The sequence below is a fragment of the Benincasa hispida genome, chromosome 12 (genome assembly GCF_027475165.1).
Source record: "Benincasa hispida cultivar pf3 chromosome 12, pf3_genome.v1.1, whole genome shotgun sequence".
Classification (NCBI taxonomy): domain Eukaryota; kingdom Viridiplantae; phylum Streptophyta; class Magnoliopsida; order Cucurbitales; family Cucurbitaceae; genus Benincasa; species Benincasa hispida.
This window is the reverse complement of record NC_143489.1, coordinates 59,593,539-59,737,717: the sequence shown is the minus strand read 5'-3', so window position 1 is coordinate 59,737,717 and position 144,179 is coordinate 59,593,539. Positions and strand designations below refer to the sequence as shown.

The window sequence follows — 144,179 nt, the reverse complement described above, 5'->3', positions numbered from 1 at the left end:
TACTCAGTAAGTAACCCCATTACCGGGGTCAAGCTAAGCATCTCTGTCCGAGGTTGATGCCCTAAATCTCGTAGGGTCCTATAGTTTGTTAACCCTGTATGAAGAAACTTTTATGTGATTAATAATATATGATATTTTTATTTACTTTGTCTATAAAATATGAGATATTTTTGTTACATTAACCACAAACCAATAAATTAATATTCAAGGTCATTGTTGTAACTTGTACATGTATATGAAGATATACAGGTGGATCATGTTTAAGTGATAACCTAAATGGTCTGTAGTATATGGATAAGGATGTGTACTTTATCCTGGTGACACTACGAGTATGGCCCGTTTTGTAGGTATTACAATTGTTGTAAAGTACTACAAATGATCTGATCCTGATCATTCACGTATTAGACATACGAGTAGAGATACTCTATACAAAGAAATTTGTATAAGATCGGACCATGAAATGTTTAGTCTCATTATATAATATCGTTCATAATAGAGAGTTTCATTTCACTAGGATGACCATAGGTAACATAACCTTAATCCTGAGTAAGTTGTGAACTCTTGCCTATAAGGGTGGTCATTTGATTTGTATGGGTGAGAGTGGCCATATCGCCAACCTAACAAGCCTACCATTTTGGGGATTCGTCTGATTAGGGAGTTGGGAACACAACTTCACAAGAAGGAATTCACTCCTTTCCTAAAGTAAGTAGATAAATTGCTCCCTTAAGGGCTGATTCTGGGTCTTGAACAATGGCACCACACCCTCTCTGGCCCCAGAGGGGTTTAGTCATAGTAGGACTATGATCTATTGTTCATTAGAGGGATCAGTGGTACTTAATGAGTTAGATGTAACTACAAGGATAAAACAGTAATTTGACCAACTGTACTTACGAGCAATTTGTGAAGGGTCATCGTATTGTTGATTGGTTATATCTAATGGACATAGAAATATATCTGTAGTGTGAAGAATACAACTGTTGATCTTTAGTGGAGTGCCCGACAGTTAATGGATGGTAGATAATGTAATTAAAGAGTTTAATTAATTATTCACGTACTGTTGGAGCTTCAAGCTACAGGTCCATAAGGTTCCTTGGTAGCTTAAAATGATTTAGTTGAGAATCAATTTTTGGGTTAATTTGAATTGTTCAAATTAACAAGAGGATATAATTAACTTGATTTAATTATATACGATATAATGTTATAATGTATTTGATACATTATTGTTTAATTGGAGGAAATAAATATTTGAATATGATTCAAATATATTTTTTATGAATGAGATTCATAGTTGTTAAATTTAATATAAATATGATTTATATTAAATGCCATAAAAATAGAGGAAAAGAACTATAGTTTTTATTGTATGTGATGCAATATTAAAACTATAGGTTATAAATATAATATGATAAATTGGTTATCATATTTATTTATATTATTAATTATTTAATTAATTTCCCTTTTTTCTCTCCAACCTCCTTAGTGGGAGGTTAGGCAGTTTTTTTTATGGAAATTCAAATAAAATAAAAACAGTTTTTTCTTTCTCTATGAAATGATTGATACAGAGAAGATTGATTTTTTTTACATAAAGGCTATGTGTCTTTTTCCTTCTTTGACCTCCAAATTCAAACAAAAAGCCCTCCTAACCAAAATAGTCAGAGCCCCACAACTCCTGGATTTTCACCCCGAATATACCGAAGGTTCTAAGTGGTAGTGTCCTTCCTTTCCTTTTGGTTCATTCTTGTTGCTGTTGGTTCCAGGAGTTCATGTTTGTTCGAGGTTTGTGACCGTTCGAGGGATATACATGAAGAAAGGTTCTTCAAGGATGATATCTCTTAAACCCTTTTTGTTGATTCAAAAGCATGTTATAATTTGATGAAGAATGCATAATTTGTATGTTTGATGTAAATGTTGTTTTCAATCTAAATGGAATTTGGACGATCTGCTTTGCTCATAGGTTCTTTGTAAAATGAGATCCTTCAATTGGTATAAGAGCCAGGTTGCGTTCTGATTCTAAATTCCATGTACTGTATTGAAATCTTTTACAGTGTGGTGGGTTTTAAATTCTGCATCCTAAGGTTTAAATGTTAAATGTCTGTGGATGGTTGAATGATGGAAGTTTTCAGGATAGGGCTTAGATTTCTGCATTTTTTTCCTTTCAATTTGGTTGTAAAGGGCCCATATTTTTGGGGCATTAATTGCGAATTGAGTCTGTATTTTTTAGGTTTTGAGTCGTTTGTGATTTTTATGGAGAAATTCTGGCATTTTAGATACTATTTTGAACGTCGGAACGAAGGAGAACGATGTTGGGGTTGATGCTCTAAATCTCGTAGGGTCCTGTAGTTTGTAAACACTTGTATGAACAAACATTTTTTGTGATATATAATATGATATTTTTCACTTCAATCTATAAAATATGAGATATTTTAGTTGCATTAACCACAAACCAATAAACTAAGATCCTTGTTCATCGTTGTAACTTAAGCATGTATGTGGAGACATACAAGTGGATCGTGCTTTAAGTGATGACCTTATCTTGTGACACTACGAGTGTGGCCCACTTTCTAGGTGTTACAAATATTGTAAAGTGCTACAAATAATCTGATCCTGATCATTCGTGTATTAGACATGCGAGTAGCGATACTCTATACAAAGGAGTTTGTATAAGACCGGACCATAAAATGTTTAGTCTCATTCATGACAGAGAGTTTCATTTCACTAGGATGACCATATGTAACATGACCTTAATCCTGAGTGAGTTGGAAACTTCTGTCTATGAGGGCGGTCATTTGATTTGTATGGGCGCGAGTGGCCAGGTCGCCGACTCAAACCTACCACTTTAGGGATTCGTCTGATTGAGGAGTTGGGAACTCGGCTACACAAGATGGAATTCACTCCTTTCCTGAAGTAGGGGTAAGTAGATAAAATGTTCTCTTAAGGGCTGATTTTGGGTCTTGAATAATATGACGCCACACCCTCTCCTGGCCCGAGAGGGGTTTAGTCATAGTAGGACTATGATATATTGTTCATTAGAGGGATTAGTGGTACTTAAGGAGTTAGATGTAACTACAGGGACAAAACGGTAATTTGGCTCAACTGTACTTACGAGCAATTTATGAAGGGTCATCGTACTGTTGATTGGTTATATCCAATGGACACAAAAATATATATGTAATGTGAAGAGTGCAGTTGTCGGTATTTAGTGGAGTGCCCGACAATTAACGAATGGCGGATAATGTAATTAAAGAGTTTAATTAATTATTTACGTACTGTTGGAGCTTCAAGCTATAGGTCTATAAGGTCCCCTTGGTAGCTCAAAAGGATTAAGTTGAGAATTAGTTTTTGGGTTAATTTGAATTGTTTAAATTAATAAGAGGAAATTTAATTATATATCATATAATTAAATCGATTCAATTATATACAATATAATTGATATAATGTATTTGATACATTATAGTTTGAATGAAAAAAATAAATATTGGAGTATGATTCAAATATATTTTCTATGAATGAGATTTATAGTTGTTAAATTTAATATAAATATGATTTATATTAAATGCCATAAAGAAGAGAGAAAGGATTATAGTTTATATTGTATGTGATGCAATATTAAAACTATAGGTTATAAATATAATATGATAATTTGATTATCATATTAATATTTATAATAATAATAATAATTATTATTATTTTTATTAATATAATAATAAGGGAAGGGAGCTTCTTTCTCTCCACCAACTACGTGTGTGGGAAGACAGAAGTTATTTTTAGTTTTTTCTTCTTCTTCTCCCTCAGAGAAAAAATTAACAGAGAATGGTTCTTTGGCTTTCTGAATCTTGATCTTCCTCCTCCCTTCCTCCAAAATCTTCCTCTTCCCAAAAATCAAAAAGAGCCCACCACTCCTTTTTAATTCTCACCCTGAGAATATCAAGGAAACCAAGTGGTAATGTCCCACGGTGGTTTGGTGTTTGTGATTGTTTGAGTCTGTTCGTGTGTTCGAGATTGATTGAGAGACTTTTGCAAGGAAAATGGTTTCTTCAAAGGTATTTTTTTTTGTAAACCCTAGTTTTTCCTTTTTTTTTTTGATAAGCATGCTTTTATTATAATGAATTTTTGTATAATCTTCTTGATGTTGTAAAATTCGTTTTCAAAATTAAATTGGGATTTGGGAATCGATCCGCTTCCGTTGTAGTCCCCTTCAAAGGAGTTCCTTCAATTGGTATCAGAGTCAGGTTCTTGATCCCAAATTCCAATTTTGACTTTGAATGAATTTTTACAGTTTCGTGGGTTTTATGAATTCTACACCGCATTTAATTGTTGAATGTATGTGGTCGTTTTTTAATTGATGGATAATTTTGGGATAAAACTCTGTTTTAAAGCTTTCTGTAAGTTTTCAATTTGTAAATTGTAAAGGCCCCTGCATTTTTGGGCATATTTTTACATAGATCGAGTCTGTATTTTAATTGTATTCGATTCGTTCGTGATTCATGTAGTGTTTCAGATGTTTCTGGGCTGAATTGGACATCAGAACGATGAAGATCGCGATTGTGCAGTAGCAGCGTCGCAACGCTGTGCCCTAGCGTTGTGATGCTCCGAGCAATAAAACGAAGTTTTTTTCTCCGTAGCGTCACGATGCTAGGCACGACATCGCGACGCTATGACATAGAGAAAAAACCACGGTTCGCTCGTGGTTCGTCCAGTTTGAACGGTTCGATTCGTGGTTGGACCGGTTCATGTCCTGGTTTGAGTGACTCAAGACCTAGTTCACCTGTATCGAACCGGTTGACTCAAATTTATGTAATAATTAGCATTTAGATTTATTTTTAGAGAGTTTTCTATCTCGGTCCATCAATTTTATTTATTTATACATGAGATGTATGTTTTTAATTATATGTCATGATGTATGTCATATAGTTTAAAACCCACCATAGATTATACAAAATTTTATATTATAAGAGTTATAATATTAAAGTATGCAATGCATGATTTAATTATAAAGCATGCTCATGCATCATATAATATAAGAGTTATAATATATGCATGCATTATAATATATCCATGTATCATTTATATTATAAATGTTATAATATAAGGTTGAATGTTTGAATGGAATGTATGCTATAGTTCACTTCATTACTTGTATTATATAAAAGTTATATAGTAGTAGTGAAAGAACATTGCATGAAGCACTTAGGTTTATTTATAAAAGTTATAAATGCCTTGTGGATGTCTAACTTAGCAATGTAATTGATTTTAATTATTTCATTTACATATATGTAATATAGTTAAATGAAAATTAGAATTAAAATCAATAATAAAGAGTTGCATGCAAATCTTAAGTTATAATAATTTTTTAAAATTGTTTTAAAATTTGATTAAGATAGACCGAAGATTACAATTTCTAATATGATTAGAAATCATAGTTTAATCTTTTAATCAATTTAATAGGATTAAATTGACTAGTAAAAATAAATATGTACCAAATCTATCTATAAGGGACTTTTTGTCTAAGGCGGGTTCTATCTAAGCTGTGGTACTTAAGTTGACGGAAACATCGCACCCCTACCCGAGAACCTACCTGGAAAGGTGAATTAGATAGATTTGTCACATGCATGCAAATTTGATGAAGGTCTATTAAAGTGTTTAATAAGACTTGAATCAAACTTGTTTAATCATCAAAAGCAAATGTTGTTTTTGAGCAAATTAAACAATCCACTTAGTTAAAATCAGTAGACAGATTTTCTAAGTTAATGAACCCTAGGTAGAACATTCAATGGGAGGTAAATGTGGTATATGATACTTCATTTTACCTCTACAAGTTTCTCCCTGAAAGTTCATATCGTGAGATTTATCCTCGGCCTCAAGACACCCTGGGAGTGTCCTCCTATAGGATAGAATTTTGGTAGGTCAATACTAAGGTGAATGGAGAGAATGTTTATAGTAAGTGGGAGCGGGATGTGTGATAACATATCCCACGATTTCTCTCATTAGGTTGGATAACGTTTTTATGCATCGTCTCGAGGCACCCTGGGAGTGTCCCCCTAAAGAATGGTTGTATTTGCACAATTCTTTATCTGATCTCCTGAAGAGGATAAGGTTGCTTTATTCTCTTGTCCTAATATGCTTTTTCCCTAGGTGGGCGCATTAGGACGAAACTCTAGAGCCTAAAATGAGGGGTTACATTTACATAGAATTGTTAAGGTTGTTAACAAATTTTGGACCGAACAATAGTCCCTTAGATTCAGTTACAAGGAGTTGTTTTTGTCTAAGGGTTGAGATTGTCTCATTTCAGTGAAGGGCCACTTGATCACCCCAACGGTGACTTTTGTCCTACCTCACTGAGACATCATTGAAAAATAGATATCACTTAGGGTATAGTAGAACTATTTTGCTAAAACCTAAAATTGGTGTTAAAAGTGGTAATGCAAATAGACTTATTAAGTTTGTTCTTATTTTCAACATTTTTTAATATGGCAACCGCTACTTTAGCTTTATTAGCCGCTGATAAACTAACTGGCGAGAACTATGCTAATTGGCAAAACACGATAAACACAATACTAATCATCGATGACCTCTGGTTCGTCCTTACGGAGGAGTTTTTGGGATTTGCGTCTTAATTCTCCCGGAGTCTCGTTGTTTTGTAAAGATACACATTGTTTGATGAATAGAATAATTGTTCTTTAATTCTGGCATTTACTCATATCCAATAAACAAAGCTCCTTGGTTATCTTATATGAACTTAAGCATGTATATGTGATATACAAGTGGATCATGCCTTAAGTGATAAACTAAATAGGTCTGTAGTATAAGGATTAAGGTGGGGATACTTGATCCTGGTGACACTACGGATATGACCCGCTTTGTAGAGGTTTGTAAGTGTTGTAAACTACTACAAATGGTAGATCCTGACCATTCATATGGAGACGTGCGAGCGGTGTCCTATACAAAGAGTTTGTATAAGACCTGGACTACGAGATGACTAGACTCTGTATATAATGCCGTTTATACTAGAGACTTACATCTCAACTAAACGACCATAGGTGACACGACCCCAATCCTGAGTGTTTTGGGAACTCCTGCCTTTGAGGGCGGTCCTTTGATTAGTATGGTGAGAGTGGCTAGATTGCCAACTCAACATGGCTACCTTTTTGGGGACTTGTCTGATCTGGGAGCTGGGAACTTAATCCATAAGATGAAATTCACTCCTTTTCTAAAGCAAGGATAAGTAGAGAGATTGCTCCCTTAAAGGCTGATTCCGGGGCTTGAACATAGTGGCCACAACTTATCTTTGGAAGAGAAGACTCAGTCATAGTAGGAAGGACTATGACTTATGTTCATTAGAGGGATAAGTGGTACTTAAGGAGTTAGATGTAACTACAGGGGCATAACGGTTATTGGCCGAGCTGTACTTACGAGCAATATGTGAAGGGTTGTCACACTTCTGATTGGTTAAGATGGACACACAATATATTTGTGGTAAGGAGAGTTTGGCTGTCGGTCTTTAGTGGAGTGCCTGAAAGTTAACGGATGGTGGATCCCATGACTAAAGAGTTTATCAGTTATTCACGTACCATTGAAGCTTCAAGCTACAGGTCCATAAGGTCCCCTTCGTAGCTCAATGGATTCAGTTGAGGATCAGTTCTTGGTGTTGATTTGAAATATTCAAATTGACAAGAGGTAATTTGATTATATATGGTATAATTGGTATGATGTATAAGATACATCTAATGGAGGATTAATGTAAATGAGATTTATATTAAGCACCATAGAATAGAAAAAGAACTATGGTTTATATGTTTCATGAGATGAAATATTAAAACTATAGGTTATAAATATAGTATGATAAGTTGGCTATCATTTATATTTATAATAATATTAATTATTGGACAATTAAAATATTTTTCTCTAATAACCAATTGAGTGGGAGGTTATTGGTTGTTCATGGTAACCGTGAGATAAAAGGAACATTGTTTTCCTAATTTTAGAAAGTTTTGACAAAATTGGTTTTGGAGATTTTCTCTCTTGGAAAAACATCTCATGGAGGTTGTCAAGTAAATTCGATTTACTAAGCGACAGCTTGAGCGAGCTAAACGATCGTATAGTGTTTTGTAAATGACAGACACGGTATTAAGTGATGAGCTAAACGATCATTTAACTTTTGCTAAATGATCTCTTAACTTTTGCTAAACGATTGAGCATTGACCTATACGATAGGTTTCAGCCATCTTCCATTTGCCCAATCGTGTACACGATTGTTGTTTCTTCATTCTTCAGCCTCAAACCAAGTCCAAACAAAGCCTACCCTCTGGATTCTCACACTGAGAATACCAAGGTAGCCTTCTATGTGGTGTCATACTCAACTTGACGCCATCAAGGTTCTGTGAAGGTCGTTCGTGTTGCTGGGGTGTTCGTGACCGAGATGATCGCTGAGTTCGAGTGCGAGGTGTTCGTGTTGCGTAGCGGTCATGTTGTTCGAGTGTTCTAGGTTTTTGTGTTCGAGCAATCGTGATCAAGGAGCGTGGAGACGAGTCGACAAATGTTCGTAGCTTTTCTCTTCTTGATCATTTGTACTTTTCATGCTGTAATTTATGTAATGAATGCATAACCATTTGTTTTGTTTATGACTGTAATTTTTAATGTTCATACATGATTGTAATATAGAATGATCTACTCCGCTGCTCATGGAAACCCTCGTGTTCGGTTTTCTTCAATTAGTATCAGAGCTAGGTTGTTCTGATATTCCAAATTACAAGTCTGTTTTGAACCTCATTTTACAGTCATGGTGAGTTTTTGCATTTGTATTTAATTGTTAAGTGCATCTGTGGTTGAAGTTGATAAATGTTTCGAGTTTAATTGCCTTTAGTTAAAACTTTCTTTCAATTACAAAGTGTTAATTTGTAAGGGCCCCTGTGTTTTTCGGCGTAATTAACTTTGCAAACGAGTCTGTAGTTCAAAGAGTTTGAGTTAGTCGAGTCGTTCGCGTTGAAGCTTCGAAGCATGGAGATGCGGTTCTCAATGAAGAAGAAGACCAAGCATTGGTCGTATTGTGTAGCCTAAGGTAAACGATCATTGGGATTTAACTAAGCGATCATTTAGTTTTTTCTAAACGATCGTGTAGTATTTACTAAACGATTGTTTAGCAATGCTAAGCATGGGGTAAATCGCTTACTCTATCGCATAACGTTGGTTGCTCGATTGCGTAGACACTGGAGGTAGACGATCGTAGAGGGAGCATGTGATGCTCATCATTTAGTTAAAGGTGCACGCTAGACAATCGTGTAGTTAGTAAGCCTCATCGCTTAGTCACTACCTACACGATTGCGCGTATACGATAGGGAGGCGCTAGCTAAGTGATCGCTTAGGTGATGGGGCTTCACAGCATCGTAGTCATTTAGACGACTGAGGAAGGCAGGCGTTGTGCGGAGCGCACTAAGCGATCGTGTACCTCAAACTTCATCACTTAGTAAAAGGTACACGATCATGTAGTAATAGCTAAACGATCATTTAGATTTTTCTAAACGATCGTGTAGTAATTACTAAATGATCGTTTAGCTCTGGGAGCATTGGTAAGCAATAGAGCAAAGCGTTTGTTTTATCATGTGGACGATCGCGGGGAGTTAAGTACACGAAGGTTTGAGACGCGATGCTTTGCCCGAGCAGTTCAAGACCCGGTTCGCCTGTTTGAACTAGAGACTTCTTGTCTTTGTAATAGTTAGCATTATTTTTTGTGATTTTAAGGCAATTTTACCCGGTTCATCAACATTGGTTTATTATACGTGTGATGTATGGTGCTTATATGCCAAAATATTTGACATATAGTTTAAAACCCACCTTAGGTTGTGCAATTATTCATGCATCATGTATTATAAATGTTATAATCGAGCATGAAGAAATTACTTGAAAGCATGCACATGCATCATGAAATATAAAAATTATATTTTGCATGCAGTGAGCATTATCATGCATCATCCTTTTATTATAAGCATTATAGTCTAAGGGTGAATGGAAGCATGTTTTTCTTGTTTCATTGCCATTTTGTATAAGTGTTATATAAAAGAAGTAGCAATGAATGAACAATGCATTGAGCATGACACTTAGGCTATTTATAACGTTATGAATGCCTTGCATGTGTTAGCTTAGCATTGTGGTTGGTTTCCATTTATAACTGTTATAAAGGAAATTAGACCTAAAATCAATAATTCAGAGTTGCACGCGGACTTAGGGTGAACTCAAGTTTTTTAAAAGGGTTTTAAAATTGGATTGAGATAGACCTAAGTTCAAATGGTTCTAAAGAGTTTAATAACCTAGATTAATCTTTTAAAATCGGTTTAGTAGGATTAAATTAGTTGGTATAAAAGATTAAATTTGTTTTAAATCTATCTATAAGGGACCTTTTGTCTAAGGCGGGTTCTGGCTAGGCTGGGGTTCTTAAGTTGACGGAAACATAACACCCCCTACTTGGGAACCTACCTAGAAAGATGAATTAGATAAATTTTCAACAAGCATGCGACAATTTGGTCAAAGACTCCGTTAAAGAGTTTAATGGATGATGATCAAAAGTTGTTTCACTATCCAAGGTAAAAGTTACTCTTGGAAAAACCTAAAATCCACTTAGTTAAAATCCTTAGTCATGTTTTTTCTAAGTAAGCTAAACCCTAGGTTATAAAATACTCAGTGGGAGGATGAGATGTATCTGATATGTTTATGATTCCACTCACGTTTCTCCCTGTATGTTCACACCGTGAGATTCATGCTTGGTCTCGTGGTGCCCTGGGAGCATCCCCCTTTGGATGGTGTTTGCATGAGTCAATGTCAAGGTGAACAGAGAAGGTATTTATAGTAAGTGGGTGAAGGGTATGTGTCAACACGTCCTATGGTCTCTGTCATTGGTTCACACCATGAGATCATTCTGTACTCCCTCGTGTCGCCTTTGAGCGTCCCCCTTCGGATGGGTTTTGTGCAATTGGTCAAGATCAAGGTGAACTCCAGAAGTTGATAGGGTCGCTTTAGCTTTTGCCCCAATCGGATTTTTTCCCTTCGGATTGGCTTTTTGGGGTGGATCTCTAGGGCCTAAAATGGTGGGTCACACTTACGAAAGTTTGTTAAGTAAGTTAATGATCTCTTGGCCAAATCAATGATGGCTAGTCATTATAGGAGCAAGAGTTGTTCTGGTGTTAATGACTGGTTGAGAACTTCACAATTCAGAGGAGGGATAACTGACCTCCCTTTGGCGGCTTTTGTCCTAAACCTTTGGAGCGTCATTGCAAAACTAGATGTTACACGGGGTTCATATTAGTTTTGCTAAAATCTTATTGGATGTTATTTTTGTTTTACAACGGGTATTTGTTTAAAACCTAACGTAGGTCAATGTGTTTTTCTTTTCAGCAACTTGTTAATATTTCCATTTAAAGCTTTTAAAATGACTGATTACTTACAGTGGAAAGAATCGTGTGAAATGAATTTTGTGGAAAACGACCTCGATCCTACTACTCTCCAAATGATGAGACAAGACAATAAATCTGATTTATTGGTCTTGGAGACGTGTTTGGTAAAGAATGATGATTCTGCCTGGATCCTTGATTCGAGTGCTACCAATCATGTCAGTTCCTCTTACCAAGGATTTAGTTCCTGGTAAACATTGCCACGGGGAGAGATGACTCTACGAGTCGGTACTAGTGAGGTTGTTTCAGCTATTGCTATAGGCAGGCTGAAGTTATTTGTTGACAAGAAACGTTATCTATATTGGATAATGTTTTTGTAATTCCTCGTATTAAGAGAAACTTAATCTCGGTTTCTTGTCTCATTGAACAAGGCTATACCGTCTCCTTTTCTAAGAATAAAGTGTTTATTTTCAAGAATGGAATGAAGATTAGTTTTGGTTCAATGGAAAGTAACTTATATGTACTAAGGCCGTTAGTCATAAAAGTCTTGTTTATCACTGAAATGTTTAGTACGACAACAACAGCTAAAAGACCAAATGTTTCTTCTAAGGAAAACGCCCATCTTTGGCATTTAAGGTTAGGTCACATCAACCTTAATAGGATTGAGAAGTTGGTGAAAAGTGGACTTCTAAAGAGTTTAGAAGAAAACTCCTTGTCGGTATGTGAATTATGTCTCAAAGGCAAGATGACCAAACAACCTTTTACTGGAAAAGGTTACAGAGCCAAGGAAACCTTGGAGCTTGTACATTCAGACCTCTGTAATCCGATGAATGTTAGAGCTCGAGGTGGGTATGAATATTTCATCTTTTTCATAGATGATTATTCAAGGTTCAGGTATCTCTACCTAATACAATGTAAGTCTGAAGCCCTTAACAAGTTCAAGGAGTATAAGGTTGAAGTTGAAAACTTGTTAGGTAAGAAGATAAAAACACTACGATCTGATCGTGGTGGAGAGTATATGGACCTCTAATTCCAGAACTATATGATAGAACATGGTATTGCATCCTAACTCTCGGCTCCTGGTACACCTCAGCAAAATGGTGTATCTGAAAAGAGAAATATAACCTTGTTGGACATTGTTTGGTCTATGATGAGTTATGCTCATCTTCCAGACTTATTTTGGGGTTATATAGTTCAGACTACATATTATATCCTGAACAACGTTCCCTCGAAAAGTGTTTCTGAAACATCTTTTGAGTTATGAAGAGGCCGTAAAGGTAGTTTACGCCCTTCAAAATTTGGGGCTGTCCAACACATGTGCTAGCGACTAACCCAAAGAAGTTGGAACTGCGTTCGAAGGTTTGCCTCTTTGTAGGCTACCCCAAGGAAATGAGAGGTGGATACTTCTATGATCCGAGTGAGAACAAAATGTTTGTTTCTACAAATGCCATCTTCTTGGAAGAAGACCACATGAGGGATCATAAGCCACAAAGTAAGCTCATTTTGCATGAGATCTCTAGTGAGACTGAGATTGTTGAGGGTTTAACAAGAGTTGTTGAACAGGCCGATAGATCAACAAGAGTTGTTGAGGTCGGTACGTCTAGTCAACCAGCTTAAGAGTTGAGACTGCCTCGACGTAGTGAGAGGGTTATGAACCCACCAAATCGGTACATGGATTTGACTGAAGCCCAAAACGTCATTACGAATGATGAGGTCGAGGATCTGTTGTCTTTTAAGAAAGCAATGGAGAATGTTGACAAAGATGAATGGTTTAAAGCCATGAATCAGGAAATGGAGTCTATGTACTTCAATAACGCTTGGGAGCTTGTTGATTCACTTGATGGGGTAAGACCTATTAGGTGTAAGTGGATCTATAAGCGAAAGAGAGGTGTAGATGGAAAGGTGAAAACCTTTAAGGCTAAACTCATGGCAAAGGGTTATACCCAGGTCGAGGGAGTTGACTATGAGGAAATTTTCTCACATGTTGTCATGCTCAAGTCTATCCGGATTCTTCTGTCCATAGCCACATTTTATGATTATGAAATATGGCAAATGGACGTCAAGACTGCCTTTCTTATTAGTAATCTTAAGAAGACCATCTATATGACTCAACCAGAGGGGTTCATAGTTCCAGATCAAGAGCAAAGAGTTTGAAAGCTTAATAGGTCCATTTATGGGCTGAAACAAGCATCTAGATCTTAGAACATCAGATTTGACACTGCTATCAAGTCATTTGGCTTTGATCAGGACATTGATAAGCCTTGTGTATACAAGAAAATCATCAACAGCTCCGTAGCTTTCCTGGTACTGTATGTGGATGATATCCTACTCATTGGGAATGATGTAGGGTATCTGACTGAAATTAAGAATTAACTAGCTGCTCAGTTCTAAATGAAATATTTGGGTGAGGCACAATATGTTCTAGGGATTCAGATCATTCGAGATCACAAGAACAAACGATTAGCCCTATCTTAGACATCGCACAATTATCAAATGTTGATTAGGTACAGGATACAAGATTCCAAGAGGGGTTTGTTACCCTTCAGGTGGAATCATTTTGTCTAAGGATCAATGTCCTAAAACACATCAAGAGGTTGAGGAGATGAGACAGATTCCCTATGCTTTTGTTGTAGGAAGCTTGATGGATGCAATATTGTGTACCAGACCCGACATTTGCTACGCAGTAGGGATTATCAATCGGTACCAGTCCAATCCAGGATTTGATCACTGGACGGTGGTCAAGACGATCCTCAAGTATCTTCGGAGAACGAGAGACTACATGCTTATGTATGGAGATACGGATCTAATCCTTACAGGATACAAAGACTCTGACTTTCAGACCGATCGAGATTCTCGCAAATTGACATCGGGGTCAGTTTTCACTCTAAATGGAGGGCTATAATCTGGCAAAGCATCAAGCAAGGATGCATCGCGGACCACTATGGATGTCGAATATGTAGCGGCTTATGAAGCAGCTAAGGAGGCTATTTGTGTAAACCCCCGAACTTAGGTTCCCCAGATAAGCATGTTTAGCCAAAGGAATGTTATATTACATATTTATTAAATAGAAATTCATGTTGTTTATAGGAATTACGAAGGAAGGAAAAAAAAATCAAATGAAGAAACTCAATCATTAGTCTGTTGGAGGCACTAAGTGTGGAGTGATGTGGCAATTAATTCTTTGAACTCAGGAAGTAGCAGGAAGATTAAAAAGGGAAGTGAAAATTCAACAACATGGTTTTGGAAATTGACAAGAGTAAATTTAGCGAATTCGGTGCCATTTGAAAGCTGGGAAAATCTAGTTTTCAAGGTTGTTCTGCTGGAGAAAGATTGCAAGAGGAGAAGAACAAAAGTGGAGAATTTGCAGAAGAGGCAGAACCACGGATTAATCAGGGCTTGAGGAGAAGTTTGGAAGTTCCAGGCCAAATTATAAAGAATTCCTGGCTGAAATTTTAAGATAAGGAAGTTAACTCAAATCTAAACAAGTTTATGGAAGGAAGTTTCTTGAAAAGAGCTCTGGATTTTGAGTTATGAATTTTTAAAGTTATAACAGGGAATTAGTGCATAAGCAGACTGTTGCTTGTGAGGAACAAGCAAGCAGTTCATCAGGGAGAATTATAGCGAGATTTGGGCATGAGGATCTCGTTTATAAGGGAAATCTCGCTGATTTGGTAAGGAGGGTCTCGCTCTAGGGGGAAATCTCGCTAGGAATTAAGGTGAGTATTGCTAAGAATTTCACAAGAAAACTTGATCTCACTCTAGAGGATCTCGCTGGTATCGCTCTAGAGGATCTCACTAGCATCGCTCAAGGGGATCTCGTTGACCTCGCTCAGGGGGATCTTGCTAGTAGAGTTGTCTGTATTGATGGAAGTTCCTTTAATACATGAATTATTTGAGATATTTTACTAGGAATTCTAAGTAGTTTAATCGAGAACTATATCTTTTCAGGCCAAGAAGAGCTAGGGGAAGCGTATAAACCAATAAGAGCCTGACGAACAGTGAGTGACTTAGTAAACTTAAGGTTTCTAATACTCATGTATATATGATCAAGTAAAGCACAGTGACATTAATGATGTATTTAAATTTCCTCAAGCAACAAATGGTTGGAGAATAACTTAATGCATGTTTCCCGGCTTGTATGTGTGTAACACAGGCCAAGGTATGTTGTGTAACCATTACAAAAGCCGTGTTTCTGATTTTGATATATGGTTCCTAGAGGAAGAATATGAGAGAATGAGTTTTGTTGTAAATGAGTGGCAATGGAACAACTCTTGTGTAAATACTAGGCAATAGAACTTAATTTGGTGTTACAAAATACACATTTGATTCTGAAGGACGTTGAGAAGGTATCTAACCAATTAGGTACCGAAGGACATTTGAGAAGGTACCTGGCCAATTTGATACTAAAGGACATTTAAGAAGGTATCTGGCCAATTTGATACCGAAGGACATATGAGAAGGCATCTGAGTGGAAGTACCTAAAATATGATGGTGTTTAGTGTGGCCACGTGCAAGTAGGCAGTTATGAATGAGAAACCGAAGTATGGGTTTCTTGGTTGGTAATAAAGGTTTGGGAGCTAGAGTGTTTAGGCTCATTCTCAACTAGGGAATAATAATATTTAATGATGTTTGAGAATGGTTTACAGCTATATATAGAGACAAATGCTTGAGTTTATGCATTGGTATATTTACATGTTTATAGTGATGCTACGCTTGTTGCTTTACGATTCTATAGTCACTCACTGAGCTTTTAGCTCACAGAATTTATGTGTTTTCTCTTTTCAGGTAGCGGTTAGTTTCCTCAAGGTTGATCCTGCTGCTGCTTGCCACCGAAAGACTCGGCTTATTAAAAGACTTAGGTTGGTAATTCGTTTATGTACACATGTTTTGTGAGGGACTAGGGTTTCTATAGAAATGTTGGGCCACCTGTGAATATTTTTCTATAAAAGTGACGTCTTGGCTGTATGCTTGTAATTATGTAATCTTCGTAAGAACTTAAGGGGGAGGTTAGCTGTTTGCGTATATTACTAGTTAAATGAATAGGTTGGTATCTAGATTAGAAGGCTTAGGTGGTGAGTGCTGGCAGTAAGGCTAGTAGCTACCACGATCATATCCTTTTCTAGAATAAAAGGGTAATCTGGGAAGGGTTGTGACAAGTTGATATCAGAGCATAAGATTTTGGGAATGAGAGAGAAGTTTATGCATAAGTCTAAGTCCCTAAGTGTGAGTCCCTAACATGTGTACATTGTATTAGGTAAAATGCCGAGGCAACGTGGCAGACCGAGTAAGCAGAAAGGTGGCAGGAACACTGACCTACCAATAGGGGCTCGGAGGTTGGGGAGAACCCACCGGGTGGCAAAAAGAAGGTGAATGATCCAGTGGGTCAAGAGATGATGTCCGAGGGAGAGTCTAGTACTCCCCAAGAAAGGGCAGATTTGCAGCTAGAAGATGCAGTGTTTGATAGGATAGTATAGAGGTTAGCAGCCAGTGTGGGCTCTGCACGAGCCGACCCAGAAAAAAAAAATAGTATTAAGAGGTTTAAAGCCCTAGGGGCTGCGACATTTGAAGGTACAACAGATCCAGCTGAAGCTGACTTGTGGCTGGATGTAGTTGAAAAATGTTTCAATGTTATGAGTTGTCCAAAGGACAGGAAAGTGGGATTAGCCACCTTTCTACTACAGAAAGGAGTAGAGAAATGGTGGAAAGTGATATCCGCCAGATGAGTTAGTACAGATGTGATGTTATGGCCTGAGTTCAGGAAGACCTTTGAAGATAAGTATTACTCCAGCTCGTTTCGAGATGCAAAAAGGGATGAATTCCTCAGATTAACACAGGGAACGATGTCGGTGGTAGAATATGAGCAGAAATTTATAGAGTTATCATAGTATGCCTTACTGATTATTGCTAAGAAAAGAGATAGATGCAGGAAATTTGAACAAGGTTTGAGGAAGGAAATCAGAACTCCGGTGACGTCTACGACTAATTGGCTAGATTTTAACCAGTTAGTAGAAACAGCAATGCGAGTCGAGCGGAGTTTAGCAGATGTTGAGCAGTTTCCAAGAGGTAATGAGGCCGTAGTAGGGCCTAGAGACAGGGGGTTCAGATCTCCGGTGGCAACCCAGACTAGTGGAAGCCATTTCAGGGGAACCAGTTGGCAGAGATCCAAGAAAAGGAAAACAAGACCCTCGACCGGTGCGGTTAGCCGATCAGAGATACCACAAGTTGGTGAGTCGGTAGCCAGCACAAACAGGAGGCCGACATCCCCTAGTTGTGCAAGAGGCATTCTAGGGCATGCTATAGTGGTGAAGGTGCATGTTTCCAATGCGGACAAATAGGGCATTTCAAGAGGGACTGTCCCCAGATGGACAGGATGTTCCAACAGCATAACAGCCGACCTCCCAGACAGTTAACCAATCAAAGAGTGTCGAAAATCGAGGCGAAGGGTCAAGTGGTGCCAAGCAGAAGAATGTCGTAGGTTGACCTCAACAGTAGTGGCGAGTGTATGCCGTGACACACCAGGAGGCAGTGGAGTCTCTAGATGTTGTGACCGGTAATGTTATGTTATGTGGGCAATCTGCTTATGTTTTATTTGATCCTGGTGCCATACATTCATTTATATCTAGCATGTATGCACTTAGTATAGATAGGTTGGTTAAACCTATGCCTGAAGAGTTATTTATCTCTACCCCTTTGGGAGATGTGATAGTAATAGATAGATACTATAATCATTGTGAGATACTGATCAATGGTCAGAACTTCTATGCTGATTTACTTCCTTTAGAATTGTTGGAGTTTGATGCTATCCTGGGGATGGATTCTAAGTAAGTACCATGCTTCAGTAGACTGTTACTAGGAGGAGGTAGTGCTCAGAAAATCAAATGGCCAAGATGCAATGCTGACAGAAAGCAAACGATTGGTTGCGGGGAATTTGATATCGACAGTGAAAGCTCGGACGCTATTGAGTAAGGGATGTAAAGCCTATCTGGCTCACGTGATGGTTGCTCAAGGGAAAGAGCTGAACCTAGAAGATGTCCCAGTAGTAAATGAATTTCGGGATGTATTTCCTGAAGAACTATCGGGATTACCACCCGACAGGGAGGTGGAGTTTACTATTGACTTAGTTCCAGGAACAACTCCTATATCGTAGGCACCGTATAGAATGACGCCGACTGAGTTGAAAGAATTAAAGGTTCAGTTGCAAGAGTTAATTGATAAAGGATACATTCGACCTAGTGTATTGCTTTGGGGAGCTCCGGTATTATTTGTGAGAAAGAAAGACAGTACACTTAGATTGTGTATCGACTATAGGCAGCTGAATAAAGTAACGATTAAGAATAAATACCCATTACCATGCATTGATGATTTGTTTGATTAGCTAAGAGGAGCCACGGTGTTTTTGAAGATAGACCTGAGATCGAGTTATCATCAACTGAAAGTGAGGGAAGCCGATATCCCTAAAACCGCGTTTAAAACGAGATATGGACATTATGAATTCTGGGTAATGCCTTTCGGATTGACAAATGCCCCTGTAGTATTCATGGATCTCATGAACAAGATATTTCATCCCTACTTGGACCAGTTCGTGATAGTATTCATTAATGATATACTAGTGTATTCCGGTAGTAGGGAGGATCATATTACCCACCTAAGGATAGTATTGCAGACGTTGCGAAATAGGCAGTTGTATGCTAAATTCAATAAATGCAATTTTTGGTTAGACCAGGTAGTATTTCTTGGGCATGTTGTTTCAGCAGAGGGCATTAGTGTAGATACTCAGAAGACAGAAGCAATAGTTAATTGGGAACGACCCACAACCGTTTCAAAAATACGCAGTTTCCTAGGGTTGGCAGGTTATTATTGAAGGTTTGTGGAGGGTTTCTCTAAGAGAGCCCTTTCGTTGATGAACCTGACCAAGAAAGGCGTAAGGTTTGAATGGTCATTAGAGTGTGAACATAGTTTTCAAGAGCTAAAACGGAAACTAGTATCAGCATCAATGCTTACTTTGCCTATTCCAGGTAAGGAATTTGAGATTTATTGCGACGCATCCCGAAAAGGATTGGGATGTGTATTGATGCAGGATGGGAAGGTGATTGCATATGCCTCTCGTCAACTTAAGAAACACGAGGGCATTTATCCCACGCATGATCTGGAATTGGCAGCAGTTGTTTTAGCTCTGAAGTTATGGAGACATTATCTATTTGGAGAGCGCTGCAGGATATTTACAGATCACAAAAGCTTAAAATATATCTTTGATCAAAAGAAGTTGAATCTAAGACAACGAAGATGGATTGAATTGATTAAAGATTACGACTGTTCCATTGAATATCACCCTGGTACGGCTAATGTTGTGGCAGATGCACTGAGTAGAAAATCCTCGGGACCCAAGGCCATTATTGGTTCAATAAGAGGAATGCTATTACAGGAGTTCAGGAATTCCGAACCGCTTTATCAATGGAACCGCCAGGAGGGTTGATAGTTACTTTTCAAATAAGGCCGACCTTAGTAGAAAACCTTAAGCGGGATCAGTTGGAAGACCCTGATTTGCAGAAGATTGTTGATGATGTGAGTAAAGGCATCAGGGTTGACTTCCAACTGGGAGCAGATAGTGTGCTAGAAAAGGAGGAGAGAATGTGTGTGCCTAACAAGCTACAGCTTAAACAAGCCATTTTAGAGGAAGCACATAGTTCTGCTTATGCCATGCATCCAGGTAGCACCAAGATGTATAGAACTTTGAAGAAATCTTACTGGTGGCCTGGGATGAAGAGAGACATAGCATAATATGTGGATCGATGTATAGTCTGTCAATAAGTAAAACCTGAGAGACAAAGACCAGCAGGATTACTCAATCCACTTCCAGTGCCTGAGTGGAAGTGAGAGTATGTGACAATGGACTTACTTTTTGGTTTGCCTAAGACACCCTTAGGATTTGATGGCATTTGGGTAATAGTTGATAAACTAACTAAGACGACCAAGTTCATACTAGTAAAAGTTACTTTTACACTAGATCGTCTAGCTAAGATTTATGTGGATAGGATAATCAGTCAGTATGGAGCCCCAATATCGATAGTGTCGGATCGGGATTCGAGGTTCACTTCAAAATTTTGGCCTAGTTTACAGAAGGCTATGGGCACTAAATTGCATTTCAGTATGGCTTTTCATCTGCAAATAGATGGACAGTCGGAAAGAACCATACAGACACTGGAAGATATGTTAAGAGCTTGTGTACTACAATTCAAAGGAAGTTGGGATACACACTTATCGTTGATTGAATTTGCTTACAAAAATAGCTACCATTCTAGTATCGAAATGGCTCCCTATGAAGCATTATATGGCCGAACTTGCAGAACTCCAGTATGCTGGAACGAAGTCGGAGAACGACAATTATTGGGTCCAGAATTAGTTCAACAAACAACAGAGAATGTGAAACTTATTAGGGATAATCTTAAGGCGGCTCGCGATAGACAGAAGAGCTACGCTGATAAACAAAGAAGAGAACTAGAATTTGAAGTTGGAGAACGGGTATTTCTTCGGCTATCCCCATGGAAAGAAATTCTCCGATTTGGGAGAAAAGGGAAGTTAAGTCCACGATACATCAGACCATATGCAATTGTGGAACGAATTGGTCCAACAGCTTATAGGTTGCAATTTCCGATGGAGCTAGCTCGTATACACGATGTATTTCATGTGTCGATGCTAAGGAAATACGTGCCTGATCCTATGCACATACTAGCAACACAACCTGTGCAACTCAAAGAAGATTTATCTTACGAGGAAGAGGCCATCAAGATTTTGGACAGGAAAGATCAGGTACTCAGAACTAAGACGATTCCTTTGGTGAAAGTGTTATGGCGTAATCTGGGATTGAAGAAGCAACCTGGGAACCTGAAGAGCAAATGAGGAAGAGATACCCTCAACTTTTCAAATGACATATCAGGTAAAATTTCGAGGACGAAATTTCTTTTAAGGGGGGAGGATTGTAAACCCTCGAACTTAGGTTCCCTAGATAAGCATGTTTAGCCAAAGGAATGTTATATTACATATTTATTAAATAGAAATTCATGTTGTTTATAGGAATTATGAAGGAAGGAAAAAAAAATCAAATGAAGAAACTCAATCATTAGTCTGTTGAAGGCACTAAGTGTGGAGTGACGTGGCAATTCTTTGAACTCAGGAAGCGGTAGGAAGATTAAAAAGGGAAGTGAAAATTCAACAACATGGTTTTGGCAATTGACAAGAGTAAATTTATGAAATCGGTGCCATTTGAAAGCTGGGAGAATCTAGTTTTTAAGATTGTTCTGATGGGGAAAGATTGCAAGAGGAGAACAAAAGTGGAGAATTTGCAGAAGAGGCAGAACCACGGATTAATCAGGGCTCGAGGTGAAGTTTGGAAGTTCCAGGCCAAAATATAAGGAATTTTGGGCTGAAATTTTAAGGTAAGGAATTTAACTCAAATTTAAACAATTTTGTAGAAGGAAGTTTCTTGAAAAGAGCTATGGATTTTGAGTTATGAATTTTTGAAATTATAACAGGGAGTTGGTGCATAAGCAGACAGCTGCTTGTGAGGAACAAGCAAGCAGTTCATCAGGGAGAATTATAGCGAGATTTGAGCATGAGGATCTCGTTTATAAAGGAAATCTCGCTGATTTGGTAAGGAGGATCTCGCTCTAGGGGGAAATCTCGTTAGGAATTGAGGTAAGTATCGCTAAGAATTTCATAGGAAAAGCTTGATCTTGCTCTAGAGGATTTCGCTGGTATCGCTCTAGAGGATCTCACTAGCATCGCTCAGGGGGATCTCACTAGCATCGCTCAGAGGGATCTCGTTGACCTCGCTCAGGGGGATCTTGCTAGTAGAGTTGTCTGTATTGATGGAAGTTCCTTTAATAAATGAATTATTTGAGATATTTTACTAGAAATTCTAAGTAGTTTAATCGAGAATTATATCTTTTCAGGCCAAGAAGAGCTAGGGGAAGCGTATAAACCAATAAGAGCCTGATGAACAGTGAGTGACTCAGTAAACTTAAGGTTTCTAATACTCATGCATATATGATCAAGTAAAGCATAGTGACATTAATGATGTATTTAAATTTCCTCAAGCAACAAATGGTTGGAGAATAACTTAATGCATGTTTCCCGGCTTGTATGTGTGTAACACAGGCCAAGATATGTTGTGTAACCATTACAAAAGCTGTGTTTCTGATTTTGATATATGGTTCCTAAAGGAAGACTATGAAAGAATGAGTTTTGTTGTAAATGAGTGAGTTTTGTTGTAAATGAGTGGCAATGGAACAACTCTTGTGTAAATACTAAGCAATGGAACTTAATTTGGTGTTACAAAATACACATTTGATACCGAAGGACGTTGAAAAGGTATCTAACCAATTAGGTACTGAAGGACATTTGAGAAGGTACCTGGCCAATTTGATACCGAAGGACATTTGAGATGGTATCTGGCCAATTTGATACCGAAGGACATATAAGAAGGTATCATAGTAGCTCGATACTGAAGGACAAATTTGGGAAGGTATCTGAGTGGAAGTACCTAAAATATGATGGTATTTAGTGTGGCCACGTGCACGTAGGCAGTTATGAATGAAAAACTGAAGTATGGGTTTCTTGGTTGGTAATAAAGGTTTGGGAGCTAAAGCGTTTAGGCTCGTTCTCAACTAGGGAATAATAATGTTTAATGATGTCTGAGAATGGTTTATAGCTACATATAGAGACAAATGCTTAAGTTTATGCATTGGTATATTTACATGTTTATAATGATGCTACGCTTGTTGCTTTACGATTCTATAGTCACTCACTGAGCTTTTAGCTCACAGAATTTCTGTGTTTTCTCTTTTCAGGTAGCGGTTAGTTTCCTCAAGGTTGATCCTGCTGCTTCTTGCCACCAAAAGACTCGGCTTATTAAAAGACTTAGGTTGATAATCTGTTTATGTACACATGTTTTGTGAGGGACTAGGGTTTCTGTAGAAATGTTGGGTCACCTGTGAATATTTTTCTATAAAAGTGACGTCTTGGCTGTATGCTTGTAATTATGTAATCTGTGTAAGAACTTAAGGGAGAGGTTATCTGTTTGCGTATATTACTAATTAAATGAATAGGTTGGTATCTAGATTAGAAGGCTTGGGTGGTGAGTGCTGGCAGGGCTAGTAGCTACCACGGTCATATCCTCTTCCAGAATAAAAGGGTAATCTGAGAGGGGGTGTGACAGTTTGGCTGAGGAAGTTCCTTTCGGATTTGGAAGTTATTCCAAATATGGATTTGTCTATCACTCTTTATTGTGATAATAGTGGGGTTGTGGCAAATTCAAAGGAGCCTCAGAGTCATCGTCGCGGTAAGCACATCAAATGGAAATATCACCTGATTAGGGAGATTGTGCATCGCGGTGATGTGATAGTCACGAAGATCTCATCGAAGCGCAACGTTGCTGATCCCTTTACAAAGGCCCTCACAGCTAAAGTGTTCGAGGGTTACCTGAAGAGTCTGGGTTAGCGAGAATGCGACATCTTGTCTAGGGCAAGTGGGAGATGATACTGGGGTATGCCCTAGTTTATTGTATATTGCACATTTTTATATTGTATTCTACATTAGTCTTCCGAGTCATTAGGAAAAATGGGAGATTGTTGGGATTTGTGTCCTAATTCTCCCGGAGTCTCGTTGTTTTGTAAAGATACACATTGTTTGATGAATAAAATAATTGTTATTTAATTTTGGCATTTACTCATATCCAATAAACAAAGCTCCTTGGTTATCTTATGTGAACTTAAGCATGTATATGTGATATATAAGTGGATCATGCCTTAATTGATAACATAAATAGGTATGTAGTATAAGGATTAAGATGGGATACCTGATCTTGATGACACTACGGATACGACCCACTTTGTAGAGGTTTGCAAGTGTTGTAAACTACTATAGATGGTAGATCTTGACCATTCATGTGGATACGTGCGAGCGGATGTGTCCTATACAAAGAGTTTGTATAAGACTTGGACCACGAGATGACTAGACTCTGTATATAATGCCGTTGATACTAGAGACTTACATCTCACCTAAACGACCATAGGTGACACAATCGCAATCCTGAGTGTTTTCAGAATTCCTGCCTTTGAGGGCAGTCCTTTGATTAGTATGGGTAAGAGTGGCTAGATTTCCAACTCAACATGCCTACCTTTTTGGGGACTTGTCTGATCTGGGAGCTAGAAACTCAATCCACAAGATGGAATTTACTTCTTTCTCGAAGCAGGGATAAGTAGAGAGATTGCTCTCTTAAGTGCTGATTTCGGGGCTTGAACATAGTGGCCACAACTTCTCTTTAGAAGAGAAGACTCAGTCATAGTAGGACTATGACTTATGTTCATTAGAGGGATAAATGGTACTTAAGGAGTTAGATATAACTACAGGGGCATAACGGTTATTGGCTAAGCTGTACTTATGAGCAATCTGTGAAGGGTTGTCGTACTTTTGATTGGTTAATATGGACACACAATATATCTGTGGTAAGGAGAGTTCGGCTATCGGTCTTTAATGGAGTGAATGGCAGTTAGCGGATGGTGGATCCCGTGACTAAAGAGTTTAGTCAGTTATTCACGTACCATTGGAGGTTCGAGCTACAGGTCCATAAGGTCTCCTTGGTAGCTCAATGGATTCATTTGAGGATCAGTTTTTGGCGTTGATTTGAAATGTTCAAATTGACAAGAGGTAATTTGATTATATATGATATAATCGATATGATGTATGAGATACATCTAGTGGAGGATTAATGTAAATGAGATTTACATTAAGTACCATGGAATAGAAAAAGAACTATGGTTTATATGTTTCATGAGATGAAATATTAAAACTATAGGTTATAAATATAGTATGATAAGTTGGTTATCATTTATATTTATAATAATATTAATTATTGGATAATTAAATCTTTTTCTCTAATAACCAATTGAGTGGGAGGTTATTGTTTGTTCATGGTAACCGTGAAATAAAAGGAAAATTGTTTTCCTAATTTTAGAAAGTTTTGACAAAATTGGTTTTGGAGATTTTCTTTATCAGAAAAACATCTCACGGAGGTTGTCAAGTAAATTCAATTTACTAAGTGACAGCTTAAGCGAGCTAAACGATCGTGTAGTGTTTTGTAAGCGACAGACACGGTACTAAGTGATGAGCTAAACGATCGCTTAGCTTTTGCTAGACGATCGGTTAGCTTTTGTTAGACGATCGCTTAGCTTTTGCTAAACGATTGGGCATCGACCTATACAATAGGTTTTAGCCATCTCCCACTTGCCCAATCGTGTACACGATTGTTGTTTCCTCATTCTTCTGCTTTAAACCAAGTCCAACAGAGCCCACCATTTGGATTTTCACACCGAGAATACCAAGGTAGCCTTCTTGGTGGTCTCATACTCAACTCGACATCATCGAGGTTCTGTGGAAGCCGTTCGTGTTGCTGGGGTGTTCGTGACCGAGGTGATCGCTGAGTTCGAGTGCAGGTGTTCGTGCTGCGTAGTGGTCATATTGTTCGAGCGTTCCAGGTTGCTGTGTTCGAGCATTCGTGATCAAGGAGCGTGGAGACGAGTCGACAAATGTTTGTAGCTTTTCTCTTCTTGATCATTTGTACTTTTCATGCTGTTATTTCTGTAATGAATGCATAACCATTTGTTTTGTTTATGACTGTAATTTGTAATGTTCATACATGATTGTAATTTGGAATGATCTATTCCGCTGCTCATGGAAATCCTTGTGTTCGGTTTCCTTCAAGAGTGTCCTCTTATTCCAACTCCTAACGCTGCTTGAAATGTTCGAGAGGCGTACGAGAAATAGACATGGGTGAACAAGAAGGCCTGAACGTATATCTTGGCCAACCTGAACGATGTCTTGGCCAAGAAGCATGAGCCCATGATCACTACATTCGAGATCATGGAGTCCTTGAGGGGAATGTTCGGACAATCGTCCGTGCAGCTCAAACACGATGCTCTTAAGTTCATCTTCAACTTCAAAATAAAGGAGGGTACATCTATTCGTGAACATGTTCTGATTATAATGGTCCACTTTAATGTGGTAGAGATGAATGGGTCTCGCATCGATGAGGCCAACCAGGTTAGTATAATTCTGGAATCGCTTCCAGAAAGCTTTCTCCACTTTGTAAGCAACGCTGTTCTTAACAGGGTCGATTACACCCTTACAACTTTCCTCAATGAGTTACACACATTCCAATCTTTACTGAAAAGCAAGGAGAAAAAAGTTGGTGAGGCAAATGTTGCTTCATCATCTAAAAAGTTCCTCCGAGGTTCGACCTCAGGAACTAAGTCTGCACCTTCTTCCTCCAACACTAACAAGTGGAAGAAGAAGAAGGGTAGTAAGGGGAAAGGGAAAGCACCTACTAACCCACCACCTGCCGCTCCAAGGGCTAGACGACCAACGCAGGTTGACAAGGAAAATTGTTTCCACTACAACCAGGATGGGCACTGGAAGCGGAGCTGCCCTCATTAGTTGAAGGAAAAGAAGAAAGCCAAACAAGGCAAATACGATTTACTAGTTTTGGAGACTTATTTAGTGGAAAACAATGATTCCGCCTAGATTATAGACTATGGGATCATTAATCATGTTTGTTCTTCATTTCAGGGGATTAGATCCTAGCGGTAGCTTGAGGCTAGTGAGATGATGATGCGAATTGGCACCAGACACGTCGTCTTAGTTGTGGTAGTGGGAGGCCTCCGGTTGACTTTATAGAATAGATTTATCATTTTGAATGATGTATTTGTTGTTCCCGAGTTAAAGAGGAACTTAATTTATGTAAAGTTATTACTTGAATGTAAATACACCTTAAACTTTTCTATTAATGAAGTATTCATTTTGAAAAATGGTGTTAAATTATGTTAAGCTAAACTGGAAAACAATTGGTATGTGCTAAGACCGTTAGCTATAAATTCCCTCCTTAACATAGAGATGTTTAAGACTGTCATAACTCAAAACAAACGACTTAAAGTTTCTTCTAAAGAGAATGCCCAACTTTGGTACCTTCGATTAGGACACATCAATCTCAATAGGATTGAGAGGTTGGTGAAGAATGGACTTCTAATTGAGTTAGAAGAAAATTCTTTTATCTGTGTACGAGTCGTGCCTTGAAGGCAAGATGACTAAAAGACCTTTTACTGGAAAAGGTTATTGAGCCAAAGAGCCTCTAGAGTTAGTGCATTCAAACCTTTGTGGTCCGATGAATGTGCAAACCAGGGAAGGCTACGAGTATTTCATCACTTTTACTGATGATTATTCGAGGTATGGGTATGTTTACTTAATGCAACATAAGTCAGAATCCTTTGAAAAGTTCAAAGAGTTCAAGGCTAAAGTTGAAAATGCATTAGATAAATGGATTAAAACACTTCGATCTGATCAGGGTGGAGAGTTTTTGGATTCTGAATTCCAATACTACTTGATAAAACATGGAATTGTTTTCTAACTCTTAGCATCTAGTACACCTCAGCAGAATGGTGTACTAGAAAGGAGAAATTGAACCTTATTGGACATGGTTCGGTCGAGATGAGTTACTATTCACTTTATGCGATCATCTTGTCTTATGTATGCGTCAGTCACCTTTTAGAGATACTCGAGAGAGTAGTCTAAAGAAAGAACCTAGACTTGAGAGAGTCAGGTTAGAATCTAGGCTTGAGAGAGTCAGATTAGAACCGCATAAGCAAGAGATAGAAACTTAGACATAAGTTCTGTTTGCTATTATGCATCACATGCACCCTAGAAATAGGATATGATAGTATATGGTCACCTTGTGTATGTATGTATCATTCATCATCGCATAGATGAGAATAGAGGCTTAGACATAAGTTCTATCGACATTATCGTATACATTGCATGCGTCCTAGAAATAGGAACTATGACATTTGCATTGAGAGATGACATGCTGTTGTGTGTGTATAGCATGGTCGCATAACGTGAACGCAATCTTAGAAAGTGTTAGCTAAATCCCTTCGCAACTCGTTCGTCGCATACTTAGTGTAACTTTCGATTCCATCAACTCTTTGCTCAAATCCGTCGCATAGATTTATACTTAACAAAGCTCCAACTAACTTATTTTTGCCACCACAGAGGAATCAAAATTTACTATCGCATAGTAACTTAGTAGTCCCTGTGTTCGACCCTGGACTTACCAGGAAACCTAGTGAGATTTATACTTGGGTTTTACTAGGAAAACTTGCATGTGCAATGCATAACTCATCACCGCAATTTAAAAACTTGATGCGTTGTAAATGTGATGAAATAATGTATGAAATTGTGGTGTTCCATTTAATTGACTGCCCTGAAATTAAGTGGAATCTAGTACATGCGATGAGAAATAAAGGCATGAGTTTCATCATTAAATCATAATTGGTACAGAAAAAAAATGCAGTGACTAGCTAAAGTAATCAATGATTCAATGATTGCGCCTACTAAAGAGGATGCGATGATAAAATTATCAATGTTAAAAATGAGATGTGAGAATGCAAAATTTGGAATAAACAAAATCAAAGAATGATACAACCCCCAAATTTGCTCTGTTGCCCGCATCATCTGTGATCACCTTCTTTGCGGCGGGTTGATTCTTCGATTGCGATGGGCTGAATGAATTGGTCGCATTTTTTGGTTATCGCGTAGCTCCACTGCAATCGTTTACCACGATCGTTGCTAAAAAATCAAGAGGGTCGAAAATATGAAAGATAAAGTTGATAATATTTTTTCTCGAATAATGGTGCTTGTACGAAAAAAAGGGTAGAGTAAGTTCATGAAATAAAGATATAAAAATGATACTTCAAGAAAATTGCGTCCCTGATGAGTTTGTATCACATACTATCGTAGGGACTGCTTATTTCTTCTTTAGTCAGGAATTCCTTAGGTCCACAGAGGTTTTCTCGCGATGCAAATCTCCTCCGTGATATGTTTTGACTCTTTTGTTGTTGACTTTGAATGCGTTAGTCCCGTCCTCATTGGATAACTTGATCGCCCCATGCGGGAATACCTCTTTGATTATAAATGGTTCGGACCAACGTGACTTTAATTTTCTGGGAAAAAGTCTTAGTCGAGAATTGTATAACAAGACCTTCTGTCCAACCTGGAGATTCTTCTCGCATATTTATTTGTCATGCCAACGTTTTGCTGCTCCTTGTAGATCTTGGCATTTTTATATGCTTGAATTCTCCATTCGTCTAGCTCGATAAACTGAAGTTTTCTTGCCTCCCCTGCAGTCTTCAAATCAAAATTGAGCTTCTTCACTGCCCACAGTGCTTTGTGCTCCAATTCAAGTGGTAAGTGGCATGCCTTTCTAAACACCAGCGTATACGGGGACATGCCTATAGGTGTTTTATAGGCAGTCCTGTATGCCCACAAGGCATCGTTTAGCTTTATGGCCCAATCTTTGCGTGAAGGATTCACCACCTTATCTAGGATCAGATTGATTTCCCTATTGAACACCTCAGCTTGGCTGTTTGTCTATGGATGGTATGCATTGGCGACTTGGATATTATACTTTACCAAGAATTTGTTAATGATGCCATTAACAAAGTGGGAGCCTTCGCCACTTATTATGGCACGTGGGGGTGCCAAAACGAGTGAAAATATTTCTTTGCAAGAATTTGGAGACTATTGCCGCATCGCTTGCGACGCACGATACCGCTTCAACCCATTTGGAAACATAATCGACGACCAACAGAATGTATTTGTGACCATGTAATGGTAGAAATGGTTCCATGAAGTCTATGCCCTATACGTCGAATAGCTTCAATTCTAAGATAATGTTCATTGGCATCACATTCTTCTATGAAATGTTTCCCGTGTGTTGGCACCTGTCGCATCTCATATAGTAGTCTCTTGCATCCTTGAATAAAGTCGGCCAAAAATACCCACTTTGTAACACCTTTACTGCGTGCGTTGACCTCCAAAATGTCCACCACACAGTGAGTCATGGCATTGGGATAGTATGCGCTGGTGAGCAGCCTCTGGTACACATAGACGCAATATCTGGTCTGACCCCCTCTTGTAAAGATTTGGCTTGTCCCAATAATAGGATTTACATTCGTGCATAAGCCGCCTCTTTTGGTGGGCTGTGTAATTTTTCGGGAATTCTTCATAGACCAGATAATTGACCACATCTGCGTACCATGGTAATTTTCCAATTTTGAACAGCTGCTCATCTGGGAAGGTTGTGTTCACCTCCGACTGGTTGCAGTCGACTTCCAGATTTTCTAATCTTGATAGGTGGTCCACAACCTGGTTCTCCATCCCCTCGCGATCAATGATTTCCATGTTGAATTCTTGAAGGAGGAGAACCCATCGAATTAACCTCGGCTTTGCATCTTTCTTGGTCATTAAATATTTGATTGCCGAGTGGTCGGTGTGAATGATCACTTTGGATCCCAATAAGTAAGCTCTAAATTTCTCCAGCGCACAGATCACTGTAAGAAGTTCTTTTTCAGTGATAGTGTAATTCGTTTGGGCAGGGTTTAAGGTTCTACTCGCATATACGATAGGGTGTAGCATTGTTTTCTTCTTTTGCGCTAGCACCACCCCCATTGCATAATCTCTAGCATCGCATATTAACTCAAACGGCTTGGTCTAATCAGGTGCGATCAACACAGGTGCGGTTATCAATGCGTTCTTCAGTATCTTGAATGCATTGAGGCACTGCGCAGCAAAGTCAAATGTTCTCTCAGCCTCCAACAACACACTCAATGGTCGAGCAATCTTCGAAAAGTCCTTCACAAAACGACGATAGAATCCTGCATGTCCCAGGAAACTCCTGATAGCTTTCACATTTGCTGGTGGTGGAAGCTTTTCAATGGCCTCAATCTTCGCTTTATCCACCTCCAGCCCTTCCTTGGAAACTTTGTGCCCAAGCACAATACCTTCATTCACCATGAAGTAGCATTTCTCCTAACTCAACACAAGATTTGTCTCTTCACATCTCCTTAGTATCTTTTCCAAATTATTCAGATAGACTTCATACGTTTGCTCATAAACTGAAAAGTCGTCCATAAAAATTTCCACCGGATCTTCAAGATACTCAGAGAAGATGGCCATTATGCACCTCTGGAATGTGCTCGGTGCATTGCATAATCCGTATGGCATACGGTGAAAAGCAAACGTTCTGTAGGGGCAGGTGAATGTGGTTTTCTCTTGGTCTTCAAAAGCAATCATTATTTGGTTGTAGCCCGCATACCCGTCCAAAAAGCAGAAGTAATCATTTCTTGCTAGGCAATCTAGTATCTAGTCAATAAAAGGCAAGGGAAAATGATCATTCTTCATCGCCGTATGAGTTTGTGGGTAGTCCATGCAGATTCGCCATCTAGTGACGGTTCTCATTGGTATTAATTCATTGTTTGCATTTGGGACCACTGTCATTCCTCCCTTTTTAGGCACACAATACACGGGGCTGACCCACGTGCTATCAGCGATTGGATATATAATGCTTGCGTCCAACCATTTGATTACCTTCTTTTTCACAACCTCTTTCATCACAGGGTTTAGTATGCGTTGAGGTTCGATAGACCCTTTTTGGTTTTCTTCGAGACGTATCTTGTGCATGAAATATGCGGGGCTGATTCCTCTTATGTCTGCTAGCGTCCATCCTATTTCTTTTATGTACTTTTTTAGGATGCTAAGCAGCGCATTCTCTTGTTCTTCTTGTAGCGCAGAGGAAATTATTACTGGCAAAGTTTTGTTTTGCCCCAAGAAAACATACTTCAGATGGCTTGGCAAGGTTTTTAATTCCACAGTAGGTGGTTGTTCCAAGGATGGATTTTGTGCTTTTCTCTCTTCATTCAACGTCAATTTTTCTTCTTTGCTTGCTGTTTCCATAATCACATTGCAAGTTACTACGGATGCGATCACATCCTCTCTTTCATCTTCTTCTTCATTACAACTGGGTTCATTGTTGGAATCTGATAGGTTTTCTTCTTCCGGATACTTCAAGGCTTTAATAATGTTAAACCCGAGCTTCTTTCCATTTACACTCAACGTGATCTCTCCCTTGTACACATCAATTTGAGCGCGACTAGTGGATAAAAATGGTCGTCCCAATATGATGGGTACATCCTTATCCGCTTCGTAGTCGAGAATGATAAAGTCTGCTGGTAAAATAAATTTGTCAATTGAGACCAGGACATCCTTCACCTTCCCTTTTGTATGAACTAGGGACCTGTCCGCTAATTAGAGAGTCACCGTTGTGGGCGTCAGCTGCCCCACATTCAACTGTTTGAAAATTGAAAGGGGCATTAAGTTGATACTGGCCAAGATTGCAAAGCGCTTGACCTATGTATATCCTGCCAATTGAGCAGGGTATCATGAAACTTCCAGGGTCGTGCATTTTCAGTGGAATTATGGTGTTTGACTTTTGTGTTAGCTCCACCGTTGCAAACTTCCTTGTGCTCCTTTTCTTTGTCAACATGTCCTTCAAAAACTAAACATATTTGGCATTTGTTCAATCGATTCTATGAAAGGGATGTTAATATGTAGTCGTTTCAACATTTCCATAAAGTGATGGTACTGCACTTCATCATTTTTCTTCTTCTTAAGTCTCTGAGGGAATGGTGACAGCTGTACTTTCACAGTTCCTTTTTCCATAGGCTTAGAAGTGGACGCAACTTCTGGTTCCATCGTCTCATTTTCTTCTGGTTCATCTTGTGTCAACGGAGTCTTGGATTCCATTGCAACTGAAGTAGTCCTACTTGGCTCCGTCTTCTCTTCCGCTACTGTCTTTCTGCTTCGCAAAGTCACGATTTAACATTGCTTCTTTCCCGTGTTCCTCGGGTTGCGAGGGAGTTCAGTTGAACTCGAAAACGCCCCTTGCGGTCTACTTTTAAGCTCTTCTGCAATCTGTCTTATTTGGATTTCGAGATTGCGGATTGAAGTTTACTGACTCTGGAGCACTGTCTCGTTCTTTTCTATGTACTTCTTTAATAGACTCTCCAGAGAAGAGGATGGCGGCATTTGCGAGCTACTAGCTTGATTTTGCGATTGACTGTTTGTTTGTGGGAAAAATCCTAGCGGCCCTTCTTTTTGCGCCATGGGTTGATAACTTTATTATTGCTTTTTCCATGTAAGTGTTGGAGAAAGGATTTTTCTTTACGAAATATATAGATTGCGGGTTCTTCGGACATTCTTCCATCGGATGGACTTCTCCACAGGTAGCATAACTTGTGCTCGTCTGCTCGATTGCGTTGACCTGTCTTCTATGCGTTCCCGGGCTATTGATTGCGATGCCCTGTATCAGATTCATCATCGCATTCATTTGATTTTGTAAGGATGCGATGGCCCCATTGTTTGCATCACCTTCTCGAATTTTAAGTCGTTGATCGCTTTCTCTCCAGTCTTCGTGATTCTTCGAAATGCGATCAAGGATATTTTTAGCCTCATCATACGTTTTGTCAAGCAGACCTCCAGCTATTGCCGCATTGGCAGCCGTCTGCGATGCAGGGTTCAAACCGTGATAAAAGATTTCCATTTGGAGACAGTCAGGTAAGCCATTGTATGGACAATCTCGCACTAATCTCTTAATCCTCGCCCATTCATCGCTAAGAGATTCGTCAATATCCTGTTCAAAATTTGTAATCAACTTCCTCCTTCTTGCATTCTCGATAGGGGGAAGTATTTCTTCATGAACTTCTCTACTACTTGTTCCCAAGAAGTTACTCCCCTGGTTTGAGAGAATAAGCCAATTTCCTTGCTTGGTCGCATAATGAAAATGGGAACAACATTCGTCGAACTTCCTCAGCTGAGATTTTTGGGAACATAAAAGTATTGCAGATTTCGATAAAACTCTAGAGATGGGCGTGTAGATCCTCGCCATGCCTTCCACTAAACTGTCCGACTGTCTGAATCATCTACAACATAACCGACTTCATCTCAAACCTCGATCCGTCCAGAGCTGGCCTCATGATTCCTGGGGAGAAATCATAGAGGTTGGGCGACGCATAGTCTCGGATGGGTCTATTGCAGTCGTTCGCCAGGAGAATGGGGTTTGCCATAATATTATTCGTGTTTGCTGCTCTGTCTTCCGGTTGTTCTGCCATGTTGGGATTTCTCTCTTGTTGTTGTCGGCGGTTGTTTCTTCGTCTTCTTCTGAATGTTCTTTCAATCTCTGGGTCGTAATTGGGCTCAGGAACTCGTCCTTCGCTCATACGAAATCCGCTTCTTCCCTTACCAAAGAAGAAGTAGTGCACAGAGGTCGAAAGCTACAAAGAAAATCAAACAGTTACTGTTAGCACAATATGTACTGCAGTAGTCCCTGGCAACGATGCCAAAAACTTGATGCGTTGTAAATGTGATGAAATAATGGTATGAAATTGCAGTGATGATTTATGCGTTGCACATGCAAGTTTTCCTAGTAAAACCTAAGTATAAATCTCACTAGGTTTCCTGGTAAGTCCAGGGTCGAACATAGAGACACCGAGTTACTATGCGACAGTAAATTTTGATTCCTCTGCGGTGGAAAAAATAAGTTGGTTGGAGTTTTGTTAAGTATAAATCTATGCGACGGATTTGAGCAAAGAGTTGATGAAATCGAAAGTTACACTGAGTATGAGACGAACGGGTTGAGAAGGGATTTAGCTAACACTTTCTAAGATTGCGTTCACGTTATGTAATCATGCTACACACACACAACAACATGTCATCTCTCAATGCAAATGCCATAGTTTCTATTTCTAGGACGCATGCAATGTATACGATAATGTTGATAGGACTTATTCTAAGCCTCTATTCTCGTATATGCGATGATGAATGATACATACATACACAAGGTGACCACATACTATCATATCCTATTTCTAGGGTGCATGCGATGCATAATAGCAAACAGAACTTATGTCTAAGTTTCTATCTCTTACTTATGCGGTTCTAATCTGACTCTCTCAAGCCTAGATTCTAACCTGATTCTCTCAAGTCTAGGTTCTTTCTCTAGACTACTCTCTCAAGTATCTTTAAAGGGTGACTGACGCATACATAAGACAAGATGATCGCGTAAAGTGAAGATCTTAGGTCATGCTAGCTAAGTACTTCTCAACCCATTCGGAAATTTAGGTACTCATGCGAAATGCGAAGAGATTGAATAGATATTGAGATGAGAATTCTATTTTATAAATAAAGTCAGAATACAAAACAACAATGGAAAGTAGGGATAAGAAGCCCAGTAGCAATGTCTTACTTCTCGAGGCTTTTACACTGTCTTTTAACTCCACTTTGTCCAGAAGAATATCCTTGCTTTCGCAAGTGTCGGCCTCTCTCTTTTTATAGTGCTTCCCGGTAGTCTTTCGAGCTAACCAGGAATGATCTCTCGACGTTTTCTTCTCTTCGCTCGCCTCCGCCTTCTAAGTATAAGAATAACTATAGACTAACGGCTATCTATTTGTATATGATCTATCTTCTATATGTGGCGAACTTCTTTTGACGATGGTGGCCTTCGGTATTTATAGAGCTCAAGGTGAAGAAACTTTTCCCTCTAATGATTGCAATGATGAGAGGTCATTAAATCTTCTGTCTGATGCACCGATTAATGGTCACCGAAAAGTTGAATGTACTTACTACAGTGTGTCGTTAATGGCTTGTCAACTAAATTCGGAATCGACTATCATCAGCTTTCCGTCCCATCATGATTTATTATGCTTTCATCTTGATGTGCCGTCTTTATGCAGCCACCTTCTTGAGCAAATTCACGCGAGCGCATACGATCACATGGTTTTGCAGTTGCAAACTTTTAATGCACGTGGACGCCGAATTCCTTGAATCGCAATTTTCTTTGTGCCAACACATTTTTCCTGCACAAAATAAGTAAATTAGCTGCTTTTATGTGATGGGCGCATGTGATCATGATATTCTCAGTTTAACGCTTTTGGACATGATTTTGTATATTTTTACCATCGCATTCCCTCATTGTTTTACTTATTTGCGCTGTAATAACGTACATTTCTGCCCGTTATTAGTTATGCTTCCTTACCAGACTCGTTTTGGGGTTTTGTAGTAGAGACTGCAGCTTACATTCTCAACTGTGTTCCCTCCAAGAGTGTTGTCAGAACACCTTTGGAGTTGTGGAATGGCCGTAAAGCTAATTTATGTCACATCTGCATCCAGGGTTTCCCAGCACATGTGCTTGAGGCTAATCCTAAGAAACTGGAACCATGTTCGAGGTTGTGCCTATTTGTAGGCTACCCCAAAGGGACGCGATGAGGTTACTTTTATGATCTTAAGGAAAACAGAGTGTTTGTATCGACAAATGCTACCTTCATTGAGGAGGATCATATAAGGGAGCACAGTCCAAGAATAAAATCGTGTTACATGAGCTTTCCAATGAAACTACTGAAACTTCAACAAGAGTTGTTGAAGAGCCTGCTATATCAACAAGAGTTGTTGATGGAAGTTCATCTAGTAGGTCAAATCCACCTCAAGAGTTGAGGGAACCTCGACGTAGTAGGTGAAGAATCTCATGCCGAGAGTTCCATAAGCGGGTTTAGATCGCTCTGATTTCACAGTGACCGAAACACAAACGACATACATTCCATACATACAGTTATGCATATAAAACTTATTATCGACATGCTTAGAAAACAATAAATAACAAAGAAAAAGGTTCATACCATATGTCTGAACCTTAAGTAGTGGAAAACCACCCACCGATCTACTAGCACCCAGCAAGTATGTCGACTGTAACAGCACGATTCGAACGTACACGAACAATGCAGCAGGGACGACACCACCACAAGAGAAACCCGGGTATCCTCGATGTAAAAAACCCAAAGAGTGGATTTTTCTGGATAGCACACACTTGTTGCGGGTTTGATGGGCACATTTCTACTGCATGGCCCCCTCTACATTGGATGCAACTTATTGTGGCCACTTGTGTCGGCGCATTGGGTTGCACTGATCCTTGGGAGAGGGCACCTTAATTAAGCGCCATCGATTGTAGAAGAGAGGTCACCGCGACTATCTGTCTGGCCAAAGTTGTCATTGTATCTGTAGGTACAATGGCATTATCGTTTCTTCTTTTCTTGGAGCCTTTTAAGGAAGCCATCTATCTATTTACCCCTGCCTTGGGGAATGAGTGAATTCCATCTTGTGTAGTTGAGTTTCCAGCTCCCAAATCAGACGAATCCTCAAAATGGTAGGTTTGAATCGACGACTTGGCCACTCGCACTTATACAAATCAAAGGACCGCCCTCAATGGCAAGAGTTCCCAACTCACTCAGGATTGAGGTCATGTTACCTATGGTCATCCTAGTGAAGTGAAGTCTCTGTCATGAACGGTGTTATATAACGAGACATTAACACTTCATAGTTAGGTCTTATACCAACTCTTTGTATAAGACGCCCCCGCTCGCATATCCCTAACACGAATGATCAGGATCAGACCATCTGTGACAAGTCACAACACTTGTGACCATTCCACAAAGCGGGCAGCGTCCGTAGCGTTACCATGATAAGGTTTCTCTCCTATATCCATATACTACAGACCATTTTGGTTATCACTCAAGACATGATCCACTTATATGTCACCACATACATGCTTGAGTCACATACAAATAACCAGGGATTTTATGTTTATTGGTTTGTGGTAAAGCAAATAAAACAAATAACCGAGCAAAACAACAAGATGTGAAGTAAATATCATATATTAACAATCACAGGTGTTCGTATATTATGTTTACAAACTACAAGACACGAGACTTTAGGGCATCAACCCCACTAATCTCCCACTTGTCCTAAAGCGAAGTGGGGTGTACAAAAAACTTAGTACAAAACAATAAACTAGGGTATAAAAGCCCAGTACAATAAAATCTCCCACTTGCCCTAGTTCAGCTGCAGGCGATCCTATAGACCCATGCTTCGTAGGTGACCCTCAAACACTGTAGCCACGAGAGCCTTTGTAAACGGGCCAGTAACATTGTGCTCTAAAGCGATCTGCGTGACGATCACGTCCCCTCGATGCACTATCTCGCGGATCAGATGATACTTCCGCTCTATGTGTTTACCGCGCGGTGACTCCTTGGCTCCTTGAAGTTCGCCACTGCCCCACTATTATCATAATAGAGGGTAATGGGCCTAGACATATCTGGAATAACTTCCAGGTCTATCAAAAACTTCCTAAGCCAGGCGACCTCCTTAGTAACTTTGCAAGCCGCTACATACTTCGCCTCCATAGTGGATCGGCGATGCACCTCTGCTTAATGCTTCGCCATACTACAACTCCTCCATTAACAGTAAAGACTGACCCTGATGTGGACTTGCGAGAGTACTTATCAATTTGAAAGTCAGAATCTGTGTATCCTGTAAGGATCAAATCCCTCGAACCATACACGAGCATGTAGTCCCTTGTTCTCCGAAGATACTTGAGGATGTTCTTCACTGCAGCCCAGTAACCCTGGCCTAGGTTAGACTGATACCTACTGACTATGCCCACAATGTAGCAGATGTTTGGATGAGTACAGAGCATCGTGTACATCAAACTGCCAACGGTAGATGCATATGGAACCCATCTCATCTCCTCAAATTTGAGCATGATAAATAATTGACAAAGGATGATAAATAAGAGGCTAACGCATACAGAAAGAATTGTTACTCAGTTGTATTAAAAATTAACCAAGTATACAAAGAATTACAAATAACGCAATACAAAATTTGAGCATGTACAAACAATCAAGTAACAACTTCTATACATAGAAATAATGAATGAATTAAAAATGAAAGAATGACTGCAATAAAAAAAATTATTGATTTATTGAGGAGGAGGTTTGGGAGGAGGATTTTGTGGAGGAACACGAGGAGCTTCTTCAAAGTGCAAATGTTGCAGTAAGTGTGGAGGCACCATGGGACCATGGAAATAGGCTATCAAGAAGTTGAAGTACTCATGGTTGCGCTCTGCTACTTGTCTTTGGTTCAGGTGGATCGTATAGTTATTGTGTTGAATGTTGATCAACATCTGCCTGGTCATCACAACACTGCGTTGCAACTCTTCTTGTTGCTCGTATACCTCCGTTATTCGTTGGCAGAAGTAATCATGCTGATGAAAGAAGAGAATTCATATCAGTAAGTTCAATAGCTAGGGTGGCAATGGTGGGCTGCGCCTGCGATGTTTCGCCACCAACGTTTTGGGGTTGGGCAGAAGTGCCTTCACCCAAATCGCATGGGTCATCAACATGCGGCGGAAGAAGGGAAAATTGCGGTGAAGATAAAGGGGAGGATAGAGCTACTGGATATGCGTTGGGTGAATCAGGAGCAAGGAGAAGGTTGGGAAAATGCTTGGGAAGTAGGGAAGCGGGTTCTGCAGGAGGGCTTGAAGGGTGGATGATCAAAGGTAAAGGGTCCAAGGGTTCAGGATCTTGCGGTGATGGCTCTTGGACTTTTTCCTTTCCTTTGTAAACCGTTGTTTTTTGGTTTCGGCTGCAACGGTGCATTTAAGTCGATCATGGGCCTTTTAGGTGGAAGTTTAGGGCAATGTGGGGAATCTTTGAGAAGCATTCTCAAAATCTTGACGTTGATGAGACCATGTACTTCTGACATTAGTTCCTCTTCAATACTCACACCTAGTGAGAGGCATAGGTTTGAGACTATCCAAGGAAAGAAATATTGGCCTCTTATGTGCCCTACAAAACCTCGAATTTGTCTTGCGATCAACTGGCCCACGTCTATTGGAATGTCGCGTAGGATGCAGTATACGACTATGACTCTATCCCTCGAAATTGTTTTGTCATGTGAAGTCGGGATGAGTCGCCGTTTCACCAAATATACCCAAAGCTGTGCTTCTGGAAGAAGTCTATTGGATACAAGGGCTTTGATGCCTTTCATTGATACCGACCACTGAGTGCCCGGTTGCATTAATATCCTCAACGCATCTTCCATCTATTGTTCTGTGGGATCATCAATGATTTTATTACCCGGCGCATCCGAGATGTCCTTCATCTAATATAATTCATTGATGTCCTTTGCGCTGAAAGACACTACTTCCCCTTTCATGGTCACCGCATCTTTGGTGCCATGGAGCCGTCCATTATAGAAGTCTTGCACTACCGTTGGGATGACAATGGAGGGGCACTGGCAAAATGTTTTCCATCCATGTTCCAATACAACACTTGTGATTAAGTTTGATAGTGGCATTGGCGCAGGGAAGAATCCTATCTCCATCATCATATCATCATTCTCTTTCTTCTTTGTTGGTCGTCCCTTAGCCCAGACTCACTGCTTTCCGCTACTGCTTTGCCCTTCTTTTTTGTCAACGCAAGGCGGGGTCTTTGCCTTTGTTTCTTTTCCCTTTCCTTGCGTTGTTCTTCCTTCTCCCACTCTGCAATTTCTTTGCCCTTCTTCTCTCGAATGCGCTGAACATTTGCTCTAGCCTCTTCTTCTTTTCTTCCCTTATCTCATTTCTTTCTCAAACTCTCTTTCGAATTACTCTGAGGTCAGCAAAATGCACTGTTCTTCCTCGAGCCTTATTCTTTCCTCTTCTACCGAGATTGCGTTGTTGCGGCGCACTTTTTCATCTTGTAATTTTCTCCTTTAATCGCCTTCTGTGATGATCTGTTGTGCCCGCAACATCTTCTCTTGCTTTTCTTCCTCCTCTTTTCTTCTCCTCTCCTTTTCCTCTACTGCACTTTGTAAAATTGGCGGGTCGATTGATGACCCTTACGACACATTCTCCTTGCGACGCCACATAAAGGGGGTGATGTCTGAATCTTCTCCATCATCAGTCGGAACCGTTCTTATTTGCGTTGTTTTCTCTTCAGGTTGCGCTGATTCTTGTTGTTGCACTGACTCCCCCTTATCCACCCTTGCGGAGGTGGATTCTCCGTCGATTTCTAGGCTCTCAACCCTCTTTCTCTTCTCTTCCTCTTTCTTCAAGCGCTTCTCCTCCCGCCTGCGTTCCTTCTTTTCACTCGTTTTTCTTTCTTTCTTCTTGATTGGATGGGCTTCCTCATCTTCTTCAGCCTCTTCTCCTTGATCTTTTTCTTTTTCTTCTCCTCAGCCATTTCAGGCTGCTTCTCTGCCACCGCTTCCTCTAAAGCAACCCTGATGGGTCCCTCGTAGGATTCTGTTTGAACATGAAAATGGAATGTTATGCTGTGTTATTTCTTATGCACATTACTGGTGAAAGAATGACTCATACAACTCATGTCCCTGTCAACGGCGCCATAAACTTGATGACATGAAAGTGGAGTGTTAGTTGTGTTATCACTTATGCATATTATTGGTGAAAGAATGACTCATATAAGCTCATGTCCCCGGCAACGGCGCCATAAACTTGATACTGCTAATTTTTATCTTTAAGCATGTGGAAAAATATGAATATGAATGAATGAGCAAGTATATGCGTTAAAGATACTTTATGCGATACTACTTTTAAATATATGTGTTGTTAATGAAATGCTTGTAGTATGCGATAGAGTAATGTGTGTCACAAGTTTCCTTGCGCTGAAACCAAGTATAATTCCAACGCAAGTTTCTCAGAATAATTCAAGGTCGAACACAAGGATTGTTTTCGTTAATGCGTTACTTTTGTGATACATGCAACTAGTTTAACAATGAATAAAGAATTTGGTTTATACAGGAATATAAATTGCGATGAAATAAAATTGTGTTGATAAAATAAAATTGCGTTAATAAAATAAAATCCTAAACTAATATGATACAAGATAAAAGATACATGATACAGGATACTGAGGTCGAGACTGATTGTGAAGTTATACAAAGGATCGTGGTATGTGATGGCAAGTTTTTATGGATGAATCAGAAATAGAAAGAGTAATTAGTAAAAGCATTGCAAGTTTGTCAATTGTGTTAAAGATGCAACTAAGGTTCTCTTTCCCTTGGCATACACCTCTTGATGATCAGCCGCGTTCCCATATCTCTATGGTGAAACAGGGATGAATGTGATGAACGCAAGGTTGCTTCCATCTCTGGAAGTACTTCTCGCTTTAGTTAACACATTCTTCCAACCTTCTCTCGATAGGCAGAATAACATCTTCACTTCTGCTCTCACAGGTGAAGATGTCGTCGAGCATGCTTTAGCTAAACTTAATTATTTCCTTAACACAAATTAATTTACTTGCTTAATTCTCGCTAATTACCTAGGGAATTAGGAAAACATCATGGAGAAAATGGATTATGGATGAACGGAAATAGACAGAGAGATGACAATGGTGATGATCATAACATTTAATACTAAGATTAAGCGTTTGATACATGGTGTGAATGAAAGATTAGAGAAGATGAGTACAAATGATGAAATAGAGATTAGAAACAAATACAGAAAGAGTGTCAACGTCTTGACACAGATCCTGAATGGAGATTGTGCTTGCCGGCATGTGGAAGTAATGGAGAGGAAAGCTTCCCTCTTAGGCTTGCTTTACCAGTAGAAGTGACCTTCGCACAGAGCTTCAACTACGGGGATTGGAAGGTTTCTTTGCTTGGAGACTCACCTCTCGACTTTGTCTCGTGGTTCTTCCCAAATCTACTCTGGATAGTCGCTTCAGACCAGTCTCTCTCTTAGAATCAGTATATACACGTCTCTATGTATTCATGTATGTTTTTCAATGAATTTACAGAAGCTATTTATAGGTGAAGCTTGGCTCTTTGACTTTATGGTCCCCACTGTATGATTATGGTAGTTCCTGAAATGGCAGAGTGAATATTCTTTCTATTACGCAATCAACCCGTCAGAAATACATAACTGAAAGCTGTACACTTGTCAGAATCCTCTGCAATTGTGCTACTCTTTACACCTTCGATCCATCGCCGTATGCGGTATTGTTTTTTATTACCACATGCGGTTAAAATTGCGTTGATCGCTAAGCTCTTGATCGATTGTTGCATGCGCCGTCATTGCGTTGATCATTTCTTCGTTCTCGATTGATAGGCGCAATGCGACGTCGATGCGTTATTTATTTTATCTTTGAGTCGTGAACGCATGCGGTGACTGATTTCCTACAAAACATAAATTGAAACACTCTATTCTATCGTCGCAATGGTGTTAGTGGGTGTATTGACGACATTTTATAATTTTCGCATTTCTTAGCCAATTTCTATACTATCGACGCAACTTTTCTTTCTTTTAGCCGCAATATCTAAATAAAATAGTATAAATAACTTGTACTTCTACAAGTTATCGCACCCCTAAATTTAGATATATGTGTATCCTCAAGCATATCTTCAACTAAGGAAATATCGTTCAATTCTTATCCTTATTTTGCGTCGATTGGTTGCTTCGAATGCTCCACTTAGACAACATTACTTAACAACGCAATTTCTTTCCATCCTTGATAATTCATAAACAAGCCCTACTTTATTATTTTATACAACAAATCTCTACTAAAAAATCCTCTTCTTGTTTTGAAAGGAATGTTTACCTCTTCATGCAAAAACAACTTGATACGACTTGAATGCAGTGGTCGGGTTGCGTTATTTAATTAGAGATTGTTGATCATGGTTATGTTGGATTGATATGGCAACCCTAGAGTGGAGGTGAATAGGGTTTAATTAAACTTTTTTTTTTTTTTTTGTAAATTAACTCAATTAAACTAATTAATACACTTTTTATAAATAATAAGAAAAATTCAAATTATGCAACAAATAAGATGACAAAAAATGTGATAATTTAATTCTATCAAATTTTAGCAAATACATAAGAACAAACTAAAATATACAATAAATTGCTTAAATTAATTGCAAAAATAAAAAGGAAAGAGTTAAAGAAGAAGACACCGTAATTTTTATAGTAGTTCGATCAAACTCGACCTACTCCACTTCCCAAGCGCCTCTTGAGAATTTGAATAAATCTTTCCGACTCTTTCCATGGATTAGAGTCCAACTGTTACACCACCGCTCCTTTTACGGCTTCAAGAACAAACCCGATCCTTTCCACGGTTTAGGATCAAACCGTTACAAATGTTGGAATTTTTGAATAACACAATACAACTCTCACTAGAGTGGATTTACAAGTTTAAGCACTCAACAAGTTTATCCTCACAATACAATAACACTCTCTCAAGTATAAGATGAAAAAAAAAATTGGGAACTTAGAGAGAGCAACAATGGAACTTTTGAGTTTTGGAGGATTATGAAATGTAAAATTTGTTAGTTTAAAATTTGGAGAGGAAGATGGTTTATATAGAGATGGAAAAATTTTTAGAAACCACAATTAATTTGGACCATTGGATTTTGGAAAAGAAAAATCAATGGTGGAGATTTTAAACTAAACTAGTCGTTAGATACAAACAAAATATAATATTAAATTCATTTTCTTTTTAAAATTAATCCAAAAAATAAAAAAACATACCATGTCTCAAAAACTAGCCATTAGACACAAACATAAAATAATATTAAATTCATTTTTCTTTTAATTCATTTTCTTTTTAAATTAATTTTCTTTTTAAATTCATTTTCTTTAAAGTCAATCCAAAAATAAAAAAAACATACCATGTGTAAAAAAACTAGCCGTTAGACACAAATATAAAATAATATTAAATTTATTTTCCTTTTTAAATTTCTTTTAAATTTCATTTTTTTTATTTTAAATCAATCCAAAAATCAAAAGTCCATCATATGTTAATCTCTTAATAATCCACCATTCAACCAATATGCTGCCACATGTCTACATGCAAATGGTCTGGTTATGCCACGTCATCCACACAGTATTTTCTCTATAGACTTGTTTTGGTCATATCGTCTTTGTTTTAGCTCCGATTCGAGTGATTCAAGAGGTGTTGGAATCGTTGTTCTGAGCTCTATGCTATGGATATACTAAAACTCTAAGATTTTTAGTAATTAAAAATTGAATTTGTTATCTTCAAAACATTGATTAATCAATTAATTAAAATTAATTAATTTGAGATTAAGGGCCAAAAAGCCAACAATTTCCTCCTTTTTGATGATGACAAACCATTCAAGAAAAATAGCTTGAAATACATGTAAATCATATGTAGCACATAATAAAATTCACTCAAAAAATAAAATTCTCCCCCTAATTAATACAATCAAAATCATAACAAATTTATAGCATATTTTTCTTAAACTTCTCCCCCTTTGGAATCATCAAAAAGAATAATTAAGAAAAATTTAGAACTCTATAAATGTTTCCCTTAAAAACGAACATAAATTTAGCACAACTCCCTTAAGACTATTAACAAATGTTTTCCATATCTCCCCCTATCAAAATGCCTTCTAAAAGATTTAACAAGTAAAATTATAAAATCAGGAGGCATCACAAGGAATAATATCGAGCTCAAGCCTATTTTTGCAAAAGTTTTCTTCATTCAAAGGCTTGGTAAAAATATCCGCTAATTGATTATTAAAGCCTACAAATTCAAGAGTAATATTATCATTTTACACATGCTCTCTAATAAAGTGATGCCTAATATTAATATGCTTAGTCCTAGAATGATGTATAGGATTTTTAGTCAAATTAATAGCACTAGTATTATCACAAAATATAGGCACATTATCAAACTTTAATCCAAAATCACAAAGAGTTTGTTTCATCTAAAGAATTCGAGCACAACAACTAGCAACTGCAATATATTCCGCTTCGGTAGTAGATAAGGCAACTGAATTTTGCTTTTTACTAAACTAAGAAACTAAGGAACTACCAAGAAATTGACTGGTCCCACTAGTACTCTTACGGTCAAGTAAACTATCCACAAAATCCGGATCGGAATATCCTACCAAATTAAATTCAACATTTCTAGGATACCATAAGCCTAAATCAATAGTACCAAGAAAATATTTAAAAATTCTTTTAATGGCATGTAAATGTGATTCCTTAGGACAAGATTGAAATCTAGCACAAAGACATACACTAAACATAATATCGGGTCTACTAGCGGTTAAATAAAGTAAAGATCCAATCATACCTCTATAAGTTTTTATATCCACACACTTACCTTTTTCATCCTTGTCAAGCTTAGTCGATGTGCTCATAGGAGTTTTTGCAATTTTACCTTTATTGAATTTGAACCTTTTGAGCAAATCCCTTGTGTATTTTTCTTGACTTATGAAAATATCATCCTTGAGTTGTTTGATTTAGAGTCCAAGGAAGAAGCTAAGTTCTCCCATCATACTCATCTCAAATTCACTATGCATACACTTAGAAAATTCTTCACACAAAGATGGATTAGTAAAACAAAAAATAATATCATCCACATATATTTGTACTAAAATCATATCATTTTCTTTAGTCTTAATAAAAAGAGTAGTATCAATTTTACCCATTTTATATCCATTCTCAAGCAAGAAATTACTACGTCTATCATACCAAGCTCTTGGAGCTTGTTTTAAGCCATAAAGAGCCTTTTTCAACTTATAGACACGATTAAGAAAATCAAAACTTTCAAACTCCAGATGTTGTTCTACATAAACTTCCTCCATGATATAACCATTTAAAAATGCACTTTTCACATCCATTTGATACAAAATGAAATTCTTATAAGAAGCAAAAGCAAGCAACATTCTAATAGCTTCTAATCTAGCAACGGGTGCAAAAGTTTCTTCATAATCTATTCCTTCCTCCTGACAATAACCTTGAGATACAAGTCTAGCTTTATTTCTAATGATATTTCCATTTTCATCCATTTTATTTCTAAAGACCCATTTAGTTCCAATTATAGAAGCATGAGAGGGCCTAGGGACTAACTCCCAAACTTTATTCCTTTCAAATTGATTTAATTCTTCTTGCATAGCTAAAATCCAAAATTCATCATTTTCGACATCTTTAAAACTTTTTGGTTCAATTTGAGAAACAAAAGCAAGATTATTAAATATATTAAGAGAGAAACGAGTTTTCACACCTTGTTCGGGATCACCAAGAATTAATTCTTTGGGATGGGAAGGAGCATACCTCCACTCTTTAGGCATAGATGAAAAACCAACTTCGTTCTTTTCGATTAAGCTCACCTCTTGCTTACTTGAAACAATTTCCTTGCCTTTGTCACTAACAAGTAAATCTCCAAAATTTCCTTCTAAAACATCACTATAAATAGGCTCATTAGAAATAACATTGCAAGATTCATCAAATACTACTTGCATAGATTCCTCAATTATTAAAGTTCTTTTATTGAAAATTCTATAAGCTTTACTAGTAGAGGAATAGCCAAGGAAAATACCAACATCCATCTTAGAATCAAATTTTCCAAGTTTTTCTTTGTTATTCAAAATAAAACATTTACAACCAAAAAATTTGAAATACCTAATATTTGGAATTTTGTTATGCCAAAGTTCATAAGGAGTTTTATCCAAAGAATGTCTAATTAAAACTCTATTTAAAACATAACAAGCGGTGTTAACGGTTTCCGCCCAAAAGTATAGAGGTAAACTATACTCATGCAACATTGATCTAGCAAATTCTTGCAAAGTACAAATTTTCCTTTCAACTACACCGTTTTGTTGAGGAGTTCTTGGAGCAGAGAAATTATGAGAAAAACCATTTTCTTTATAAAAAGTTTCAAAAGCATTGCTATCAAATTCTCCTCCATGATCACACCTAATTTTAGAAATCAAAAAACATTTTTCATTTTGAACTCTTTTTGCAAAACTAGAAAAGCTTTTCAAAGCATCATCCTTATGTTTTTGCATCAAAACCCAAGTAAATCTTGAAAAATCATCAACTATCACAAAGGCATAATAGTTCCCTCCAAAACTAGCAATTTTAAAACGACCAAATAAGTCCATGTGTAATAGTTGAAGGGGTCTAGTTGTAGAGATTACATTTTTAGATTTGAAAGAGGACTTAGTTTGCTTACCCATTTGACAAGCATCATAAACTTTGTCTTTTTCAAATTTAAATTTGGGAAGACCTCTAACCAAAGAATTCTTGAAAATATTTGAAATTAAGTGCATGCTAGCATATCCTAGTCTTCTATGCCATAACCAAGAATCATTATGCAAAGCCGATAAACATTTATCATTAATAGGACAATCATTCAAATCAATAGTATAAACATTTTCATCTCTATTTCCAACAAATATAACTTTTCTATACTAGCATTTTCAATGATGCAATTCTTTTTATCAAACATAACTCTAAAGCCTTTATCACGCAATTGACTAATACTAAGTAAATCATGCTTCAAACCATCAACCAAAAGTTCATTTTCAATTAAAATAGAAGATTCATTACCTATACTACCTTTACCAATTATTTTACCTTTCTTGTTGTCACCAAAGGTTACAAGATCTCCATCCTTTTTGGAGAGAGACAAACTTGGATGGATCTCCCATCATGTGCCTCGAGCAACCACCATCCAAGTACCACTTATTCTTTTTAGAGGCTTTCAAACAAACCTACAAACACAAATGTTCAAGTTTGATTCTTTGGTACCCATACTTGTTTGGGTCCTAGATGGTTAGCATTGACAAACTTGGGAATCCATTTTATTTTTGTATAGACATTTAAGGCATTGGATTTAGACAAGTAACAAGAATAAGTTGTATGTCCAAACTTTCCACATGAGAAACAAACAACATTATGCAAAGATTTATCTCTTACAACAAATTTATGCACTCTACTTTTCTTGGAGAAATTATTCCTTGGAGCATTGTGAAACTTTGCCCTTTGAGAAAAATTTCTTCTTGGAGAAGTAGTATGAGCATATTTCAATTTAAAACACTTAAGTCTAATATGACCTTTAACACCATAATAATGACATATAGGCACAAAGTTAGATTTAACATGCTTAAACACAACCTTTAGGCATATTATGAGATGCTTTAACAAAGATAGTTTTAGAACTTGAAAGAGTAGAACATTCATCAATATAGCCTAAACCTCTTTTATCACCAAAAGGCTTGCCTACTTCAATTATCTTGTCTAATCTTTGAGCACCTATTGTCAACTTTTTAATAGATTCTTTAGCCTTATCAAGTTCTTGCAAAGCACTAAATTTCTTTTCTTTGAGTAATTTAATCAAATTATTTTTTTCACAACTATCATGCTCAAGAAATTTAACTTTGTCAAGTAAGGCATTTTTCTCATCACAATCAAAAGCATGCTTGTCACAAGAGATATTCATTTCATCATTATGCATAGAATCATGCTCATTCTCTTTTAAGCAAGCAATTTCTTCAAATAAAGACTTATTTTTACTAGATAAAACATTGTATTTCTTTTTAAGTACAACATACTTAGAACTAAGTTTTTCTAAATCATTTTGCATATTTTCAAAAGATTCGAACAATTCATTATAAGAAAGAGGTTCTAGAGTTACCTCATCATTTTATTCATCCTCTTTGTCACTATGAGCCATGAAGCAAAAATTGGCCACTTCTTCATTATCACTCCCACTTTTGCTTTCATCGCTATCATCCCAAGTAGCTTTCATTGCTTTCTTCTTAGATTTCTTAGATGATTTGAGAAAAGGACAATCAATTCTAATATGACCCGGCTTCTTGCATTCATAGCATATTACCTCATCCTTTTTGCTCTTTTCCCCTTTTGACTCTTTTTTGTTGAAGAGATGCTTCTTGAATTGCTTCTTGAATTGCTTCTTTCACTTGATGAAGTTCTTATACTTACGTGAAAGATAGGCAACATCATCTTCATCAAGGTCATCTTCATCTTGGGAGTCAACTTCTAAAGAGATGGTCTTTAAAGCTATACTCTTTTCTTTCTTTTTCTTCTCATCCTCCATGTTTTTCTTGATCTTTATCTCATGCGTCAACAATGAGCCCATGATTTCATCAATGGAGAAAAATTTGAGATCCTTTGCCTCTTGAATGGCGGTGACTTTAGGCTTCCATTGTTTAGGCAAAGACCACAATAGCTTCTTTATCTTCTCAAGATTTGAGTACTTTTTTCCAAGTCCTTTTAAAGCATCGACAATGTTAATAAATCTAATAAACATATCGGAAATAGCTTCATTTTCATCAATTTTAAACATTTCATATTGATGAACTAACATGTCAATCTTTGTTTCTTTTACTTGACTAGTTCCTTCATGAGTAATTTCTAATTTATCCCATATCTCTTTAGCGGTTTTGCAAATAGACACTCTATTATACTCAACTTCATTCAAAACACAAAATAAGCAATTAATAGCTTTGGCATTTAAAGAGCATGCTTTCTTTTCATTTATTGACCATTCTTCCTTAGGTTTTATAGTGCTAACACCATCAACATCTTTTGTTGGAATTTTAAAACCTTCCTCAACAATATCCCATAAATCATAATCAATAGAAAGCAAGAAAAATCTCATTCTATTTTTCCAATAACTATAATTAGTACCATTAAAGAAAGGAGGCTTTGTAATAGATTGACTATCGGTAAAAGGGATAAAACCTAAAGTTGCCATAGCTAAAAAACAATTAAGTTTATCAAGAAATAAATATTTCAAGAAGAGCAACCCGCTCTGATACCAATTGTTGGATCGATATGGCAACCCTAGAGGGGGTGAATAGGGTTTAATTAAACTTTTTTTTTTCTAAATTAACCCAATTAAACTAATTAATACACTTTTTATAAATAATAAGAAAAATTAAAATTATGCAACAAATAAGATGACAAAAAATGTGATAATTTAATTCTATCAAATTTTAGCAAATACATAAGAACAAACTAAAATATACAATAAATTGCTTAAATTAATTGCAAAAATAAAAAGAAAAGAGTTAAAGAAGAAGACACCGTAATTTTTATAGTGGTTCGATCAAACTTGACCTACTCCACTTCCCAAGCGCCTCTTGAGAATTTGAATAAATCTTTCCGACTCTTTCCATGGATTAGAGTCCAACTGTTACACCACCGCTTCTTTTACGGGTTCAAGAGCAAACCCGATCCTTTCCACGGTTTAGGATCAAACCATTACAAATGTTGGAATTTTTGAATAACACAATATAACTCTCACTAGAGTGGATTTACAAGTTTAAGCACTCAACAAGTTTATCCTCACAATACAATAACACTCTCTCAAGTATAAGATGAAAAAAAAAATTGGGAACTTAGAGAGAGCAACAATGGAACTTTTGAGTTTTGGAGGATTATGAAATGTAAAATTTGTTAGTTTAAAATTTGGAGAGGAAGATGGTTTATATAGAGATGGAAAAATTTTTAGAAACCACAATTAATTTGGATCATTGGATTTTGGAAAAGAAAAAACAATGGTGGAGATTTTAAACTAAACTAGTCGTTAGATACAAACAAAATATAATATTAAATTCATTTTCTTTTTAAAATTAATCCAAAAAATAAAAAACATACCATGTGTCAAAAACTAGTCATTAGACACAAACATAAAATAATATTAAATTCATTTTCCTTTTAATTCATTTTCTTTTTAAATTCATTTTCTTTTTAAATTAATTTTCTTTTTAAATTAATTTTCTTTAAAGTCAATCCAAAAATAAAAAAACATACCATGTGTAAAAAACTAGCCATTAGACACAAACATAAAATAATATTAAATTTATTTTCCTTTTAAATTTCTTTTAAATTTCATTTTTTTTTAAATTTTAAATCAATCCAAAAATCAAAAGTTCATCATATGTTAATCTCTTAATGATCCACCATTCAACCAATATGCTGCCACATGTCTACATGCAAATGGTTTGGTTATGCCACGTCATCCACCACGGTATTTTCTCTATAGAATTGTTTCGGTTATATCGTCTTCGTTTTAGCTCTAATTTGAGTGATTCAAGAGGTGTTGGAATCGTTGTTCCGAGCTCTATGCTATGGACATATTAAAACACTAAGATTTTCAGTAATTAAAAATTGAGTTTGTTATCATCAAAATATTGATTAATTAATTAATTAATTTGAGATTAAGGGCCAAAAAGCTAACAGGTTACACCCTTCGTTTTGGCTTGTTCCCACGGGTGTCATGCGAACATCCAACTATGGTTGTGTGTCAATCTCAACTTCAACTCTTGATTTTCAGCTAAGTTTTACTTCTGCTGGTCAGAGGAGTTGTCTCTTCTACTCTTATTTTTTTCTCTTAGTTTTTTTTTTCTTTTCATATTGCTTCGTTCTTGGAAACCCACCTTCGTTTTGGCTTGCTCCCACAGGTGTCATGCGAACATCCAACTACGAGAAAGTTCCTTTCATAACTTAACTCTTATCAGGTTGGGATGTTGTTGGAATTTCCCTTGCGCTGACATTGGAGTTTTGTATGATTTTTTTTTATTTTTATAATGAACGCATTTTCTAATGACCGCATCCACTTGGTCGCATCTGCTCAGACCTTCCCCATCCCAAAATTTAGAGTTGCGCAAGGTCCTCATTGTGTTGTTTTGGACAGAATAGACAAACGCTTGGTCAAAATTTTGAAAAGAAGGTTTGAGCAAAGTCTTGAAGGATAAAAGGTAAAGCAGTGCTATTGCTACGAATGATCTAAGTGTTAGTCAAAAAATACAAAGTGTGGGAAATGTTTCTAAGGGTATGCATATAACTCATCATGGCAATACAATGAATAATGCAAAATAAAAGATAAAGAACATTGCAATAATTGACAAAGGATGATAAATAAGAGGCCAACGCATACGGAAAGAATTGTTACTCAGTTGTATTAAAAATTAACTAAGTATACAAAGAATTACAAATAACGCAATACAAAATTTGAGCATGTACAAAGAATCAAGTAACAGCTTCAATACATAGAAATAATGAATGAATTAAAAAAGAAAGAATGACCGCAATAAAAAAAAATTATTGATTTATTGAGGAGGAGGTTTGGGAGGAGGATTTTGTGGAGGAACATGAGGAGTTTCTTCAAAGTGCAAATGTTTCTGTAAGTGCGGAGGCACCATGGGACCATGGAGATAGGCTGTCAAGCAGTTGAAGTACTCATGGTTGTGCTTTACTACTTGTCTTTGGTTTAAGTGGATCGTATAGATATTGCGTTGAATGTTGATCAACATCTACCTGGTCATCGCAACACTGCGTTGCAACTCTTCTTGTTGTTCGTATACCTCCGTTATTCACTGACAGAAGTAATCATGCTGATGAGAAAGAAGAGAATGCATATCAGTAAGTTCAGCAGCTAGGGTGGCAATGGTGGGCTGCGCCTGCGATGTTTTGCCATCAACATTTTGGGGTTGGACAGAAGTACCTTCACCCAAATCGCATGGGTCATCAACATGCGGTAGTGGAAGGGAAAATTGTAGTGAAAATGAAGGGGAGGATGGAGCTACTGGATATGCGTTGGGTGAATCAGGAGCAAGGAGAAGGTTGGTAAAATGCTCGGGAAGTGGGGAAGGGGGTTCTACAGGAGGGTTTGGAGGGCGGATGATCAATGGAAAAGGGTCCAAGGGTTCAGGATCTTGCGGTGATGACTCTTGGACTTTTTCCTTTCCTTTGTCAACCTTTCGTTGTTTCTTTGGTTTCGGCTGCTGCGGTGCATTTAAGTCGATCATGGGCCTTTTAGGTGGAAGTTCGGGGCAATATGGAGAATCTTTAAGAAGTATTCTCAAAATCTTGATGTTGATGAGACCATGTACTTCGGCATTGGTTCCTCTTCAATACCCACACCTAGTGAGAGGCATAGGCTTGAGACTGTCCAAGGAAAGAAATATTGGCCTCTTATGTGCCCCACAAAACCTCAAATCTGTCTTGCAATCAACTGGCCCACGTCTATTGGAATGCGTGCGATGCAGTATGCGACCATGACTCTATCCCTCGAAATTGTTTTGTCATGTGAAGTCGGGATGATTTCCGTTTCACCAAATATACCTAAAGTCGCGCTTCTGAAAGCAGTCTATTGGATACAAGGGTTCTAATGCCTTTCATTGATAACGACCACTGAGTGCCCGATTGCATTAATATCCTCAACGCATCGTCCATCTGTTGTTATGTGGGATCATCAATGATTTTATTACCTGGCGCATCCGGGATGTCCTTCATCTAATATAGTTCATTGATGTCCTTTGCGCTGAAAGACACTACTTCCCCTTTCATGGTCACCACATCTTTGGTGCCATGGAGCCATCCATTATAGAAGTCTTGCACTACCGTTGGGATGACGATGGATGGGCACTGGAAAAATGTTTCCCATCCATGTTCCAATACAACACTTGTGATTAAGACCGGTAGTGGCGTTGGCGTAGGGAAGAATCCCATCTCCATCATCATATCATCATTCTTTTTCTTCTTTGTTGGTCGTCCCTTAACCAACGCAGACTCACTGCTTTCCGCTACTGCTTTGCCCTTTCTTTTGTCAACGCAATGCGGGATCTTTGCCTTTGTTTCTTTTCCCTTTCCTTGCGTTGTTCTTCCTTCTCCCACTCCGCAATTTCTTTGCCCTTCTTCTCTCGAATGCGCTGAACATTTGCTCTGCGACTCTTCTCCTTTTCTTCCTTCTTCTTCTTTTCTGCCTCTTCTTCTTCTCTCGTTTCTTTCTCAAATTCTCTTTCGAACTGCCCTGAGGCTAGTAAAATGTGTTGTTCTTCCTCGAGCCTTATTCTTTCCTCTTCTGCCGAGATTGCGTTGTTGCGGCGCACTTCTTCATCTTGTAATATTCTCCTTAAATTGCCTTCTGCGATGATCTGTTGTGCCCGCAACATCTTCTCTTGCTTTTCTTCCTCATCTCTTATTCTCCTTTCATTTTCCTCTACTGCACTTTGCAAAATTGGCGGGTCGATTGTTGACCCTTACGGCACATTCTCCTTGCGACACTGCATAAGGGGGTTGACGTCTGAATCTTCTCCATCATCAGTCGCAACCGTTCTTATTTGCCTTGTTTTCTCTTCAGGTTGTGCTGATTCTTGTTGTTATGCTTACTCCCCCTTATCCACCCTTGCGGAGGTGGATTCTTCGTCGATTTCTAGGCTCTCAGCCTTCTTTCTCTTCTCTTCCTCCTTCTTCAGGCGCTTCTCCTCCCGCTTGCGTTCCTTCTTTTCACTCGTTTTTCTTTCTTTCTTCTTGATTGGATGGGCTTCCTCATCTTCTTCAGCCCTCTCCTCCTTGATCTTCTTCTTCTTCTTCTCCTCAACCATTTCAGGCTGCTTCTCCGCCATCGCTTCCTCCAAAGCAACCCTGATGGGTCCCTCATGGGATTCTGTTTGAACAGTTTCCTTAGGATCCGAAACGGCCAGGGTGCTCCTTCTCGAAGCTTCCTCTATCTTCTCCTCCGAAAGTAGTGGCTGATTAATAACCCCCGCTTCGGGCAACCCTCCTTCCTTCTCCATGTTACTCAAAATACTCTCGAACACTTTTCTGTCGTCTCTTCTTTTTCTCTTGCTTTCATAAGACAGTGTTGGGAGTGGGGCACTCTCCGTGCTCTACCCCTCTCTAATGCATAGTGGTCTGGCTGTTAAAGGCTTTCGCCAAGGTTTTTCGGCGACTCGAAGGATGGGTTTTGGTTGGGTGGCAAGACGGCGACTTGTTGCTAAGAATGCCGCCTCTCTTGCAGTAATTTGGGCTTGTGAGGGTGATGAAGGTAAAGAAGATGAATGGGAAGACTGGTCAGCCATGGTTGTACTGAGTGAAAAAGCTGGGAAATTCTTAGGGTTTTAGGAAGAAAGTGGAAAGTCTGGGTATGCAGAGGCGATTAGGGTTTCTGTTTGCAAAAGGCTCAAATAGACGACCTAAGAAGAAGGAGGCTGGAATTATAGGTTGGGCCTTAATGGGCCCAATGCAAGTTCTACGATGGCAAGCCTCGAGGTACTCAAAAAGCCTATCGCCGCGCTCCTCACATTTATGAATCAGTAGAGAAGTATGTCCTTTCATCTACGAAATCATCATTTCCTTGGAAGCCTAAACGATTGGACTACTCTATTTGCAAAACGAATTTGTCTTTTGTGTTTTATTCGGATGGGCGCAAGGTTAAGAATCAACGCAATGCCTTCATCAACACAAATGCATCTTTGCAGAGGACGGGCAACAACGCATGTATCAGCGCAACACACCCCTCAACTCAACGCATTTCTAGAAAACGGGCGCACAGTATTTCTATTGGCACAACACTACCTCAACATAGTACGTTTTCAGTAAGGACGGGCGAAAAATACATACGAGCGCAACACACCCCTCAACATAATGCATTTGGGTAGGATGAATGCAAAGTGTCTCTTGTTAGCACAAGATACACCCATCATCTTTATTATGTACATAATTTTTTTTTTATCAATGCAAGTCGCTAGGACTTTGCGGTAATCATTCTTTCTTACACAATCATTCACCAAAGTTTAAGAATAACACATTTAATACAGAAAAGTAAGAAGATTAAATAGAGCATGGAAATTAACGCAAGTGAATTAAATAAGAAGTAATTTCATAAAGCAATAAAAAACAAGTTTAAGGAAGCAATAAATAACAAAATTCATTAAGCAATAAAGACGGTAATTAAGAAAGCAATTAAACATAGAATTTAGAGATATGGACCGGAAGACAATTTTCCCATGATGAACGCAATCTACACCTTTGCAGGCAGTCAAGCTAACCTGCAGAATGTCGTCAAGGACATTGCTCCTTCCCGTGTGCTCCTGAGGCTTTGGAATTGCTTTGCAGCATTTCAGGTGTTCTATTGCGTAGTTCGGCTGCTAGTTGCCCAACTTGGATCTCCAAGTTTTTGATTGAAGATGCTTGCGGCTGCATGACAACATCATTCTTCTCAATATATTGCTTGAGCTGAGACTCCAATGAATTTCCAGAGGTGTTTGAGGAGGATGGTTGGTTTTGCGGTTGTCTCTGATGACCCTTGTTCGTTGCTATCGTGATTTTCTCTAGGAGTATATTGTATAAAATAAATTGAAGAAAAGTTCCAAGTATAAGTGATGCGTTTATACTTCGATGCGTTTAAATAATTGTAACGCGTTGGGCGTTAGATATATGCACAGAACGCATACAACTCTTTCTAATGACATTCAAGTTTTCCTAAACCAGACCCATGTATAAATCTAATTTAGGTTCCTGGTAAGTCCAGGGTCGAACTCAGGGATTCAGTTAAAAAAACATAGACCTTGCGTTGTATTTACTGTAGGGGTTTTCCTAAATGAATGTTAGAAATGTATTATTTACACTAAATTGCTGTGCCTGCGCAAGAGATGCAAAAGAGTTGAGTAATTGGTGATGGATCATGTGAGAATGAAGTTTAATGTAAGTGGACGCGTCGATCTAAGATGAATGTACACAAGCTAGGATGTGATATGGATGAGATGGAGTGATTTGTTTATCTTTAGACTTCATTCAACATTTCTCAATGCGAATAACATACAAAACTTATCTCTAGGATGCATGTATCTAACACATAATGCAATATACACCAGTAAGTCTATCTCTAGCTGTACTAGGCGTCCTACTTGATGCAGGTTAGTTATTCTTTCGAACAATCTAAGTTACAGACGTTTTTTTACCAATTTGTCAAGTTGGCTTGAGCATTGAAATGAAGTTTGGCATAAAGTACTAATGCATTCAACATAAACAAGAAATAAACAATGGCAAGTATGATGGATCAAATATATGAATTTTATAAAGAAACAGAGAGTCTTTACAAAAGCAATATTTAATCAAATGGAATGAAAGTGATAAATGAGAAGAAGGAAACTGAGTTAAGCCAAAGAATACAATCTCTTGTATTTCTTTGGCTCAATCTCGTTGTGTACAATCACTTGTTTAGGAATTGAATGAAGTATCTTTCTCAAGAGTAGCTTCCTTCGCTCCCTGACCGACGGTAGTGGTGGTTCTCAACCTTCTGATCGTCTAGCACCACAACACAACCTCTACAGAACTAGAATTATGACTACAATATACATAAAGTAAAGATCTTTTTAATTTTCGAACTTCTTAACTCTAGAGGGACTTCATCTATTTATAGGCATTGGTCACGTGCAGTTGGTGAATGGGCAACATTAAAGTCCATATCCTAGTCAGCATTAAAGTCCATGCCCTGATTAGCCGCCTGACTCTTGGAAGCTTTTCAGACACCGCTTGCTGCATGGAAGCTTTTCAGAGGCCGCCTGCTGCAGGTGCTTATACTTGCAAGTGGTAACGTGACACAATTAGCCTGGAGCAATGAATCTTCTCTACGTTGAACTCCCTCCGACACATGGCCCATGCATTAGAGCTTTTCCTGCGGCACTTGTCTAATGCGTTAGCGTTAATCCTTGCATTGAAATCCTGCAATACAATGCATTAGTGCCGCTATATTTGGTAATAAAACTTCTTTTGCATGAGTTTGCTAATATTTGAATAAATCCATGCGTTTCTTCTAAAAATGAGGAGAATCTATCATAAAAAACCTTAGTTATTCCAACTTAAGAGCAAAAATAACTTGTATTTCTATAAGTTATCAACCCTGATTCTGGTTTTGGTGAAAAGGTGGAGGGTTTCCTCGATTCCCAGAATTGTTGCTCTAATGGTTACTCGACCCACCTTGGTTGTGATTCCCTCCCCAATCGAAGTTAGGGTGATTCCTCCAACCGGGATTATAAGTGTTGCTGTATGGATTGTTTTGGATAGTACACACTTGTTGCAGGTTTGATGGGCACATTTCTACCGCATGGCCTCCTCCATATTGGACGTAACTTATTGCGGCCACTTGTGCCGGCGCATTGGGTTGCGCTGATCCTTGGGAGAGGGCACCTTGATTAAGCGTCATCGATTGTAGAAGAGAGGTCACCGTGGCCATATGTGCGGCCAAAGTTGTCATTGTATCCGCAGGTACAATGGCATTATCATTTCTTTTTCTCTCAGAGCCTCTTCCTCCGTACCCATCATCTACCCAGTCATCTGTATTCCACGAGATGCGGTCAAGGATGACCTTGGCCTCTGTGTAAGTTTTATCCATAAATCCTTCTGCTGTAGAGGCATCAACAACTGTTTGCGTTGATCGATCCAAGCCATTATAAAAAGTCTCCATCAGAACATAATCGGGTATCCCAATATGCAGACAATTCTTCTAAATCGCACCCAGGCGGTGCTTAGGGTCTCATTTTCCATTTGCTCAAAGTTCAACACATCCTTTCGTCATCTTGCATTGACTGCTGGAGGGAAGAACTTCTTCATAAACCGTTCCACCAACTAGTCCCAGGACGTTATTTCGTTTGGCTCTAACGAATAAGCCCACCTCTTAGCCTCATCCCTCAAAGTGTATGGGAAGAGGTAAAATCTGATACCTTCTGGGGTTATGCCAGGGATGGAGAAGGTACTGCACATCTCGACAAAACTGGTCAGATGGGCATGCGGGTCCTCACCTTGTAGACCTTCAAACTGCCCCGTGTTTTGTATCATTTGGAGCATGACCAGCTTTATCTTGAAACATGCGTTCTCCTCAACTATTGGACGTGAAATTCCAGGCGAGAAGTCATAGAGATTGGGCACCGCATAGTTCCTCATTGGGATATTGCGGTCAACAACAAGAAAAACGGGGTCTTGCGTTGACCAGTTTACCCTTTGATTTACTTCGGGTGCCTCATTATTATTGTTGTTTTCTGCCATATTACTCTCCTTTGCCTTGCTCTGTTCTGGTGTGCCTTTGCACGAAAAGTACGCTCGATCTCTGGGTCAGCTTCGAATTCTGGATCAGTTCCAGTACTCATAAATCATCAGCCTGTTCTTCACGTTAAACAGACAGTACAAAGAGACCTGTCTTGCAAAATACCACAAAAGTACTCAACACTAACCGTTACCAATCCCTGGCAACGGTGCCATAAACTTGATGACATGAAAATGGAATGTTATGCTGTGTTATCGCTTATGCACATTATTGGTGAAAGAATGACTCATACAAGCTCATGTCCCCGGCAACGGCGCCATAAACTTGATGACATGAAAATGGAATGTTATGCTGTGTTATCGCTTATGCACATTACTGGTGAAAGAATGACTCATACAAGCTCATGTCCCCGATAATGGCGCCATAAACTTGATACCGCTAATTTTTATCTTTAAGTCTTTTATCTTTAAGCATGTGGACAAATATGAATATGAATGAATGAGCAAGTATATGCGTTAAATATACTTTATGTAATACTACTTCTAAATATATGCGTTGTTAATTAAATGCTTGTAGTATGCGATAGAGTAATGCGTGTCACAAGTTTCCTTGTGCTGAAACCAAGTATAATTTCAAGATTAAGGATGAATGGAAAATGGATTATGGATAAACGGAAATAGACAGAGAGATGACAATGGTGATGATCATAACATTTAATACTAAGATTAAGCGTTCGATACATGGTGTGAATGAAAGATTAGAGAAGATGAGTACAGATGATGAAATAGAGATTAGAAATAAATACAGAAAGAGTGTCAACATCTTGACACAGATCCTGAATGGAGATTATGCTTGCCGGCGTGTGGAAGTAATGGAGAGGAAAGCTTCCTTCTCAGGCTTACTTTACCGGTAGAAGTGACCTTCGCATAGAGATTCAACTATAGGGATTGAAAGGATTCTTTGCTCGGAGACTCACCTCTCGACCTTGTCTCGTGGTTCTTTTCGGATCTACTTTGGACAGTCGCTTCAGACCAATCTCTCTCTCAGAATCAGTATATGCACGTCTCTATGTATTCATGTATGTTTTTCCAGTGAATTTGCAGAAGCTATTTATAGGCGAAGCTTGGCTCTTTGACTTTGTGGTCTCCACTGTATTGTTATGGTAGTTCTTGAAATGGCAAAGTGAATATTCCTTCTGTTACGCAATCAACCCGTCAGAAATGCACAACTGAAAGCTGTACACTTGTCAGAATCCTCCGCAATTGCGTTGCTCTTTACACCTTTGATCCATCGCCGCATGCGATGTTGTTTTTGATTACCGCGTGCGGTTGAAATTGCGTTGATCGCCAAGCTCTTGATCGATTATCACATGCGCCATCATTGTGTTGATCATTTCTCTGTTCTCGATTGATGGGCACAATGCGACGTTGTTGCGTTGTTTATTTTATCTTTAAGCCGTGAACGCATGCGGTGACTGATTTCCTACAAAACGGAAATTGAAACACTCTATTCTACCGTCACAATGGTGTTAGTGGGTGTATTGATGACATTTTATAATTTTCGCATTTCTTAGCCAATTTCTATACTATCGACGCAACTTTTCTTTCTTTAGCCGCAATATCTAAATAAAACAGTATAAATAACTTGTATTTCTACAAGTTATCACTCTATAAGAGGAAACATGGTGCTGATGGGAAGGTGCAAACCTTCAAGGCTAGACTGGTGGCAAAGGGTTCTACCCAGGTAGAGGGAGTTGACTATGAGGAGACTTTCTCGCCTGTTGCCATGTTGAAGTCTATCCGCATCCTCCTATCCGTTGGCTCATATTATGACTATGAGATATGGAAAATGGATGTCAAGACTATCTTTCTGAATGACAATCTTGAGAAGACCATTTATATGGTGTAACCCGAGGGATTCATAGCCCAAGGTCAATAGCAAAAGGTTTGCAAGCTGAATCGGTCCATTTATGGATTAAAACAGGCATCTCGATCTTGGAACATAAGGTTTGATACTATGATAAAATCTTATGGCTTTGACCAAAACGTTGATGAGCATTGTGTCTACAAGAAAATCATCAACAAGTCAGTAATTTTCTTAGTGTTATATGTAGATGATATCCTACTCATTGGGAATGACATAGGTTTACTGACTTCAGTTAAGAACTGGCTAGCGACTCAATTCCAAATGAAAGAGTTGGGAGAGGCCCAGTTTATTCTTGGGATTCAGATCTTTCAGGATCTCTAGAACAAAATGCTCGCACTGTCTTAAGCATCGTACATTGACAAGATGTTGATCAAGTACTTGATGCAGAACTCCAAGAGGGGCCTACTACCTTTTCAGCACAGAGTTACATTGTCTAAGGAACAATCATCTAAGACACCTAAAGAGGTTGAAGAAATGAGATGGGTCCCATATGCATCTGCCGTAGGCAGTTTGATGTACACAATATTATGTACTAGACCTGACATTTGCTACGCTGTGGGGATAGTCAGCAGATATCAGTCTAATCCAAGATAAGGTCACTGGACAGCCATCAAGAACATCCTCAAGTATCTTCAAAGAACGAGGGACTACATGCTTGTGTATAGTTCTAAGGATTTTATCCTTACAGGATACATGAACTCTGATTTCCAAACTGATAAGGATTCTTGCAAATCCACTTCAGGATCAGTATTCACTCTTAATGGAGGGGCTGTAGTATGGCGAAGCACCAAGCAGGGGTGCATCGCTAACTCCACTATAGAGGCCGAGTATATAGCAGCTTGTGAAGCTGCTAAGGAGGCCGTTTGGCTCAGGAAATTCCTGACTAATTTGGAAGTTGTTCTAGACATGTCTAGGCTCATCATTCTTTATTGTGATAATAGTGGTGTTGTGGCGAATTTCCATGAGCCTCGGAGTCACAAACGCGACAAGCACATAGAGTGAAAATACCATCTCATCCGAGAAATTGTTCATCGATGGGACGTGATTGTCACGAAGATAGCTTCAAAGCACAACGTTGCTGATCCGTTTATGAAGGCCCTCAGCTACAGTGTTCGAGGGTCACCTGCATAGTATGGGTCTACGGGAAAGACCATGGTTGGACTAGGGCAAGTGAGAGATCTTGTACTGGACATTTGTGCCCTAGATTAAAGTTTTGTGTACTTGTATTTACTTATCTTGTACACCCCACTAGCTTTAGAACAAGTTAGAGATTGTTGGGGTTGATGCCCTAAATCTCGTAAAATCCTGTAGTCTGTAAACATTTGTATGAACAGAAATTTTATGTGATATATAATATATGATATTTTTCACTCCAATCAATGAAATATGAAATATTTTAGTTGCATTAACCACAAACCAATAAACTAAGATCCCTGGTTATTGTTGTGACTTAAATATGTATGTAGAGACATACAAGTAGATCGTGCTTTAAGTGATAACCTAAATGGTCTGTAATATATGGATAAAGGAGGGACACCTTATCTTGGTGACACTATGAGTCTAGCTTGCTTTATAGATGTTACAAATGTTGTAAAGTGCTACAAATAATCTGATCTTGATCATTCGTGTATTAGACATGCGAGCCGGGATGCTCTATAAAAAAGAGTTTGTATAAGACCGAACCACAAATTGTTTATTCTCGTTATATAATGTCGTTCAAGATAGAAACTTTCATTTCACTAGGATAACATCAGGTAACATGGCCTTAATCCTGAATGAGTTGGAAACTCCTGCCTATGAGGATGGTCCTTTGATTTGCATGGGTGCGAGTAGTCAGATCACCAACTCAAACCTACCACTTTGAGGATTCGTCTGATTGGGGAGCTGGGAATTCAACTACACAAGATGGAATTCACTCTTTCCCTGAAGCAGGGGTAAGTAGATAAATTGCTCCCTTAAGGGCTTATTCTGGGTCTTGAACAATGTGGCGCCACACCCTCTCCTGGCCCGAGAGGGGTTTAATCATAGTAGAACTATGATCTATTGTTCATTAGAGGGATCAGTGGTGCTTAAAGAGTTAGATGTAACTACAAGGGCAAAACGGTAATTTGGCCTAGCTGTACTTATGAGCAATTTGTGAAGGGTCATCGTACTGTTGATTGGTTATATCCAATGGACACAAAAATATATATGTAATGAGAAGAGTGCAGCTGTCGGTTTTTAATGGAGTGCCCGACAGTAATGGATGGTGGATAATGTAATTAAAAAGTTTAATTAATTATTCATATACCATTGGAGCTTCAAGCTACAGGTCCATATGGTCCCTTGGTAGCTCAAAAGAATTAAGCTGAGAATTAGTTTTTGGGTTAATTTGAATTGTTCAAATTAATAAGAGGAAATTTAATTATATATGATATAATTAAATTGATTCAATTATATATGATATAATCGATATAATTTATTTGATACATTATAGTTTGAATGGAGGAATAAATATTTGAATATGATTCAAATATATTTTCTATGAATGAGATTCATAGTTGTTAAATTTAATATAAATATGATTTATATTAAAGTCCATAAAGTAGAGAAAACTGACTATAGTTTATATTGTATATGATGCAATACTAAAACTATAGGTTATAAATATAATATGATAATTTAGTTATCATATTAATATTTATTATTATTATTATTTTATTAATATATTAATAAGGGAAGGGAGTTACAACTCCCTTCCCCATTTTTCTCTCCACCCACTACATGGTGGGATGTTTTTTATGGCTTTAGAGGAATTTAAGGGTTTCAGAGAAAAACTGAGAAATACATCTTCTTCTTCCTCTGAAACACACAGAAGGTTTCTGTGATTCTTCTTCCTACACCATTCCTCAAATATTCTTCCCTCTACCCAAAAATCAATAGAGTCCACCACTCCTATAATTCTCACCCTGAGAATACTGAGGAAACCAAGTGGTTGTGTCCTCATTTGGTGTTCGTGATTGTTCGAGTTTGAGGTTCGAGATTGATCGAGGGACTATCCAAGAAGAAGGGTTTTCTTCAAAGGTTAGTTTCTGTAAACCCTACTTTTTCCTTTATGAAAAGCATGTTTGTAATCTTATTGCATAATCTTTATGTTTATGTAAAATTTGTTTTCTGAAAATCAAATTGGGATTTGGGAATCGATTCGCTTCCGTTGCGGTCCCATTCACAGGGGTTCCTTCAACATCATTGTTTTCCTTACTTCATTAACTTTAAGACTTTTTATTATGATTGGTTCTGGGTGATCGGGTGAAAAATTTCCTTCAGGTTTTGTTGATGGATTTCTGGGTTTTTTTTTTTTTTTTTTTTTTTTTTTTTTTATATTCTTGGGATCCCGTTAAATCTTTACCATGGTTCGTTGGAAGTTTTCATCTTCTTTATCCGTGGTTGTTTTTTTTTTTTTTAGGATATTGAGGAGCAGTCTTCGGTAACATGATCAATGCATCCACATGAGTATCAAAATTCTGAGAGTCTTTTGTAAACTCTCAATCTCTTTTCCTTTACTAGACCATAAGGAGCACAAGTGATGGCTTGAGATAGTAAGTCCTAGTTGGACGCATACTTGAAGCTTTAAAGGTAAAATCTTGGCTAAGTGTTCAAAACTATGCTTTGAACATAGGAAAGCTTATAGGAGAAGGACATGCGTTAGACTAGAAGGAAAGGAGGAGTAAAATTGGCTAAGTGTTGGAAGTGAGGGTTGAACGCATAGGCCAATGGTGAAGTTGGAAGTTGGGAATTTGACTAAGTTTAGTAGGAAAGGAGTAGGACTCAACCTTTGAAGCATGATTGGATAAGTTCTACTCATCTCTCTTAGATTGAATGCATACTAAGTTACAGAAACAGATTTGGATGCATAGTCCATGGAAAAGTTGAAAGATTAACTAAGTATTAAGTATGTAAGAAGTAAAGACTCGACCTTGGTTGGAAGTATGGATGAGTTCAATCCATCACCTCAAGATTGGTAGCATAGTTGGAAGTTCAAACCTGTAGCGTAGTTGAGGAAGTTCAACTTGTAGCATAGTTGAGGAAGTTGAGCTCAAACCTTGTAGACAAAGAAAATACTTAGAAAATACTTATCAAGGAAACTTATGATACTTTTTGGAAGCATTGGACACAAGTTTGGTCAAAGAAAAGACCAGTTGGGCGCCTGGTTGGTCAATCTGAATGCTTAGGGTTGAGTGGACACCTAGGTCACTATATTGACCATATGGTTGGATCTCTTTAGAAGCATGATCTTAAAAAATTGGTCTTGAGCATGTAAATGAAGTAAGGATGCGTTGAGCATCCATTTGAATGCAAAGTAAGTGTGTATTGGATGCATAGTTGAAATTTGTTTAAGTGCTGGACAACACATAAGTAGGTTCAACTCACCAAAGTGGGTAAGTCCATAGAAGGATCATATTGGACGCATGGAAGGGTATTTTATCTCCAAGAAGATTATTTGCACACTATCTGGACACATGAGGAGCACAAACAAAGCATAAAACGGTTACTTTGAAAAGAGTTGCACCAAATAACCTAGGAAACACTAGGCTATGAGAATAAGGAATTAGGCTATGAAAACAAGTGAAGAAACTATGCCATGAGAAGGAGAAAAAAACCAAGGAAGAAGGAAATAAGGGGAAGTTGGACACATAACATGGAAACCATGCGTCCAATATAGACAAAATGAGAAGACAAATTGGTAGCATGAAGGGAACATACACCAACATAGGTACCATGCATTGAGATTGGAGGTTACTTGGGGAGCAAGGCCAAAATTGACAACTATGAGGAGTTTGTGGTGAACTAAGACGAAGTATTGACTAAGTCTAAGTAGGAGGTGTCCACATACGAAACAAGGAAGAGTCATGCAAAGAGCTGGTGCTGACAACTCAAAGGGGAGTGTTGTGCTGGGTTATTCATGCTGAAGACACGTAGACATGCATCAAATAGGAGGTGTTACACAAAGGGATGAGGTGAGGAGCCTATAAATACCAAGAGGGATAGCCCATTTTCCTGATAATTTCGTGAACTCTTGGAATAAACTCGAGAGAGAGGTGTGAGATGAAGAACTTAGGAAGTTGGGGTGAGAAAGAGGAGGACAATCGTCGTCGACATGCTAGGTGCCCAATTGAAGTCTAGGATGCGTCCAAGAGGCTGAGTGTGAGCTGAGGAGTTCATCTAGGCATCCAACTTGAAGGGCTAGGCATCCAACTGAGCTAGGAAAACTTGTTACACGCCCAATTGAGCATACTAGGTGCTCAACAAGTTTGAAAAAGGTCATCTCGGTGCCCACCGCTGTCTTAGGTTGTTCAAGGCCTAGTTTTACATTCATTGGACTTGGTAAGCCAAATTTAGGGCCAAGAAGGTATTCTAAAGTTATTTTAGCTCTGAACACAGGATTTTAAGCTAAATTTCGTCTGATTCAGGATCGGGATTTAAGAGGAACCTAGGAAGCTGAGAGACTAGGAAATTCTTACTGGTGAACAATGGGTAACAAAGTTTTATAAATGCTGTATTTAATATGATGCATATGTTTTATGAATGCTTTACCTAAGATGTTTGTAATGTCTAGCTAAAGCATAATTTATGTTGAATGCATAACTTATCAAGCATAAAGCAAAGTTTCCAAAGATGTTAAAGCACAAGTTTCCTCTTTAATAAGCTATAAACTTCAACGATTCTTAAGTATGTTAAAGCATGAATTTTCTTATAAAGGAAAGTTGAATATGCTATGTTTTCATATGATGTTTCAAGTACAATTTCAGTAATGAAAAGCATTCCTAATGTATTCGTGAAGCTTTATACTATGTTACTTATCTCTTATGCCAAGTTTTCTAAGGAATGCTAAATGAGTTTAAGAACAACATATGTTTTATTCAAAGCATGTTTTAGTACCTTAGCTATGAATTCTCAATACTGAAGAAGATGAAGTTATCTGGGAACCTGATACTGAAGGAGATGAAGGTATCCGGGGATTACAATATGCTTATTTTTATGAAGGTCTTTGGACTCACTTTAGCATACATGCACGTATGAATATTATTGACACTGATGGTGATATAATCAATCCACCACAAGTAAGGCTATTGATGTTGAGAGTATGAGCAAAAGGGCTCTACCTCAACTAAGGCACAAGGGTACAAAGTTAAGTATGAATTCTTTACGTGATTTACAAAAGATATGGTATGTTTTCAGGTTTTTCAATGCCTCTATGAAATGTTCGAATGTTTTAAAGTTTACAAGTCTAAGCAAAGCATGCTACAACCCCAAATCCATGAAAACATTTCCATTAATTAGTTACTTTCTAGTTTCTTTAGTATAATTATGTTTATGAACGTTTATTTTAAAAGTAGTCACTCACTAGGCTTCCTAGCTCACGTTTCCAAATATTTTATTGTTCGCTCCCTCCCTCCCAAGGTAGCAAAAAGAGTCGAGTTCCGGGTTGCCGCTAGATATGAAGGTCTGCCACACCACATTATAGGATTAATCCCCTTTATACAAGTTTCAACTTTAAGAGTTCGGGAAGTTGAAGTCGGGATAGTATTCATAAGATAAAGTATATGGATCATTTAGTTGTATACATTTGAAAATATGTTGTAATAAATAAATTATTTTTAGACAATTGTCTATTTGGTTTTAAGAGTGGTTAGGCAAGAAAGGTCAAGACCGGCAATAAGTATCACAAAAGGGTGGTATTTGTTATCCTCATACCTCATTCCAGGTGAAAGAGGTAAGCTCGGGAGGGGGTGTGACATCTTTCATATTTGATGGCCATCTAACTTCACCTTGTTATGAAATTGAACTTTGATGCCCTTGCGCAAAGGTTTGGAAATGTCGATCGTAACACACTCACTGTCTCTCTCTATCAAAATTCATCTTGATCACAATCTACATCAACAAATCTCCTATCATATTTCAAATTATTCTCGCCATTTCTCTATTTTGGAATCCCAATGGTGCATCTATTAATCTTATCTAGAAAGCACGTTTCTTTAAACCCATTTCTGATGGTTTCAAGTCAATTTGAAGTTCTTTCATAATTAGTAGTTGTTTGTCAACTAGCCATGGGCCATTCTTTATCTCGTCATCTGCAAAACTTGAACAAAAAGAGATTTTTTTCCAAGATTTTCAATTTTTGCACCATTATTTAACCTCCAAGCTTTCAAGAACGCATTCCGTATTGCATTTACTGAGATTAATCTATTGGACGAAAGTTTTCCCATGAGGCAATGATCAAGTAGACCATTAACCTTGGTGGCAATTCCAGGATCCAAAGTTATTTTCCTTTCTTCTTCACTTGATAAATTCATTCTCTCCATCTCTGAAGAAGTATCCTCCATGGTTATCTTCAAGCTCAAACAAGACCGCTTCCGCACAGAGGGAACCGAAAGGAGCCTCACTTTTTCGAGGATCTTGGAAGGATCAAGATTGACCTTGTTTATCTTGTTTGTAAAAAAGAGGAATAAATTTGTTGCCGGCCTGTCTTATTTGTAAAATAGAAGAAGAAAACGTGGATCATGTCCTTTTTTCCTGCAAGATAGCAAAATCAATTTGGCCACTTGTTATTGAAAATAACATTTTAATGGAAAATTTTAACAATAGCTTTGTAGATAGATGGATAGCTATTGATTTTTATGTTCCAAAAGCTTCTCTGCAAATTATTGCTATTTTTTGCTGGGCATTATGGAATGACAGAAAAAACTCCAATAAAGGAAAGGAAGTAGTTCCTTACAATATTAAAGCCTGATACTAAAATATCATGAAGAATTTGTGACAACAAATTGGAAAAGATAACCTAGGGGTCAATAGAAAATTTCACATTCACCTTCTATATTCAATCGTTGGCATCCCCTTATTTAAATTTTGTTAAACTCAATGTAGACTCCTCTTGGTGTACTTATCCTTTTTATGAGGGAATAGGAATGTATTGGGTTTTATAAGACTCGTAGTTTGTAAACAATAAACTTATTCTGTAAACCAATATAGTTGTTATTGAAGTTTGATTCAATAAAGTTGTTATTAAATATATGAATTGCTCATTTCATTTTAGAAATAATCCAATAAAGGAATGTATTGGGTTTTATAAGACTCATAGTTCGTAAACAATAAACTTATTCTGTAAACCAATATAGTTGTTATTGAAATTTGATTCAATAAAGTTGTTATTAAATATATGAATTGCTCATTTCGTTTTAGAAATAAATCCAATAAACTAAAAGATACATGACTATTACATGAGTACTTGAACTTTATGTGGAGACATAAGAGTGGATCAGGTTCAAGTAAATAGTCAAAATGATCTATGTATACGAACAAGGTTGGATGCCTTATTCTGGTAACACTATCAGATGTGGCTCACTATGTAGTTGTTACAATTTGTTGTAAAATGCTTACAAACAAAGTGATCCTGATTCGTTCATGTGGTGACATGAGGAGTGGGGACGTCATATGCAATGAGTTTGCATAAGATCGGACCAAGAAATAAGTCACTCTTACTTTATAACATTATTTACTATTTAAGACTGACTATTTTAAAGTGATGACCTAAATAACTTAAACTTAATCCTGAGTTAACTATGAACTATTATTTATTTGGGATTATCTTTAAATTTGCATAGGTGAGAGTTGACTTAATAAACCTCCCATTTGAGGGGTAAGACCAGGTAAATAGCTAGGGACATAGGGTACAAGATGGAATTCACTCCTATCCGCTTTCAGGGATAGTAGAGAGGTTGTTCCCTTAAGTGCTGATTTCGAGTCTTGAACAAGGGATCCCACCCTCTTATTGGCCAGAAAGAGACTCAGTTTGATGATTGGATCTCAAACCAATTGTTCATTAGAGGATAAGGTAATCTCGAGGGTAAAATAGCTATTGACCCAGCCGTTATTATGAATAACTTGCGATGGGTTAACTTACTAATTATGGTTATATCGAGTGGACACAATATATGTGTCCAGTGAGAGGAGTGCAACTATTGGGCTTTAGTGGAATGACCCAATAGTTAACGAATGCAGATTAATTCGGTTTAAAGAGTTTAGGCAATTAATCTCAAATCGTTGGAGCCCATGATCTGTAGGTTCATTATGTCCCTACTAGCTCACAAACGGAATAAGCCTAAGAATAGCGCGAGTTAATTTGAAACATTCAAATTCAAATTAAGGGAATTAGATATGCGATATGATTACACATTTAATTATAGAATTAAATGAAATTAGAGAATTGATTAATATTTAAATATGATTTAAATATTAATTTCATGGTAGTGATATTGGTGTTTAATTAATTTAATATATGATATTAAATTAATAAAATTAATAAAATTATTTAATTAATTATTAATTTTATTTGAAAAATTAATTGATTGAATTAATTTTGGTAAAATCAATATTTTTTTCAGTTTAATTAAAGAATTAAATCTGAAAATTAGTTTTATTTTGAAAATAGTTTTCAAAATTAAAGGAAAAAAATGGAATTTGAAAAATCATAAAAGTGGGATTTTTCCACTTTGGGTTTAAACACCTTATTCATATATCCACTTAATCCCGCCCAAATTTTTAAAGTAAGATGTGTGGATTTAGTGTGCAATCTGATTGCATGTGTTCTTGGTACAAAACTGAAGCTCTAATGTAGGAAAAAGGGCATGCAAACTATTGTTTTCCCCCTTGAGATTTGAGGTTGAAGAAAGGTTCTTCAGCTAAGTGAAAAACCAGTCACGTTCTCCTTCATTTCCTCCTTAATTCAGCTTGTTTTGAGTCCTACAACTTAATCTAAAGCTCTTAGAGGATAGTAGGGAAGTCTCTGGCAGTCACAACTAGTAGAAGAGAAGATTGCAGCTAATTTTGAAGTTTCAAGAAGATCTTCATAGGTATTTCTGAAACCCTCTTTTTATTTGATGAACATGCTTAGTTTGAAGCTAAAATTGATGAATTAGAGTGCTTAATGATTTTGTTTTCTTCCGTTGCATGCTTGTGGAAACTAACAGAATGGTTAATTGAGATTAATGGGGAAATCTTCTTGCTACAACTACTTCCTATTCCCAAATCGATTATGAGGCCCCTCTTGCTGAAGTACTTGCTATTAGGAATGGAATTAAATGGGAATTATCCATGAAATTTTGTCGAATCAATGTAGAATAAGGAATGGAATTAAAGGAACCTGCACCTGTAGCACCACCCAGGCTATCAAGGGGCTACCACCAGGGTCAGATGTGGCCAGAGTATACCGAGGAGTCCAGAGTAACCTGAGCCTGTGGTGTGTATCTATGCTTAGCCTTGAGGCAGCTCTACGTATATGTATGACCTTGTGATTTGGTTTACACAGCAGGGGACCTTCTTTGTCTAGAGTAACCCGCCGTTGTAAATGAGTATTTGGGTACATAGTTGGTATGGTTTTCTAATAACGCTTGAATGTTTTATAATATGCTTATGAGAGTTAATCATGCCACTGTTTTACTATCACGTGTTTGAAATGTTATTGAATCTTTTATACTTTGTCGATGTTTTATTGAATGATTGATTAACTTTATTGATGATTTAGAAAGTGATAACTTATGTTTATATTAAATTATCACTCACTGGGCATTACTTGTGCTTTCGATGTTTTATGTTTTCCCACCCTAGGTAGCGTTAAAGTTCCGGAAACGAGCTGAGTTGTTTACTACCACAAGACAAGAGTCTCCTGCTACATTGTAGGCCATGCACTGTTATAAATAGATTGCATATCACGAACCTTACGTGTCATGGTTTTGGGAGTATGGGACAAGAGGAGTTGTTTGGTTATGTAATGTTTAAAAGTGTTTTTGTTGTATCTAAACTTTGTTCATGGTTTGTATATAATAGAAGATGGAAAGCTTATGAAACTTATTTGTGGATATCTCAATATGGTATATGTTGAATGGAAATTAAATGTATTAAAGGATTATTGTATAAATGTTCAAGTTTAAGCACAGGTTGAGTTCGTTAGTTGGATGCTAAATGTCATTAGGGGAGGTGATGTGTAGCATCTTCACACCTCTTCCCAGATTAGGTGGGTAATCTGGGAGGGGGGTGTGATAACTTGGTATCAAAGCATGGTTTTAGGAGACCTGAGGGTTATGTGTTAGAGAGTCAGCATGTCTTACGCTTGTATGTAGCAGGATATTCATGAATTTTACTAAATATGATGTCATATATTGTAATTTAGGGATTATGACTTGTTGTGGCAGGATGAAGCAACAGCCAGTTGACGGAACTAGTAAAGCTCCTGGTGGTGCAATAAGTGGAACTGAGGAATCAGAATCTGGAACTAATCAGCCCCAGGCAGAGATGAATCTTGGGGAACAGATGATGGTTAGGATTGCTCAGGAACTTACAGCTAGTGTGAGGGTCGTGCAAGATAATCCTGAGAAGAACTATGGGATAGAACGTTTGAAGGCCTTGGGTGCCATAACATTTTCAGGGACAGCTGATCCTGCAGATGCTGAGAAATGGATGGAAATGTTAGAAAAATGCTTTGGTGTGATGAGATGCCCAGATGATAGAAAGGTAGGACTTGCCACCTTCTTTCTTCAAGAAGCAGAAAATGATTGGTGGCGTATGACTCAATTACGCCACGGAGATTGACAGATCAACTGGAAGGAATTTAGAAGATTCTTCTATGACAAGTTCTATCTAAGGTCATTCTGTGGTATGAAATGGAATGAATTTTTTAAGTTATTACAGGGAATGATGTTAGAGGTAGAATATGAGAAAAAATATATAGAACCGTCCAAATGTGTTATTTCAGTAATTGAAGATGAGAAGGACAGATGCCAAAGATTTGAAGATGGCTTGAAAGAAGATCTTCGTACACCTGTTACTGCAAGTGCTGAGTGGAATGACTTTGCTCAATTAGTTGAAATAGTAATGAGAGTTGAGAGGAGTATCTCTGAGAAAAGGATAGAACGAGAAGCTGCAAGGAATGCTCATGCAGCTCCTCCTCGGGCCAACAATGTGACAGGTTCAGTAGAAGGCTTACTCAGGTGTTTCAAACAAGGGAAGCTTTAAACCAAAATATAGTGGTTCTTTCAGTTTTAAGTCGGGCAAAGGAGGAGGATTCTGGTCTATTAGTAGTTCAAAACGACCATTTGAGTCCGCAGTAGATTCACAAGTGAGACCAACCAGTGGTGCTTCTACAGGTGTTGAGAGGAGACTTATTGTGCAGAATGTGGTAGAGGTCACTGGGTCTATGCTTTGGAAAGAATGATGTATGCTTCAGCTATGGACAACCTGGACATTTTTGCAGAAATTGCCATAAATTGTCACGAGGAGACCTATTTGTGCAGAATGTGGCAGAGGTCACTAGGGTTCATGCTTTGGAAAGAATGATGTATGCTTCAACTGTGGACAACCTAGACATTTATGCAGAAATTGTCTTAAATTGTCGCGAGAGGGCAATACTAATCAAAGAACCACTTCTCATACAGTTGATTAGCCAACTATACCAATAACTTCTAAAGGCGAGGGTTCAAGCGGTGCTAAGTAAAAGGAACCAATGGGTCACCCCCTGCTCAAGGGAGAATTTTTGTAATGACCCAATAGGAAGTTGATGAAACACCCGATGTCGTGACTGGTACGTTAATTATTTTTGATAAACCTACACATGTATTGATTGACCCTGGTGCTACGTATTCTTTTGTGTCATATGTGTTTGTTGTGGGTGTTAATAAAAAGTTGGAATGTTTTCCAGAAGAGTTGTTAATTAGTACGCCATTGGGTGAAACATTTGTGGCTAGAGACGTATATAAAGAATGTACAATACGTGTTAATGGAAGTGAATTGTCTGCTGGCCTAATACCCCTAGATATCCAAGAATTTGATATAATTCGAGGGATAAATTTCTTGTCAAAATATCATGTCTCTTTATATTGTCATCAAAAGAAGGTAGTGTTTAAACAACCAGGAAAAGTCGAAGTGAATTTTAAAGGTGACAGATGGATCCTACCTGCATGTATGATCTCTATATTGAAAGCAGGTTAGATGTTAAAAAAGGGTTATACTGCTTATCTGGCTCATATGATAGATAAACAGGTTGATAAGAAGTTGAGATTAGAAGATATATCAGTGGTGCAAGAATTCCCAGATGTTTTTCTAGATGATCTGTCAAGATTACCACCTGATAGAGAGATAGAGTTTGCCATGGATGTAGTACATGGAACAACTCCGATCTCCCAAGCACCATATAGAATGGCACCGACAGAATTAAAATAGTTGAAAAATCAACTACAAGAACTGGAGGATAAAGGTTACATTAGACCCAGTGTTTCTCCATGGGATGCTCCAGTATTATTCATGAAGAAGAAGGATGATACACTCAGATTATGTATTGATTATCGACAGTTAAATAAGGTAACGATACGTAGTAAGTATCCTTTGTCATGGATTGATGATTTATTTGACCAGCTAAAGGATGCCTCGGTGTTTTTCAAGATTGATTTACGGTCGGGATACCATCAATTGAAAATTAAGGAATAAGATATTCTAAATACCGTGTTCAGGATAGGGTATGGGCATTATGAGTTTTTATTAATGTCGTTTGGATTGACTAATGCACCTGCAACATTCATGGATTTGATGAACATGATATTTCATCCTTACCTTGATCAATTTGTAATTTTGTTTATTGAGGATATACTAATCTATTCTAAGAGTAAAGAAGAACATGCTGAGCCTTTGAGAACAGTGTTGTAGACATCGCAAGATAGGAAATTGTATGCAAAGTTCAGCAAATGCGAGTTTTGGCTCGAGCAAGTGATGTTCCTTCGACATGTGATTTCAACCAGAGGTGTTTCAGTGGATCCACAGAAAATAGTTATAGTACTTAAGTGGGAGCAGCTCAAAACAGTGACTGAGGTACGTAGCTTTCTGGGTTTAGCTGGTTATTATCGCCGTTTTGTTGAGGGATTCTCAAAGTTGGCACTTCTATTAACAACTCTAACCAAGAAAAATGTTAAATTTGTGTGGATGGAGGATTGTGAACGAAGTTTTCAGGAATTAAAAAGAAGATTGGTTTCAGCACCTATTTTAACACTTCCAACACCTGGTGTTGAGTACGAAATTTACTGTAATGCTTCTCGCCAAGGCTTAAGGTGTGTTCTTATCCAAAAGGGTAAAGTGATAGCTTATGCTTCCAAGCAGTTGAAACAACACGAGTGTAATTACCCAACACATGATCTAGAGTTAGCAGCAGTAGTGTTGGCGCCAAAGATTTGGCGACATTATTTGTACGGGGAAAAATGTTGCATACCTACAGATCATAAAATCTTGAATTATGTCTTTGATCAGAAGAAGTTAAATATGAGGCAAAGAAGGTGGCTAGAGCTGATCAAAGATTATGATTGTACCATTGATTATCATCCAGACAAGGCTAATGTGGTAGCTGATGCATTGAGTAGGAAGGCACTATACGCAAAGGCTTCATTGAATGCTATTAGTTCATCTATTTTATGAGAACTAAAGGGTTGTGATGCAGTGTTAGCAGCAAATAACCAAGGAGGTTTAATTGCACAAATTCAGGTAAGGCCTACCCTAATTGACAAGATTATTAAGACACAGAAAAATGATAAAATGTTGAAGTAGATACGAAAAACAATGGAGCAAGGTCATCAGATAGACTATGATGTAAGGAACGATGGAGCTATAATAAGATATAACAATGTATGTGTTTCTAATAGGGTGGGCATAAAGCAAGAGATTTTAGAGGAAGCCCATAGCTCAGCCTATACAATGCATCCAAGTAGCAATAAAATGTATCAGACTTTGAAACAATTCTACTAGTGGCTAGGGATGAAACAGGATATAGTTAAATATGTATTGAAATGCATGATTTGCAAGCAGGTTAAACCTATCAGACAGAAAACAACTAGACTCCTAAACCCACTCCCTGTGCTAGAATGGAAGTGGGAGCATGTTACCATGGACTTCTTATTTGGACTTCCTCACACTCAGAATGGTCATGATGGCATCTGGGTGATAATTGACAGGTTGACTAAGACAGTGAGATTTTTACCAGTTAAAGCCACTTATTCTTTGGATAAGTTGGCTAAGATGCATGTAGCAGAGGTTGTTAGACGCTATGGAGCACCAGTATCGATTGTCTCTGACCGAGATTCGAGATTCATGTCGATGTTTTGCCAAGCTTGCAACAGGCCCTTGGTACTAAACTTAAATTTAGCACAGCCTTCCATCCCAAAACAGATGGGCAGTCAGAACGAACTATACAGGCTTTGGAAGACATGCTTCGAGCCCGTGTGTTGCAGTTTAAAGGCAACTGGGATTCTCACTCTTCCACTAATAGAGTTTGCATATAATAACCGTCATCATTCCAGTATTGAAATGGCTCCATATGAAGCTTTGTATGGGAGAAAATGTAGAACCTCAGTATGTTGGGAGGAAGTGGGTGAGAGGAAGTTGCTCGGTCCAGAATTGGGGCAAATCACTATTGGTACTATTAAGATCATTAGGGAGAAACTTAAGACAACTCAGGATCGCCAGAAAAGTTATACTGACAAATGCCGTCGACATTTGGAATTCAAAGTGGGAGATAGAGTTTTCCTGAAGCTTTCTCTTTGGAAAGGAGTGCTACGCTTTGGTAGGAAAGGAAAACTGAGTTCGAGGTATATAGAACCATATGAAATCCTGGAATGCATAGGACCGTCAGCCTACCGTTTGGCATTGCCATGGAGCTTTCCATGATACATGATGTCTTCCATGTGTCGATGTTGCGTAAATATATTTCGGACCCGTCTCATGTTCTAGAATCACAACCACTGCAACTTAAAGGAAATCTGTCCTATGAGGAAGAACCTGTACAAATCTTAGATAGAAAGGAGTAGGTATTGAGGAAAAAGACGATTCCATTAGTCAAAGTGTTGTGGAGAAACCATGCAGTGGAAGAAGCAACCTGGGAAAGCGAACAACAAATGAGAGCCAAATATCCTCAGTTTTTCTCCTGATGACTTTCCGTTGAATTTCGAGGACGAAATTCACAAAAGGGGACACTGACTTAGAAGCCTTGTTGCTTTTCCTCTTGTTTATGCTTAGCATTAACCTAAATAAGTGAGCTTAGTATGTATCTAAATGAAATACTTGGATTGTATGACCTAAGAAAGTTTTGATGTTAAGTGTTGAAATTAAAGTTGCAAATTACTTAACAAATGCAAGTTCTTTTGGAAATGTATTAATACATGTTGGAGCAATTTTTCATGATTGGACACTTGTGTAGTGAACATGATTGGTGATTGGCTAAGCATTACAACGAAAGAAAGAATAAATTTTGTAGGAAATGCAAGTTGGCCGAGAGGGGTGTTGAAGTTGTTTGGTTTGGAAAATCATTTTTGGATAAATTTCCTTAAATCTAAAATTAATTTAACTTGATAATTCAATTAGGGATGCAAAGGATAAGGAAAATAACTAAAAAGCCACGTAGTAGGTTAAGCAAGCAGCTGGGTGGAGGACTTTGATTGGAGGAAAAAGTGTGCAGCTTCGGCTAGAAACTTAGGGTCTGAAGAAGGCGATGGTTCTCCAAAATCACCTGTGAAAAATCTTTCATTTTTAAACCAAATTAAAGCTTATTGAGTTAAGAGTCTAAGTTGGGGCTGCTCAAGTGATTTGGAGTCGAAAAACTGGAGAAATTGTGAAGATAGTGATGGTTGTCCGGAAAACAAAATCCTACAACAAAATAAAAACATTCAAATGTCATAAACTTCCAGAAACAAACAAAAAAACTCCAAGCTCAACTCCAAAACGAGTATCACGAAACTCAACCCACCCCCCACAACGTATTCAAACTTCATAAACATCCATAAATACATAAGAACTCCATGTTCAATGGCAAAATGAGTATAACCAAACTCTACCCACCCCCCACGACATTCTCGACACTCATAAACATAAAAAACACACAAAAACCTATAATTTCAACTCTAAAACGATTATAACCGAACTCTACCCACCCCCACAACATTCAAAATTCTTAAACATCAACGAACACATTAAAAACTTAAACTTTCCTCCCAAAACAATCTATACCAAACTCGACGCACCCCACACAACATGTTCAAACTTCATAAACATCCATAAATACACAAAAACTCCAAGTTCAATGGTAAAACGAGCAAAACGAGCATAACCAAACTCTACCCACTTCCACGACATTCTCATGGCTCATAAACATCCAAAAACACACAAAAACCTACAAGTTCAACTCCAAAATAATTATAAACGGACTCTACCCACCCTTACAACATTCAAACTTTATAAACATCAACGAACACACAAAAAACTCAAACTTTCCCTTCAAAACAATCTAAACTAAACTCGACCCACCCCTCACAACATGTTCAAACTTCATAAACATCCATAAACACACAAAAACTCCAAGTTCAATGGCAAAATGAGTATAACCAAACTCTACCCACCCCCTATGACATTCCCGACGCTCATAAACATCCAAAAACACACAAAAACCTACAAGTTCAACTCCAAAACGATTATAACCGAACTCTACCCACCCTCACTACATTCAAACTTCTTAAACATCAACAAACATATAAAAAATTCAAAATTTCCCCCCAAAACAACCTAAACCAAACTCGACACACCCTATTAGAGGAAATTTCATTCCCAGTCCCTTCTTCATTTGCATCTTCGTTTTCAATTGGAACTTATAGATCGTTTATAAGATTCAACATCTTATTTTCTTCAACAACATTACCCTCTATACTATCTACTTCAACATTGTGTATTGAATGAGTTGTATGACTTTCAAAACCTCTAAATAAATTCACTGGCTCTTCATGATATACTTATTCACAATATGAGGGAGATATTCCATATGTTAATAGATGTCGCTCTACGATATCTAATTTTTCCCAAATTGAATTCATACAATTCTTACATGAACATCTTATCCGTCCAGAATCATTAACATGAAACTTCACTACATCTGGGACACTTATTCTCTATACTCCACTGATAACTTACTCCTTAGTTTGATCCATTCTTTATTCATCCTTAAAAAACAATCTTTTTTTCCCGACTTGTACTCCAAAACAATAACCTGTATAAGAGGACAAAGGACAAAGACTACTCATAAATCTTGGAGGGCCCTTAAATTAATTAAAAATAAAGTAATGAAATGCCTTCTCAACTCTCTCTCTTCATCCACAACATTCCATTTTGTCTTCAATTCCCTCCTACTACTAATAAGCAAAAATGCATCATAAAATAGCCAAAAAACCATACATTCTTTATAAGTAAATAAACATTCACTTCAATCCGTCAAGAATGAATGATTACCTTGTTTTCAAAATCAAATGATCTTATTTACACATCAATTGACATGCATTCTTTCATTTGAAGTCAAAGATTTGATGCTCATTTCTATAATTATTGTACTAAAAGAGATGAGAAAATTACCCTCTCTAATATATTTATTACCAAGTTACATCTTATAATACATATTTACATACATACTCATATATGCAAATATATAATAATGCAACAAACAAAATAAAAATTAAAATCTATTAAACATTTTTAAGAAAAAAAGCCATAATTATTAATATGTTAAAACTATCTTCAATTATGCAATATATTAAGTTCAAATCTAAAATCCTTCCTTTATTAAGCATGAATTTTGATTAATTTAATAAACAATTCCAAGTTGGTTAGGAGAATTTAACATTTTAAATAACCTCTATAAAGCCTTAATCATTAATATGTTAAAACTACCTTCAGTTATGCAATATTAAGTTCTAATATAAAATCCTTCCTTTATTAAGCATGAATTTTGATTAATTTAATAAACAATATGTGCCTAAGAGATAATAGGCTTTATGCATGTACAACCATGAATGATCGTACAAATAATCAACCATGACATTCAATTAATCAAAATATTATTAAGTCTAATAGTTACATTAATCTCTAAAATAAAGAGTTTAGCCTTTCTAAAAAAAAATAGAGTTTAGTCACTCATGTTCACCATACTAAACTCAAAACTCAAGTAAAATCTATACTCTTTGCAACTTGTAGATAGATTTTTAAAAAATATTTTCATACAATTATTTTAATATTTGGTTTGTACTTTTAATCTAAAATCCTTCCTTTATGACAAACAATTGCACAAATAATAGCTTCCAACTTGAAATATTGCACAAACAAATAATGGCTTCCAACTTGAAACAATTGCACAAACAAACAATAGCTTCCAACTTGAAACAATTGTAGAAAGTATCAAGATTCCTAAACAAGTTGGATCCAAGACTCGAAGTATCAAGATTCCTAAGATTACAAAACAAATGGGGATTAAATAATTATAACTATTACTAACGAAGTGCGAACAACGCTCTTTCGGACGACACCAACGAAGCAGCTCCTTCTCTCTATCGATGGCGAACAGGTCATGACAACCCTCTCGACAACTCTTAGACGGTACCAATGGCGGAGCATCTAGGGTTTCAAATTAGGGGAAAAGAAGAAGGCAGGTGATCTGCCTTCTGCCTAATCTGGTTTTTATACCAGATCTCCCGATGGCCCTCGACAGCCGTCGGGAGAACCGTGAGAGTTCCTAAGGAACTCTCGACAAATAAATAACTCATCGAGAGTTACTAGAACTCCCGACAGGTAATGTCCCATTGTCGGGAGATAGTTCCAATCTCTCGACGAAATGTATACGTCGTCAAAAGTTCTTTCTAACTCCTGTTGCATCCCTTGCATCGTCGTGAGAGATCTTATCTCTTGACGATTGATCTCCAGATGGCAGATTTACGCGTCGGGAGATCCTCTTTTTCTTGTAGTGCACCATAATAATTTGTAGATTTCTATTTTGTATCTTGGTTGTAGATGTATATTACTCCTCCCAATATTGATGTTTATGCAATCCATAAAGTTCTCGCTCTAATCCCTCATAAGGTACAATCGTTTTTTCTTTGCATTTATATACATAAAGATATGTAAACCTTTCCAAAATAATTAACCAATGATCCTACATTTTTTTCTATTTTTTCTTTCTCCATCTTCTTTAGTTTTTGGTATATTACTAAGCAACAATCTCAATAAAAAAAATGTAAATTCTTAATTAGTGGCTTGATTTTTTTTAGAATAGGAGATATTATTATACAACAACAAGGGGGATCCCACAGCCTGGGATCAAGGTATCAAAGCAACAAAACACAAGCAAAGACAGGGCTCAACCGAAACAAAGCAAAAAAAAAAAAAACGAAAATAACACCATCCACCTGGGAGAAAAACAAAGAAAAGGAAACAAAACCTCATAACCTGGGGCCAACAGCAAAACAAAGTACAAAAGGAGGAAAAACATTCGTAAACGCACTAGATAAGACCAAGAAGATCAACCCGTCAGGAACAGCACAAGCATGAACTGTAGAGACCATAAGGTGAAACAGAGTAGACACCGTCCTCGGTCTACTCTTATGAAGCTGCTAATTACGCTCCTGCCAAATGTAGTAGATGGAAGCACATTAGAAGACATGGAACAACTTACTACGCACCCCTTACCCAACCCCACTCCACACAACCAACTCAACTCGACATCCCAACCTGCCACCCGATGAGTCGAACCCAACTGATACAACGCACCTGACCACAACCCTCTCCCAAACCCATACTAAAAAAATAGATGATCTTGCAACTCCACACCTCCCCTACACAGAAGACACCCCCTTCCGACAACACACCCCAACTTCTCAACCAATCCCGTGTACCCAACCTGTTTCTCATAGTTAACCACACACAGAAGAAGTGACACGAAATACCACCCCTAGACCATAAAAGACCTGCCTAAGACACCCTAGGATGATGAGGGCGTAAACTCTCCCACACACTAGCAATAGAAAACTGACCACTAGCACCCAACACCCAAACGTAATAATCCTCCCCCCTCACCCTAGGCCCCACAACTAGAATAAGACCCTACATCTCAAGCAACTCTCATGACACTATAGGCCACCTCCAACCTCCCTCACCATCCATAAACTCCGACAATCGTGCCTCCATACTACTCTCTACATCATAAACCACCGTAGACCCATATGAATCCATAATCGCACCCTTTGAAAACCAAGAATCCCACCAAACAAAACATGACCTTCAATCACCCATCATCAAACGCTACAATGCAAGATAGCCCTCAAGTACCAAGACCTCCCAACCTCACACCAAACAGCCCACAAAGACCGCCCACGCAATACACCTCCACCCACGCCACCCATAATGAGCCTGATTTAATTAAAAGAAGCCAGAGTAGCTTCATAATAGCAGCCTGATTCATGAAGCCACATGTTTCACATCCAACCCCACCTCACCCTTTGGCAAGCACACTTCATCCCACGCCACCCATGCACCACCCCGACTCTTCGCACTGCCCTTCCATAAATAAATACGTAACAGACAATCAACCTCATGAGTTACACACGCAGGCCACACGAAGATGCTACACCAAAACACCTGAAAGGACTGTAAGACAGACCTGATAAGTTGCAACCTCCCAGCAAAAGAGAGGGGCTAAGTCGCCCAGCTTCTAATATGAGTTGTAATCCTCTGAATCAAAGGCGCACAGTCCACAGCCCTCAACCGACCAGCCAATAAAGGTAACCCCAAATACCTAATAGGCAGTGAACCAAGAGAGAATCCCATAAAAGCAGCAAGCTCCTCCGCCTCACTAGAGTCCACACCCGCAATAAACATGGAACTCTTCCCAACATTCATAACTATCCCAAACAGCTCTACAAACTCCACCAAAACCTGCCTCACAAACTCCAAAGAACCCCTCTTAGCTACACAGAAAATCATCAAATCATCTGCAAAAGCTAAATGAGTCAGGCCTACACGCTCACACCGATCATGGAACCTAAACCACACAGGAGGCCTATTCAACAACCTGGACAGTGTTGGGGTTTGTGCTCTAAAGTCTTGTGTTCTGTAGTTTGTAAACAACTTTGTAAGAACGCTTGTGATGTATAATATATATGATATTTACTTCATTGCTTGACTTTGCACATTTAGATATTTTTATTTTATCACAAACCAATAAACTTAATATCCCTGATTGTCTTTATGTAACTTAAGCATGTATGTAGTGACATACAAGTGGATCATGTCTTAAGTGACAATCAAAAGAGTCTGTAGTATATGGATACAGGAGGGAAACCTTATTCTGGTAACACTACGGATGCGGCCTGCTTTGTGGAATTGTTACAAGTATTGTGACTTGTCACAGATGGTCTGATCCTGATCATTCGTGTAGTGGACATACGAGCGGGGTCGTCTTATACAAAGAGTTTGTATAAGACTTGACCTCGAAGTGTTAACATCTCGTCATATAACTCCGTTCATGACTGAGACTTCACTTCACTAGAATCACTATAGGTAACATGACCTCAATCCTGAGTGAGTTGGGAACTCCTGCCATTGAGGGCGGTCCTTTGATTTGTATGGGTGCGAGTGGCCAAAGCGCTGATTCAAACCTACCACTTTGGGGATTCATCTGATTTGGGAGTTGGGAACTCAGCTTCACAAGATAGAGTTCACTTCTTCTCCGAAGCAGGGGTAAGTAGATAGCTTGCTCTCTCAAGGGATGATCCCGAGGCTTGAACGATGTGGCGCCACACACCTTCTCATGACCCGAGAGGTGTTCACACATATTAGGACTATGTTTTATTTTTCATTAGAGGGATCAGTGGTACTTAAGGAGGAAGATCGAACTACAGGAGTAAAACGGTAAATTGGCCTGCTGTAATTACGAGCATCTGTGAAGGGTTATCGTGCTGATGATTGGTTATATCCAATGGACATAGAAATCTATCTATGGCAAGAAGAGTTCAATTGTCGGTCTTTAGTGGAATGTCTGGTAGTTAATGAATGGTGGATATCGTGACTAAAGAGTTTAGTCAGTTATTCACATACCGTTGGAGCTTCGAGCCATAGGTTCATAAAGTCCCCTTGGTGGCTTGGATACAAGTTGAGTGTCTGTTTTTGGGTTAGTTTGAAATGTTCAAATTGACAAGAGGGAGTTCAATTATATATGATATAATTGAACTAGTTAATTATATATGATATAATTAACTTTATGTATGAGACACATTAATTTGGAGAAAATTGGATATAAATATGATTTATATCTAGTGGAGGAAAAATACTATGATTAATATATGATATTAATTCATAAATTATGAATATGATGTGATCATATTCATTGTCTATTAATTGGACGGTTTAAAGGGTAATGGGACGACGTCTCTTCTGTTTTAATAACGGATGAGTAAGTTGAAAGATCACTTTGAGACGCATAAATAGTTCACGGTGTGTTAAGTATGAAGGGTGCGGACATTGTGTTGAAGTGTGTCATCGCTTAGAAAATCTGTGCCCACACGATAGTGTCTGCACGATCGCTTATCTATACGATAGTGCTAAACAATCGCTTAACAATTACACCAGTGCGCGTTATTTACTAAATGATCGTTCACCTTTTCCTAAGCGATCGTTTAGCGCCTGATATTTACTAAACGATTGTATAGACGATCACTTAGTTTTTTCTACACGATTGTTTAGACGATCGCTTACCTTTTTCCTACACGATCGTATACTTCACCTAAACGATCAAGCATTTTGTCTATATGATAGATGAGCCTATCTCGCACTTGCTTGATCATTGTATACGATCTCTCTTCCTCCTTCCCTTTACCAAATTCGATCAAAGCCCACCCTTTGGATTCTTACTCTAAGAATATTGAGGGCTCTGAGTGGTGGTGTCATCTCTATTTCCTTCTATTTGTGTGGTGACTGTTCGAGGTAGACGATTGGGTTTTGCTGAGTAATAGCTTATCGTCTCAGCAAAAGCGAGATTTGCTAGGAAGAAGAAGTCTTCAACTGGTACGATCTCTCAATCTCTTATTTACTGTTCTTTTGAGCATGTCAATATTTTAGCATTATGAATGCATTTTAGTCTGTTTGAATGTATATGTGGAAATCCTGTCACAATGAATTGGAAAGATCTGCTTCCATTCGTAGGTACTCTTGAATAAGAGTTCCTTCAGATAGGACCTCCATCATCATCACAAACAAAAAAGGAGACAATAGATCCCCTTGCCTCAACCCCTTCCGACTAGGGAAAAACCCCTCAAGGGAACCATTAATCATCACAGAGAATATAAGCAAAGTAACACAAGCCCTCACCCAACAAACAAACTGAAGGGGCGTACCTATAGCAAGCAACACACCAAATAGAAAATCCCAATTGACCGAATCATACACCTTCTGAAGGCCAACCTTTAACACACAACGTGACTTCCCTCTGCACCTTATAGCCTCCCATAAGCTCTTGACACAATAAAATGTTATAAAAAATTGACCTACCAAGAACAAACGTAGACTGGTTACCACTAATGAAAAAAGGCAACCACAACCGCAATCTCTCAGCTATGACCCTCGAGATACACTTATATACAACATTGCAACAAGAAATAGGATGAAAGTCTTCCATACGTTCAGCTCCCTGCCTCTTTGGGATAAGAGTAATAGCAGTAGAGTTAACTCCACCAGGCAGATAACAGGACTAAAAAAAATTCAGAACAACATCACAGAAATCATCCCCAACCACACTCCAAGCATCTTTGTAAAAATCCACCGAAAACCCATTAGGCCCATGAGCCTTCCTAACTTCATCAAGAATAAAGCCTTCTGAATCTTATCCCAACTCACTGGGTGACCAAGCGCCTCTACCCCCTTCTCGGACCAGCTGAACTGCACAATATCCTCAATCTGGGCAATAAGATCCCTATACCCCACACGCTAAGACCCTAAACTACCATGAAAGAAATCCACTTCCACCCCCACACCCTGTCATGCATCGTCTGGCGAGTCCCCCCAGCATCCACAACTGAAAATAAACCACTGCAATTGCGGCGAGAGCGAACACAACAATGAAAAAACGTCGTATTCATATCACCTAACTCCAGCCACCTCACCCTAACCTTCTGCTGGAGCGACGCCTCCTCCAATCTAGCCATTGACTAGAACACCTCAGTGGCCTGAGCCACCTTCGTACACACCGACTCTAAGAAAGGATCCCTCTTCAACTCAGCCTGAGTAGCCTCCATAACCTTCCTAGTAACTCACACCTTATCAGATAACATAGAGATACGCCTACCAAACGAGGCACGTAAAACCCGCTTCACTGCCTTCAAATTTCACATAAAGCTAACCATTGGAGACACAGCCTTAGACCTTCTTCATACTGACCTAATAGTATCAATAAAACTATCTGCCTCCGCCCAATGAGTAAAATAGCGAAATGTAGGAGGCAGCCTACTCCTCCTCTCTCTTGTAGAAACCAGAAGAGGGCTATGATCAGAAATCCCCCACTGCTCAACCCTAACCTTCAAATACGGAAAAGCCACCTTCCATGCCTTATTTGTCAAGCAGCGATACAATCGGTGCAAGATACCATTCCCCTTAACTTTACTAGTCCAAGTAAACCAGTTACCTATCACACCCATCTCAACCAGATCCGCCTCCAACAATGCCCCATCAAACTCCTCCATCTACCTCAAGCTAGGGCAACCACCAAGATCCTCCAAACTACTACGAATAGCATTAAAATCACCCATAACAACTCCAGGATGCTGCCACGAGGCACATACATCAATCAACTGGGACCACAATTTTCGCCTATCACTCATGTGATTAGAGGCATACACAACCCCAATATATACCCTAGAACTAGATATAATATCCACCAAGGTTCTAGAAATGAACTGATCCCCACTGACATCCAGAATAAAATCATAGACACTCTTCCACCAGATCACCCAGATCCTCCCAACTCCCCTCACACTATAGCTACTTACACAACTCCAAGCATCACCAAACCTACCTACCACCATACTGAAGTTCTCGCAACGAACCCTCATCTCAAGCAAACAGCAGAAAGTAACAGAAGAGAAAAACAGAAAATCCGCCACTATCCCACACTTGACAGGGACATTCAACCCCTAACATTTCAAGAACACCAGATCATGAAACTTGCAAGAATCACACCTACCACCTCCCCCTAGGCTTTTGCCCGAACTTCCAAACATCCCATCCAAAACAGACAATGGATCAGGATCAAACTACACTAAATTCAGTGCCAACGAGTCTCCCCCCTCATCATTCAGTACGTCAAATTGATTACGATCATCAACATGATCCCAGGGGAGCCATAAACTACTATACTCCTCAAGGGTGCCGATCCCGGTGACCCACTGCCACCCCTATGTTCGACACCTCTTCTATCATGTCGACGACAGCTAACCATAGAAAATTCGTCATCACACCTTACACTTCTATTCCTAACCACTAGGCTAACTCCCCTCCCACCAATACGCAACTCTTGACCCTTCCTTACACTCTCAAGGCCACCCTTCTCCCCTAAACACCCCTCATTAACAGCCACAATACTCAACTCCTGACCTTTTTCCATACCTTGTTTCTCACACATAGCCCTAGTATGCCCAAACGAGCCACAACAAGCACACTTACGAGGCTTCCACTCATACACTACTGGAATAATAAACTCCTAACCTTGCATTCTAACAGTGACTGAAGAGGGTAATAACGAATCACCATCCACTTGTGTTGGCTTTTTGGCTCCTAATCTCAAATTAATTAATTTTAATTAATTAATTAATCAATATTTTGATGATAACAAACTCAATTTTTAATTACTGAAAATCTTAGTGTTTTAATATGTCCATATCATAGAGCTCGGAACAACGATTTCAACACCTCTTGAATCACTCAAATCGAAGCTAAAACGAAGATGATATGACCAAAACAAGTTTATAGAGAAAATACCGTGGTGGATGATGTGACATAACCAAACCATTTGCATGTAGACATGTGGCAACATATTGGTTGAATGATGGATCATTAAGAGATTAACATATGATGGACTTTTTTTTTTTTTTGATTGATTTTAAAAAGAATGAATTTAAAAAAATGATTTAAAAGGAAAATAAATTTAATATTATTTTATGTTTGTGTCTAACGGCTAGTTTTTTTACACATGGTATGTTTTTTCATTTTTGGATTGACTTTAAAAAGAATGAATTTAAAAAGAAAATGAATTAAAAGGAAAATGAATTTAATATTATTTTATGTTTGTGTCTAACGGCTAGTTTTTGACATATGGTATGTTTTTTATTTTTTTCGATTAATTTTAAAAAGAAAATGAATTTAATATTATATTTTGTTTGTATCTAACGGTTAGTTTAGTTTAAAATTTTCACCATTGATTTTTCTTTTCCAAAATCCAATGGTCCAAATTAATTGTGGTTTCTAAAAATTTTTCCATCTCTATATAAACCATCTTCCTATCCAAATTTTGTACTAACAAATTTTACATTTCATAATCCTCCAAAACTCAAAAGTTCACATTGTTGCTCTCTCTAAGCTCCGAATTTTTTTTTTCCTTTTCATCTTATCTTGAGAGAGTGTTATTGTATTGTGAGGATAAATTTGTTGAGTGCTTAAACTTGTAAATCCACTCTAGTGAGAGTTGTATTGTATTCTTCAAAAATTCCAACATTTGTAATGGTTTGATCCTAAACTGTGAAAAGGATCGGGTTCGCTCTTGAACCCGTAAAAGGAGCGGTGGTGTAACAGTTGGGTTCTAATCCGTGGAAAGAGTCGGAAAGATTTTATTCTCCCAAGAGGCGCTTGGAGAGTGGAGTAGGCCGAGTTTGACAAAACCACTATAAAAATTACGATGTCTTCTTCTCTAACTCTTTCCTTTTTATTTTTGTAATTAATTTAAGTAATTTATTGTATGTTTTAATTTGTTCTTATTTATTTGCTAAAATTTGATAGAATTAAATTCTTGATAAACTTAATTGTTTTTTAGCTATGGCAACTTTAGGTTTTATCCCTTTTTACTAATAGTCAATCTATTACAAAGCCTCATTTCTTTAATGGTACTAATTATAGTTATTAGAAGGATTTGGGAAAAAGTACTCAAATCTTGAGAAGATAAAGAAGCTATTGTGGTCTTTGCCTAAACAATGGGAGCCTAAAGTCACCGTCATTCAAGAGGTAAAGGATCTCAAATCTCTCTCCATTGATGAACTAATGGGCTCGTTGTTGACGCATGAGACAAAGATCAAGAAAAACATGGAGGGTGAGAAGAAAAAAAAGAAGAAAAGAATACAGCTTTAAAGAACATCTCTTTAGAAGTTGACTCCCAAGATGAAGATGACCTTGATGAAGATGATGTTGCCTATCTTTCACGTAAGTATAAGAACTTCCTCAAGAGAAAGAAGCAATTCAAGAAGCATCTCTCCAACCAAAAAGAGTCAAAAGTTGAAAAGAGCAAAAAGGACGAGGTAATATGCTATGAATGCAAGAAGTTGGGTCATATTATAACCGATTGCCCTCTTCTCAAATCATCCAAGAAATCCAAGAAGAAAGCAATGAAAGCTACTTGGGATGATAGCGATGAAAGCGAAAGTGGGAGTGATAATGAAGAAGTGGTCAATTTTTGCTTCATGGCTCATAGTGACAAAGAAGATGAACAAAATGAGGAGGTAACTCTAGAACCTCTTTCTTATAATGAATTGTTTGAAGCTTTTGAAAATATGCAAAATGATTTAGAAAAAATTAGTTCTAAGTATGTTGTGCTTAAAAAGAAATACAATGTTTTATCTAGTAAAAATAAGTCTTTACTTGAAGAAATTGCTTGCTTAAAAGAGAATGAGCATGATGCTATGCATATTGATGAAATGAATATCTCTTGTGACAAGCATGCTTTTGATTGTGATGAGAAAAATGTCTTGCTTGACAAAGTTAAATTTCTTGAGCATGATAGTTGTGAAAAAGATAATTTGATTAAATTACTCAAAGAAAAGGAATTTAGTGCTTTGCAAGAACTTGATAGGACTAAAGAATCTATTAAAAAGTTGACAATAGGTGCTCAAAGATTAGACAAGATAATTGAAGTAGGCAAGCCTTTTGGTGATAAAAGAGGTTTAGGCTATATTGATGAATGTTCTACTCCTTCAAGTTCTAAAACTATCTTTGTTAAAGCATCTCATAATATGCCTAAGCTTAATATGCCTAAGGTTGTGTCTAAGCATGTTAAATCTAACTTTGTGCCTATATGTCATTAATGTGGTGTTGAAGACAATATTAGACCTAAGTGTTTTAAATTGAAATATGCTCATACTACTTCTCCAAGAAGAAATTTTTCTCAAAGGGCAAAATTTCATAATGCTCCAAGGAATAATTTCTCCAAGAAAAGTAGAGTGCATAAATTTGTTGTAAGAGATAAATCTTCGCATAATGTTGTTTGTTTCTCATGTGGCAAGTTTGGACATACAACTTATTCTTGTTACCTGTCTAAATCCAATGCCTTAAATGTCTATGCAAAAATGAAATGGATTCCCAAGTTTGTCAATACTAACCATCTAGGACCCAAACAAGTGTGGGTACCAAAGAATCAAACTTGAACATTTGTGTTTGTAGGTTTGTTTGAAAGTCTTTAAGAAAAACAACTGGTACTTGGATAGTGGTTGCTCGAGGCACATGACGGGAGACCCATCCAAGTTTGTCTCTCTCTCCAAAAAGGATGGAGGTCTTGTAACCTTTAGTGATAACAAGAAAAGTAAAATAATTGGTAAAGGTAGTATAGGTAATGAATCTTCTATTTTAATTGAAAATGTACTTTTGGTTGATCGTTTGAAGCATGATTTACTTAGTATTAGCCAATTGTGTGATAAAGGCTTTAGAGTTGTGTTTGATAAAAAGAATTGCATCATTGAAAATGCTAGTGATAGAAAGGTTATATTTATTGGAAATAGAGATGAAAATGTTTATACTATTGATTTGAATGATTGTCCTATTAATGATAAATGTTTATCGGTTTTGCATAATGATTCTTGGTTATGGCATAGAAGACTAGGACATGCTAGCATGCACTTGATTTCAAATATTTCCAAGAATTCTTTAGTTAGAGGTCTTCCCAAATTTAAATTTGAAAAAGACAGTTTGTGATGCTTGTCAAATGGGTAAGCAAACTAAGTCCTCTTTCAAATCTAAAAATGTAATCTCTACAACTAGACCCTTTCAACTATTACACATGGACTTATTTGGCCCTTTTAAAATTGCTAGTTTTGGAGGGAACTATTATGCCTTTGTGGTAGTTGATGATTTTTCGAGATTTACTTGGGTTTTGATACTAAAACATAAGGATGATGCTTTGAAAAGCTTTTTTAGTTTTGCAAAAAGAGTTCAAAATGAAAAATGTTTTTTGATTTCTAAAATTAGGAGTGATCATGGAGGAGAATTTGATAGCAATGTTTTTGAAACTTTTTGTAAAGAAAATGGTTTTTCTCATAATTTCTCCCTCCAAGTACTCCTCAACAAAATGGTATAGTTGAAGGGAAAAATCGTACTTTGCAAGAATTTGCTAGATCAATGTTGCATGAGTATAGTTTACCTACAGACTTTGGGCGGAAACCATTAACACCGCTTGTTATGTTTTAAATAGAGTTTTAATTAGACATTCTTTGGATAAAATTCCTTATGAACTTTGGCATAACAAAATTCCAAATATTGGGTATTTCAAAGTTTTTGGTTGCAAATGTTTTATTTTGAATAATAAAGAAAAACTTGGAAAATTTGATTCTAAGATGGATGTTGGTATTTTCCTTGGCTATTCCTCTACTAGTAAAGCTTATAGAGTTTTCAATAAAAGAACTTTAGTAATTGAGGAATCTATGCAAGTAGTATTTGATGAATCTTGCAATGTTATTTCTAATGAGCCTATTTATAGTGATGTTTTAGAAGGAAATTTTGGAGATTTACTTGTTAGTGACAAAGGCAAGGAAATTGTTTCAAGTAAGCAAGAGGTGAGCTTAATCGAAAAGAACGAAGTTGGTTTTTCATCCATGCCTAAAGAGTGGAGGTATGCTCCTTCCCATCCCAAAGAATTAATTCTTGGTGATCCCGAACAAGGTGTGAAAACTCGTTCCTCTCTTAATATGTTTAATAATCTTGCTTTTGTTTCTCAAATTGAACCAAAAAGTTTTAAAGATGCCGAAAATGATGAATTTTGGATTTTAGCTATGCAAGAAGAATTAAATCAATTTGAAAGGAATAAAGTTTGGGAGTTAGTCCCTATGCCCTCTCATGCTTCTATAATTGGAACTAAATGGGTCTTTAGAAATAAAATGGATGAAAATGGAAATATCATTAGAAATAAAGCTACACTTGTAGCTCAAGGTTATTATCAAGAGGAAGGAATAGATTATGAAGAAACTTTTGCACCCGTTGCTAGATTAGAAGCTATTAGAATGTTGCTTGCTTTTGCTTCTTATAAGAATTTTATTTTGTATCAAATGGATGTGAAAAGTGCATTTTTAAATGGTTATATCATGGAGGATGTTTATGTAGAACAACATCCGGGGTTTGAAAGTTTTGATTTTCTTAATCATGTCTATAAGTTGAAAAAGGCTCTTTATGGCTTAAAACAAGCTCCAAGAGCTTGGTATGATAGACTTAGTAATATCTTGCTTGAGAATGGATATAAAATGGGTAAAATTGATACTACTCTTTTTATTAAGACTAAAGAAAATGATATAATTTTAGTATAAATATATGTGGATGATATTATTTTTGGTTCTACTAATCCATCTTTGTGTGAAGAATTTTCTAAGTGTATGCATAGTGATTTGAGATGAGTATGATGGGAAAACTTAGCTTCTTCCTTGGACTCCAAATCAAACAACTCAAGGATGATATTTTCATAAGTCAAGAAAATACACAAGGGATTTGCTCAAAAGGTTCAAATTCAATAAAGGTAAAATTGCAAAAACTCCTATGAGCACATCCACTAAGCTTGACAAAGATGAAAAAGATAAGTGTGTGGATATAAAAACTTATAGAGGTATGATTAGATCTTTACTTTATTTAACCGCTAATAGACCCGATATTATGTTTAGTGTATGTCTTTGTGCTAGATTTCAATTTTGTCCTAAGAAATCACATTTACATGCCGTTAAAATAATTTTTAAATATTTGTTTGGTACTATTCATTTAGGCTTATGGTATCCTAGAAATGTTGAATTTAATTTGGTAGGATATTCAGATGTGGATTTTGTGGGTAGTTTACTTGACCGTAAGAGTACTAGTGGGACTTGTCAATTTCTTGGTAGTTCCTTAGTTTCTTGGTTTAGTAAAAAACAAAATTTGAAATTTGATTAATCCACAAAAAATGCATTAAATAAGTTTATCGAATTCCTCGTTTTTTAATTCAAATGATTTTATTTGAAATTTGACTAATGCACAACAAATGAACAAAAAACAATAGACTATTCTATGAAACAAACACAATTGACAATTTAAAAGCTAACAAATCCATTAAATAACTTTACAACTTAAAATTCAATAAAACTCGTCCTTCTCTCTTCAACGACTTCACAATCAAATCTTTCACCTTTCTTGGCATCATCCCATCCTTAGTTGTATTCATTCCTACATTTAAAATGTAATAAACAAATAATGTCATTAAAAAAAAATAGATCACGAAATAATGTTAATCCTTGATCATACCTTAGTCACCACGCCATCTTCATCAGAATCGTCTGCATCTTCTAAAATAGTTGCTAAATGTGTAACCATTTCTTTTCTCGTGCTAGTACCTTACATTGTCAAATATTTGTAATAAAAGAAAATATTTATTAATATATTAAATGATAGAAAGATGTAAAATAAAATAAACAAACTAACCTGTCAAAACTTCAGTTGCAATCCAATTTTGAGCGCACATCAAAGCCTCTATCGTCTTTGGATGAAGTTTGTTACGATGTGGGCTTACAATTCTACCACAGGTACTTAAAAGCAGACTCTGATGCAACACTAGATAACGGGATGGCTAATATGTCTCTTGCAATTTCTTGTAAAATTGGATACTGTTCATCCAAATATGCATCAAACTGTTGCTTCTGATTCATATTATTGGAATTTGATACAAACAAGTCATAACCATTAAAATCATCAAATTCGATATTTTGTGATGTTCCATCTAAATTTCTAGCGTGATAATCATTACTTTCACCTTCATACTTCAGCTAATATTCTATTTCCAAATTTGAACAATTTTTTTTAATCCTTTCCACTTCAAGAAAAAAAAACTATCTCCATAAATTCTAGGGAAGTAAAACTCAATCAACTTTAATTTGTAACGTGGATCTAAAACTGCAGCTATGGCCATTACCCCATGAATTGTCTTCCAATACTTATCAAACTTTGACATCATATTTGAAGCCATGTCTCTGATCTCTTGAATGCCAGAATTAATCCACTCAGAAATAGTCAATTTCAATTTACAAATTTTTGGAAAAAAAAAAGATTAGCAGTAAGATATTTGGATCCAGAAAATATTTCAGTCACGTGATGAAATATTTTCAGTTTCTCACATATCTCTTTTGCTAATACTCAATCTCGATCCAAAGGCAAACACTTGTACTTTGGTTCTCGTTGTTTTAATCGATAAAAAACAGCTTTGTACTTTATGCAGTGGCTAACATAAATTAGGTAGAATTCCACCTAATACAACAATCAAGTCTCAACATTTGACCATCATAAACATTCAACTGTCGAGTAGCTTCCTCAAATTTCTCCTTCTTTTGTGTATGCACCCAAAAAGACACACTACTACATACTCTTTCGATCCCATCTCCTATCACTACCAACCCATCTTTCACAATCAAGTTCAGAATATGAGCACAACACCACATATGAAATAAACTCCCATCCAATATTAAGTTTTCACACAAACTATCAACAAGCATATTAACCATAGAGTCATTGGTACTACAATTATCTACAGTTACTGATGACAATTTTCGATCAATATTCCAATCTAACAGACATTCCATATTTCTTCATGAAGCATCTCAGAAGTGTGTGGAGAAGGGACATATATAAACCTGATTATTTTGTTTTGCAAAACCCAACTATCATCAACAAAATGAGCAGTGACAGCCATATAACCTTTTGTTTGGTGGTTGGAAGTCCTCATGTCCGTTGTCAGGGCAATCTTTCCTTTGATCTCATTCAACAATGCTATGGTTTTCAACTTTTCAGTCTCATAAATTTTCAAAATCTTCTTCTTTATTGTGTTTCTTGACAATCTTAAATAATGGTTGGATGACATTACAAAATTCCCTAAAACCTTCATGCTCAACTATTGAGAGAGGATATTCATGTCTTATTATCATCCTAGCTAATGCTTTTTTTACAGCTTCCTGATCGAAGTTATATAAACTCAATGTATTGTTCTTTTCTCTATTAGGATTCAATAGGGATTGTCGTATGTCCTTTTGTCCTTTACATAGGAGTATCTTAATATGATCATGCAAATGTTTGGTTCCATTTTTAATTTCACCCCTTAATTTTCGTTTACAATAATTACAAACCGCCTTGTCTACTCCATTTATTTTTTGTTTCTTAAAATAGTTCCAAACAACCGATGTCAATCTTCTTTTTATAGATCCCTTCTCAATATCCTCATCAAGAATAACACAATTATCAACATTCAAATTATCATCATTCGATGAGCATGGAGTTAAATTTGGGGTTAAATTTAGGGTTAAATTTGGGGTTGGATCTGGGATTGGACTTGGAATTGAATTTGGAGAATCTTTATTTGTAAAAGGTGATGAAGACATTGTTTCAACCTACCAAAAATTTAATTTAAAAACCCCTCTTTAATTCAAATTTCAAACATACACAAACATATTTTCCAAACATATTCAAGCCTAAAATTTAAAACATTCAAATATCAAACATAAGCCTAAAATTCAAGACATTCAAATATCAAACATACACAAACATATTTTTCAAACATATTCAAGCCTAAAATTCAAAACATTCAAATATCAAACATACACAAACATATTTTTCAAACATATTAGTTACTAATTTCAAGCATACTTTTTCAAAAATATCAAACGGTCAAACAAGAGAACGAAAGAAATTTTTACCGGCACCGACTTGAACTTTGAAGTATTGAAAGTTGAACGGATAGATCTCGCCTCTCAGAACAACACAAAGCCTGTTGTTTTCAAAAGAAAAACAACACAAAACAGTCAAAATATATAAAACAAAAAGAGGAAGCAGCGGATCTAAACAAATTTTGGATATAGCTAAATAATTAATTATTTCATATTATTCCTCTGCCCTAAACAAGTTTTCACACTCACAATCTTCAGCATGGCGTTGGATCTGTCTTCAAGGAGCGGAAGTAGCAAACGCGGGTGGACGCGGGCTGGTTATGTGTTCACTTCACGGAACGGAAGCAACGAGCGGACGCGGGCTGGTCTGGTTATGCGTTCACTTCATGGAGTAGAAGCAGCGGGCGGACGCAGGCTGGACGTGGGCGATTTGTCTTCAATGGAACTCAGAACATAGGAGAGGAACTCGGATTCGGAAGTAGAAGAGGAACAACGAAAGTAGCAGTCGAACGTCGGAAAGGAGGAGAGGCCAAACAGGAGAGGAACTCGGATTCGGCGCCGGCGGTAGTAGCAGTCATGAGCAATAAAGCAGTGACAGTAGGGTTAACTGTTAAGGGTAGGGAAAGGGATTTAGTTTTAGGGATTTTTGGCAAAAAGGAAGGAGGAGAGGAGAAAAATTTGGGTTTTTTTTTTTTTTTTTTTAAATTTTGGACTTTTGGGCTTTTGGGCTTTTTAGTTTTTATTTTTAGGCCTTTTTATAAACATATATAAAAATTAATAAGTTTATATTATTCTAAATATATATATATATATTTATAATATATATATATATAAATTCGGGGTCGGGGTCGGGGTCGAGGCAGGGATACTGTTCCCGTCCCCACCCCGTCCCTGGATGGGGCCCCAAAAAAATTTCCCGATTTGACCTCATCCCCGGTCAAACCGAGGAATCCCCGACCCAAACGGGGCGGGTCCCTGCGGGTTTTTTTTGCCAACCCTACTTTGATGGAAACCCTTAGCCACTAGACATGCTTTGTGGCGTTGAATATTGCCATCAACATTCTTCCTTAGGAGAAATGCCCATTTACACCTTACTACATTAATTCATCGGATGGTTATTAACAACCAGTGCTTGAGGCTGAATTGTAGGTGAGGACAGAGGGCTACGAGGTAATAAGGTGGGAAAGGGAGATAGAGATGGGGTTGGTAAAATAGATAGGCAAGAGGTGGACACGTGTGGTTGTGAGATGCTAGCTAACTGTAACGCCCTAGGCTCAGGATTCAGACCAGGATTTGGAATCCAGATTCGACCCCTGATGGCCTCAGATTCCCTGCATCCTCCCCGACCTGGCTACGACATCCTCACTTACTTTGAATGCTTTTTAAAAGTGAAAGTTGTCCCCACAAACCAACACAAGTTCTTTTAGGATGCTTTGTCCTCACTCACATGCATCCGAAAAATTCCCAGGAGGTCATCCAACATAGAATTGCTCCAAGCTAAGCACGCTTAACTTTGGAGTTCTTATGATTGAACCAGTAAAAAGAAAGGTGCACCTTGTTAGTATAGGTAGTGACTTTCAATTCTTTTAAGCCTTTCTTAACCATACTTTTATATCCCCATGATCCCTCTCATTCGAATGTGATATCGGTTCATTCATGTACTCTTCTGAATTCAGGTCGTTACATGCTCACCAGCTTCTGCTTGGTTCATCCCCGAACCACATCTTACTGGGAGAGGTTCCGCTCTGATACTAACTTGCCATGCCTTCTCCCGAGCTTATATCTTAAGCCTGGAAAGAGACGTGAAGGCAACAAACATTACCTTTTTGTAACATCTACTGACAAGACTTGTTTTCCCATTACAAATCACAGTTGAGCTATCTCATTAAGAAATATTTTATACAAGACATTATCATTTAATAAGTATAAAATTACAATGGTACAATGTGTCTGAACGTTCCTATTACAAATCCCGAGACAAGATGATTTCCATAATCATTTTGTCAACTGGTTCTAAGCACAACCCATCATCCTCTTCCTAGTACCTATGCCGGGGGGAGGGAGGGATTAGGAAAACATTTGGAAAACATTAGCTGGAAGGCTCAGTGAGTGGTAAGTTTGAATTAAAATGTTTTTGTATCACAACATATGCAACCATAGAATGTATTATCTCAGTTGGTAACTAAGACGAAGTTGGCATGATCACATGATCCTCCAAATATGCAACAAATCATCCATACTCCAGTTTGAGGAAACAATTTCCAGTATCACACTCAACCCACCGAATGTGCACATGTCGAAAATTCCCACTAGACATACTTAGGTACGTTGACAATCCCAACCAGATACACTGACCATTCCAGTCATACGTCCACAAAGGTATGTTGACAATATCCCGAGTATAATTTCTAGTTCCCAATTTTATCAAATGTCCTCATGTAACGACCTAAGTTCAGGAGGGGTACATGAATGAACTGATATCACATCTGAATAAGAGGGATCCTGAGCACAAGAAAGTATGGTTAAGAATGGCTTAAAGGAATTGAAAATCACTACCTATACCAACAAGGTGCACAACAAAGGCAAGCGAGGATGAAGTAGCCAGGTCGCAGGGGAATGTCGGGGAATGTCGGGGCCATCAGGAGTCGAATCCTAGTCTAAATCCTGGGCCTGGGGCGTTACATGGACTTAGGTTGGGTTGAGGTGCGGGTGCGAGCTTGGGCGTAGGAGATGATGATGGACTGGACGAACCCAGAAAAAATTTGGGCTGAGATGATAAACTGGATATTTGGTTCATCAAGAAGTTGAACAGGGGTAGTGGAGAGGTGGCTGAACGGGATGAAAGGGGATCAAACTAGGTTAAAATTGACGGGTTGAGATCAATATCTTGCGCTGAGGCTTGTTGTGCTTTTAATTCATCAAAACCCATCCATTAAATGGGAGCAGAAGCTCATTAAACATTACATGGCATGAAATAACTATGCAGCCAAATTTCATCATACAACACGCCCCTATTGTAGTGAAGAGCCAAGAAAAACACACCTCTCACTGTGAAATTTGAACTTGTTAGATTGACATGGATGACTTAGCATTCACAAGAAGCTAGGTCAATCCCCAGAGATCCATATGAATTAAGTCAGAAGAGAAAAAAAAAGCATGAGATACTGGGTTTGAATTAGGTGAATTGTGAGCTTTGCCAAACTGACAAGCCTCACAAAAAGCAAAACTTTTATTAACATCAACTCTCAAATTACACTGTTAATAACTTGCAAGTATTCTGACAGAGGGATGGTCAAGCTTATTGTGCAATAAAGTAGTCATGTTTATATTAACAGAAAAAGCCATGTGAGAGGATTGTGAACTGGTAGAGGCATTGTTCCATTGTCCTTTGCCTCAATTCCAGTTTTCTTTGGTTTTGGAATTGGAATTCTAATTTTCTTGATGTTTCTAATTTTGGTTCAAACTCAAACCAGACTGCAAATCGCCTTGTACCATGTTTACAAGGGAAAATTGGCAAGGAGAGATAAATTGGACAAATTTGATTCCATCATGAGTTATGCTCCAACCAACACTCATATGAGGGTAAACATGATTAAATATCAGTCCAAAATCCTTGAATTGATATCACTACTAGATTATACTCTTCATCTGACCCAGAGATTACTTGTGACTAGGGTTGATAAATTTCCTCGCGGGGTCGGGTCGGGGCGAGGAATCTATTTTTTCTCTCTCTCTCTCTCTATATATATATATATTAGGTATTTAACTTTTTACATTTAGCCTAGTTTTTAATTTAGCTAAATCTAAGCTCGACTAAAGTGTCCAAGCCCAAACCAAAGAGAATTTTAGTAAAAAAGATTTTTTTTTTTTTTTTTTTTTTAAAAAAAAGGTCCTCATGGAGAAACAAAAGAGGAAACGGGGAATGAGTCCCTGTGGGGACCCTTTTCCCCGATGAGGAATCCCTGCCCCCGTCCTTGCCTTCAAATGGCGAGGACATGGGCGAGGATAAGGGTAAATTCCCCCATCAAGGACGAGGACAGGGAACCTTTCCCCACCTTGCCTTGGCCTCGTTGCCAACCCTACCTGTGACACAAGATCGCTAACAAGAATAGGACTAACAACAAGCGCAAAAACATCAAAATATCTTTTTATAAGAGTGAAATAATCATTCATTTTTACAAACATTTTCAAGTATGTTAAAAGAGATGCTTCAAACAGTTTATCTATACCTTAGATTATACTCCAAGCAACTCTTAAACGTCATTCCATAGATCTCTCAAAGTTTCAAAACCCATCATTTGCATCACAATTTCTTGAGACATGGAATTTTACATCCAATCCAAAATGAGTTAATCCATAGCAACCCAAGCTTTGTAAGCTAGATTTGAAACTTCCTCTTGTCACTACGCTCGAGCTTGAGACCATATCTGGACTTAGGCCACTGTTCGACACCTTGCTGAGGATTTTGCTAGGGCAAGGTTTTTCTCCTATCAAGTTGCCCTCTAGCATGTAGCTACAAAGAATGGGCCACACTAAATTTTAGCAAAGAAGAAAGTTCACTCTATCTATTTTGATAGAGATGATTTGGTTTAACAACTGGTGCAAGGGAAGACTAGACATGTTTCCAGAGGCAACAATGGGAGATGGAGTAGACAACTAGAAATGAACATGTAGTGATCGATAGAGGCTCTCATACCAACTTGATATTTAGAGATGAAAAGAAGAAAGACAACTTGATAATTTTTCTCTTCTTGTAGTATTATTGATCAAGAATGCTCTGCTTTCTCCACGCTTTAAATAATGGGAGGCAGACCAAATGTATACACAGATAATGAATGATAAATCAAATAATAAACCGAATTAAGCATTAGCAATCCTGTTGTGAGAAGGATAACAAACTTTAAACCACAAATATTTCTTGAAGCCTTCCTCAGATCTCAAATGGAACGCTTCACGTCAGCTCATTGACTTACTAGGTGGATTGTTTTGTTGTTGAATAGTCATATCCTCAATATTTTGAACTATGAGTTTGATTTCAGTTGTACCCATAACTTCTTTAGAGAAGTTTGAAGTTTGTTTAAATCAATCCTTACCGACTCTTTTCCTTAAATTCATGGACAGACACTTAGAAATCAAATGAAAAGTAGACCTAAAACTTAAGTACTAAATAGAAGCTAGACCTAAAATTAGGGATCAAAATTGTATTTTTTTTTTCTTTGTAAAAATGAGCCTAGTAAGCCAATAGGAGCATAGCTCAACTGACATAGCGTTCGGACTATTGACTTTGAGATCAAAAGTTTGAATCTCCCACCCTACACTTTAATTACAATACATTTGTGAAAAAAAAAATGAACTTATTAATTCATATGCTCTCTCCATAGAGATCGAAGGTTCGATCTCAGCAATGGGTGGAAAAAAACAAAAAAGTATTTTTCGATTGAATTAAACATGAATTAAACATTTGAAATATAAAAGAGTAGATTTGTGAAAACAAAAATCCCAGCTTTATTCCTCTTCCTCTTGAAGCTGTCCGTGTTTAGTTTCTACGCTTTCTTCAGTTCACGAAAAAAAAAGGAAGAAAAAAAGAAAAACTTGAAATTTCGGATTTGGAAGAAAGAAAACGACGCCCCAAGGAATCTGCCCTTCCGGCGAGTTGATTTCTCTTTCTTTTTCTGTAGTTTCTGTTTGCGCCACCGATTTCTGTGGACGCAAATTTGAATACTGAGTAACAATGGCGGAAGCAGAGACAGGATCAGCTACAGGTAACAGTGGGGGAGGACCGGAACCGTCGCTGAAAGACAAAGGCAATGAGTTTTTTAAAGCTGGGAACTATCTCAAAGCTGCTGCACTTTACACCCAAGCTATCAAATTAGACCCTTCGAATCATGCTCTATATAGGTATATTCCCTCTTTCCTTTTTCTTTTTTTGCTTGCTTGATACAGTTTGCATAATTAATCAGAATGTTATTCTTAAGGGGTTTTGTTTTGGCACTATTCTGTTGATTCTGACTACTGGGATTGGATGTGAATACAATATTTCTTCTGATCTAAGGATGTTGTCTTAATTAAGAACTCAAATGTTGATCTCCCAGTATCTCATTGACAACATTAGACTATATACATAATGGGTTGGCCTAGCATGCTATAAGGGCCAATGGGTACAAGTCATGGTAGCCACCTGCCTAAGATTTGAGGTTAGGTGGTTGTGTTCCCGGGAGAATAATTTAAGTGTGTGCAAGTTGACTTGGACAGTCATGGATGTCAAATGAAGAGATTCCATTCAATTCAAGACAGATTAATTTTTAAGTAGAAGAAAGTTGCACACTTGTGGATAACATAGGCCAACATCAACTGTTCAATCTGCAGCATCTTCATTTTCAATTGCAGGAATTACAAGAAACTCATAGTCGATGGTAATCATACTGAAATTACAAAGAAAATTAAGGAAGGATTGAAGTTTCTCCCACTCTCTCAATTATACTGCCATTTAGGTGCCACTTTAATACATCCTACCATTAGCTATTAGGTTGGCTCACTACCAAACTAAAAATGTTTCCAACTGATTCAAAAATAAGTTTGTTCTGGTGTTTACACTTGTTATTTACTTAATCTAGATCATTGGCTGACAGCACAGAATGTTAGATCTCAAGACTTTGTTTAGAACCTAAAAACTTGATGTTGTGAACATCAGACAATGGATAGTTTTGCAATCATCGTACTTCATGCCATGTGCTTGTAAGAAGTATAAATTGAGCTGATGTATTTTTGGTTTCCCAGCAACCGTGCTGCTGCATTTCTGCATCTAGTTAAGCTTAACAAAGCACTTGCGGATGCTGAGATGACAATTAAATTGAGTCCACAGTGGGAAAAGGTAACAAATTCGATTCCTTGTATTGTTTGAGCCAGATCCTTTTCGGTCCCTTTCGTTTAACTTTGTACTTTTGATGTGCAACAGGGATATTTCAGAAAGGGATGCATATTGGAAGCAATGGAAAAATATGATGATGTACGTGGAATGCTTCCTTCCTTTTTCTTCCTTAGCAATGGTCCTGTCAATGATGATGTATGATCGTTGCAATTACTGCTGAATTTTTCTGACAGTTCAAATTTTCTTGTTATAGGCCTTGTCTGCATTTCAAACGGCCTTGCAGTATAATCCACAAAGTGCAGAAGTCTCCAGAAAAATTAAAAGGGTTTCGCAATTGGTGAAAGATAAAAAGAGGGCTCAAGAAGTGGAGAAAAAGAGATCAAATATAGATATGACAAAGCACTTGGATAAGCTGAAATCTGAACTGGTGAGCTGCATTCATGTAACTGATGCTCATTTTCACAGTATATACTAAAAATATCTGCTAGGTTATGAAAATATCTGGTTTCCATGCTTCAGCAGTGAATTTGCTGATGACGTAGGGATATACCTTTTCTTTCAAGGGTGCTCACCGGCCACTGAAATTAGCTGTTTTTTTTTTTTTTTTTCCATCCTGAAGCGTTCATTAGAATCAGTGTCTTTCTATATGCAGTCTGAAAAATATGGCTCTGAAGAATGCTGGAAAGACATATTTTCTTTTCTTGTTGAGACTATGGAGGATGCTGTGAGATCATGGCATGAAACTTCTAATGTGGACGCCAAAGTGTACTATCTACTCGATAAGGAAAAGACGGATACTGAAAAATATGCTCCAATCGTAAACATCGATAAGGTGTTAACCATCTACTAATTGCTTCTTCATTCCATTTATAGTTATATATTGCTTTTTGTTCTGTTTCTTGCTTTGATTACATTAAGTTAATAAAAGGGTTTTCTCTTTTCATGCCTATTATTCTCGAAACTCTAATGTTGAGTCTAAATTGTCTATTTGGTTACTAGAAGAAATACAAGTACTTTAACCATTCTATACCAACTACTTCTGTCTTTTGTGCTATGTAGGCATTTGAATCACCCCACACGCATGGTGATTGCTATCAATTTTTGAGAAAATATGCCGAGGATTCAGTCTCTCAAGCAGCATGCTTAGTAACTCCCAAAAGCTTGATATCTTACCCACAGGTGAGGTTGAATGCCTTTGTTTCTACATTGCCATAATATGGTATACCCATGAGACTCTATTTTTCTGTTGTCATGATAAAATATATTCTAATAATTCACTTAGTTTACTTGGTTGGTTAGGCCACAGAATCAGCTCATATTTAACAAATAACAACTCTACCATTTATTTCGTGTGAGATTAATTGAACGAGTAGACTTACTATTTTCATCGAGAAATCTTTGGTGGTTTCTTTTCTTTCCTTTGAATATTCTTGAAATCTCTTCTAATCTTTTCCTTAACCCTCTGAATCTTTTCCTTTTCTTTTCATGGTGGTATCTTGATAATCTATCAGCCTATGTTACCAATTCATATTTCATATCTTGTCTGTGGACTTTCATATCACTCCTTTTCTCCTTGGTAGAGGCTATAGTTCTTGTTCAAACCAGAAGACTCCCGAGTAACAGTGTTTAGTGATAGAATCCAAAGTACTGAAATGATATTGAAAGATAAAAACTGTCCCCTTTAGAGCTCACTCAAATCGAGACCAACTATACTCTTGCCCACTTTCATCCCCTCTCACTTGTTTTAATCTACTCCTTCGCCTAATTAATAATATGCCTTTTACCATCCTATTAGCATTCCTCACAATTATCCCTAATGGTATTTCTAACATTTAATTGTGATTCTAATAATAAATACTGTTTGCAGGTCTGGAAGGGTCAAGGTTCAAGAAAATGGAAGCATGGACAGTATGATGGTTTCTTCGTTCAGCTTGAAACACCTTCCTTAAGAAAGCTATGGTTTGTTCCTAGTTCTAGTGAACTGGGACGACCATTGTGCCGGTCTCTCTCTCTCTCTCTGTCTGCTGTTACACTTCAGTGTTTTATCTGCATATAATTGCAATTATTCTATGCAAAACTGCCATTAAGGAACAGAATCATTTCTGCTTGCCTGGATTGCATAATTTTGTTTGATATGGAAAGTTTCCCCGATTTTCATGTGCTTTTCATGTGTTTTGATTTCTGTGGTTGCAGTCTGTCACTTCTTATTAACTTTGGAGGTTTTGTTACTCATGTTTTACGGCAAACTTTGGTGTTGTAGGCATACCGGGAAATGGGGAACTAGAATACTCCCCAATAGTTCAATAATAAAACTAATTTCAGAATGATCTTCGTGGACATGAATCAGTTTTTGTCCACGATTTAGCTGTCGTCCTTTGTCCCTCGAGTTAATTAACTACTTTTATGGTTTTTCATCATATCTTGCTAAAAAAAAAGTTATATTGTAAATTTAGATATCGTACGCCCTAGCAAACATCTCCAAGAAAGTGAAATGCTAGAGAAGAATTATTGAACATTCTTAGGTTTTTTTAGTTTCAAGTAATATCACGTTCATTTTTACTTTCATAAGAATTATATCATTCATATTACAATTTTCCAAATGGAACCTAATATTTTTTCATCCATAGACTATATATGAATGCTAAGTTTTGAACAATACTTTTAGGATTCAATCCCTATTTCCTTGAGTGTGTTGAATTTTCTCACCCATAGACTATAATATCAACATTCATGTAAACTTTAGATCTGTATCCTTGGTCATAGATATCCATGTCTTGTTTTCGTACTTTCTGACTTTGATCATTTTCAGGGATCCTGAGGTTCTGGATATCACTGCCCATGAATTACTGCCGCGCATATTTAAAGAAAAGCTGCTAAGCACTTAGACCCAGCAGCAGCCAGAATTAGGTTCGAACTTTTCATGATATTGTCATTTTTTTTCCAAAGATCGCATTAATGACAAAGCTTCGTACATCTTCCATCACTCTGAGTTTAGAAGGCCCTTTCCAAAAGGTTTGCAAGTATTTCACATTCATACCATCCCCACACAGATTTGAACTCTGCAAAGTTTGAAAACTGAGACATGCTTTGGTTTTTTCAGACCATGGAGATTCTTTCTGTTGTACGATTGCTTTCTTGTTTAGTAGTGTCGCTGAGTGCTTTAATTCTTTAAGCTTATCTTAGATTTCATCAGGTTTTGTGTTAAATTTATATCTCAAGAAGACAGTTTTTTTTGGTCTGTAGTTTTGTAAAATGGAATGGATCGCTGTTTTTTGACTGCTTAAGATAGATCATCGTTGCCCATTTATTATACATGGTGTGGTTTTGTTTCTTTAGAACATTGTTTGCAGTTTGTCAATGGCTATTCTCTTTGAACTGCATCATCTTATCCATTAACAAAAGAATGAAGTTGAACCCCCTTTGGTGAAGACGAGGCATATTAATGCCCAATACTTGCCCCTTTTTTTTAAAAAAAAAGAAAAAGAAAAATACAAGAACAAAGAAAGCAGACAACAAATCCAACCTGCGAGACTTCTCATCAAGAATTAAAAGGAAAATACTATTTGGGAAAACCTCTTTCGAGATAACCAAAAGAACAGCCTTGAGAGTATGTCAAAGCTGTAATAAGCATAGACAAATTTGTCTCGATTTCTTAATCTTTGAGAAGATCTACTCTTTGTTTCTTGTCAAACGGTTTAATTTTGTATTAACCTAATTGTTATATTAAATTACAAGATTAATCTCTGAACTTTTAGGTTTATGTCAAATGAGTATTTGAAATTTAAAAAGAATCTTATAGATTTTTGAACTTTCATTGTCTAATAAGTTATTGGACTCTAAAAAGTGTTAAAATTATTTATTTTCTATTTAATAGGTCATTGAAATTTGACATTTGTATCGATGACCTATTCAACCATTTTAAAAATTTACGAAGCTATTGGATACCAAATGAAAATTTTAGTGTCTAATTAGATGACAAATTTTATTTTATGTCTAATTGATATATTAGCTTACAAAATGTTGAACATATAATGGATTTATTGCTAGAGTAAACTAACAAGTAGTGGAAGAAATCAAAATCAATAAACACTCTAATTACACTTAATTTGAGTTTAAAAACATGTAATAAAACAATCTTCAAAAGAGGGTTTCATGAACATATTACCTTTGATGAAAACCCTTCAAATTCCAGCTGGATTATGCAAATTTGTTCTTCAATCTTTCAGTAGACTCCCAAAAGGATTTTCTCTACTATCCTCAGCCTTGGATTGTGTGGTGGAAACACTTAATTGAGATGAATCAGGTTGAGAAGAGAGAGTTTATGAGAGCAGAAAAATAACAGAATTTTTGCAACAATTTTAGCATGCATGAAGCTCAAATTGAAGTCAAAATCTTCAATTTATTGTGCAGGACCATGCACTTCAGGATGCAAAGTCGATGCCACTTCAATTTCCATGCATGCGGTGGATTAGTAGGTGGAAAAATCAAAAATTGGATTTTCCCACTTTCTAATCTTTAATCCATTTTTTTTAAACTAAAATTTGATTAAATAAAACTTAGTTAAAATTGATTTTTCAAAATTTGATTTTTAAATTAAGTTTTATAATTTTAAAATTTCAGAAAATCCAAAATTTCAATTAATCAAATTGGCAAATTTTGAACACAAATTTTAAAATCAAATTTCATTAAATTGGATAATTAATTAAACTAATTTAATTAATTTAATTTAATATCAAATATTAAATATTATATTTCACTTTATCTATTTAAATATTTTTGAACTCTCCAATTTCGTTTAATTTCAACAAAATTAAATGTTTTAATTGTATCAAATACAATTAATCAAAACCCTAATTGAATTTGGACACTTCAAATTCAAAACCCTAATTTCGAATTTGAACATTGCAAATCTGCTCAAGTCACTAATCCAAGATATAATTTACGAGTTAGTAGAGAGATCTTATGAACCTACAGATCATGAGCTCCAACGATTTGAGATTAATTGGCTAAACTCTTTAGATCAAATTAATCATTATTTGTAACTACTAAGACACATCACTATAGGTCGATAGTTGCACTCTCCTCACTATAGATATATTTCTGTCTACTTTAACCATAATCAGTAAGTCAATCATTCACAGGTTGTTCTTATTTACAGTTAGGTCAAAATTACCATTTTACCCCTATAAATACATCTTGCTCCTTAAACTCCCACTAATCCTCTATTGAACAATTCGGTTTATAGTCCAACTAATAAACCATGTGCCTCTCGATGATGAGAGGGCGGGGCCCGTTGTTGAAGACTAGGAATCAGTACTTAAGAGAATAATCTATCTATTAACCCTAACCCGAGTAGGAGTGAATTCCATCTTACAAAACTATATCCCCAGCTATCTATTGGTCTTATTCCCAGAGTGGGAGACTTATTGAGTAGTGTTGTTGGACTACTCTCACCTATGTAGATCAAAGGATAATCCCGAATAAACAGGAGTTCATAGTTAGTTGATCAGGATTAAGATCGAGTTACCCTAGGTCATCGAATTTGAAATAGTCAGTTTTAACAGTAAACGGTCGTTATAAAGAAAAAGTGACTATTTCGAGGTCTGTTTCTATGCAAACTCATTGCCTAGGATGACCCCACTTGCATGTCCCATATGAATGATTTTGGGATCACATCATTAGTATCAATATACAAAGTGGGTTGCATCCAATAGTGTCACCAGGATGAAGTACCAAATCTCATCCATATACTTATAGACCATTTTGGCTATATACTAAAACTTGATTCACTTTGATGTCTCCGCATAAAGTTAAAGTATTCATATTATAGTCATGGATTTGTTTACTGGATATTAATAACAGAATGCAATATCCATAAAAACTCAATAATACTTTTATTGGTAAATAGAATATGTTGTCAAGATTTACGAACTACGAGTTTTAGGTCATTCCCAACAATCTCTCGCTTGGACTAACACTCCAGTGAGATACAAATATATATCAATATATAATGTTTACATGTTGAGAAAATAGAGAGAAAAATACAATAAACTAGGGCATCTATATACCCTCGATATTCTCTCACTTGCCCTAGATTATGAAGTTCGTAGTCCTAGTCCGACCAGGTGGCCTTTGAACACTTTAACAGAGAGGGTTTTCATAAATGGATCAACAAGGTTATCTTCTGAGACTATCTTCGTGACTATCATGTCTCCTTAGTGTACTATCTCCCTAATGAGATGGTACTTTCTTTCGATGTGTTTTTCATGTTTGTGGCTTCTCGGTTCCTTTGAATTGGCAACTATTCCACTGTTGTCGCAATACAGAGTGATGGACAGATACATATTTGGAACTACTTCCAAATTTGTCAGGAACTTGCATAGCCAAACTGCTTCTTTAGCTGCTTCGCATGCAGCTACATATTCAGCTTCCATTGTGAAGTCAGTGATACAACTCTGTTTGATGCTTCTCCACGCTATAGCTCCTTCGTTGAGAGTTAAAATTGATCCTAAAGTAGATTCCTTAAATCTACATCAGTCTGAAAATAAGAATCAGTGTATCATGTAAGGATCAAATCCTTAGGCCCATACACGAGTATATAGTCCCTCATTCTCCAGAAACACTTAAGGATGTTCTTAACAACAGTCCAATGACTATGTCCAGGGTTAGACTGGAACCTGCTGACAATTCCAACTACAAAGCATATGTCAGGACATGTACACAACATAGCGTACATCAGACTCCCAACTGCTTATGAATATAGAATTCTTTTCATTTCCTCAACTTCTTGAGGCTTCTTAGGACACTACTCCTTTGACAAGGGCGGGACCCCGTTGTTGAAGACCAGGAATCAGTACTTAAGAGAACAACCTATCTGTTAACCCTAAGTCGAATAGGAATAAATTCCATCTTACAAAACTATGTCTCCAGCTATCTATTTGGTCTTATCCCTAAAGTGGGGGGCTTATTGAGCAGTGCTGTTGGACTACTCTCACCTATGTAGATCAAAGGATAATTCCGAATAAACAGGAGTTCATAGTTAGCTGATCAGGATTAAAATCGAGTTACCCTAGGTCATCGAATTTGAAATAGCCAGTTTTAACAGTAAACGATCGTTATAAAGAAAAAGTGACTATTTCGAGGTATGGTCTTATGCAAGCTCATTGCCTAGGATGTCCCCACTCGCATGTCTCCACATAAATGATTTTGGAATCACATCATCTGTATCAGCATATAAAGTGGGCCACATCCAATAGTGTCACCAGGATGAGTTACCCAATCTCATCCATATACTTATAGATCATTTTGGCTATATACTAAAACTTGATCCACTTTTATATCTCCACATAAAGTTAAAAGTATTCATATTATAGCCATGGATTTGTTTATTGGATTTTTATAAAAGAATGCAATATCAATAAAAACTCAATAATACTTTTATTGATAAATAGAATATGTTGTCAACATTTATGAACGGCGAGTTTTAGGACATTCCCAACATTTATTAAACACAAAATTAAAAACTAAGGGGTGTATTTGACCTTTTCAGAACTTAGAAACCTATTAGATGATAACTAAGTTCACTGACCTACTCACTTAAATATGAAAGGTTACGACTTAAATATGAAAGGTTAGGGGCTAACTTTCTAATTTAATCTTATTGTTATTAAGGGTTTCTTTATTTAAATTCATTGAATGCAAAATGAAAGCCAAAAATGGTATGGTATGAAATACCTTCTGACAAGTGACAACTAGAATAGGTTTCCTTCATCAAAGGAAACTAGAATAAAACAAACATGATTGTTGCTATTTACTAAAATTATTACCAGGTGCTTTGTATGATGACTTTATTTGTTTTCTCCTAATGTTCTTTTCTTTGTTTTTGTAGACGACCCAATTCTGAAAACAATGGAAGTTCATGTTTCTTTTCAAAATTATGAACGTGTTCAAAGTGATTTTGCAAGCAAATTTTCAAAATAGCATTTGGAAAGTCTTTGCAGTCTTTTAGATCAACTTCATAAGTGGAATTCAAAGCACAATATTTTAGACTAAAAAAAATTGTTATTTTCCACATTGCAGACAGTTCTTACCAATATTTTTTTTTCCCCTTGTCCTTGGATTCTAAACTTGGCAATCATTGCAATAATAGAGTGATTACTGATAATGGCAGGCTCCTCATTTCTTTAAACATTAATCTAAACATGAAATAATTTGAACTACAAAGTGTGAAGGACATAACTCAGACTGCTGCAGTTTCTTTACAATAACACTAAATAAGTTAACAAAAGATCATAGAAAGTGATTCCTAACATTTACTTATACTATTTAGTTGCTGTAGAATTTCTTTAGTACCTGTTTCCATTGCCCTATAACCAGAGGAAACAAAACAATAAAACAAAACATCCCCATCAGAAATTGATTATAATCATGAACTTTCATTAGTTTGGATTTAAAGGAAGTTGAAAACTTACTTCACATGTAACAAGAGATCTGTAGTTTGTATTTGTGAGCAGTGTACTTGTGGAACCACATTCACTATTATTGAGCGAACTTGTTGATTTGTCAAGCTTCATCAACAATGGATACTGCAAGTCTTGAGCGGCGCAACCTAGGAGAGAAGACGATCGCTGTATCTGCACGGCCTTCAAGATGTTCTTTGCTTCAGTTGATGCCTTCCTTCTGCTTGACTGCCTCTCGAATGATTCAGGCCTTGCCTTAGGCGCACTCTGCGACCGAGCTTTCGCTCTTGAAGATTCTGTATTGGCCATGTAACTTGGGAACATTGGATATTCAAAGGACAGAGATTGCATACATTCTGATGTGGGAAAACCAATAGGACTACTTTTTGTGGGGTCAGGTTTAGACTTGGCCAAGTAATCTTGAGGGCTGCTTTGTACAGTGCTGATGGAATAGTCCTCGAAATGGCGGCTGCAACCTCGTGCGTCGATGTCGGTTAGAGCAGATGGTGGTTGTGAGACATGGTGTGAATGATGTGTGGCAAAGACATGTTCATAGTTTGTCCTGTTCTTAGAGCCTCGTTTGTATTCTCCATGATCCATCTCCACAATCTTAATATTTTCCTCAGCAACCTACAATCACAACATTGGAAATTGATCTGTTGAAGTTCCTACTTTACTGATGTTTCAAGCAACTTCACAGTTAAGCTTTGCAGGTTTCAAATGAAAAGATCCAAAATAGGGAAAGTTTAGGCAGAAGAAAATGATTGTTACATGATTGGCATAACCAAAATGATCTTCATTAAATGATTCAACGAGAAACGGTTGTCGTTGATATGAAAGATTATTTGTCACTTCAATCATCCTGATCCTTTGTGCACGAGCTCGAGCCTGCACTATGATCAATGCTTGCATACACCGGAGAGTAGCTTTAGCCTGTTTTCTAACGAGATGACCCCTAGCCAGTGCTTGCAACTTCACCAATCCTCTCAATGCCCGGAGTGCTTTTCTTGCCTACAACATGATCATCAAAGAGAATGGTAAAATGGTAACACAATTTGCATATCCAAAACAAAATAAGGAAAATTTACCAAATAAGACCGGAAGACTGATTGAATCTTGATGGCAGCAGCCTCCTCAAATTCAGTAGCTTTCACATAGGCAACTTCAGTTAGCCGAATTGCAGTAGCTGCAGCCTGTGCAGCAGCCACAGCAGCATCAGCAACCTCAGCTTTTGCCACCACCATGGCCAAGTCTTGCTTCTTATTCTCCTCATAATCTACATCCATTGCAGCCTGTGCCACAGGCATTGATGTGCTAACCATCTCAAGAGGGAATGGGAATGAGTCTCTTGACGACACCAACACCGCCGCTGCAGCCGACGGTCTTCGGAAACTCCATCGTTTTTTCTCCTTAGGATTGTGTCGGATTGATATCGGGGTGGCCGGATACTCGGAAGTAGTCGAAAAAATCTGATTACTTGGGCATTTTTCCTTCTCTTTGTCTTTCTTTCCTGTCAGAAAGTTCCTCAGCCATTTGCTCGTCTTTCCCATTTTCTCTCTCAAGTAATCTCAAACATAAAAGAAACAAGCAATTAATAAACCATTTATAGATCTCTCTTGAAGAACAGCTCCTTAATAAGAAGAAAAATAGTCTGTTTTCCCCCTTCTGCCAAACAACCTTATATTATATTACAATTTCATTGTCTCTTTGCCTTCTTCAACTTCCTTTTTTACTATGGGATGACATGGATTTGGTGTATGCTTGAGGGGAAAGAAACAATGAGAGGAAAAACTCCATGGAAGATAAATTGAACAAGAGGCTTCTTAGTAATTAAATGAATCTTAACTTCTCCAAATTGTCCTTATAACAGCAGTTGCAGAGTTAATGAATTGTATTGTGGCCTTGTGGGTTGTACAATTGACCACATGGGAAAAAGGGGTAAAACTAAAAGCAAGAAGCTTAAGTTAACAAGTGAAAAAAAAATATTAAGCATGTGAGAGTTGTCTTTTTTGATCCAATTTGGGAAATTGGATTCACAAAATCAAGATTTTTCATTCTTATTCCAACCATTTCTATCTCGAGAAATGTCCATTCAACCATAATTTCATCGACGTAATCAAATCTCTTAAATTCTCTAAATACCTGAAACAACGTGGGGTGATGATCAAAAATGAAAATTAGGACTCATATATTACCACATTCGTTCCAAATAATTTGTGGGGTCCGTATTGGGTATGACTATGGGAGTACATGCACTCAGGCTTTTGTTGGGAGCTATAGATCCCAAAGTAAAGCAAAGGACATTAAAATACAAAGACTCGTGTTTGGTAGAAGATGGAACAATGTGATGTGGCAGAAAATGCTTCCCATGGCCATGAAAGTGGTTAATTTTTTATTTTTTATCCTGTCACTCACATGGGTTGTTCACTTATTCAAGTGTTTTTATTCTTGGAAACACTGTTTTAGATTTTGTCTCCATTTCCTCTCCCATTTCTCCCTATCTTATCTTATTCTTCACTTCTTTCCAATCTAAACCATTTCTAAATTGAACTCAACCACTCAAATTCCATCCTCTTCTCTTCTTTATTTAGCTAACTTCATAATTCCTTAAATCACTTTTCCTTCCAAATCACATTTCTCAATGGTTTTTGAGCTCAATGTCTGATTTTTGGACCCTTTTAAACCCTTTCCCTTTTGGTAATGTCTGCTTCGGGACCGCCTCGAAACTTTGCTTTGGATTTCATTCAAAACACTTCATACTAATAGAAATAATTGTTTTCACTTATATTTCATAGAGTTCTCCTTTATCTAGCCAACATGGTAAGACTTTCGAAACATATACAGTAAACAAAAGTTTAAATTATTTCAACTACATTTATTAAAGCAAGGAAGATTTATAGTATATAAATAAGACCAAAATCTCGATTGGTATGAAAATTTTCAAATGAATTACGTATATGAGCTTAGACCTAAAACTTGTAGACGATATGATATCATAAAACTGTACGAGTTTAGAGAGAGTCGTTATCTTAAACTATTGCTCGAAAGAGAATATATTATCATAGACGAGTTTAGGATCTAACATGCCTATCATGTTTGATTTTAGGGTAGAAAAAACAGGGATTAGGGGAAAATGTGGACTCATGAAGGCTTGCTAGTTCAAATGGAGGTCTCAATTAATGGGCCCATAACGCAAATATTTGATTGCATGTGAAAGAAAGATTTGTCGGTTGAAGAATGTTAAGTTCTTTATATATCCTTTGATTCCTTTCTCCGTTTTGTCTCAACTCTTTCTTCTCTCTCATGATACTAGAGGTTGGGATTATTTTAATCTAACCTTTCAACATTCTCAAAGGTGCATTCAATTGGGTCTTTTTTTTTTTTTTTTTTTTTGAGAAAAAATAATAATAAATCATAATCATATATGGTGTAAATAATATTCAATTCACGTGTAACTACTAGATTTGAATAATATTTTCTAATTAGTATTACATTTCTCTTTTAGGCTAAATTATATTAAAAAAAAATTGTATTTTATGTCAAAAATACTTCTGAGCTTTCAAAAATTTCAAAACGGTCTTTAAACTTTTACAAATCGTTCAAAAATATCATCGTCATTAGGTTAACCTAGTGTTTTGTTTCAAGAATACCAATGGTCTTTCAAAAGTTTCAAACATACCCTATTGTATATGAATAGAAAAAATTAATACCTTATTGTAAAAATATTATCTTCCAAACAAAATTTAAAATGTATTTACTGTATATCTATACCCGTCAGCTTCTCTTCCATTTCCTCTCCTTCCCCCTCTTTAATCTTTGACCTAACACTTCTCTATTCTTTCTCTTTTTTCTTCGGTCTCTTCTTCAATATACCCTTTTACTCCACTTCTTGATACTATTTGGCCTTTGTGTATCTCAAAAAAGAAAGGAAAAAAGATGTCCTCTTCAGTTAAGGTGTATAGACTACAACAAGAATAAAGAGAATAATGAAACCTTAAACAAAGTTGTATGTTAGTAGATTAGTGTGTTGTGTTAATAGCCAAATATGTTCTTTTTGTATTTGGCTATTTATCATTTTGGAAGTGTGGAGATTTTAATTTTAGAATTTTGTGAGATTTTGTGGGATTTTATATTTTAACTTAAAGTTTTAATTTGTATTTGGTTGATGAGAAAATTGGTGTAAGTATTGGACAAATACGAAAAAAAAAGAGTATATATGAAAAACAATGTGACTATATAAAATTTGTTTTATAAAATTGGTTCTTTTCCAATCCAAGATAAATTTAAATAAATTGATCGCTATACTACTTAAAGGAGGGGCTTTTTTTTAATTTTATTTTTAAGTTTTAGAGTATTGAGACAAAGTTTGAAATTTCAAAGATATTCTTTAAACGAGGTATTTACGATTCCATCCATATATTAATGATAATAGTATTTTTTTTAACTTTTTTTAAAGTTTAGAGGTATTATTAAAACCTTTAAAAATTTAAATGTATTTTTAAAATAAAGTACTAATGGTTTTTATCCAAAACTAATTGTAAGAGTATTTCTAAATTTTTTTTTAGTTCAAAAGTATTATTGAAACTTTTGATTTTTTTATCAGGTCTTTCTTTCAATTTAACCCCTTTTTTTTTTAATTATAGTTATCGTATGAATAATATCCAATGTTAACTAAAGGAGAAAAAGATCCACATATATCGATGCAACTATATCAAAGGACAATATTTTAGTGGTGTGGGGGAAAGATCTAATTATTCAATTTATTTAATTATTGTAATTACATGAGCATACCATAAAAGAGATGCGAAGTATGAATGTAAATAAGCACACAATATTTTTTTTAAAGTGACTCAAATTTCCAACCTACTCCATAAATATATGGGGTAAGTTCAAGAATAGTATATTTTTTTAAAATAATAACAAATATAGGGTATATAAGAAAGAAATTACAAAAATAAGGTGGAGGAAAAAAGTATTGACAAAAATAAGGTAGCAAAATCGTGTACCGGTATACGATTTTTATGTCAGCTAACAAACTCGTGGACGAGTCCATATTTTTATTATTTTTTTATTGTTTTTTATTTTAGTGGATACAAAAGAGAACAAATCTATTTGAATTTCACCGTAAAACAAATCTATGTTAAAAAAATAGATCCTCCATTCGTGGCTAGAAATGTGATTCAATTTTTATTTTACTTTTAAAAAATTTGAATTTTACAGTAAAAAATTCTCCAAAAATAAAAAAAAAAACACTAAAAAATAAAAAAAGAAGACAGAAATGGGAGAAAATGTGGAAAAAAAATAGATGTAACCTTAATTTGATTCAATTTTTATTTTACCGTAGGCCTTTAAGAATTTGAATTTCATACTAAAAGATTCTCCGAAAATGCAAAAAAAAAAAAAAAAAAAAAACACTACAAAATAAAAAAGATGACTGAAGTTGGGGGAAAATGTGAAAAAAAAATAGATTTAGTCTTAATTAGTGGCTAGAAATTTGATTCAATTTTTATTTTAGGGTAGGCCTTTCAGAATTTGAATTTCACGTCCGAAAATGGAAAAAAAAAACATTAAAAAAAAAAACAGAAGTTGGGGGAAAATGTGAAGAAAAAATAGATTTAGAATTAATTCGTGGCTAAAAATTTAAAAATTCAATTTAATTTTTATTTTACACCGGGAAAATGTGAAAAAAAAATAGATTTAACCTTGTTGCTAGAAATTTTTTGAATTTCATAGTAAAATATTCTCTGAAAATGCAAAAAGCTACAAAAAAAAAAATATAAGAAAACGAAGGGAGAAAATGTGGGGGAAAAAAATTTAGCCTTAATTCGTGGCTAGCCTTAAATTGTGGACAGGGTACACGATTTATGTGTTGATTCAAAACTCGTGGACCGGGAAAATTAAAAATATATTGTAGTTTTAAAAACTATTTAGAAAAATATGGTACTTTTCAAACTATTTAGAAAAATATTGTTTTTTTTTAATAGGTCGAGGGTTCAAAATTCGACCACCTTTAGGTTTTTTTTTTAATTATATAAACATTCGACCTTCTTCTTTCTTTTTTTGTTTTTTTTAATTTTTCATTTTATAAAAAAATTTCTAAAAATATTTTATTATTTTATTATTTTATTTAAACTCTAAAAAGAATAAATTAAAAAAAATAATATCTCATAAAAATAAAAAAGTGTAAATTAAAATATCTCATTTATATAAAAATAATTACAAAAATCAATGTGTCCCACAAGGCAGACGTCGTCGATTTCGAGCTAGTTGTCGTCGTCGACTTCGAACTTGAAGTTACTCGGGTTTTTCTTGATGTTGTTCTAGCACCTCTGCATACGCTTCATAATATAAATATTCATTATGCTCTCCACGACCCCGACCATGTCCATGCACGTATGAAGACGAAGGACTAGCCTCTGAGTCATAATGTCATGAACCAAATGCTGGCATCATCATCATCGGACTAACATAATCAGTTTGACTCTGCGTCTACATCATAGGGGGCAACTCTTCCATATTATGGGCAACCTCATTAAACTCATCCTCTTCCCGAACAGGTCCTCTACGTCTAGGAGCTGGTGGAGGAACAATAGGTATATCGTACATATAATGTATTTCCTCCATATAGCTTTGGTTGTCACTACATATAGCAAGAACCTGGTTCGGATCATTCGCAACCTCACGAAGTCTACTGTTGTTCGATCTCTGTGAATTATAAAACAATTAGATAATATTTAAAATAAATTTAAATTAAAAAATAATTAGATAATATTCATTCATTTACCATATGACCCATAGCTGCTCCCGGACGAGTGACGTAGTGTCTTGTAATATTATTATACCAAGGAATATATTCTTGAATGACATCCCTGTCAAACTGTTCAAGAGAAACTCCATTGCAATAAACCTTGCATGATAGTGCCATCGCACTACCAAATGTGCAACTTTTTCGAACTAATCTCCAGTCCTTAAGTCAATATCATGCAATAGGGGTTCAATATTACAAGACGATGGGACATCCTGCTGAAAACCGAATTGTCTCATCACCCTGGAAGATGTCACTCACCAATGTGAAAACATATGAGAGGACTCATCGTCCGTCATATGTTTTGACCATACGTACAAAAATTAGGCAAAGTATGCATAATAATTTTGTACGGCTCCCAAATAACCTGAAACACAAAATATTATATTAGAGAACATTAAAGACAAATACAATAAAAAATGTGTATAAAATAATCAATTAGGTTAAGTGTAATGTATCTGATCAGGTTGAAGCAGATCAAACATGTATCTATACTGCTGACTACATTCGTGGCTGTCCTAGTCACACAAAATTTGTCTCTCCACCTAAATTTTTAAATTGATAATTTATAATCTAAATTAACTAGATCAGTGATATAAAAATTAAATTGAATTAAAACAACATACCGAGAACCATAGACTCGTTCAGCTAACTGAGCGTCATTAACATGTTGTAGTTGTGGAGCCATTGTTGGAAATCGCTTCCAAGCCCATAGTTGCAAAAGTATGAGAGATCCAGCTATCTTTCGAACCTCAGGTCTTGTTGCTTTGCATAGTTGTTTATTTAACTATTCCAAACATGCTCCACCCCACGAATACTGGCCCGCATCATAGAGGTTAGCTAATAGTGGCAGGAACATCAAGTGAACAAAATGACTTGATTTATCGGAAAACAGACTTCCACCCATCATTTGTAATATATATGCTCGCGCATATCTTATGACGGTTTCCTCGTCTGCATCATCTGTTAGCTCATGGAATTTTGTTCCTAACCATATCAAACTTAACATCGATCCTTTAATCTTGTCAGCAGGTGGAGTCGCATCGAGGTACAGTTGACAAACTTGTGACCAGTCATCGTACATCACTCTGGTGACCGGCTCACCGTCAACAGGTAACCCCAACAACACTTTTATGTCTTGTAAAGTGATAGTGCACTCTCCAACAGACATGAAATGTATGCATCTCGGCCTCCATCTCTCGACTCAGATGCCAGTCCAACTGAATAAATCCCAATCTGGCAATCCCATAGAATCTAGATGTACGCAGTAGTGGTAGTATTCGAGGGTAGAGTAGGATAGTGCACTGAAGAACTACCTCTCGACACCTTCAAGATATTTCTCCAGTAGTACGATCTCGTCATACAACAGATGATCGATGAATGGACTGGTCGTACAAAATCAACAAGTCCTGGGTTTAAAGCCATGATCTGAAAGAAAAAAAATATTTATTTCTCAATTAAAAAAAAATTATTTCTCAATTAGAAGAATAATGTACAACTTAATTAAAAGAATAATGTACAACTTAATTAAAAGAATAATGTACAACTTTATAAATTATAATAAAAAAAATTTAATATACAATAAAAGTATCTACATTTAATTAAATATACATGATAAACGAAGTATTTACTTCTCAATTAAAAGAATAATGTATAACTTTATAGATTACAATAAAAAAATTAAATATACAATAAATTATTATAAAAGAATAATATATAATTTATTTCTCAATTTATTTTTCAATCCCTAACTATTTGGAGTCCATCTGACACTTCCTTCGATTATGGCCTAACTGATTACAAAATCCACATCGTTGTCAAGTTATTTGTTCTGTCCAATCCATCTCATTGTGATAACGTGAACTTTTCGATTTACCCGGTTTTCTCAACAACGATGGATCAGGATTAAGACGGGCATATTAAGGTGTGTGATCCAATAATCTTCATGCGGTACAGGTTGAAATTGAGGAGAGTAACATTCAGCATAAGTTAACAATTTATAGTAGTCCTCAATAAAATCTTCATAGTTCATGTTAAAATGTGAGCAAACGGCCATAAAATACGAGTATGGAATGCCGAATGCTTGCCACTTGTTACATGAACAGTACTGCTCGGGCCTATTTAGCCTCAATATTTGAACGTTTCCACCTTTGGCATTGAGACTATGACGTCCTGTCTTCACATGAAACACACATTCATACCGATCGTATGATTGTACTTCATGTTTACTAGATCTTGCAGCCCATTTATTTATTTTCTCATGTGCATACCTGGATTTTTACTCCACTTAGTATTATAAAATATGTTTGAAATAAATTGTTAATAACATATATATAAAAAATAATAATAATATTATCGGGTGTATTTATCTTAACGCTCCAATGCATCCCTTATTTCTTTCCTTCTTTTCTCGAAATAATTCACGCATTTAAGAATGTTATCTGAGCAAGAGCATTTAAAGGCAACATTCGAGCTCCTTTGAGGACTTCATTTATGCACTGATAGATTTGTCGTCATCCACCCATATCTGAATCCTCCATCATGTGCTTGAGTCCATTGCTCTAAATTAATGTTGTCAAAAAAACTCAAACAGCTCCAATTTATTTCTTTGATATCTTCAATTGCTTTATTGAACTTTCGAATTTGAAACTGACACCTGGCACGATAAACATAATCTTTCAATGAATTAAATTTATAGTTTTTTTATTAAAGTTGCTGATGATATGTCGTAAGCAAAAACGATGGTGACATTTCGGTCCCGTCTAACCATTTGCTGGATTGTTCACTGCTGCGATTATACCAGCATGTCGATTTGAAATTAAACACACCTCGTTACAATTTCTCTCAGGTATTTCAGGAACCATCCCCATGAGTCTGCGGACTCTTCATCAGCAACGGCAAATGCAAGTGTAAGAAGATGGTCATTTGAGTCAACTGATATAGCAATCAACAATTTTCATCTATATTTTCCATACAAGTGTGCACCATCTATCTAAATTATCGGCCGACATTTATTAAAAGCTTCTATACAAGGACCAAATACCCAAAATAAAGAAGTTAGGATAACATGGCCTTCAGTAAGCGTTTCTTTCACTCTCCACTCTACACGTGTTCTGGGATTTGTTTGCTTAACCATATACAACCACCTGGGTAACAATTTGTAAAACTCATCCCAATCACCGAACACTTTAGCCACTGCTTTTCTTTTGCCCTCCCATACCCTATGGTAAGGAACATGATATCCAAACTTTGATTTGATGTCGGTCTGCAGTTGTGCCATACTGATAGATGGTTTTTCTCTTACGGCATCACAGAACTCTAGTGCAATCATTGATGAATCCAATTGCACATGACTTTGACTTAGTTCTGAATAAAAACATGTATGCTGCTCATCGTACTTAGTGATCTCAAACATGCCATGCGATTTTTTCTTTATTGCACGAAGTCTCCACTTGCAACCTTCCTCCAACTTCTTACACCAAATTGTCCAAATCGTCGGTGTCAATTCAACAATCTCATATGGTACGTGACATTTTATTGCAAAACATTTGACCGTGTGTTGTAGCATTTTCTTGTCTTGACAAATCATCCCTTTATACAATTGAGTATTGTCAATGTCCACATGGGCTACAATTGGGTCATGTTCTCGAATGCTATCCAGTACATTCATATCCAAATCGTTGAATGTATCTGAAAGCATCTCATGTTCACGACCATCGAAATCCAACTCTTCAAATTCATCATCCATTTCAGTTCTGAAGTCTCTGTACAGGTTGTTAACCGTCATATCTTCATTATCACATGGCGATACAACTGACTCCTGATCAGGATCAATACATTGAGTTGGATCTTCAAACTGGCTAAATGATGTATTCAAGTTTATATCCACATCTATCCTATTTACATTTACATACAAATGCACTAAATTCGGCAGTGGCATTGCCATTGAGAACATCAAGTTCATAGCTTGTGCATTCGAAGTAGGGAATGACATAAACCTTATTGATCCTGATGGTTCTAGGTTAGGATGTCTATATATTATTTCTATCTGATTTGTTCCCATATCTACACTAAGTGAGATCCCAACCATTTCAATGAATTGTTCAAATACAATTCTACTGTTCACATTTATGCTGAAACTCCCACTTGGTGGTTGGTCATAGTCAACTCCATCAATACCATCAATCATATTACCATTTGTAAACAACAAAAATCCCATTTTCTAAAAAAAAAAAAAGACAAACATCAAATTTTTATATTATACTTTTTACAAGAAGTAAATTAAAAAATATTAAACTTTTAAAAAAATCACAATAATTTTGTATTATACTTTTTATAAGAAGTATATTAAAAAATCACAATAATTTTGTATTAAACTAAAAATATTAAATTTTTTAATTTATAAACATAAACTTTTTAAGTTTGATGAACATCAACTTTTTAAACATAACAATAAATTAAACTATTTATAACTATTTTTAAACATAATAATAAATTAAACTTTTTATAACTATTTTTAAACCTAACAACAAATTAAACTTTTTACAACTATTTTTAAACATAACAACAAATTAAACTTTTCAAATTACAATGAGATAAACTTTTTAAAACTATTTTTTTTAAATTTAATTCAAATAAAAAATTAAATTAAATTAAACTTTTTCAAACTATTTTAAACTACATTTTCAAAGTTAATACTAGAAAAATCAAATATCATAAGAAATATATTTTAAAAAATTACAATAATTTTGTATTAAACTAAAAATACTAAACATCAACTTTTTAAACTATAAACATCAACTTTTTAAACATAACAATAAACTAAACATTTTAGCACTATAAATATCAAAGTTAATACTAAAGAAATCAAATATCATAAGAATAAACTAAACATTTCAAACTATACTAAACTTTAAAACTATACTAAACTTGTTAACTATCACAATAATTTTGTATTAAACTATAAATATCAACTTTTTAAACATAACAATAAACTAAATATTTTAACACTATAAACATCAAATTTAATACTAAAGAAATCAAATATCATATGAATAAACTAAACTTTTCAAACTATACTAAACTTTTTAAACTATACTAAACTTATTAACTATCACAATAATTTTGTATTAAACTATAAATATCAACTTTTTAAACATAACATTAAACTAAACATTTTAACACTATAAACATCAAAGTTAATACTAAAGAAATCAAATATCATAAGAATAAACTAAACTTTTCAAATATCATAAGTTCAACTCACAGATTCGGCGGTAGTTCTCTTTTTTCCTTCAAAGTGACAACGTTCACCCTTTTTTCTTGTTATATGTTATCTGGCAACAATTACAAAAAAAAATTTTAAAAAAATAGAATCTATAAAAAAATAATAATATAAAAACAAAAATAAAATTTATAATTATTCTTAAAAAATAAAAATTTAGTAGAATAACGTACCAGTATAGTTTGTGGTCAAAGGTTGTGTGAGAACAATTTGTATCAAACAAAATAGAAGAAGAGAAATGGAAATGGAAAGCAGTGAGTTAAAAAATGGGAGGAGAGGGATATTAAGAAGAAGAGAAATAGAAACGGAAAGCAAATGGGAGGGGAGGGATTTAGTAGAGGAAGAAGCAGATGATTTCGAAGGCAGTGAACAAGGGACTGAAAATTATGAGGTTTAAAAACACCTACACTCGACCCACGGGTTGCAAAATTAAAGGTTGGTGGTTGGGGGAGGTAGGCACGGCAGCGGCAGCGGTAGAGGGTGGCAGCGATGGGACGAGACATGGAGCTTGTCAAGGGTTGAACTTTCGACCTACATAAGTCGAATGTTCAACCTTCGACAAGTCTCCTTTCACCAAGTTCATCGAGTTCTCAACCTTTGATATCCATCTTCGTCGAATTCTCAACCCTCGACTTCTAGCCTCAAACAGACAAAACAACCATATTTCTCTAATTAGTTTTAAAACAACTATATTTTCCTAATAACTTTTCAAATCTACAATATTAGAATAAAAGATCCGTTTCAAACCAACCCTATTTTTATCAATAAATATTAAAATAACATTATTTTTTTAAAAAAAATTCTAAATATACACAATACATATTTTCTTATATGCATAAATTAAAAGAAATCACTTGCATTTTACGTCGCAATCCCTATACCTTTTAATGATGATCTCTTTTGACAAACTCTCTTGTATAAGATGATGTAGTATGCACAACAATCATTCAAATATCTTACCATCTTCAATCGAAACTATGATTTTCAAAGATTCAATATGTCCAACAGAAAACTCTTGCAAAGTCGTTAAAAGACAATGTCTAATTATTATTTTTTATAACTTAATTTTTAAAGAGAGAACAAAAGATATTAATGAATTAAAAAGGAAACAAAAATAATATCGAATCGATTAGTATTTTCAAATTTTTTTAAAAGTAGAAAATATAAGAGTTAGTGTCCTCTAACAATCGAATTACGCTCAATTTGACAATCTAAACATAGTTCAATTGATAATACATTAATTATCGTCTTAAAGATTGGTAGTTTAATCCCACTCACTAATTAAAAAAACGTATTTGAAAATGAAAGTTTTGTTTAGTATAACTAAAAAATGATGGTTGAAAAAGGTGAATATTGAAATCTAAAAGGGAACAAGAGTTGCAGAGGTAACCCTGTCGGCTACTTCTTTTGGCAATTAGCAGACAAGTTTTTACAGTTTATCAATGGTTATGGATCATGTGGATTTGTAAAATGGTAAAAATGTTTAATGATTTTGTAAATTGATAATTAATAAACCCAACAAACCATATCTTATTCCTTAAGTTAAGTCAATTTCCAATAAATATCATTCTTTGGATTTTTACCAAACACATCAAAAGTGAAAAACATACTCTAAAAACTAGTGTGACACTATCCTAATTTGTCTATTTCAAACATAAAATCATTTTAAATTAATCAACCATCTAACTTTAGAACTAAAAAACAAAGTTGTGAACTAATCATTAAGGTTTACCCTAGTTGATTTAGGTTTTCTTTTTCTTTGTCATACATTATCCTCATTTTTTAATTTAAAATTTAATTTTCATTTACAAATATTTAATATATTAGTTAAATCATACAAAATACTCCTAAACTTTGTCATTTGTTTCAAAAATAAAAAAATAAAATTATTCTTTAATAACTTTCAAGATTATCTGTTGACCTTTCATAAGCACAATGGAACTACTTGGAGTAAAAATCTTGTATAAATTTAGACAAAAATTGAAACTTAAAATAATGTGGTGGTGACTTAGTACAGTGTATTCAAATTTTTGTTTTGTGTCATTGCCACACCCTTCTAGATCCCAATTTATGTATGAAATTCTAGAGAATTTATGCTATAAGGACAATTTTAACATGTAATTCTTTCTTTTAAGGGTGAAAGTTCAAATCTCCCTTGACCTAGTTTTTGTACTTAAAAACTAAATAGCTAGATAAGTAAAATCCACCAATATTCAAAGAGGAAAAAAAGTATTCTCGAGTTTGTTTGGTACAAACCTCTCATGTTGAAACATAAAGAATTTGTGTTGCCAATAATGGTTTTTGTTCCACTTTTTGAAACTTAACAATTTTGCCCTCTTGCTTACATCATCAGCCAAAATTATGGAATTATTGTGAATTTGAGAAGAAAAATGAGGCACAACGAGAACATGGATATCAAAAAAATATAATATATATAAATAAATAAAATAAAATAACTAAATAAATAAATTTGAAATAAATAAGAAAAATTGTAGAAAATAGAAAATTCCTCCAAAAATCTCCACTTTTTCCAAAATTCATGGGATTTCAACCAATGTATGTATATCTACAAAATCCACAAATAACTATTTATGATACTTGGACACTATGCATAGGTGGTTGAATGATACATGGCCAACCCATGTGATAATGAAAAAATAACACTTGATACTGGACACTAAATATGACACTAATGGACATCTATTATTATTATTATTTTAAATATTTATAATACTCTCCCTTAGATGCCCATTATATATATATGAAGTATGCCTCATTAAAACCTTATTAGGAAAAAACCTCATGGGAAAATAAATCGTAGTGAAGGAAAAAGAGTACATATTTCATGTAATTTATACTTTTAAAAGAATATATTTGCTCCCCCTCATGAAAACATCACTCAAGATCTCTGAGTTGCCACATTCCAATGTTATGCATCAATTTTTCAAAGATTGCGATAGTTAATATTTTTGTAAATAGGTTATTTTTCAAACAAATTTGTTGTACAGTAATGTCACCATTTTCTTCAAGATCATGGGTGTAGAAAAGCTCTGGTGAAATATGTTTTGTCTCCTTTAATATATCCCCATTTGATTTATAATATGTATGTTGTGTTGTCTGCATATAATATTGTTGGAAGATTTTTACTAGAAGACAAACCACATGTTTCATGAATGTGTCGAGTCATTGATCTTAGCTATTCACATTCTCGACTAGCCTTGTGAATTGCAAGAATTTCAGTATGATTTGAGGAAGTAGTTGTTATGGTCTATTTCACCGATCGCCATGATATAACAGTTCTTTCACATGTAAACAGATAACATGTTTGAGATCTAGTTTTGTGTGGATCAAATAAATATCCAGAATCTGCATAACCAAGTATATCAAAATTTGATTTATTTGAATAAAACAAACTCATATCAATCATTTCTCGGAGATAACTAAGTATATGCTTAATTCAGTTTCAATATCTTTTAGTTGGAGAAGAACTATATCTTGCTAATAAATTTACTGAAAAATGCAATATCTGGTCTTGTATTATTAGCAAGATACATAAGTGCACCAATTGCACCAAGATATGATACTTCAGGACCAAGAAGTTCTTTATTACCATCTCGAGGTTGAAATATATCTTTCTTCACATCTAGTGAATGAACTTCCATTGAAATGTTCAATGGATGTGCTTTGTCCACATAAAATCTTTTCAAAACTTTTCCTGTAAAAGTTGACTGAAGAACATGTTGGGATTGGTGTCCTAATTCTCCCAGAGTCTCGTAGTTTGTAAACTGTACACATTGTTATGAATAAAATAGGAGTTATTTTATTTTGCATTTACTCATATCCAATAAACAAAACTCCATGGTTATTGTATGTAAACTTAAGTATGTATATGAAATATACAAGTGGATCATGCCTTAAGTGATAACCTAAAAAGGTCTGTAGTATAAAGATTAAGGAGGGATACCTGATCCTGGTGGCACTACGGATACGGTTTGTTTTGTAGAGGTTTACAAGTGTTGTGAACTACTGCAGATGGTAGATCCTGACCATTCATGTGGAGACATGCAAGCGAGGGTGTCCTATACAAAAAGTTTGTATAAGACCGGACCACGAGATGACTAGTCTCTTTATATAACGCAGTTGATACTTGAGACTTACATCTCACCTAAACGACCATAGGTGACATGACCTTAATTCTGAGTGTTTTGGGAACTTCTGCCTTTGAGAGCGGTCCTTTGATTAGTAGGGATGAAAGTGGTCAGATTGCCAACTCAACATACCTACCTTTTTGGGGATTTTTCTGATTTAGGAGCTAGGAACTCAGTTACACAAGATGGAATTCACTCCTTCTCCGAAGCAGGTGTAAGTAGATAGATTGCTCCCTTAAGGGTTGGTCTTGAACATAGTGGCCACAGCTTCTTTTTGGAAGAGAGGACTCAGTCATAGTAGGATTATGACTTATGTTCATTAGAGGGATTAGTGGTACTTAAGAAGTTAGATGTAACTATAGGGGTATAACGGTTATTGGCCGAGCTGTACTTACGAGCGATCTGTGAAGGGTTTTGTCGCACTGCTGATTGGTTAAGATGGACACATAATATATCTGTGATAAGGAGAGTTCAGTTGTCGGTCTTTAGTGGAGTACTTGGCAGTTAACGGATGATGGATCTCGTGACTAAAGATTTTAGTCAGTTATTTACTTATCGTTGGAGCTTCGAGCTACAGGTCCATAAGGTCCCCTTGGTAACTCAATGGATTCAGTTGAGGATCAGTTCTTGGTGTTGATTTGAAATGTTCAAATTGACAAGAGGTAATTCGATTATATATGATATGATCGGTATGATGTATGAGATACATCTAGTGGAGGATTATTGTAAATGAGATTTACATTAAGTACCATGGAATAGAAAAAGAGATATGGTTTATATGTTTAATGAGATGAAATATTAAAACTATAGGTTATAAATATAGTATGATAAGTTAGTTATCATTTATATTTATAATAATTAATTATTAGATAATTATATCTTTTTCTCTAATAACCAATTGAGTGGGAGGTTATTGGTGGTTTCATGTTAATCGTGAGATAAAAGGAAAATTATTTTCCTAAATTTAGATGAGTTACTATTCTCGGAAAAAAAAAACTCACAGAAATTGCTATCAAGTGAAATTGTTTCACTAAACGATAGCTCATAGAGACTAAACATCGTACAGTATTAGTATACGATAGTTCACTCAGCTAGTCGTAGTTAAATGATTGCAAGGTATTGTCTATACGATAGGTTACACTCAGCTAGTCGTAGCTAAATGATCGCAAGGTATTGTCTATACGATAGGTTACCTTCTTCTACACGATTGAGCATTTGTCTATATGTTGACACCTCTCATCTCCCACTTGCTCAATCGTCTACACGATCGTTGTTCCTCCGGTCTCTTCCTCTAACCAAGTCCACACAGAGCCCATGCTTCTGGATTCTCACACCGAGAATACCAAGGCAGCCATTGTGGCGGTGTCCTCACTCAACTCGACTGAGTTCAAGGTTTTAGAGGTCGTTCGTTGGGTTCGTGATCTTGGAGATCGTTGAGTTCGTGTTTGATGTTGATCGTGCTATGTTGCGGTCGTTGTGTTCAAGCATTCGTGTGTTGCTGTCTTGGAGATTGAATGAGCATTCGTGATCGAGGGAGTTTGAAGAATGAGTCTTCAAAGTTATGTATACTTTATCCCTTGATTTCATTGTAAAGCATGCTGTAATTTCGTATTGTGCATGACTTGTAAGTTTCCATTTCTTGACTGTAATGGTTAGTGTTCAATGTCGAATGGAATTTGGAACGATTATTCTGCTGCTCATGGAAATCCTCATGTCTGATTTCATTCAATTGGTATCAGACCAAGGTTGTTCTGATATTCCAAATTTTACTTCTGTTTTGAACTTCTTTTACAGTCGTGGTGGGTTTTCTGCATTTGCGTTTAAGTGTTAAATGTGTTTGTGGATGGTGTTGATGAATGTTTACAAGTTATTTTCCTCTATTTAAAGCTTTCTTTAAAGTTATAGAGTGTTAATTTGTAAGGGCCTCTATATTTGTGGGAATAATTAACAAGCAAACGAGTCTATAATTCAAAGTGTTTAAGTTTGTTGAGTTGTTCGTGATGAAGTTTCGAAGCATGGAGATACAATTCTCAGCGAGGAAGAAGACCAAAGGTTGGTCATATTGTGTAGCCTAAGGTAAATGATCGTTGGGATTTGGCTAAAGGATCGTGTAGATTTTTCTACGTGATCGTGTAGTATTTACTAAACGATCGTTTAGCTAATGCTAAATGATGGGGGTAAAATGTTTGCTCTATCGCGTAGCGTTGGTTGCCCGATCGCGTGGACACTGAAGGTAAACGATCGAGTGGGAGCATTTGATGCTCATCGTTTAATAAAAGACGAGCGCACTAAACGATCGTGTAGTTAGCATGCCTCGTCACATAGTCACTGACTACACGATCACGCTAAATGATAACGGTCATTTAGACGATTGTACTTCACCGCATTGTAGTCGTTTAGACGATCATTAATTGGCGCTCACTCAACGATTGACACTAAATGATTGGCACTCACTCAATAGTTTAGACGATTGTGCTTCACCACATCGTAGTCGTTTAGACGATTATTTAAGGTTTGCATTATACATTGCACGTTGCACGATCGCGTACCTCATGCTCCATCACATAGTAAAAGGTACATGATCGTTGCTAAATGATAACGGGTAGAAGTGCACGTTATTACAGCGCAAAGATATAAAACAATGCATGATTGTGACGGTAAAAATATATAATATTGCGTCCAAAAGCATTAAGTTTGCAATATTGCGATCGCATGCGTTTATCACATTAAAACACCTAACTTATATATTTTATGTAGGAAAATGCGTTGATGTAAGGCGAAATTGCGATCAAAGAAAAATTAGCGGAGCGCATAAGAGATTGCGACCGCACGGCTATACGATCGTTTGTGTTTGTGAAAATCTGCTCAAGAAGGTGGCCGCATAGAGCCGACGCATCAAGGTAGGCACATCTGGGTGAAAGCTTAATAAATCACGATGGGACAGAACGCTGATGATGGTCGATTCCGAATTAAGTTGACAAACCGTTAACGACATACTCTAGCAAGTACACTCAACTTTTCAGTGACAAATATTCGGTGCATCAGACAGAGAAGTAATGACATCCAATAAGTGCAATCATTCGAGAGAAAAATTTCTTCACCCTGAAGCTCTATAAATACCGAAGGCCACCTTCGTTTAAGGAGTTAGCCCAGTTTTAGAGTTCACCATATAGACGATAGTTAGCCTTGTTCTTACTATTCATATACTTAGAAGGCGAAAGCGAGAGAAGGGAAAAGACACCGAAAGATCATCCTGGTCAGCTTGAGAGAGTGCCAAGGAGTGTGGAAAAATAGAGAGAGTGTTGATTCTTGCGAGAGCAAGAATATCTTTTGAGCAGAGTAGAGAAAAACAATGTAAAATCCTTGGAAAGCAAGAAATTTCTACCAGACTCTTTATTTTTATTTTGCATTGTCATTCTGTACTTCGATTATATATATATAGAATGGAACTTGCATTTCTATATTTGTTCACTCCCTTTAAAACACGCATGAGTAGCTAAAATTGTCGAATGGGTTGAGAAGTACTTAGCTAACATGACCTAAGATCTTCATTGCATGTGACCATCTTATCTTATGTTGCACCCATCACCCTTTAGAGCTACTCAAAAGAGAGTCTAAAGAAAGAACCTAAGACTTGAGAGAGCTAGGTTAGAATCTAGACTCGAGAGAGCAAGATTAGATCTGCATAAGCAAGAGATAGAGACTTAGAGATAAGCTCTGTTTGCCAACATGCATCGCATGTACCCGAGAGATAGATTATGATAGTATGCGGTCGCCTTGTGTATATGTGTGTCATTCATCATCATATAAACAAGAATAGAGGCTTAAACGTAGGTCCTATAGACATCCTCGCGTACATCGCATGCGTTCTAAAACTAGAAGCCATAGCATTTACATTGAAAGATGACTTGTTGTTGTATGTGTGTAGCATGATCGCATAACATGAACGCATTCCTAGGAAGTGTTAGCTAAATCCTTTCTCAACCCATTCCCCCGCATACTCATAGCATCTTTCATATTATTAACTCTTTTCTCAAATCCGCCGTATAGATTTTATACTTCAAACAACCAACCAACCAACGCATTATTTTATTTGTTACCGTAAAGTAATAGAAAAAATTCCATTGCATACTGTTTCCTTAGTCCCTGTATTCAACCCTGGGCTTACCAGGAAACTCGGTAGGATTTATACTTGGGTCTTACTAAGAAAACTTGCATGCACCACGCATATTCCACCATCACATTCTATACCATTATTTCATCGTATAAAACAACAACGCATCAAGTTTTTGGCACCCTTGTCGGGGACTTCGGCAATACTTTGTGCTAACGGTAATTTTTTTATTTTCTTTGTAGCTTTCAATCTCTGGCGAATTACGACCCAGAGATTGAAAGAACGTTCCGACAAAGATTGAGAACCAACCGCAAACAACAACAAGACAGAACTCCAAGAATGGCAGAACAACCGAAAGAGAGGACCGCAAATGCAAATAACATAATGGCCAACCTCATCCTCCTGGCGAATGACCGCAATAAACCCATTCGGGACTATGCATAGCCCAACCTATATGATTTCTCCTCAGGAATCATGAAGCCGGTGCTGGACAGATTGAGGTTTGAAATGAAACCGGTTATGTTGCAGACGATTCAAACGGTCGAACAGTTTGGTGGTAGGCATGGCGAGGATCCGCACGCCCACCTCGGAGTTTCATTGAGATCTATAACACGTTCGTGTTCCCAAACATCTCCGCTGAGGAGGTTTGATTAACATTGTTTCCGTTTTCGTTGTGTGACCAGGAACGAAAATGGTCCTATTCTCTCGAACCAGGGGAGATTACATCATGGGAAAAACTAGTCGAGAAGTTCATGAAGAAGTACTTCCCTCCAACGGAGAATGCCAGAAGGAGGAAGCTGATCACTAATTTTCAACAGGATATTGATGAATCGCTTAGTGACGCTTGGGCGACGTTTAAGAGGCTGGTAAGAGATTGCCCGCATAATGGATTATCAGACTACATACAAATGAAAATTTTCTACCACGGATTAAACCCTGCATCGTAGACGGCTACCAACGCGGTAGCAGCTGGTGGTCTACTCGATAAAACGTATGACGAGGCAAAAAATATACTTGATCGTATTTCAAAAAATCACGAGGACTAGCGAGAAAGTGATTAAAGATTATGAATTAAAGATAGTGACGCAAATAATGGGTCCATCGCATCCCTACAAACCTAAATGAACGCGATGATGAGTTAGATACAAGGAATTGCAATCAATAGCACGGGAACGCAAAAAGGGCAGGTCAACACAAGTGCTCAAACGACCACGAGTTGTGTCATCTGTGGAGAAGCACATCCGATTGAAGAATGCCTAGGGAATCCGCAGTCAGTATGCTTCATAAAGAATAAACCTTTCTCTGATACGTACAACCCTGGGTGGAGGAACCACCCTAACTTCGTGTGGAAAAATAAACAACACAATTTTCAACCAGTGGCGTAAAAGGAAGGGCCTTCAGGATTTTTTTCGCGAACAAACGGTCAACCGCAAAACCAAGCCAACAGTTTGCAGGCACCGAATATTCATCCTTGGAGAGTTTGTTGAAGCATTATATTGAAAAGAATGAATCAGTGCTTCAGAATCAAGCGACGTCCATCCGCAATCTTGAAATTCAGATCGGATAGATTGCAGGCGAACTCAAGAATAGACCACAAGGAGCGTTGTTGAGCTCAATTGAGCTCCCTCACAACTTTGGGGGTACAGGAAAGAAACAATGCCTAACAGTCTCCTTGCTAAGCGAAAAAACGACAGCGGAAATAGGGGAAGAACCCATCACGATCAACTCGAATGCGTTGACAACCGAGGACCCATTGACATATGATTCAGAAGAGCCCGAGAAGATGAACCCAGAAGTTGTGTCCACTTTCAAGCCTTTAGAACATGAGATTGAAGAAGTACAACAACCACCATTCCCGCAAAGATTGAAAAAGAAACAGAATGATGAAGAAAAGATCGCTACAGTGGCAGTAACACAAAATGCTATGATCCCGCCAAAAATGTGTGACCAAGGAAGCTTCACAATACCATGCTCAATTGGAGGGGTCTACATTGGTCAACCACTATGCGATCTTGGGGCGAGTATAAATTTAATGCCTCTGTCAATCTTTAAACGATTGAATATGGGCAAACTAACGCCCACAATGGAGACTCTCCTACTTGCGGACAGATCCCGAATATATCCCGAATGAGAGTTGAAAGATGTTGCAATCTCAATTGACAAATTCATCTTGTCGGTAGGCTTCATCGTTCTGGACTATAAAGCGGACGAAGATGTGCCCATCATATTAGGATGACCATTCCTCTCGACTGGTCGCGCTCAAATTGATGTGCACAACGGGGAAATCGTAATGAACGTCATTGAGGAAAAGTTCCAGATTAAGGCAGTCAAGATCCAAGAAGACCGAGAAAAAAAAAGGAAGCCGCCTTGGACGTAAAAAGCCTATATTGAAATAAGTAGTCCTTGCGTTACTATGCGACTCAAACTCATCAGGGATGCAATCCTTTTGGAATATCTTTTTTTTTCCTATCAATGATTCATGAACTCTCGTTATCTTTCTTTTATCTATTATCGTATATTTGTCTTTTTGCATTTATAAAAAAAAATAGTGTCGCAATCGTGTTGAACGATCGTGGTAAACGATTTTGTTAAATCTGTCTGTTATTTGACCCACTCGATGTTTTCTTTGGAACGATTGAGGTGAACGATTGCAGAAGAGCTGCACAAAAGACACAAATACTTTATTCCACCACCGCAATCGAAGAAAAGCAGTTCGCCGCAAAGAATGATGCGTTCACACACAATGCAGGCGACAGAGCAAATTTAGGGCTTGTATCTTTCCTTGACTTTTTTTATTCCAAATTTTGCTCTATCGCATATCATTTTAACTTTGATAATTTTATCATCACATCCTCTTTAGTCGGTGCAATAATTTAACATTGATTAATTTAGTAAGCCATCGCATTATTTCTCTTTGCCAATTATGATTTCAATGATGAAACGCGTGTCTCTATTTTTTCGTATATACTAGAGTGAACTTAATTTTAGGAAAGTCATCCCATGAAATATTTCTAGAAGTTAGTGGTCTGCCAGCTTTCTTTCAAATTGACTTTTTACGAAAATTTCTAAGAGCATCGCATGACTTCTTTCAATCTTTCAGCAATGAGGACATTGCCGAGTTTAAATTTGGGGGTGCGGTATTCTTTTTCAACCTTGCTATTTTTAGGCATTACAAAAAAAATAATAAATACATAGTATAACGCTGCGATCGAATCCTACTCATAGTTGGATGTCCGCATGACACACGTGGGGGCAAGCCAAAACGAAGGTAGGAATCGTGATCAACGCATAATAAATGACCGCAACTCCGCTGCCAAATGGGCATGAGTTTAGACTGAGGAAGAGCGCCTTGCTCATAGTTGGATGTCCGCATGACACACGTGGGGTAAGTCAAAACGAAGGTTGGGCACTTCGATCAGCGTAAGGTCATAGAGAAAAAAATATATAAAATAAATAAATAATATATGTCTATAATACGCAAGAATAAAAATCATTTGGAAATACCCTAATTGAAAAAGTTTTTATGAAATAAATCATGCGATGTCCTGGAAACAAGTAAAGTCTTTTTTAAGGTTAAACTTGCGGTCCCTAAATTTTAGAAATATTTTAAGAAGAGACCTGGATAAGAATTAAGGAGATTTTGGTGCATAGGATTTGAATAAGGAAACCTTGAGAAATCTAGAAAAGAAGAAGGCGGTCGACTTTCTAAAGAAAATCTTTAATCTATACTTAAGGACAAGCATTTTTTTAAAATTTTGGGGTGTGATAACGGGCAGAAATACACGCTATTACAGCGTAAAGATATAAAAAAATGTAGGATTGTGACGGTAAAAATATATAATATTGCATCAAAAGAATTAAGTTTTCAACATTATGATCGCATGCTTCCATCGCATTAAAACAGCTAACTTATGTATTTTATGCAGGAAAATGTGTTGATGCAAGGCGAAATTGCGATCGAAGGAAAATTAGCGTCCGAGTGCATAAGAGATTGCGACTGCAAGGCTATGCGATCGTTTGCGTTCGTGAAAATATGCTTAAGAAGGCGGCCGCATAGAGTTGGCGCATCTAGGTGAAAGCTAAATAAATCACGATGGGATAGAAAGTTGATGACGGTCAATTCCGAATTAATTTAACAAGCCGTTAACAACATACTGTAGCAAGTACACTCAAACTTTTCGGTGACAAATATTCGGCGCATCAGACAGAGAATTAATTACATCCCATCAATGCAATCATTCGAGAGAAAAAGTTCTTCACCCTGAAGCTCTATAAATACCGAAGGCCACCTTCGTTTAAGGAGTTAGCCCAGTTTTAAAGTTCACTATATAGACTATAGTTAGCCTTGTTCTTACTTTTCATATACTTAGAAGGCGGAAGCGAGAGAAGGGAAAAGACGCCAGAAGATCGTCCTGGTCAGCTCGAGAGAGTGCCAGGGAGCGTGGAAAAATAGAGAGAGGGTCGATTCTTACGAGAGCAAGAATCTCTTTTGAGCAGAGTAGAGAAGAACAGTGTAAAAGCCTTGGAAAGCAAGAAATCGCTACCAGGCTCTTTATTCTTATTTCGCATTGTCATTCTGTACTTCGATTATATATATATATAATGGAACTTTCATTTCTACATTTGTTCACTCTCTTTAAAATACGCATGAGTAGCTAAAATTGTCAAATGGGTTGAGAAGTACTTAGCTAACATGATCTAGGATCTTCATTGCATGCGACCATCTTGTCTTATATTGCCCCCATCACCCTTTAGAGCTATTCGAGAGAGAGTCTCAAGAAAGAACCTAAGACTTGAGAGCGCTAGGTTAGAATCTAGACTCGAGAGAGCAAGATTAGATCTGCATAAGTAAGAAATGGAGACTTAGAGATAAGCTCTGTTTGCCAACATGCATCGAATGTACCCTAGAGATAGGTTATGATAGTATGTGGTCTCCTTGTGTATGTGTGTGTCATTCATCATTGCATAGACAAGAATAGAGGCTTAAATGTAGGTTCTATAGACACCCTCGCATACATCGCATGCATTCTAAAACTAGAAGCCATAGCATTTACATTGAGAGATGACTTGCTGTTGTATGTGTGTAGCATGATCGCATAACGTGAACGCATTCCTAGGAAGTGTTAGCTAAATCCCTTCTCAACCCATTCCCCTGCATACTCATAGCATCTTTCGTATTATTAAGTATTTTCTCAAATCCGCTGCATAGATTTTATAGTTCAAACAACCGACCAACCAACGCATTATTTTATTTGTTACCGCAAAGTAATCGAAAAATTGCCATCGCATACTATTTCCTTAGCCCCTGTGTTCGACCCTAGGCTTACCAGGAAACTCAGTAGGATTTATACTTAGGACTTACTAAGAAAACTTGCATGCACAACGCATATTCCATCATCGCATTCTACACCATTATTTCATCACAAAAAATAATGCATCACTAAATGATCGTTTAGCTCTGGAATCATAGGTAAACGATTGAGGACATGGAGTTCATTTGTAAAAGGAATAGTGTCCTAAGATACCTCAAGAAGTTGAGGACATGAGGAATATTCCCTATGTCTCAGTTGTGGGCAGCTTAATGTATGTTATGCTATGCACTAAGCCTGACATTTGTTATGCAGTGTGAGTAGTCAGTAGGTACCAGTCCAATCCAGGATTAGACCACTAGACTATGGTTAAGAATATCCTCAAGTATCTTAGGAGAACGAGGAACTATATGCTAATGTATGGAGCTAAGGATTTGATCCTTAAGGATACATAGACTCTGATTCCAAACTGACAAGGATTCTAGGAAGTCTACGTCAGGATCGGTGTTCACCATGAACGAGGGAGCTGTAGTATGGCGTAGCATCAAGTAAGGATGAATGGCAGACTCAACCATGGAGGCTGAGTATGTAGTTGCTTGTGAGTAGCAAACCATGGAGGCTGAGTATGTAGTTGCTTGTGAGTAGCAAAGGAGGCAGTTTGGCTAAGGAAGTTCCTAAGTGATTTGGAAGTTATTCCAAACATGAACTTGTCGATAACCTCATATGTGACAACAATGGAGTTGTGGCCAACTCGAAAGAACCTCGTAGCCACAAACGAGGAAAGCACATTGAGATGAAGTATCACCTGATACAAGAGATTGTGTAACGAGGAGATGTGATCATCATAAAGATCGTTTCATAGCACAGTATTGTTGATCCATTTACGAAGGCAGCTAAAGTGTTCGAGAGTCATCTAGAGAATCAAGGTCTACGAGATATGTACATTGTGTAATCTAGGACAAGTAAGAGATGTGTAATATGTATGAGATGTCCTAATTTATTGTATTTTTCTTTGTATTTGTAACATCCCCATTGTTCCATGTAATATACATCCCACTAACTAGAGTTTTAGTTCAAGTGGGAGTTTGTTGGGTTTTATGCCCTAAAACTCAAAGATAGTGAATGTAATAAATGACTGTCATTAATGAATAGTTATTAATGTTTTTCTCAATAAGTGTTATTGATGTTTCATTTAATTTTGTCTTATTAACCCTAAAATCCAATAAACTAACATCCTAAGTTGTCTTATAAGTCTTGAACTGTATGTAAAGACATATACGAATCAATGTTCAAGATACAGCCCAAAGAGTCTATAGTATAGGGGTAAGGTTCGGTACCTTATCCTAGTAACACTATGGATACGACCCACTTTATATTTGATACAAGCAGTGATCCAACGCGTTCATGTAGGAGACATACTAGTAGCGGTATCCTGGGCTATGAGTTTGTACAAGACTGGACTAAGAAATAGTAACCACTAGATGTAACTCCGTTGACTAGTTAGGTTTCTATTTCAATAGGATGACCTAGGCAACTTAGTCTTGCTCTTGAGTATATTATAAACTCTTGTTCATGAGGGATTATCCTTTGATTTGTATAGGTGAGACTGGCCAGTTCGTCAACTCAATATGCCTACCATTTTGGGGATAAGACCAAGTGGGTAACTGGGAACATAATCATACAAGATGGATTTCACTTCTTCCAGAGTTCGGGGTAAGTAGATGAGTGTTAACTTAAGTGGTGTCTCCGGGACATGAACAAAGGGCTCTACCCTCTCACTGGCCCGAGAGGAATTTTTGTTTAATGGTTGGACCATAAACAGGTTGTTCATTAGAGGAGCACTAGTACTTAAAGATTAGAGGTAACCCAGAGGTAAAATGGTAATTTGACCCAGCTAGTGTTACGAGCACTTATGAAGGACTAACTTACTATTATTGGATTATATCCATGGACACAGAAACATATCTGTAGTGAGAAGAGTGCAGTTGTGGGTATTTAGTGGAGTGTACCCACAGTTAACAAATATTGATTATTTTGGTTAATGAGCTTAGCCAATTAATCTCACATCGTTAGAGCTTCTGATCTACAGGTCAATTAGATCCCCTTCCTAGCTTGTAAAGGGTATTGAGATAATTGAAGGATCTCATATCGTAGATTTCCATGAGCACGTTCGGATCGCTCCGATCTCACCGTGACCGAAATATATATTATACATTCAATCGAATAGTTATGCAAACAAATACTAATTATCGGCATGCTATGAACAAGTTAAATAACAAGGGAAAGAGTACCATACCAGTTGAAGACAATCTTCACACTTCGAAACTCCAAACCAGCAGAAAACCTCCACGCGATCTACCAATGGCCAGCGAAAACGTCGACTGCAGTAGCACAAACAACCGCGAACACACGACCGCAACGGGGACGACACCACCACTAAAGAGCTCCGGGTATTCTCAGAGTGAAAACCCAAAGGGTGGTCTTTGGTGAATTTGGTAGAGGAATGAGGAAACACGAATCGTGTAGGCGATAAGAAAGTGAGAGGGAAAAAGACGTTATCACATAGCAGAAATGCTTATCGTTTAGGAGGAGTTACACGATCGTGTAGGATTTACGGAACGATTGTTTAGGAAAAGGTATACAATCATTTAGTAAAATCGGCACACTATACGATCATTTAGAGAAGCTATACGATCGTGTAGGCGACAGTTTGCGATCGTTTAAGCGCAAGGAAGACGATCATTTAGGCGGAGAGTGTTATCGTATAGTCTCTTGATTTTCTTAAGTGATCGATTAGAATTCTACCAACGCGCGCCTGCGATTTCTTTTGGACGATTGACGGACAACGCAAAAATGAAAAATCTTTTCATTTTTATTTCATCGGTTACAATAACCGACTCATTCCCACTAACCCACGTCCAAATGCGATTTTCGGGTTAATTATTATATAATTAACCAACTAAAATATTAATAAATATAATCATACAAATCAAATGACCACTCTCAATGGCAAGAGTTCTCAACTCACTCAGGATTGAGGTCATGTTACCTATGGTCATCCTATTGAAGTGAAGTATCTTTCATGAACGATGTTATATAACGAGACATTAATACTTTGTGGTCAGGTCTTATACAAACTCTTTGTATAGGACGCCCCCACTTGCATGTCCCCAACACAAATAATCAAGATCAGACCATCTGTGACAAGTCACAACACTTGTGACCATTCCACAAAGCAGGCCACATCCATAGCATTACCAGGATAAGGTTTCCCTCCTATATCCATATACTTAGACCATTTTGGTTATCACTCAAGACATGATCCACTTGTATGTCACCATATACATGCTTGAGTCACATACAGATAACCAGGAATTTTATGTTTATTGGTCTATGGTAAAGCAAATAAAATAAGTAACCAAGCAAAAATACAAGATATGAAGTAAATATCATATATTAACAACAGAAGCGTTCGTACAAACTGTTTACAAACTACAAGACACGAGACTTTAGGGCATCAACCGCAACAGTAATTTGTCATTAAATTGAATTTGAAATGTTCAAATTCAAAATTGGGATTTTTTTTATGTATGTTGACATATTATAATATAAAATTTAATTTTAGACTTTATTATTAATTTTGGATATGGTTCAAAATTAATAAATGAGAGAACGAAATATTTGAAAGGAGTTCAAATATTGATTTAATATAAATAAGATTCATGTTGAAAACTATAGGTTAAAAATAATGTGCAATGCGTATTAAAACTATACGTTAAATGAGAGAAGTGTTTTTGAATATGATTCAAATAGGAACTAAAATTAAATATGTGATATTTAATTGGATGATTAATTAATTGAAGAATTAATTAATTTAATTAAAATTTGAATTTAATTAAACAGATTAAATCAAAACTATAGGTTAAAATTAATACACATTAGATGTACATTAAAACTATAGGTTATGTGAGAGAGAACCATTTAAATATGATTTAAATGGTTATTGGTTTTTATTTATTTAGTTAAGATAAATAAAGGAAAATTATTTCAAATGGTAAAACTGTTGAAAATATTTACAAGATATAACAAAATTTTAGAACTATCAATGAACATAGTAGCCACACCCTCTTTTTGGAAAAAAGGACTTAGTCATAGTAGGACTATGACTTATTATTCATTAGAGGAATCAGTGGTACTTGAGGAGTTAGATGTAACCACAGGGGAAAAACGGTAAATTGGCCCAACTTTATTTACGAGCGATTTGTGAAGGGTCATCGCACTGTTGATTAGTCATATGGACACATAAATATATCTGTAGTACGAAGACTGTAGCTGTCGGTCTTTAGTGGAGTGAACAATAGTTAACGAATGTTAGATCTCGTGACTAAAGAATTTAGTCAGTTATTCATGTACCGTTGGAGCTTCAAGATACAGTTCCTTGAGGTCCCCTTGGTAGCTTAATGGGTTCAAGATGATAATCAGATTTTGGGTTGATTTGAAGTGTTCAAATGTTAGGATACTGATTCTTGAAAATCTTTATTATCGTAACAGGTTGGTACGATCTTCCAGAATAGCAATTAAACGATGAAGGACTTCTTTATTAAACGATAAGAGTCAAACAAAACTTAACGGTCGCTTACAGTTGTTACTCGATCGCTTACCAAACGTTAAATGATCGTTTACAAGTTCTACACGATCGCATAATATTACTAAACGATCGCTTACAAAATACTCCACGATCACTCATAAACTTCTACACAATCGCTTACAAACTATTACACGATCGCTTACCAGTTTCTATACAATTTCCTACCAATTGCTATACGATCGCTAAGCTCTACTACACGATCGCCTAGTAAAAGTAAACGATGAGCGGCACACTATGATGACTTCTCCACGACAGAGACTTCCGAACTCCCACTCTCGAGAGCTCCCCTTCCTCACTCTTGATATTCAAACTTCACTATCCTTTCTTTCCGTTTCCTTCTTCTTTTAAACCTCCACTTCTCCCAATGGAATTGGAAGTCGTTCTTAACCGATTCAACCTCCTCTCCTCTATCTTTCTTTCTTGATATTGCCCCATAATTGGAGGCCTATCATCAAATTAACAAGAGAAAATTCAATTATATGTGATATAATTGATATGATATATTAGATACATTAATTGGAGGAATTAATATAAATATGATTTATATTAAATACCATAAAATAGAAAAAGAACTATGGTTTATATGTTTCATGTGATGAAATATTAAAACTATAGGTTATAAATATAATATGATAATTTGGTTATCATATTTATTTATAATATATTAATTATATGATAATTAATTCTTTTTCTCTAATAACCGATTGAGTGGGAGGTTATTGGAATTTTTATGGTAACTGTGAGATAAAAAGAAAAATGGTTTTCCAAAATTAAATTGATGATTCATTCGGAATAATCTCACAAATAGGCTCTCAAGTAAAAAGGTTTTACTAAGCGATAGCATAGAGAGCATATACGATCGAGCTGACTATACGATAGTTACTCGTTTAATTATTGCTAAACGATCAAGTAGCAAAGTCTACACGATAGACTTCCATTTTCTAAACGACCGAGTACATTATCTATACAATAGACAGTATTCATCTCCCACTTACTCGATCATCTACCTCCTGCTTTCCTCAATCCAAGATCATACAAGCCCACAACTCCTGCATTCTCACACCGAGTATACCAAGATAACACTTGTGGTGGTGTTCCTATTCAGTTCGAGGATCGAGTTGGACTCGATTGGGATCGAGGCTCATTCAGACGTTCATTGAGATCGTGTTCTGTTCGTGTGCTTCATTGAGCGCATTGAAAATTGATCGAGGGATACTTGAAGAAGAATTCTTCAAAGGTTTGCATACTCTATCCCCTGTATTTTCCTTTATAAGTAGCATGCTGTAATTTCTAATTATGCATAATCTGTTCATTTTTGTTTAGACTGTAAATGTTTGTGTTCATTCTCAATAAAATTTGGAACAATCCACTTCCGCTGCTTACAGGATATCTATGTTTAGATTTCCTTCATGACCTATGCCCAATCATTCCGCATCACAAGAATTTATTTTCAACACTTTTGGAACTCTTATCTTGTGAAGTTTTTCCTTTATGATCATCATTTTGTGTGGTTCTTTTGAAATTTGAATGATTAGAACGACCGCCACAAAAATAATTATTATTTCTTCCTTTGTCACGGTCACGACCACGACCTTGACCACAATTAATATTAAAATTCATAACATTCACTTCAGGGAATGGTGTCGTTTCGATTGATTGAGATTCATGATTTTCATCAATAATTCGTTGTTTTTTTCGACCATAAGACAAGAAATTAATTTAGAATATTGTTTAAAACCTTTCTCTCTATATTGTTGTTGCAGGAGCATATTCGAGACATGAAATGTAGAAAATGTCTTGTCTAACATATCA

The 144,179-nt window shown here is 36.7% G+C and overlaps 4 protein-coding genes and 1 non-coding gene across 5 annotated transcripts; 2 read left to right on the top strand and 3 right to left on the bottom strand.

Annotated features, from left to right (window-relative positions):
• The first annotated feature begins 20,684 nt into the window (after positions 1-20,684).
• Positions 20,685-21,275, top strand: LOC150032104 (uncharacterized). The gene has a single exon (XM_090308392.1). The coding sequence runs from the start codon at positions 20,685-20,687 to the stop codon at positions 21,273-21,275; it is 591 nt and encodes a 196-aa protein (XP_090164518.1).
• An 80,916-nt stretch (positions 21,276-102,191) lies between these two features.
• On the top strand, positions 102,192-106,938 carry TPR3 (Tetratricopeptide repeat (TPR)-like superfamily protein). Its single transcript, XM_039050834.2, has 8 exons — positions 102,192-102,630; positions 103,510-103,603; positions 103,688-103,738; positions 103,854-104,027; positions 104,253-104,432; positions 104,660-104,779; positions 105,468-105,601; positions 106,410-106,938. Exons 1-8 carry the CDS (start codon positions 102,464-102,466, stop codon positions 106,483-106,485), a joined length of 996 nt encoding a protein of 331 aa, XP_038906762.1. The 5' UTR covers positions 102,192-102,463; the 3' UTR covers positions 106,486-106,938.
• Positions 106,939-111,754: 4,816 nt separating this feature from the next.
• On the bottom strand, positions 111,755-114,011 carry LOC120067833 (protein IQ-DOMAIN 19-like). Its single transcript, XM_039019425.2, has 4 exons — positions 113,148-114,011; positions 112,831-113,070; positions 112,072-112,689; positions 111,755-111,966 (listed from the first exon to the last, which is right to left on the bottom strand). The coding sequence occupies exons 1-4, from the start codon at positions 113,607-113,609 to the stop codon at positions 111,946-111,948; spliced, it is 1,341 nt and encodes a 446-aa protein (XP_038875353.1). The 5' UTR covers positions 113,610-114,011; the 3' UTR covers positions 111,755-111,945.
• Positions 114,012-121,888: 7,877 nt separating this feature from the next.
• On the bottom strand, positions 121,889-122,954 carry LOC150032103 (uncharacterized). Its single transcript, XM_090307943.1, is given in 2 exon segments — positions 121,889-121,939; positions 121,941-122,954. Coding segments are annotated over 2 exon segments (1,065 nt in total).
• Positions 122,955-133,195: 10,241 nt separating this feature from the next.
• LOC150032102 (small nucleolar RNA R71) lies at positions 133,196-133,302 on the bottom strand. The gene has a single exon (XR_016525648.1). It is a non-coding gene; the product is annotated as a small nucleolar RNA R71 (small nucleolar RNA).
• Between the last annotated feature and the right edge of the window lie 10,877 nt (positions 133,303-144,179).

Bases quoted from the DNA above. Each gene is read 5' to 3' on its own strand.
- LOC150032104 (XM_090308392.1), top strand. From the start codon at position 20,685: ATGGCTCCCTATGAAGCATTATATGGCCGAACTTGCAGAACTCCAGTA.
- TPR3 (XM_039050834.2), top strand. From the start codon at position 102,464: ATGGCGGAAGCAGAGACAGGATCAGCTACAGGTAACAGTGGGGGAGGA. The intron at 102,631-103,509 runs GTATATTCCCTC...TTGGTTTCCCAG, and splicing joins TCGAATCATGCTCTATATAG to CAACCGTGCTGCTGCATTTC. The intron at 105,602-106,409 runs GTCTCTCTCTCT...GATCATTTTCAG, and splicing joins CTGGGACGACCATTGTGCCG to GGATCCTGAGGTTCTGGATA.
- LOC120067833 (XM_039019425.2), bottom strand. From the start codon at position 113,609: ATGGGAAAGACGAGCAAATGGCTGAGGAACTTTCTGACAGGAAAGAAA. The intron at 113,071-113,147 runs GTAAATTTTCCT...ATCATGTTGTAG, and splicing joins CAGTCTTCCGGTCTTATTTG to GCAAGAAAAGCACTCCGGGC. The intron at 111,967-112,071 runs GTAAGTTTTCAA...CTCTGGTTATAG, and splicing joins GATCTCTTGTTACATGTGAA to GGCAATGGAAACAGGTACTA.